General features: G+C 35.0%; 13 protein-coding genes, 1 long non-coding RNA gene and 2 pseudogenes across 26 annotated transcripts; 6 read left to right on the top strand and 10 right to left on the bottom strand.

The window, feature by feature from the left end:
• Positions 1-3191: 3191 nt before the first annotated feature.
• Positions 3192-7780, bottom strand: LOC130716812 (uncharacterized). The gene is made up of 5 exons (XM_057566844.1): positions 7257-7780; positions 6241-7169; positions 5932-6160; positions 4942-5858; positions 3192-4858 (listed from the first exon to the last, which is right to left on the bottom strand). The coding sequence occupies exons 1-5, from the start codon at positions 7688-7690 to the stop codon at positions 3192-3194; spliced, it is 4176 nt and encodes a 1391-aa protein (XP_057422827.1). The 5' UTR covers positions 7691-7780.
• Positions 7781-8026: 246 nt separating this feature from the next.
• On the bottom strand, positions 8027-9118 carry LOC130733441 (uncharacterized). Its single transcript, XR_009017469.1, has 3 exons — positions 9064-9118; positions 8870-8950; positions 8027-8163 (listed from the first exon to the last, which is right to left on the bottom strand). It is a non-coding gene; the product is annotated as an uncharacterized LOC130733441 (long non-coding RNA).
• Positions 9119-9798: 680 nt separating this feature from the next.
• LOC130733438 (receptor-like protein 7) lies at positions 9799-13113 on the top strand (annotated as a pseudogene).
• A 5126-nt stretch (positions 13114-18239) lies between these two features.
• LOC130716567 (protein NRT1/ PTR FAMILY 6.4-like) lies at positions 18240-21687 on the top strand (annotated as a pseudogene).
• A 140-nt stretch (positions 21688-21827) lies between these two features.
• LOC130733440 (uncharacterized) lies at positions 21828-23509 on the bottom strand. 3 transcript variants are annotated; one of them, XM_057585614.1, is made up of 3 exons: positions 23369-23509; positions 22361-22554; positions 21828-22265 (listed from the first exon to the last, which is right to left on the bottom strand). In XM_057585614.1, the coding sequence occupies exons 2-3, from the start codon at positions 22550-22552 to the stop codon at positions 22134-22136; spliced, it is 324 nt and encodes a 107-aa protein (XP_057441597.1). In that variant the 5' UTR covers positions 22553-22554; positions 23369-23509; the 3' UTR covers positions 21828-22133. The 3 variants fall into 3 exon arrangements, with proteins under 3 accessions (XP_057441597.1, XP_057441598.1, XP_057441596.1); XM_057585615.1 differs by having other exon boundaries at positions 21986-22265; positions 22361-22560; XM_057585613.1 differs by lacking the exon at positions 23369-23509 and having other exon boundaries at positions 21986-22265; positions 22361-22579.
• A 13905-nt stretch (positions 23510-37414) lies between these two features.
• Positions 37415-45835, top strand: LOC130733436 (CSC1-like protein At3g21620). The gene is made up of 12 exons (XM_057585610.1): positions 37415-37681; positions 38336-38680; positions 39311-39457; positions 39918-40053; positions 40638-40739; positions 41544-41663; positions 41821-41901; positions 42074-42414; positions 42815-43060; positions 43791-44115; positions 44288-44521; positions 45386-45835. Exons 2-12 carry the CDS (start codon positions 38367-38369, stop codon positions 45605-45607), a joined length of 2268 nt encoding a protein of 755 aa, XP_057441593.1. The 5' UTR covers positions 37415-37681; positions 38336-38366; the 3' UTR covers positions 45608-45835.
• A 1709-nt stretch (positions 45836-47544) lies between these two features.
• Positions 47545-50936, top strand: LOC130716415 (uncharacterized). Its single transcript, XM_057566515.1, has 4 exons — positions 47545-47625; positions 47708-48867; positions 48965-50270; positions 50352-50936. The coding sequence occupies exons 1-4, from the start codon at positions 47545-47547 to the stop codon at positions 50529-50531; spliced, it is 2727 nt and encodes a 908-aa protein (XP_057422498.1). The 3' UTR covers positions 50532-50936.
• Positions 50937-51490: 554 nt separating this feature from the next.
• LOC130733437 (protein MAIN-LIKE 1-like) lies at positions 51491-54492 on the bottom strand. The gene is made up of 4 exons (XM_057585611.1): positions 54108-54492; positions 52543-53665; positions 51953-52459; positions 51491-51865 (listed from the first exon to the last, which is right to left on the bottom strand). Coding segments are annotated over exons 1-2 (1032 nt in total). The 5' UTR covers positions 54110-54492; the 3' UTR covers positions 51491-51865; positions 51953-52459; positions 52543-52635.
• On the bottom strand, positions 51671-52583 carry LOC130716280 (protein MAIN-LIKE 1-like). Its single transcript, XM_057566511.1, has 3 exons — positions 52563-52583; positions 51953-52459; positions 51671-51865 (listed from the first exon to the last, which is right to left on the bottom strand). The coding sequence occupies exons 1-3, from the start codon at positions 52581-52583 to the stop codon at positions 51671-51673; spliced, it is 723 nt and encodes a 240-aa protein (XP_057422494.1).
• A 786-nt stretch (positions 54493-55278) lies between the features above and the next one.
• On the bottom strand, positions 55279-57612 carry LOC130731575 (uncharacterized). Its single transcript, XM_057583857.1, has 4 exons — positions 57198-57612; positions 56742-56778; positions 55650-55733; positions 55279-55446 (listed from the first exon to the last, which is right to left on the bottom strand). The coding sequence occupies exons 1-4, from the start codon at positions 57549-57551 to the stop codon at positions 55394-55396; spliced, it is 528 nt and encodes a 175-aa protein (XP_057439840.1). The 5' UTR covers positions 57552-57612; the 3' UTR covers positions 55279-55393.
• A 2167-nt stretch (positions 57613-59779) lies between these two features.
• On the bottom strand, positions 59780-62829 carry LOC130733434 (uncharacterized protein At3g17950-like). Of its 2 annotated transcripts, XM_057585607.1 has the most exons (4): positions 62714-62829; positions 62368-62497; positions 62036-62185; positions 59780-60550 (listed from the first exon to the last, which is right to left on the bottom strand). In XM_057585607.1, exons 2-4 carry the CDS (start codon positions 62377-62379, stop codon positions 60188-60190), a joined length of 525 nt encoding a protein of 174 aa, XP_057441590.1. In that variant the 5' UTR covers positions 62380-62497; positions 62714-62829; the 3' UTR covers positions 59780-60187. The 2 variants fall into 2 exon arrangements, with proteins under 2 accessions (XP_057441590.1, XP_057441591.1); XM_057585608.1 differs by having other exon boundaries at positions 62368-62807.
• Positions 62830-66040: 3211 nt separating this feature from the next.
• LOC130733433 (mediator of RNA polymerase II transcription subunit 7b) lies at positions 66041-70526 on the bottom strand. The gene is made up of 5 exons (XM_057585606.1): positions 70255-70526; positions 68579-68648; positions 67386-67552; positions 67202-67275; positions 66041-66412 (listed from the first exon to the last, which is right to left on the bottom strand). The coding sequence occupies exons 1-5, from the start codon at positions 70387-70389 to the stop codon at positions 66352-66354; spliced, it is 507 nt and encodes a 168-aa protein (XP_057441589.1). The 5' UTR covers positions 70390-70526; the 3' UTR covers positions 66041-66351.
• A 2668-nt stretch (positions 70527-73194) lies between these two features.
• On the bottom strand, positions 73195-88375 carry LOC130733432 (ubiquitin C-terminal hydrolase 12-like). Of its 2 annotated transcripts, none has more exons than XM_057585604.1 (32): positions 88209-88375; positions 87765-87834; positions 86970-87120; positions 86597-86754; positions 85561-85826; positions 85242-85460; positions 85033-85141; positions 84832-84947; positions 83715-83813; positions 82983-83092; positions 82245-82319; positions 80926-81004; positions 80694-80840; positions 80111-80191; positions 79881-80000; positions 78162-78284; positions 77266-77343; positions 77082-77170; positions 76888-76996; positions 76505-76573; positions 76304-76414; positions 76057-76112; positions 75743-75920; positions 75560-75661; positions 75410-75481; positions 75056-75121; positions 74772-74837; positions 74495-74581; positions 74261-74377; positions 74026-74100; positions 73836-73922; positions 73195-73691 (listed from the first exon to the last, which is right to left on the bottom strand). In XM_057585604.1, the coding sequence occupies exons 1-32, from the start codon at positions 88236-88238 to the stop codon at positions 73650-73652; spliced, it is 3357 nt and encodes a 1118-aa protein (XP_057441587.1). In that variant the 5' UTR covers positions 88239-88375; the 3' UTR covers positions 73195-73649. The 2 variants fall into 2 exon arrangements, with proteins under 2 accessions (XP_057441587.1, XP_057441588.1); XM_057585605.1 differs by having other exon boundaries at positions 87765-87831.
• Positions 88376-94473: 6098 nt separating this feature from the next.
• On the top strand, positions 94474-100746 carry LOC130733430 (cellular nucleic acid-binding protein homolog). 7 transcript variants are annotated; one of them, XM_057585598.1, is made up of 11 exons: positions 94474-94735; positions 94949-95137; positions 95392-96819; positions 96981-97153; positions 97446-97526; positions 97827-97940; positions 98034-98198; positions 98782-98931; positions 99139-99255; positions 99677-99742; positions 99898-100746. In XM_057585598.1, the coding sequence occupies exons 5-11, from the start codon at positions 97497-97499 to the stop codon at positions 100171-100173; spliced, it is 918 nt and encodes a 305-aa protein (XP_057441581.1). In that variant the 5' UTR covers positions 94474-94735; positions 94949-95137; positions 95392-96819; positions 96981-97153; positions 97446-97496; the 3' UTR covers positions 100174-100746. The 7 variants fall into 7 exon arrangements, with proteins under 7 accessions (XP_057441581.1, XP_057441584.1, XP_057441578.1 ...); XM_057585601.1 differs by lacking the exon at positions 96981-97153 and having other exon boundaries at positions 95392-95475; positions 97846-97940; XM_057585595.1 differs by lacking the exon at positions 96981-97153 and having other exon boundaries at positions 95392-95475.
• Positions 100747-102660: 1914 nt separating this feature from the next.
• LOC130733431 (uncharacterized) lies at positions 102661-107269 on the bottom strand. Of its 2 annotated transcripts, XM_057585603.1 has the most exons (7): positions 107173-107269; positions 106887-107077; positions 106649-106729; positions 106010-106130; positions 104191-104502; positions 103922-103987; positions 102661-103130 (listed from the first exon to the last, which is right to left on the bottom strand). In XM_057585603.1, the coding sequence occupies exons 2-7, from the start codon at positions 107075-107077 to the stop codon at positions 103044-103046; spliced, it is 858 nt and encodes a 285-aa protein (XP_057441586.1). In that variant the 5' UTR covers positions 107173-107269; the 3' UTR covers positions 102661-103043. The 2 variants fall into 2 exon arrangements, with proteins under 2 accessions (XP_057441586.1, XP_057441585.1); XM_057585602.1 differs by having other exon boundaries at positions 106887-107211.
• Positions 107270-108198: 929 nt separating this feature from the next.
• On the top strand, positions 108199-122814 carry LOC130733429 (structural maintenance of chromosomes protein 3-like). Of its 2 annotated transcripts, XM_057585594.1 has the most exons (30): positions 108199-108316; positions 108858-108894; positions 109047-109122; positions 110574-110612; positions 110732-110799; positions 110904-110975; positions 111718-111797; positions 111921-111999; positions 112096-112213; positions 112451-112626; positions 113028-113273; positions 113359-113480; positions 113848-113992; positions 114368-114540; positions 114734-114833; positions 115670-115806; positions 115967-116168; positions 117195-117282; positions 117379-117529; positions 118354-118504; positions 118622-118813; positions 118888-119071; positions 119141-119211; positions 119286-119437; positions 120063-120231; positions 120621-120767; positions 121051-121146; positions 121593-121767; positions 122154-122345; positions 122472-122814. In XM_057585594.1, the coding sequence occupies exons 2-29, from the start codon at positions 108880-108882 to the stop codon at positions 122342-122344; spliced, it is 3615 nt and encodes a 1204-aa protein (XP_057441577.1). In that variant the 5' UTR covers positions 108199-108316; positions 108858-108879; the 3' UTR covers position 122345; positions 122472-122814. The 2 variants fall into 2 exon arrangements, with proteins under 2 accessions (XP_057441577.1, XP_057441576.1); XM_057585593.1 differs by lacking the exon at positions 108199-108316 and having other exon boundaries at positions 122516-122814.
• Positions 122815-123529: the final 715 nt, after the last annotated feature.

Here is a 123529-nt window from a genome sequence, read left to right as displayed (position 1 = left end):
ATGAGTCCATGCAGTCAAACACTTAATTCTCCTTAGCTTTCATTGCTCATTTCCCTTTCCACATTCAATCATTTATATAATTTAAACATAGTGTATAGAACTATAACTTCTTTGTACTCTTCTCTTATTTATCGCTCAAAATTAGAGCCATGAACAAGCTCAATTATATTCTGGACTCAAGTGGTTAGTATCAATCAGTGAAGGCACAAATGGGGGGTCAATATGGTATATAGTGAATGAGGAAAAATGGTACAAAATTAATTTTCTGCAGATTCTCTTGTAGTCTTTCTTAGTAGCCTTAAATCTGCATTAAAATCGGCGAATTTAAATAATAAAATTTTCTCAGAGAGACAACACAGCAAAATCAGTAAAAAAAATGTTGTGAAAAAATAAACTAGAAGGAAAATGGCAAAAATGTAGCAGTGAATAGCAATTTGGTGATCAGACAGTAGTGAATGTCCTGTCAACATATACATAGACTTGAAAAGTCCAAGTCTTCACTTGTGAACATTATTGAAGTGTTGGATACGGTTGATTAAAAGTTAAAGAGGATGCCATAGAAGTCTTATACATGGTTGGAAATTATACAATTGCCGTATCAAGCAGGTTTTATGTATTTTCTTGCATGACTTTATGCTTAGAACTTTTAGTCTATATATAAATATAAATGGACGTTTCATGAATAGGTTCCATACAAGATTAACTAGGATTTTAGCCCGTCTCCGTGCGATGCACGGACGAGCAGTTCTTCAATTTATCATATTTATTCAATCAATTTATTTAACTTCATCTATTTAAATCACATACCAATTATTGTAACCCTTACTAATCACAATACAAAATATGGCTTAACCGAAACATAGACACCAACGACTAATTATAAACATTAATATGGATAACAAAAGTTGTATTTTCATTTATCATTGTCAAAATAACTTGAACACAATTACAATGCTAAAGTTTCTGTTATAAATATACGAAGCCTCAGAGTGAAAATGATGAAAATCTCTTCACAACAGGGTATGGTCAACAATATACATATATTCAGAAAGAAATTTCAGTGTCAAATACACATAAAAAAAAACACAGAAAATACTAATTTCCTTATTGTACAAACTGGCTCAAGCAATTGACATACTTACACAAGAAAATTGCCTCATGCTACTCATGTAAACAAATGATGATCAAGTAAAAAAATTATTTTAATCTACTTCCAAGTATGATTACCTCTGAGAACAGTAAGGGATGGGTACATGAAAATCATGATCACTGTTACTTTTGTATTACTAATCAGTACATTATATATACTGATAAGTCAAATAAATAAATATCTTACCTGGATGCACAAAGAAGAAGAGATTAGAAAATAAAATATGTCAAATACCTACTTGTCACATGATAGAAGATATACAAAGAGATAGAGCTGAACGTCTCTTCTCCATGTTCGGCAGTTAGCAGCAACGACGACCCTGACGCAAAGCCTAACTGCTGCACAAAGTGGGACGAATACAAGTTTGTCCATTGTTGAACAGGAAATGAAACAAAGCTCAGATCACAAACAATGGAAGGCTGAAAAGGTAAGGAGAGAAAAGTGAATCCAAACTAAAAGGGAGAGAATAAAAAAATTAATTTTATTATGACAAATTCACGTCTTTGGGGAAAGAAAAACAAAGATCATAGACCTGCCCTAACATTTAACAAAAAATTAAACTTCCTCATTCAACAAAAAATATTGGACCGCCCAGAGTTTCAGAAAATTAATTGGCCCACGAAGCTAATTTCTTGTTAACCAAAAAAAGTTAACACACTTACCCAAAAAAATAAAAAATAATATAAGTTTCATAAAAAACTCTACACAATTAGGACAAATGAAAAAGATCATGTCCCACTCAATCCACATGATATAAGTGGACCATCACAACATTCAAGTAAAACAACTATCTAATTTTTTTTTTAGAAATATCCTAGTTATCAAATAATGTTAATACATAATTCATCCACAAGCTTCGAACCCTGTACTATTCACACTTAACCCTTCTGACCCCCTACGTCAAATTAGTCCTATCACTTCGGCTAACATTCGATGAAAAACCTAACTTTCACTTCATATTGAATTTCAAAGCTAAATAATATCAACTCTAAAATACTATGACATATACTAAGAAATATATTCCAATCTTCAAATTGAATCAAAAATATACTCTTAATAAATCTATTTGTAACAGTGTTTCATCCACAAGTTTCGAACCCTGTATCATTCACACTTAACCCTTTCGATCCCCTACGTCAAATTAGTCCTACCACTTCGGCTAACATTCGAAGAAAAAACTAACTTTCACTTCATATGAAATTCCAAAGCTAAATAATATCAACTCTAAAATACCATGACATATAATAAGAAGTATATTCCAATCTTCAAAGTGAATCAAAAATTGATCTTAATAAATCTACTTGTAACAATGTAACAATCTAACCTTTCAAGAGTATATAACTTTAACGTTTTGCTAACACTACTATACCTTTCAACAATTTCACATATTTATATCAAATTTTATAAATATGAATAAGTGACATGAAACCTTATCACATCAGATTATTTAAAAAATTGCTCCAACCAACAAAAGGATTAAATTGAAAATCTACTGAATGAGGTGAATTATGATAATGCTTTCAGAAAGATAACTTCGTCCAAAGGAAGAAGAGAAAAACTATAAATAATAACATATATTTATCTATAACAATCTGGTTGATAAAACTCCACCATAAACACATTTATTATTATTACTTGTTTATTCGACAATCGTGGAAACAACTAAAATGAGCTTCCAAATAAAGACAATATTTAAAGCAAATCTAGAACTTTTGTTTGGTATCTAGATACCAGTAGGATTTGAACCCTGAACTTAGAGAATTCTAATCCATCAAGTACCAATTAGGCTATCCGTACCTCATGGCACGAACGAGCAGATCTAAAATTTATCATATTTATTCAATCAATGTATTTTACTCCAATTAATTAACTGTCATACCACTTATTGTAACATTTATGAATTACAACCCAAATATGACTTAGCCAAAACATATCGGTCAATGGACAAATTATAAATATTCATATGTATAACAAAGCTATATTTCAATTTATCTTTTTCAAAATAACTTGAACAAAATTACATTGTCTTTTTCCTTAATAATCAATTGTAGATTTTTTGAAAAACCTCCTTATAAACAATGTTTTTTGTTACATCTCGTTCCCTAACATCCTCGTTGCATATTAGGATCTTCAAACCAGATCTCGTCTTCACACGAGAAACAGCAACATACAACTGCCCATGTGAAAAAACAGGACTTGGCAAATAAACACCAACATATGATAGTGTTTGACCTTGGCTCTTATTAATAGTCATGGCAAATGAGACAAGAAGAGGAAATTGTCTTCTTTGAAACCTAATGGGCATACTCTGATCACTTGGAATCATGTTCATCCTACCAATGAAAGTTTGCCTACCAGCATGTGTGCCAGAGATGACAATACCTCCAACAACATTTGGACGAAGATGGTTAACAATAAGCCTAGTTCCATTGCATAATCCAGTAGATATATCTAGATTTCGCATGAGCATCACAGGAGTTCCTATCTTCAACACCAACTCATGATCTGGAATACCAGAACACTTGATATCATTAAGAAATTCAGTTGTCAACCAATCAGCTTCAATGCTAAGCTCTTCATCGATACCCCATACTGAATCAGAGCTTAAATAGGTCGTCCCCTCACCAGGAAATAGTGACAACACATATTTATTAACCATATCAACTGCATCCAATGTAGGAGCAAGTATAGCCTTGTCTTGATAATACTCAGCACATCCAATCTTCTGAAGAATATTGGGAAACATAGTTTGTACAATATCAAACACAGGATTGGATGACTGTTGGATCAATGTTTCCTCATGCACTTTTATAAAAGATTCACCATCATTATAGTCTCCTAAATTACCATCTCCAACATCAAGAACCCATTTGGCAAAATACTTAACCTCTTCAACCTCAAGATTGTTCAAGTTACCAAGCAAACGCATGTTTTCTGTTAATGTGAGAACCTTGCAAAATCTCCACAAGCGGGATGAATTGATGGTAGCCATAACAACCTCAGCTCTACTACCCTTGGGAATAACTGGTAAAATTTGTCTAAAATCGCCACCTAGGACAACAACTTTGCCCCCAAATGGTAGATCAAAGTTTTCGGGATCAATGACTCTCATGATATCTCTCAATGACTTGTCCAATGCTTCAAACGCATATCTACTAACCATTGGTGCTTCATCCCAAATAATCAAACTGGTTAACTGAAGTAACTCAGCTTTTGGACTACCTTGAACAATCCCACAACATGAATCTTCATTAACATTAAGCGGAATGCAAAAAAGTGAATGTGCGGTTCGACCACCAGGTAGTAACAAAGAAGCTATGCCACTTGAAGCAACGTTCAATATAATTTTTTTCTCTGATCTAAGCCTGTAAGTCAATGTTTTCCATAAAAATGTTTTGCCAGTTCCACCATGACCATTAACAAAGAAAAAACCGCCATTATCCTTATTCACCGTAGAAATAATCTCATCGTATACCTTAGCTTGCCCACTATTCATCTTATTGAAAAAATCAAGGTGCAATTTCTTCATCTCAATAATATCAAAGTTAAGCTCATTGAATAATAGAACATTACCATACTGGTTCAGAATATTAGGATCAACTTGTGGCATGTTAGAGTAATCTTTCAATGATCTTCCATTTACCATCAACACTTTCTCTATCTCCATTAAGCACAAACCCTTCAATTCTTCCTCATCAATATTCAATTCTGCAAAGAAATTACAACAATCATACATAGCAAAATAATAACAGAATAAAATTTATTACATTTCAACAAATGTGGAAAAATACCTTTATTATTATGTTTCTTTCGTAAATCATAAAGGATTCCATCAACCAGTACATGCCAAGTTTCCTTCCATACCTTGAGGGGATTAGACATGGAATTTGCTAATAGGAATGAAACAAATAAGCCTCTACAATATAATCCCGAAGATATGGTTCCCACATCCAATATACCATTAATATACTCACCATCATCCTTCAACAACCCCAATGAGACACATGCATCACGGAAACTGTCATGTACATTACTCTTAACTGATCTCAAATCTTCAAAGCTTGTACAACCTCTTTGCACATTCAACAACAACCTCAAGTAATATAATTCACCTGAACCAGGGGGCACAAAATTTATTCGCCCAATAGTCAAACCCTGTTTCCTCGGATGCCATGATCTGCTACTCGGATCATAAACAAATGATCCTGGAAACTGAACATATGTTAGCTCTCTACCCTCCGGATACTTAGAATTGGCCTCCATCCACGCTAGGAACATGCTGTTCTTAACTTCGTTCTTCTTAAGTACCTCTTCGATTGATTGATTTTCCTTAAACAAAACAACTTGCTTCCTAGGTAAATGGTACGTGAGTTTCTGAACATGTGGCCATTTATGGTGGATTTCAAATTTGAAAATTCTCCATGCAGCTTCACATGGAGACAAGTATCTACAATCAAAATATTGTTTGATTTCATTCACTTCAGCTTTCTGATCATGATTATTTTTACCAGCAGACATAGACATTGTTACTCTATCAACTCCTTTGTGTACATATTTGAACAGGTATTTTATAGAGTTTGACTTATTGCAATACTCAATGTTGATATGAGCTTGGTATTTCATAAGCAGTTTGGGATTGTATGGCACAACAAAACCATTGTCTAAATCAACTCCCCTTCTGTTGGTTGAAATCCCAGTGTTCCTCCTCCTATAAATAGGATACCCATCATTGTCAAATGATGTAGCATCTGCATATTTTTTTCGGGAAAAATTTGGAACACCGGTCATTCTTCATGCAAGGAGATTCCTTCCTACTTAGTCCACAAGGTCCATGAACCATATAATTTGACACACAATCAAACAATTCAGGGTAGAGATCAGGATCTGGTAGCTCAGCACATATAACCGAGTCTATCATTTCAGTAGTTTTAAGCTTGTCCCCAGGACCAAGCCACAACAAAATGTGAGCATGTGGTAAACCTCTCTTCTGAAATTCAATGCTATACATACCTGAGTATTATTAAATATTATTACTAATTCATAATAACTAATATTTACTATAATAACATGAATAAATAAAAATATCTTACCAGCAATGACCTTCCCAAAAAACTCTCCTTTCTTGAGATCTGTCATTAGTTGCGCCAATTTCATACGAAAGACTCGACATGATATATCTGGACGATCATACGCTGACAAAAAATATCTTGAAACATGCCGATCAATCTCAGGCCACTTAGGATTGCATGTCATTGTAAGAAACAAATCAGGATATCCGTAAGTTCCACAAATAGCCATAGCATCTTGGCAATTATCAAACATATACCGCCTACCCCCAGTAAAAGATGAAGGAAGGAATATTCTAGAGCCAACTGTTGAGGCATCAGTATCACCACGAGTAATAGCGTCCTCAATCCCTGATAAAAAATCTCTACGAATAGTGTCCTGATTGTACCTTATGTAATGCAACCTATTGGATTCAATCATTGAGTAGCAATCAACAACAAATTGTTGCAGCAAACGCCGAGACAATGTTATTCTCCTGCACTCAAATTGTCTTTCCTGAAGCCTAAATGAAACCCATTCACGCATTGACATGTTCTCTCGCTTGTAGATTTCACTATTGAAGTTAACGCCACCAAACTCAATTTCATTTGAAAATCCTCCCTCCCCATATGGGAACAACAATGGATATTGTAAGGGCAAAAATGATGAATGAGTCTCAAAGATTCTTTCTAACTTACCACTTGTTGAGCGTAGAATAACATCACGACCACAGTCAGAACTATCAAAATCACCAACAATTAAAGCAGCAACTTCATCTACGCTTGGGAGATTGTATGTATTGGAATCATTAACACGATTCCTAAATAACCTTAAAGCAACCTCATTGGAATCAAATTCTTCAACATGATCTCTTACACTTCTAAATGACTTGGCTAAAACATTGTGGTCATCAACCATCTTAAGCAAGTCCACCACTAAACCAGGCTCAAGATTGCATTTACCATCATAATCACTGTAACCAAAATATATAATAAAACCATAAGCAACAAATATACTAATACAAAACTAAACGACCATCAGTAAAAATACGGCAACATACCTAAAATGCTTCATTCTGTTATGGATCTCATTCCTCGTATCATATATGTACAATTGAGCAAATTTTGGATTATCACCTTCGGATGGAAGTAAACTGCCAATTCGATGATAATTTTGGCCACTTATAACAAATTGAGGAGGTCCACGACCATCATTCAAACCACAATCAACTTTACCACCAATTGAGGTGAAGGCAAACATGCTATTATAAGATCTAATGTTCTCCAAAAAATGACGACTCCTAGGATCAATACCTGTGAGCAAGTTGTACAATAATAATGGGGAGTCCGCCAAATAAGGTAGCATAATTTTCCCTTTCATACAACATATAGAGAAGTCTGGAGAAGTAGAATCTCTTGTCTTTTCAAATCTCTCTTGATACCAAAGAACAGCTCCACAATACTTGCATGGCATTAAAGGTATAAGATCATACATTGTGATTCAGCTACATCAAAAATTGCATTTCTGTTGATATTGTTAGTATCATCTCTCTGGGTAATTTGTGAAGATATTGAATCTTCTTCAAGGTGCACCACTGAAACAAATATCAACTTCAAAATTTAAAGCAAATATACACAGACTAAAAATAATACACATGTTAATATACATAATAATAAAATGGATAGTATCTTCCTCGCAGAATAAAATGACAGAATAAAAAGACAAAATTTCCTTAGTAGCTTTTTAAGATGAATTGTAAAAAAAATTAACAACAAAATTAATTAAAAAACCAATGAAATTTATATTAAGGTTTAAAAATATATCTATCTACTAATCCTATTATCAAGTTTTATGAAACTAATAAAAAGGGAAAAAAATGCACTAACTCATATTGATCCTTTTCTTTGAACGTTGCAAATTAGGTCTTCTAATTGTACGTCCACGATTCGACCTCTTTCCCAAAACTTCTGTAACACACAATTTCAAAAGACATGTTAGTATAGAAGATCAATTACATATTGTTATCACATTTTATTTTACCTATAATATATCTAAAAAAGGAATTTATATGGTCTACACAAAATGTTATATGATAGGCTAAGATAGAAAATGTACATCATACTATTGGGCCGCCAGATAGCACATGTTAGCCTAAGAAATATAGCCCAATCTTTAAAGCGAATCACAAATTTACTTAAAAAAAACTCAACTTCTTAAATCCTTCGATGCGTCGAACACTTTATACTATTGGGCCGCCAAAAGTTTTAGAAAATTAATAAACAATTCACCCACAAGTTTCGAACCCTGTCCATTCACACTTAACCCTTCCCATCCCAACGCAAAAATTGTGCTATCACTTAGGCTAACATTCACAGAAAACACTAACTTTCACTTCCAATTTGAATTCCAACTGTAAATCATATCAACTCTAAAATGCTAACACATATAATAAGAAATGTAGGCCAATCTTTACAGCGAATCAAAAACTTACTTAAAAACAAAATGATCTTTAAAGTGCATTTTTTCCAATAATTTATCTCCATTCTCATATAGTCTCTAACATATTCTCTCATTTTTTTTTCATCAACACCAAAACAAATAGCATCGAATTCAACGTATGTACAATTTCATTTAAATAAAGTAAACATAATAACAATTATAATTTACACTCACTTCTATCTACTTCTTTAAGGGGAGCTGTTGCGTTTGAATCTGAAACAATACGAATCCTTTTGCGCTTACTCTCATTTGAACCTATTCATAAATGGAAATTATACACAGCTCATGACATTTTAAAATTAAACAAAATTGGTTATAAGGAGTATCATTAAAAACTGATAAAGAGATATTCAATTAAGAAAAAATACCACAACTATTATCCCCTTGTACACAACTTGAGTGAGGAATTTCATTGCTAATATCTGCAAAATAGAGAAAATACTCCAATCAAGAACACAATCATGGAAAATATATACTCACAACTACAATAAAAAAATGTCATAAATACATAAATGTATAGGCTATGTTTGGCAGACCTTATTGGTAATTAAGATAAAAAGTTAGCGGCAAACTAATGAGCTAAATATAAAATTAAAGCATCTAGCTGGAAAAAAGTGTTTTACAAAATTAACTAACGGTTAGCAATTTTAAGATTGTAACATAACATAAAAGGACACACTTGTATCTAACTATTCACATTTAATATTAACTTATTTACACATCAATATATACATCATATTAAAATAACCACTTTAATTTTTTCCCTTTAATTCAATTAAAACAATCATGTACAAATATAATATTAATTTTTAACATATTTATGTTTTTTATTTTTTTAAATTAAATAAATAAAATACCTCAATATTTTAATCTAATAAAGTAAGCTTATATGTGTCTAAATTAATAAAGTAATTCTAAACAAATTTATTGACAATGGAATGAGCATTATTTTAAAATAAAAAAAATTATATTTCAGAGTTGTTATAAATATAAAGAGCGTAATAATAGAATTTATTAAAATCATAATGATAAAAAAAGGTTGATTAAAAGACTTGTGAACTTTATTGAAGTGTTGGATACGGTTGATTAAAAGTTAAAGAGGATGCCATAGAAGTCTTATACATGGTTGGAAATTATACAATTGCCGTATCAAGCAGGTTTTATGTATTTTCTTGCATGACTTTATGCTTAGAACTTTTAGTCTATATATAAATATAAATGGACGTTTCATGAATAGGTTCCATACAAGATTAATTCTCTAGTTTCCTAAACCGTGAAATTCTCCATATAGCTTCTTCTATTTTTCACATGGGGTGGTTTCCTTTACCATATTTTATCTTCCACTTGTTCTTGTTGCTTCTTCTTCATTTTCCTTCATACACTTACTCACTGTGCAACTATCATGACAACTCTGCTTTGCTTCAATTCAAAAACTCATTTGTTGTCAACACTTCAGCTCATAATTCTGATGGTTGGTATTTTTGTTCCTCTTTTCCTTCTAAGGTAGAGTCTTGGAGAAACGGAACAGATTGTTGCAAGTGGGATGGGGTCACATGTGATGCAATATCGGGCCATGTGATTGGTCTCGACCTTAGTTGCGATCATCTTCAAGGTGAGTTCCATTCCAATAGCACCATATTCCAGCTGAGGCACCTTCAACAACTCAACCTTGGTTTTAATTATTTTTCTGGGTCTCCATTGTATTCTGGAATTGGTGATCTCTTCAGACTCACCCATCTGAATTTATCATACTCTGGAATCACCGGTGATATCCCTTCCACAATCTCGCACTTGTCCAAACTTGAATCTCTTGTTCTCAGCGGCTTCGAAACAAGACTTTATCCATCCACGTGGAAGAAACTCATTCTTAATGCAACTAATTTAAGGGAGCTCCATCTTGATGGCATAGACATGTCTTCCATCAAGGTAAACTCTTTCATGAATTTGTCATCCTCCTTGTTCTCTCTTCATATACCATTCACTGGATTACAGGGGAATTTTCCAAGTGACATCTTTTGTTTACCCAATCTTGAAGAACTTGATTTAACAGGGAATCTAGAGCTCATAGGTCAGCTTCCAAAGTCCAACTGGAGCACTCCTCTAAGGTACTTGGATCTCTCTAGCACATCATTCTCTGGAGAAATTCCAGATTCCATAGGCCATTTAAAATCTCTTGAAATACTTGATCTGTACCGCAGCAAATTCAATGGAGTGATTCCTCTATCTTTGTGGAACCTCACTCGACTAACAAGTTTGAGCCTCGGGGAAAACCACTTTCACGGTCAGCTCCCTGAACAACTCGGTCAGCTTCTCAAATTAGAAAATCTAGTTCTTTCAATGAACAACCTAAGTGGCCCGATTCCAAGTAAAATGGTTGGACTTCCAAAACTAGAATATCTAGATTTGGTCAAATAATATGTTATCTGGAACAATTCCTCATTGGTGTTATTCTTTACCTTTCCTGTCAAATTTGGATCTTCATCACAATCATCTCACAGGGCCAATTAGTGAATTCTCAACTTATGCTTTGAAATATTTGTTTCTCTCTAACAACAAACTGCAAGGTCAGCTTCCGAATTCAATATTTGAATTTAAAAATCTTACTGAATTAGACTTGTCATCAAATGACTTGAGTGTTTCTGTGGACTTCCACCGATTTTCAAAGCTTAAAAGTCTAATTTACCTCAATCTTTCTAATATTAATTTTCTCTCAATTAGTTTTGATAGCAGTGTTGACTATGAATTACCCAACCTTCAATACTTATATCTATCTTCATGTAATATTGAGAGCAATTTCCCTAAATTCTTAGCACCGCTTCAAAATTTGAAACAATTAGATCTTTCTAATAACAAAATTCATGGAAAAATTCCCAAATTGTTTCATGAGAAGCTCTTACACTCATGGAAGGACATTGAAAATATTGATCTCAGTTTCAACCAGCTGCAAGGTGACCTTCCAATTCCTCCAAAGAGCATTTATAACTTTCTTGTCTCCAATAACCACTTCACTGGATATATTGATTCAGCGATTTGCAATGCAAGCTCCGCCAGTGTGCTCAGCTTGGCTCACAACAAATTGACCGGCACGATTCCACAATGCCTATGCAATGCAAACTCCCTCAACATGCTCAGTTTGGCAAACAACAACTTGACTGGCACGATTCCACAGTGTTTGGGGACATTTCGTGATCTAGTAGTGTTGGATTTACAAATGAACAACCTTCATGGAAGCATGCCTGTAAAATTTTCCGAGGGAAATGCATTTGAGACAATAAAGTTGAATGGCAACCGATTGGAGGGACCATTACCACATGCCTTGGCCCAGTGCATAAAACTCGAAGTTTTGGACCTTGGAGACAACAACATAGAAGATTCATTTCCTAGTTGGCTAGAAACTCTGCAAGAGTTACAAGTACTTCGTTTACGGTCAAACAAACTTCGTGGTATCATCACTTGTTCCAACACCAAGCATCCATTTCCCAAGTTGAGAATTCTTGATGTCGCCAATAACAATTTTAGTGGCTCCTTGCCAACATCATGCTTCATGAACTTTCAAGGTATGATGAGTGTGAGTAATAATCCAAACCGTTCCCTATACATGGACGACAGAAGGTACTACAATGATACAGTGGTGGTCATAATGAAAGGTCAAGAAATGGAGCTCAAGAGGATATTAACTGCTTTCACAACTATTGATTTGTCAAACAACATGTTTGAAGGTGGCATTCCAAAAGTCATTGGACAATTAAAGTCTCTTATAGGACTTAACCTTTCACACAATGGAATCAATGGTGCCATTCCACATCGATTGAGTAATTTGACAAGTTTGGAATGGTTGGACCTCTCATGGAACCAGTTGACTGGTGACATTCCTTTGGCTTTGACAAATTTGAATTTTCTCTCTACCTTGAACCTTTCACAAAACCATCTTGAGGGAATCATACCTACTGGTGGACAATTTAACACATATGGAAATGCTTCATATGGAGGAAACCCAATGCTATGTGGATTCCCTTTGTCAAAATCATGCAATAAGGATGAAGAACAGCCACCACATTCAACATTTCAAGATGATGAAGAATCTGGATTTGGTTGGAAATCTGTGGCCGTGGGATATGCGTGTGGGGCTGTGTTTGGGATGCTCTTGGGATATAATTTATTCTTGACTGCGAAACCTCAATGGCTTGTGACACTTGTTGAAGGTATGCTTGGTATAAGGGTGAAAAGGACAAACAACAGAGCCCGTACAAACCGCAGATGAATGAATTAGTTCAATATGGGTCTGTTTGGTACATTATTGCAGTTGTTTGTAACTTCTCTGTGTGACAAATTTATTCTTATATATCTCTCTAATATATTAAGAGATCTATTTCATGTAGTCATGCAAATAAAATAAAATATTGTGATCAATTCCTTGAGTTTTCATGTCTGAGTGAATTTGGTACATGAAAGTATTTATGAGAGAATGTGCCCAAAAATAAGGGGAGAAATTGATATTGACATTTCAGAAATCCTATGAATCTATCATATCATTTCCTTTTTAGCTAAAAAATTGGCTCACATAATTTGATTCACTAGCTTTGTAGATAGAATATAGTCTGGGCCTCTAGCATTTTAAATTTGGTATTGATGGCTTTAAGAGTATGAATAATTAAGTAAAAAAATAGCTGCTATCACTCGGGATAATTCAAATATCATTCAAGGACGACCATAGAAAATTTGCAGTGCCTAAGGCTACTGTAGCAGCTAAAAAAGTATAAACTATAAAACCAAGTTTAAGGTTATATAAAAACATATATTAACATAAATTCTAACCTAGCTTACAGAGGAAGCTCAAGGAAGAAGAAGAAGAAGAAATTTTATAATCTTGTAGAAAATGAATATTCAGATTACAAAGTGTTTATGCTAAACACTATTTATATGGTAAACTCTTAACTAACAGTAGTTATAACCATCCTAACAAACTGACAGCCGGAAACAACTGACACTAACTAACTACTAACTATTACAAATGAGTCATTGAACTCTTGCTTTTATTACATACTAGTCCTTGAACACTGTAGTATTTTCGCACCCTCCCACAAGCTGGAGGTCAAAAGATATCTATCATGGCCAGTTTAGCTGTAAACCCTTGAAAGACTCGTGGCTGGAGTGCCTTGGTAAAAACATCTGCAACTTGTAGTGCTGTAGGAATAGGTAGCAACTTGAGAATTCCAGCTTGAAGCTTTTCCTGAACCACATGACAATCAATATCTAAATGCTTGCTTCTTTCATGAAAAACAGGATTAGCTGCAATGTGAAGATCACTTTGGTTATCACATAACAAAACTGGTGTTGCAGTGCAATTGACTTTAAGATCCTTCAAAAGATATAACAACCATTGAAGCTCACAAGTAGCATAAGCCAATGCCCTGTACTTTGTTTTACTGGAAGATCAAGACACGGTAGTTTGTTTCTTTGCCTTCCAAGAAACTAAGGATCTTCCAATATAAAAACAATAGTCTGAGATGGATCTCCTTGTATCTGAGCATCCTGCCCAATCAGCATCTGAATAGTCTTGTATATTGATGGAAGAAGTCCTAGGAAACAACAATCCTAACCCAGGTGAAGCTTTCAAGTAACTAAGAACCCTATGTGCAGCTTTGAAATGTCCATCCATAGGATTACTCATGTACTGGCTAAGCTGTTGTGTGGCATGTGAAATATCAGGCCTAGTAGTAGTGAGATACAAAAGCCTTCCCACTAGTCTTCTATAAGCAGTTGGATCCTCATATGGCTTTCCTTATTCTTGAGACAATCTGATAGAGGGATCAAGTGGAGTAGCAACTGGCTTACTTCCTAAGATTCCTGTTTCTTGAAGTAAATCAAGACAATACTTTCTCTGACAAAGAGAAATTCCTGAGGAAGAATGAGCAACTTCAAGACCAAGAAAATACTCCAACAGCCCTAGATCCTTGATTCCAAAAGTCTGATCAAGAGAGTCCTTGACTGACTGAAATTCAGTCATTGTGTTACCAAACAGTATCACATCATCCACATATACCAGCAAGCCTGTGAAAAAGGAGTCTTGGAATTTAACAAAAAGAGAATGATTTGATGCAGTTTGTGTAAAGCCAAGAGCTTCTAGATGAGTTGACAATTTTTCATACCAATTTCTGCTAGCCTGCTTAAGTCCATAAAGAGACTTCAACAATTTACAAGCTTGATTTGGCTTTTCTGAAGTCACCCCTGCTGGTATGCTCATATACACATCTTCATCCAAGTTTCCATGTAAGAAAGCATTATCCACATCAAGTTGATGAAGATGCTAATTCTGAGAAGCTGCCAAGGCCAAAATCACTCTTATTGTGGTTAGCTTTTCCACTGGTGAAAAAGTGTCAAAGTAATCCAAACCTTCCACCTGATTATAGCCCTTTGCTACTAACATTGTTTTATACCTAGCAAGAGTCCCATCTGCATTTCTTTTAATTATGTAAACACATTTGCTTCCTATTGGCTTTACTCCTTTAGGTAAATCTACCAATTTCCAAGTACAGTTTCTCTCAAGTGCTCTAATTTTTGTCTGCATAGCTTCTTGCCAGTGTAATTCTATGTTTGCTTCTGCAAAAGTAGAAGGCTCCTGATCCTGAGAAATGTTGAGAGCATAAGTTTTGTGTGCAGCAAATAGCTTTTCATCAGAATAATGATGAACAATACTGTGTGCAGTACTGCTGCTAGTAGGTAGAGCACTATATTGAAAATTTGCCAAGTGTGCAGGCCTTTTGAGTGGTCTTGTGGATCTTCTGATTTCAACTTCTGCTTCAATTGTGATTGAGCCAGGTTGAGGAATTTCATCTACTACTTGAGTGCCATGAATAGCATTTTCATTGGAAGCACTTGAGGTTATGTCATTCTGTGTTATATCTTCAATAGAAGCACTCGGAGTCATCACTCTCTCATCTCCTTCAGCTGATTGAATTTCAGGAGCAACATTCAGTTTCTCACCTTCTGCATGTATTTGTAGATCAAGACAATTCCAAGCAGGTGAGTTGGAACCTTTGTAAGGTAACACATGCTCAAGGAAAATAACATCTCTTGAGATAAAGATTTCTTATGATATAAGATCCATCAAGACATAACATTTCATTCCTTGCTTGTATCCCAAGAAAATGCATTTCCTAGCCCTTGGATCTAATTTGGATCTGTTATTTGCCAGAGTGTTAGCAAAGCAAAGTGATCCAAAAACTTTCATCATTTCCAGATCCACTGCTTCTTGATATATATGGTGACTTATTCTTCAAAAGCTTACTAGGTATCCTATTCATAAGGTAGTTTAGATTGAAACAATAAAGCTCTTGCAATATTGAGAATATGTTGATGCTTCCTCTCAACCCTCCCATTCTGCTGAGGGGTACTCACACAAGATCTTTGATGAACAATGCCCTGAGCAGAATAGAATGCATGAAGAAGAAATTCTGGTCCATTGTCACTTCTGATAGCTTTAACTGTCTGTCCAACCTGAGTCTTAACCAATGTGATGAAATTCTTCACTTGTTGCTGAACCTCACCCTTGTTGTTGAGTAATACAACCCAAACAAAACGGCTATAATCATCCGGAACAGTGAGGAGATACTTGTGATTATGAACAGAAGCTTGAGCAAGAGGACCCCAAATATCCATATGAACCAGGTCAAAGCATTTTTGTGCTTTGCTAAAACTAACAATGAACATTTTTCTCTTTTGTTTGGCCAAGTGACAAACATCACAGACAATGGACTTACTAACATCAATAGAGTTATTTACAGTGTGTAAAGCAAGTAATCTATCATGGGATAAGTGTCCTAACCTGAAGTGCCATAAAGCACCAAGTGGAATGATATAAAAGTCATTTATTTCAGAAATAGAACTATGTTGAATTGAAAAACAAGTACTAGAAGAACTACTAACTACTAGGTGATAGAGTTCATCAGGCTGCAAACTACCCAAACCAATCCTCCTCTTGGCTTGCACGTACTGAACAAAACAGTGAAATTTACCAAAAATCACATCAACATCATGGTGCTTTGCTAACTTATGTATTGAGACTAAGTTGTATGTGAATTCAGGCACAAAAAGAACATGTGTCAAGAGAATGGTTTGTGTGATTCTAACAGTTCCAGCATAGCATGTTTTGATGATAGTACCATTAGGCAATTTAACATTAATTGGTTTCACTTCAGTGAGTGTGTTAAAAGACATTTTATCAAAGCATATATGATCACTTGCACCTGAGTCTATAATCCAATCTCTACTATCATAATGTTGAAAACAAGATAGAGCAATGGGATTACCATGTCTTGTAGCATCTCTTTCACAAGCAATCGCCTTCACTACATGATTTACAGAAGCACTACCATTCTCTGATCCTTTCTTTGAAGTTGTGGTCACATGCTGAATCATGTCTGTGATTCTTTTATACTGATCTGCAGTAAAAGGTTCTTCAACTCCTCTTTGTGAGTAAACATCATCATCATCTGGATCATCAGTGGAATCAGAATTTCTGGATGCATTGTTGACATGACTTGTACTACCTCTGGAATTGAAAGTAGTTGGATATCCATGTAGCATATAACATATCTCAACAATGTGTCATGGCTTCTTACAATGAGTACAAAATTTTCTTGTGTTTCTGTAGGAAGAACCACCAAATTGACCTTTTCCATATGGTGGTTTCTTTCCTTCTGCAACATTCACTTTTGCTAGTGAATCTCCTTTCTCTTCTGTCTCAGTTTGCCTCTCATGTTGTGTGGCTAGAGAAACCACCTTAGCTAATGAAGGTAGAGGATGACTCATTAGAATCTATGATTTCACCACTCTAAAACTATCATTCAACCCTAAAAGGAATCTGATAGCGTTTTCTTGTTCTCTGAACAACTTCACACTCTCAATAGCATCACATCTACGAGGGACAGTGCATCTACATTATGGAATTGGACGATAATGTTCCAAATCCTCCAAGAGTATCTTCAACTCAGTATAATACTCACTCACAGACTTTGAATTTTGCTTCAAATTACTGATTTCATTATGCAATTAAGAAATCCTAACTAGATCCCCTAGAGAAAATCGATCTCGCAAATCTCTCCAAGCATCACATGCATTTTCAAGGAAAACTATGCTATTGGCTATAGAGATTGTTACCAAGTTAAGAATCCATGAATGGATCAAGCTATTGCAGCGATCCCAAGCCTCAAAGTTTGCATCAGTTGCTGCTGGTACTGGAATTTCACCGCTGACGAATCGAAACTTGTTCTTCACGACCAAAGCACGCTTCATGGATCTCGCCCAAGCGTTGTAGTTCTTCCCATTCAGAGGTGGATTCACCATTGTTGCTGCGGGATTATCACTTGTTTGTTTCTCTGTCAAAAAATTAATTAAATAGCAATCCCTTCGCTGTTTGCTTGTTCTCTCCCCTTCTCATTTTTCACCCTCATCCAACCTTGCAAACACCTCCTCCATATGAAGTCATATCAATTCGCAAGTCCCCTTGGTGAGCCTACCTAACATAGGGTTTTCAGAAGGTAACATGTCTGCGCTGGTGAAGTTGTTTCTGTCTCTGGTTGTTTCGGGCATGTTTTGCTGCTCACGGTGATTTTTTTCTGATTCATCTCCTTGCTCTGTTGCTGGTCTGATATGAATTGGTGTCGAACGCCGTTCACTGCCATGGGTACGGTGTAAGAGGTTGGGTTGCGGTGGAGATGGTTAATCATCAATTGGATTGGGGATTTGAGGTTTTTACTTGTTACATATAAATATAAGAAACAATACGTTGGAATAGCAATTAGCAAGCAATTGTAAATTCATATGAAAAGGAAATGATTACAGACTTGAATAGATCTAGAAAAATGTTGAGCGGCGAAGAAGAAAAACAAGGAAATTGGAGAGAGGAAATGAGGAGAGGTGTCACGTGATAGGTTTACAAACTATAAATCAGAGCCATTATTTTAAGATTAAACCAATGGTTAAGATTTGAAGTAATTTTTTAGACTTACTCCTGGAGTAAATGGAGTTCTCCTCCATTTGTTTATATATGCTGAAGACACTGCTGCCGCCGTGGATTATCTAGGTCGCCCGCCTGACAAATAAAAAACTGGGGGATTGACTGCAGCATGGCTCATCTTAGGTTTTTTCTTAGGCCATGTTTTATAGTTGCATCAAAAGTAAAGTGATTTAAGTTAATGAAGCTATTAGGTTGCTTTCAAGTTTCCGTATCAATTTTCATTTTTTTTTCGTTAATTTAACATTGGAATGCACGATAACAGGATCTATGGCTATCCAAAGAGACTCTTAAGACCATGTTTGGATATGTGAACTCATAAAACACATTTCAATCCTTCCAATGCACTAAGGAAAATGAAACTCTCTTTATGGATTGACAAAAAGAAAAGTACTCTCACTATGAGTTTAACTTGTATCCAGACATTAATCCTTGGAAATGATTGTCACGTTCTCAAGGTTGAACTTAGGGGCTAATTTGGTTCCAAAAGTACATCCATATACATATGGCATATGGTAGCAAGTGGAAGCTAAATGAATTAAGATATAAAAAGTCCTTATTGAAATCTATAGCATTTATGCTACACGCCCCTTTAACAAAACCCATACTTTTTCATGCAGGTGTTGAGCTGGCTCAAAAAATAATGGTTTTGGGCATATCCATGAACATAGTGACCTACTTGGTTGGAGTTTTAAACCTCCCAACAGCTTATTCTGCCACCATAGTTACCAATTGCTTGGGAACTATGAACCTTGTTAGCCTTCTTGGTGGCTTCCTAGCTGATGTCAAACTAGGCAGATACCTCACTATTGCTATATCAGCAACCATTTCAGCAGTGGTAAGTTTAAGTTTTTATGTGAGTGATCTACTTATATTTTTTTAGTGAATGTGTGGGATCTAGTTATACTTTTGTTTTTGTGTGGTGTGTTCGTTATGGATGTGAGTGAGCATGTCTTGTACAATAGTGCTTAATATCTGAAGCATTGTAGCATGGCTCTTACATGGGATTTATCTTCCCATTTGTTTGATGTAAGTGTCGTTTGACCACTCTCATGGGTTTAATCTTATCACCGTTGACGAACAAAAATTACACACCACCGCTTAATTAAAAGTCTTAAGAAAATAAATATATAAGATCTTTCTATTTATGATACTTATTTAACCTCTTCTTACGCTATGCAAAATTTATCATCTACACTTAGAAATACCAAGTACTAACACTTTTACACCAGGGAATGTGTTTGTTAACTGGGGCTACGACCATTCCAAGCATGAAGTCCCCTCCATGCAGTAGTGTCCAAAGACAACACCATGAATGCCTTGAGGCCGGTGGCAAACAAGTGGCTCTACTATTGGTAGCCCTGTATACCATAGCTGTGGGTGCTGGAGGAGTAAAATCCAGTGTCTCTGGTTTTGGATCAGATCAGTTTGATACAACAGACCCCCGGGAAGAGAAGAAGATGGTCTTTTTCTTCAATAGGTTCTATTTCTTTGTCAGTACTGGTTCCTTATTTTCTGTGCTAGTGTTGGTGTATGTGCAAGACAACATAGGAAGAGGGTGGGGATTTGGAATTCCAGCAGGAATAATGTTGGTTTCACTTGCTTTTTTACTCTATGGTAAACCGTTGTATCGATATAAGAGACCACAAGGGAGCCCTTTAACACTTATATGGAAGGTATTAATCTTGGCTTGGAAGAAGAGGAATCTTCCTATTCCTTCACAACCTTCCTTTCTCAATGGTTACTTTGAAGCTAGAATCCGACATACAGAGAAGTTAAGGTAAACTATATTCCTCTTAATGCATTGAATAGGATTAAGTAAGCACAATTATGACTATGTTTGGATACCCGTTGGTACCAGTGCAAACGGAGGTTAGCACTTCCTTCAAGACCAAAAGTGAACGTAACTCTCCTTATGGATTGGGATGAAAGTCTGTTCACGTTACACTCAGCTGGTATCCAAACACTCACTATATAACTCTTCAATTATTGCACACAATTATAAAACATTATGTTTTATTGTTCTAACAGTGATTTCATTGTCGAAATCTCGATGATTTCATGTTAGTTCGTAATTGTTTTCACTGCACTACATTTTGTCTGATAGGTTCCTTGATAAAGCTGCATTCCTTGATGAGAACAGTTCAAAGGATGGAAACAAGGAAAACACATGCATGGTTTCCACTGTAACTCAGGTTGAGGAGGTTAAAATGGTTATCATGCTCTTTCCCATTTGGTCTACATGTATCTTCTTTTGGACAGTCTATTCTCAAGTGAGTACCTTCATCATTCAGCAAGCTAAACTCATGAACAGAAAAGTTGGATCTCTAGATGTCCCAGCAGGATCACTACCAGCTTTTGTCATCATTACCATTCTCCTCCTTCCCTAAAGGAGAAACTCACAGTGCCATTGGCTCGGAAATTCACTCACAATATACACGGGCTCACAAGTCTTCAGAGGATTGGAATTGGACTTGTTTGCGCTACTGTTGCAATGGTGGTTGCAGCAATTGCTGAGAAAGAAAGAAGGGATAATGCAGTCAAAAATCACACTACAATAAGTGCTTTTTGGCTGGTACCTCAGCTTTTTCTAGTGGGTACCGGGCAAGCATTTGCCTATGTTGGACAGCTAGAATTTTTCATCAGGGAGGCACCAGAGGGAATGAAATCTATGAGCACTGGACTTTTCCTAACTGCAATTTCAATGGGGTATTTTGTCAGTAGCTTATTGGTGTCAATTGTGGACAAATTGAGTAAGAAAAAGTGGCTCAAGAGCAATCTGAACAAGGGAAGGTTAGATTACTTCTATTGGCTGCTAGCTGTGCTGGGAGTACTGAATTTTATACTCTTTATTGTCTTGGCAATGAGGCATCATTACAAAGTTCAGCACAACATAGAGCCTGAAGACAATGTAGATAAAGAGCTTGTGATTGCAAATGAGGTCAAAATTGGTGTTGATGGAAAGGAAGAAGCATAGAGTATAGTCTTCAAATAAAAATCTAATTCTATTTGGCCCTACATTGGTGTGCAAGAAGCAAATATCATGCCCCGGGGATGTTAACTTTGGGTGACTAGCAGAACCTTCTTTTATTATTAAAAGCAATTATTATGTATTATTAAGTAATGACAGATATATAAATGCAAACTAGATTGTAAGTTGTTTCCAAAAGAAATAAGCATTTGGAGAACATCAATTCCCCAACTCTAAATATAAATAAAGAAACTCCTAAATAGCCTGTTTTCATAAACAAAGGCCTAAATTTGACTAACGAATATAAGTTGAAAAGACTACAAAATTATAAATTCAAACTAAAGCATGATCTTCAAAGCAAGAATTTATCCATTTGAGGCCAAAGTCGCTAACTTCAGCCCTTGATAGTTTCAGTAGCAAGAAGACATAATCTTTAAGACAACAGCAGGCTATTATAAGGTACCAGTAGCCGAAGACGGTTGATGATTTATGACCAATGGAGGACGCAGAGCTCGGTGGGCTTCCTCCTTCTGTTTGCGGGCCTTGTACATCTCCTCTGTCTCAATGACAACTAGCCTCTTGACCTGCACAAATTACCAAGTTTTGCAATGTTACTGTACAGAAAGACCATTAATTTCCAGCAGAAAAGGGACATGTGTAGTAGAGCTTGTATTAGAACCTGTTGGAGCATTCCCCTAACAGTAGGCGTGTTCCATCGCATGACAGTTCGATTGCATTTTCCCAGGCGTAGTGCTTCCAAAGTGCGTCTGTGGAGCCTCCTGGTCCCTGGAATGCCCCTCACCAGAGTTATATAGAGATTTGGGCTCCAAGCAATTGGGACACATGCTTTGTATGCCTTAAATGCATTCATACCTTCAACTTGAAAACAGAACAGCATTAAGAATAAATCCGATAGTATAGTTTTTTACTCCCTCACCAGATAGCCATATTTTGCAATTATATGTATCAACTAAAATTTGAAGGCAATCAGTTTAGATGGGAAAAGAATCAATATTAATATACTCCATCTAACTTCATGTTTTTACTAGATGCAAACAGAATAAAAAATTTAAGGAACACATTTGGATTTTGGAAAAAATACTAGCTTATATACCAGAACTCACATTGAAGCGACTGCTTAAACCGTTACTAAGATATATGAAAATAAAATTGTGAATGAAAAATTAGCATCCATAACCATAACCACCTTGCTTATGATGCAAAAACCCGAACAGATAAATAATTTGGTAATCAAGGATTTTTAAGGTCAAGAAACTTCATTCATCAAACATGATCCACTAAATAATATACAATGCTAATGATTATAGAGGCCTTCCCATAATCTTCACACAAAACAAATACTAAAACAAAGAAGAAAGGTCATCACACAACTATCAAAAAAAGTGGGAAAACAATCAGCAAGATGTAAACAAAATCCCCAAATTCTGATATCAACTCAAACTAGGTCATCACACAACTACTGATCAGTTTAAGATTAATAACCAAAATCATTGCAAGTTCCAAACACCCAAATGAAGAAAGATTCAAAATTTATTGGCCAAACCAATCCCCAGCATCTACAAACCCTGATTCCCATTTCCCAAATCACCTAAAACAATGTGTGAGAAAAGAGGATGAAGAAGAAGTGGTCATAGAAAATTGAACCTTTGATTGTGAAGAAACTCACCTGAATTTGGGAAGAACACGGTGAAGGGTCACAGTGGCAGCGCGGAAGAGCACAATTTAGATTGAGACTCTGGAAGAAACAGTGTGAGAATTGCAGAGATGAGAAGAACGAATGAGTCTTCAAAACGCACCGTTTTGGGTTTCTTTTTTTTGGTCAATCACAAATTTGGGCTTCAATATAATGATAATCATTTGGGCCGGGTTTGTGGTTTTGGATTCTCATAAAATGTTTGACCCGATTCTAAAAATGGAGGTTTCTTTTGACCAGATTCTCATAATAAATATATATATATATATATATACTAGCAATCTAATTCTAATTATGTCTAAAAAAGCTTAGTTCATGTTTGCTAGAGATATTTGCAAAGAAGTTTATTAGAATTTAAAAGACCTATATAACTCTACTTCAAAATTAGTTTAGAGGTAGGGGTGGAAATAAGCCGGGCTGGGCCGAACTTTGCGTGACCTAGGCCCGGCCTGCATTCTCTTTTCGTGGCCCAAGCCTAGCTGTGGCCTATCAATAGGCCAAATTTTACGGCTTGGCCTGCCCTTTTCTAAGGTCTGGCCTACAAGCCTGCTTAAAAGCCTATTTAACAGACAATTATATTAAAAGAATGTCATTAGGCTGGCGGGCTAATAAGCCTTTTATATATCATTGCACTTTCTTTTTAAATAAAAATAGACACCTGCAATTCTTGTAAAATGGTGGTGGTGACTCGCGGTTTGGAGGAGAGGTGGACTTGGCAGCGGCAGACCGGCAGTGGTGGCCGGCTGCACCCTGCGTCCTGTGCGGTTGATGATGTGCCATGTTGAATATGTCTGGAACCTTTCTAATCTAGGTTAGGGTAGGAACTTAGGGTTTTGTTTTATACTAAAGTATACATCAGTTTAAAAAAAATTAAATAATATATAAATAGGCCGGCCTGTTAGGCCAAATAGGCTTTTTTAATAGTTTGGGTCTGACCTTTTTGGTTAATCAAGCTTTTAAAAAAGCCTTAGCTTGGCCTTTTTAATAAACGAGTCGAGCCGAGCCGAGCCTCTAACGAACCAAGCCATAGGCCCCTGACGAGCCGTCTGGCCTATTTCCACCCCTATTTAGAGGTGAGGATTGTTCTACCATTTATAATGACTATCTTAGTTATATTTTTAGTCACTGTGAGAAGTCTAATAAAGTGAATATTGTGAAATTACTTCATATAAAAAGTAAGTGTGAGTAAGTTAGCAATCGTTATGTATGAGACACATCAATTGAAACTTGAAACTGCCCGTCTGTGTAATGTGTATGACTCTATTTGACAAGCAAATTTTTTGTAATTATACTGAATACTTGGAGGTACTCCTTCCCTCACAAAGATTCGGGTTTCTTTTTTTTATTAGAAAAAAAATGGAAAAAATGGAGGAAAAAAAATCAATAGTCATGCTTGGAATTAGGGGTGTTCGGAGATTAGATTGGTTCGGTTTTTAAGTGAAAAATCATCCGACCCAATCTCATTGGTTTTGTTATTTCATCATCCGGTAAATTTGTCTCTAAATTCAAATCTGAATTATTTGAATTAGATTGAATTTTCAGTTTTAGTTTAACTTTTCTATCCTTGAATATTGTAGTATGTAAATCTTTTTTTTTTCTCCATCGGAAATCTTAGGCTATGTTTGGCATGCCTAGCTGAAAGCTGAAAAGCTAACTGATAGCTGAAAAGCTAGATGAAAGCTGAAAGCTAATAAACTAGCTGAAAAGCTACGTAATTAGAACAAAAGTGTTTGGTAAAACTAGCTGTTGAACATGCTGAAATTGTAAAATGACATAAAAGGACATACCTGTATAAATATTTTTATATTTAACGTTACTTTATTTTCACATTAATACCTATAATGATATTAATATTAAAATTATTATAAATATTTTAATTTCACTCAAGTTATTTATCATCTTAAAAATATAATATTAATTTTTACTTATTTAATTTTCTATATTTTTATTAAATTAAATAGAATTAAAAAAATAATTTGTAATTTGTAATATAAAATTATTTGTTTTATTTATTCCAAAGTAGTAATTATTTGTGTGCAGGAACGGTGTGCATATGAGACTAGTGTGATAACTGATAAGTAAATAGGTTTAGTAAAAAACATATAAGGCTAAAGGTGGAATTTTAATAAAATAATAAGGATTAAAATGAGAATATATTTAATAAGCTATAAGATTTAATCTTTAAGCTACCTGAGTTAGCTTATATAGCTTAAAGTTTTAAGTTACTGAAATAAGTTCATTCACCAAACACTTTTATAGAGTTTTTAAGCTAGTCAAATAAGTTTTAAGCTAGTCAAATAAGCTATAGGCTAGCTGAAATGACATGTCAAACATAGTCTTATTATGTAAATCTTAAAATTATATATATAATAATTTCAACGATAAATAATTTACAACATCATAATTAATAACTCCCATTAAAAGAGATAATTACATCATAACTAGATATAATACCCGTGCGATGCACGGGTTTATTTACAATAATTTTTAACATTACAAAAAGTTATTATACTTTAAAGGAATATTAAAATAAATTTTTAATTATAAGTATTATCAAATCTTGAAACAATTTAGAGTTTTTTGTGTGTGAATAAATACATACTCAAATCTAATAATTTATTTTAATAATTAGCACTGAATTATATTTAATAACTCATTTATTTTATAAACAAATTTTTTTTGTAAGTTTGAAATATATTATCAAATAAGGTATAATAATAACAACATTTTTTGTGTGCTTTTATCAACAAAAAAGTAATTTTTAAATTATAATAAGTTGTAACTTTAATAGTTCTTTCAAAAAATAATTAAATAATGGTAATTTTTTTTGTAGTTAGTTTCCTCCTTGTTAAGTCATTTTCACTAATATATAATAGATCAAAAAATGTATAATTTTTTTCCAAATGATACACAAACACCTTATTGTGAAAATTTTAATTTTAAAGTTATTTTGTCTACATTTTTTATTAATAATTAATATTTTATTAATAATTACTAAATTAATAATTATTCTCGATATTTGTTCATATATGAAAACATTACCTAGTTTCATTTTATGAGTGTCTAATTTGTTTATATAGCAAAGTTTGGTTTTTTATCATTAAAAATAGTGAGTAAGCAATATGAAAAACGAAAGGTCATGAGTTTTTTTTAAAGAGTTAAATAAGGGGTCTTCATTTCTACTATTGTATTTAATGCTATGGTTCAAGTCTTTTGTACATATTTATATTATAAAAGATATAGATAGATATATTTCAAATATTTTTTTCTTAATTATTTTTATTAATAAATATTTTTTTTACTTAATTAATCTAATTTTTAATATTGTTTACATATAAATATATTTCTTTGTTTTGTTTAAAAAATATTTAATTTTTTCTCAATTTATTATTAATAATTAAAATTCTAATTATTTTTAATTAATACTTAACAAATTATTTTTTTATAAGAAACTCAAAAGTTTTAGGTCTTTGGTTCGGGTTGTTTTTCTTGGTTGGTTCTTTTCATGGTTGGGGTTTCTTTCTGCTACTGGTTTTTTCTAATCCTTTTGAGGAGGGTGTATATCTTGATTATTTCCTCAATTTTATATCAATATAATTTTTGCTTTCGAAAAAAAAGAAACTCAAAAGTTGGTAACAAACTATTTTTAATTTATGACTTTGTAGTCTTTTTTAATGTGTTTAATACTCTTATTGCTAATGTGATTAATGTTATTTTTTCAAGTCTCCTTTACATATGTATATAGATAGATGTAAATATTCACAGGTTGAATAAAATTCTCTCAAAAAATCATTTATTTGAAAAACGTGTGCTTAAATTATCGATCGTTAAAGTAAAATAAATCCATATTCATGTCATGTAACCTCCCTCCTTTAGTAGCCACTTTCCTTTAATTCCCATTAAACAATGAAAATCAAACATATTTGATATTTATTACAAGCATATCCTTTACTGAAAAACACAGGCTCATTTATTTCTGTAATGGAGCGTTATACCATGTCATGTGGGTCCGTAGGAGTAATGAATTGTAATCCTTTGTTGACCCAAAAAAATAAACGGTACAGAGCAGATTTAATTTCTTAATGACATCTTTAAAATATGGTCTTAATTAATCTATTTTTTACGTCATTGCTATTATTTTTTTAAGTTAAATCTTATGAGACATTTTCACACCTCTCTTTGAGGTGGAAAGAATGAAAGAGATAGAAAAAAAAGAAAAAGTAAGAGGGAGAAAATATAAGATTTGACCGACGATAAGAAGAGAGAGATAAAAAAAATGAGTGAAAATAAAGTTTATAAAAAATAAGGTGTACATGTATCATTATTGGTTTCAAAGATATTGGCATGTTTGGTTTTAGAAAAAAAAAAATTTCATTTCCAAATTTTTAAAATTTAGAAAACATGTAAACATGTTTGTTTTGACTTTCTATTTTCATTATCATTGTTATCATCGCTGTCGTCGCCTCATTTACCACCATCTCCACGAAAACCACTTTCACCTCCTCCCCACCCCACCACCTTCTCTACCTCCACCATTGTTGCCACGACCCCTACGTCAGCATCGCCACTACAACCAACTTCCACCATCAACGTTTTCATCTCACTAGTTGGTGGTGGTGGTGGTGGTGGTGGTGGTGGTGGTGGTGGTGGTGGTGGTGGTGGTGGTGGAGGCGGCAATGGAGATGGTGGTAATGGTAGTGGCGATGGTCATGACAGCAACGGGCGTTGTTGGTGGTGATTGCAAAGACAGTGATGATGGTGGTGGTGGAGTTGGTGGTGGAGGCGACGATGGCGTTAATGGCAGTGATAGTGGTGGTGGCGGTGGTAGTGACGACAACGACGATGTTGGTGGTGGAGGCGACGATGGCGTTAGTGTAGTGGTGGCGGCGTCAGTCAATGTAGTGACGCTGGTGGTGATTGTAACATCCCTAAATTTCGGGGGTCACTTTATTAATATTTTTCGAAAAACGTGGGCAAATTTTAGCCAAATAAAAACCTTTTTGAAACATAGCTTAATATAAAGAAGTATTACCTTGAGAAATAGACTGAACAATTCATTTTGTTAATAAAAGTTTTGGAAGCGTACAATGATTCTTTCAAATTAAAACATAATGATTAAACTAGTGTTCGACCGCCCCCGAGCTAATACAACAAGAAGGTCTCTAGTCATGTTGCATGCATAACAATAAATGAAGCTAACACCCTAGTCATATAGGCATGTTCATAATATCAATAGCTAACATTTATTGTATCAATAATCATCTAGCATTTCTAGCACATACAACATTGATAATCCTAGTATCATGTTATGTATAGCAATCAAAATCACAAACAATATTTCTAGGCTATAGCCGAAGTGCCCTTACCTCGAAGGTACGCTTTCCTAAAAGTCTTCGGTTGCTCATTGAAACTAGGTCTACACTCGAAAAGGTTCTACCAACGAACGGACAGAGTAACGTTACGAATTAATCAATCGTTAGCGATATTATATCCATTCCCCATATTTTGGAAAATACCTTCTTAAAAACCTTGAAAAACCAAAACTTTCTCTTTTATCAGATCAAAACCTCATTTCTAAAATACTTTGTTAGAAGATCATAAGAACATCATAAGAACATTAAGAAATTCTTTAAGAAAAACCCTCACTTTCACAAACATTTCTTAGCTACTTGATCAAAATCATTCTCTTCTGGTTTTGGCAGATCTGCATTTGCTGCAACTACAGAGCATATTGAGAATGACCTTGCTTGAGGTTTGGAAACTACTAACAAAACTAATAACAAGAAGGAAAAAAAAAACAAGAGAGGGAGGGAGAGCTCACGCAGAAGAGAGGAGAGGAGAGCTCTTGGTGTGTGAAAAACAAATGACCAAGGTCTCTATTTATAGAGAGAGGTGAGAGCCAAGCATTAAATGTTTTTCTTCCTCCCCAAGTAGAGGCTCATAGCCACGAAATATTCAGCCCATTTTAGGGTTTCTAGAGCTTTCCAAGCTTCCTTGACTAAATCCTCAAAATTTGGCTTATTTCCTAATTAAATCTCTTTTAAAACTATCATTTAAATCCTTAACTTTTAGGCTTAATTGCAGTTTTGATCCCTCATCTTTAACCTATGTGCGATTTGTGTCCCTCATATTTAAAACGAGCGAATTTAATCCCTTATGTTTCAATTTGTGAAAATCAGCTCCTTCCGTTAGAGAACCGTTTAAAACTTAACGGAGCTGGCTGACGTGGCTTGCTATTTGCACCCTTTTTTCCTATTTACACCTGTACCCCTATTTTTAGCTGTGAAAAATAAAAAGAGACTTTGACATGAAATTGAGGACAGTGGTTAATACATTTAACCATAATCCTGTAACCAAAAAAAAAAAATGTAACCATAATCCCAAATCAGATTGCTACCCAGAAAATGGTTATGCTTCATCTTCCATCTTCCACCAAAAATTAAAACTTTGAACCCTAGATTCAACCCTAGATTCAACCCAGATCTCAAGCACTCCACATTAACTAGCACTTATATTTCCCTTCCCTTGCGCCAGCACCTTCTTCCCCACATCGTCGACCACGCCACCGTTTCTTCGCCATCGACCCTACCCGCGGCGCAAACCCCTTGTCATTGACCCTCACCCACTTTCGCAAATCCCTGGTTGGTGGTAGTTGGTGAGAGAGAGGAAAAGCTAAAAGGGGAAAGGCGGAAACTTTAGAGTCTAGGAGATGAGAAAGGCGATGACTTTAATTCTAGGTATGGATAAAATCAGAGAAGAAGATAGAAGGGAAGGAGAAGTTGATAACAGAGGTGACTTTCCTGATTGTTCTAATGCGTTGATGATGAAGACGGCGCGACGACGTTGAGGGTGAGACCGTTGGGACTGGAGGAGTTGATCGATGGTGAGGATGAGATTTGGGATTTCCTTTGTAGCTTCAAGATGGAACCATCCCAAAAACGAAATTCAGATTCATGTTTTTAGCTTCATCCTCTTCCCCCCTTCCCCTGCGATCTCACTTTTTTTCTTGGTTGCCTGGATTTAATTCAGTGACAGTGGGTTTTATGGTGTGAGATTCTCATGGTGGTTGGATGAAGAGAGAAGAAGAAGAATGGAGTGGTGGTGGTGGTGCTGTGGTAGAGGGTCGGTGATGTTTAATGGAGAGAGATGAAGGAGAAGGGGAGAAGAAGAAGAAGGGAACGGTGGTGGGGGTGCTGTAGTGTAAACGAAGAGATGAAACAGGAAGGTTGAAGAAGATGAAAGATTAAAAGAAAAAAGATTAAATTAAAGAAAAAAGATTTATTTTTAAAGAAAATATATGATGTGGTATCCCAGTGGCGCGTAATGTCAGAGCCACGTCGTTAATAAAGTCCACATAGACGATTTCCGTCTGAAATTGGATGGCAACTTAACGGAAGGAGCTGATTTTCACAAATTGGAACATAAGGGATTAAATTCGCTCATTTTAAACATGAGGGATGTAAATCACACATAGGTGAAAGATGAGAGACCAAAACTGCAATTAAGCCTAACTTTTAAAAGGTTTAAAGCTGAATCCCAAGGGTTCTAAATCAGATATAAAACGATCCTCAAGGTTTTAAAAGTTCAAATCTTAACCCTCCATTAAATGAAAAGCAAAAAAATCAATCCCTTAAATTACTCCTTTCATAAAAACCTAGCCAAGAAAGGAAATATATGAAAAATAAATTTCTTCCTTCTCCTCCAAGGCTTTTGGCCGCTCCCCATCACCATACTCAGCATGTTTTCTCCAAAAATTTTAAAAATAATAATTTAAATAAAAATAAAAAAAGAATTAATCATTAATTACGCAATTTTCCTCCTTAATGCATCAAAACTTTAAATTTTGAATTCAAAAACCTTATCAATGATTTTGGTTCCAAAAATTCGTGCATCACTTCCACAATTCCTCAAAAATATTTGAGGAATTAATTTTTTTTAATAAACCATGGGTTAAAAATAATTAGATACATTTTATTTAAATAAAAACTCATTTTATTTCATTAAAACTCTCAAAAATAAAAAAAAGGAATATTCCCTCATGGAATATCCTTAGAATCATGCCCAGCACCTCCCCATAAGGTGTGGCCGACGAAATCGTACTCGCCGACTCGATTTGCCAATTCATCATCGTTGTCGGGCCGATTTCGACCTTAAAGTCCTCGCCGCAGAACCCTAGCAATATTACAGTCAAAACACTCGTAATGACGAGTACATCGTCATCTATATATTATTAAGGTCTAATAATGTCCCTAATAAAATAATTGTCATTTCTAAAGGCATAATCTATATCTATATCTATATCTATATCTATCTATCTATCTATATCTATATTTATCTATCTATATCTATATCTATATCTATCTATATTATATATAAAGGGAGAGTTTGTGCAGCCTTGGGGCAAACCTGTCATTCAATAATTAATTCCAAAAACTGTGAAAGATGAGCATGGATATTTTAGTAAAAATGCATTTTATTTCACTTAGATTGAATCTCAGCCGTTGATTCACAAGGATTTGAGTTTTTAATTGCATCATATTCACTCTTTCATTCCATTCCATTTAAAACCTCTCATCTTCTGTCTGTTCACATTCTTAGTTGTTTTCTTTGTTACTTTTGTAACTCTTTATTGTGGTCACAAAAATAAGTGCAAGAGTCTCTTCCTTTTCTCACATATATGAAACGTCTTTCCATTCTCCTTTTAAATATTTTCATCTTTCTTATCTTGATCTCCATAACCTCTATTCCTATGCAAGAAATCTCTCCCGTTTGGATTCTCCAATAGCATGATCCCTCCACAAGATGATCTTCCACCAGGTTAGAAAAATTTCTTCTTCGTCTTTTTTTACTTCATCAACCACTTCTTCTTCTTCAATTTTCATTCTTAGGCTTTGAAAATTTCTCAACCAACTTCTTCCATCAGGTAAAAGCCCATTTTTTCTCCCTTTTGATTTATTTATTTTGATTTCACCATCATTTTTTCTTCACATTTCATTCTCAGGGTATGTTCTTTTCAGCTGAACTTTCTTTTCTCATTCATTCTTCTCATTCCTAATCTTCCACTGCGGTAAAATTCAGTGTTTATTCATAATTTCATGTTTTTATCGCTAATTCAATCGGTGAAAATTATCCATTTTATTTTACTTTCGTCATTGATGGATGTTTTGTTCTTATGAATTATTAACATTATTATGTTATTGTATTAACTTCTATTATGTTTTAATAATGTGCTTTCTTCACTGTCAATTGTAACATTAAACGGTTAAAGTCATCTCCTTTATCATTCTCTAATCGAGTTTCATTGTTTTTCACTCTCAACTTCATGATGTTGCTTCCTTTTCTTTGATAGTTGAATGTCCAGTTAATGTAAGTTTCTTGCTTTTTTTTCTTTCCATTTTCATTGTTTTATTATCAACTAAATCAACCAAATGATTGTCTTTTCTTCTAATCTAATACAATGAAGCCTTCGTTCTCCTTTTACATTTAACTGATTTTGTTTCAATGTTTTCTTCTTTCAGACTTTGCCGCTATTGTTTCCATTCTTCCAATGTATTATTTTGAAAACATTTAAGTTTCTTGCACTTTTTGTATGCCTTAATGATAAATTAATATAGTAAATTCTAATGAAGCATTTGCACTCTATAATATGTTGCATCTATTAAAATCTCATATATACAACTATTTGTTTTATCTAAGATGATGATATTTTTTTCAAAGGATCCATCATATAACAAATTTTGTTATTCGATGTTTTCACATTAAATTTCATATCAATATTGCGGAAAAAACATTTCATTAACACTTTTCCCTACAACTGTTTGTCTTTCATGTTTGAAATAAAAGAAAATGAAGGTGAATGTTTTGACATTAAATTTTATATATATGCAAAAATTACTCACCAAAATAAAAAATATTAGCTATGGTATTCCATAGGATGTTATAAACTTTTAAAAATTTTGAGAACATATAATTGATTATAATATATAAAATAAAAAATGTAAGCATACAAATAATAGTTATATATTATGCATTGATAGAATTAAGAAGTTATGTAGAAGCTCAAAAGTTATAAATATTAAAGATTGAATTTAAATCCAACTTCAAAGTGCTTAATCATGACACAATTCAACAATTAAATCCATGAGGTAAAAACTTTTCCACTTCTACAATTCCATTTACATGTGCTTACTATTATATATAATTTATAAAGTTTTCCGATGGAGCAAAGAAAAATTTATAAAATAAAAAATTATTCTTACCATGATACTTCATTTTATTTGTTAATTACAAAACAAAATATAACAATAAATTAATTTAAGATTTTAATTTAATTTAAAATTTAAAATATATAGAAATGTTTCTGAAATTCATCTAAAAAATATATATAGGCTACTCATCATTATCATAAACATAAATATGTTTTATTGGCTTTACCCACAAAAAAGACTGGTTATAACCTTCCAAATTGAGAAGTAGTTATATAGAAGTTGAGAAGTTTATAACCTTCAAAACTGTATTTAAATCTCACATCAAAGTGTCAAATCATGACACCAAATTTAAGGATTAAGTCCAAGTGACAAAAATCATTTCTCTTTTATAACTTCATTTCCATTTGCTTACTATGTAAATGACTGAGATTGTTCATCCATCTTGATGTACGTATGAACTCCGTGCTATCTGGAAAAAAATTATCTCACATAAAATATTTATCAATCAAACACCTTCATCAAAATTTAACATTGAAGATGACTTAAAGATAAAGCTCGCACGTAGAATTCATTTAGTCGTGATCTTCTTCCAACCACAGAAGTAAGTTTAGTTCATATCATTATTAAATTTCACATTACAAATTATTAGTTGTAATATTTCAAAATTCAGCCTTTTGACATAACTTAGAATTCAATTAGAGAATCAAATCCTTGAAGCAATGGAGCCTCTGCACGCATTCAACAAATTAATATTACTAATGGTATGTATCAAATAAAAAATCATCAAATTAAATTTTAGTTATATTATGCCAGAATTCAATTAAGTATATTGTTTTTGTATATAAATATTTGTAGGAAACACGGAAGGGGATCAAAACACACAAGTGCGTGTCTCTCATGTAAAGACTTAGGAGAAGTTAGTCTGACGACTTGGAGATCAAAACACACCAACTATAATATTTACTAATAAGAACAGTTTCAACTAACCTTTTGAAGAAGAAGTTGTTGTGTTATGTAGAAAAGCTATTGTTATGAAATGACAAGAGCAACTGAAAGTTTTAACCTCCATGAAAATATTGTATCACAATTTTCAAGAAAAAAATTAATTCATAACAAAAAGTTTAAACGAGCTGAACTAGATGCCGAAACAGAAACATCAAAATTGACCTTCACCACATCTGGAGAGGTCGAGCCCAGCCCGGAGGAAGCTCCCTGGAGGTTGGGCGCATATGAGGTATTTGTTGTCACCAAAGATGGATGCAATGCAACAACATATCACAACAAAGAACCCAATGAAGCGACAAGATGGTGACGAAATATGTCATTTTAATCCTCCCAAATGGAGTAGAAAAGAGACATGAGGATACCTGCACTACCAACATGAGTCAAGGTTAAAAAAAATCACATAAAATCCTGCATATTGGTAATACAATCCACTATATTCCAAGGAAACACACAAATGACAAGGATTGTAAAACAAGACAAGTTAAAAGTGTGTGGTGTGTCGTCTCAATGGAGATAAGACACCACATACACACTAAACCCATCACCATGCTACGACAAAAAAAAAACACATTTATCACAAAACAAAACTTAAAAATTCTAATATAAAAATTATATATTAATACAAAATATATTTAAGAAATTAACGCAAAAATCATAAAAACACACAAATTAAATAAAAATGAATATCCCCGTGCATCGCACGGGTAAAAAGTACTAGTATCACATATAACACAAACAATTTCCAGAATATTATTTAATATTATTATTAAAATAATATGCCCTAAAACGGGGTCTTATAGTGGTGACGGCGGTGAAAGCAGTAATAACTTGTTTTCTTTTTCAATAAAAATGAAAACGAATTTTTTTCTTGTTTTTGTTTTGGTCATAGGAAAATATTTTTAAAGAAAACTTTTTCTAAATATCAATCAAATGTGTTTTCAACAGTATTTTTTGTTTTCTTTGAAAATCAAAACCGAAAGTGGGCAAATTAAACACATTTATTTTCTCTTAGTGAAGTTTTTTTCTCAACGTTCTTGGAGGCTCTGAGATCATAGTAAGTGGGTATGCGTCTCTCAATAAATGTTTCTTCATACGCACAATCAATGTATCAAAAATTGAACTAAATAGACACAAATATCTACTAATTATATCACACGGTAAAGCTTTCCAAAGATAACACTCATATCTGCACAAATCCTTGATTGTCAACAATAAAAGTTTATGTTTTTTAAACATCTAATACAAGGTTTCAATATCTTAACAATGCGTATGCAGAAAGATTTGTTTGGAAAAAACTCTAACAACTCAAAATGTAATCTTTTGAGTCATTATATGATTGAATGTCATTGCAAAGCGTAAAAATTATACTCATAAAAAAATTTAAGTTTTGTTGCTATTTATTTGTCCTTTTAGAGAAAATAATTATTTTCAAATTTTAGCTTTTTCACATTTTAAGTGAAGAAAAGTAAAGAGGAAGGAAGGATCATGCTCTGTTTGGCCGGCTAATTGACTAAGGCTTTGAGCTGTTATTATTAATTAAATAATTATAAGAAAAAAAAAATGAAAAAGAAAGTAGCCGTTAGGAATAGGGAAAGAAAGAAACGGCGACAACGACAGTCTCTAGTCTCTCTCAATCCTACCTTGTCGTTTCACATGCTGCCAACCAAACACAATCACTATGTTGCCCATTTTAAAATCATAAATTCCTTCTAACAATTATTGCCTATTTCTTAACTTTTTTTTTCCCTATTTACATTATTACATAACATTATTATGATAAAATATTTGTTTTTCAACCGAACATCTCATAGTAGGTAGACATGAAACTTATTAATGGAGACTCACACATTTATACTTAAAAAAAAAACTCAACAATCTACTGAAACCTCATTCGAAAAAGTTTATTTAGCTTTACCTTATAACATAAATATTTTTCAAGTTAATTTGAGTTTATTTGATAAGTTGTACATAATAGATTGAATATAAGAGTTTAGGCTTGTTTAACTTAATTTAATTAATTTTTACTTAATTTAATTAATTTTTCAAATTAATTTATGAATAAACATTTATGCATTAAACACTCATGACCATAAACACTTATTTAAGTTATTTTCTTTTAGTGTAACTTCCTTGCTAAGTGTAGTGTCATAGAAAAACACCAAAGTAATTCCAATTACATGATTTTAATATTTTGCCCGCTTTTTATAAGAGTTAACCCAAATATCCCCCTGTCAATATATGTAGATTAATTTCTCGTCCCACTGTCATCGCACTTTAGTGGTTAAATGTTGATCAATGAGTTTTTTTTTTCCATTCATAAGAGTTGTAAATGAAACATAGACTACTTGTGCACCAACTTGGTTTGTCTTTAAGAAGAGAGTTTTAATGTTTTATTATTACAATAATGAGTGATTAGTTCGAGTAGTATATGTTTTATTCTCTATAATTGAGGTCTCGACCCGAGTTTGCCTATGTCAACAATACATATAAGGAAGGAAAAAATCCTTATATATGAAATTAAAAAGCCATATTAAAAATTGATTATTAACATATTTGTATCAGATATTTTTTTCTCATAAAATCAATTCTAGCACACAAAAATTACTCTTTTAAGTTTCACTCAAAATTAAGGTGTGAAGAGATGTTTATTCCAAAATTAATCTTAGATTTACACGTGTTTCATATCAATCAATCAATCAATTATAAAAAATAAAATTATATCCTAATTAGCTCCATTGATCAAAAAACACTTCATCATTTTTTTCTTTTTTTGTCAATATAAATATATTCTATCACTTTCTCATTTTCCTCATGCACAATTTTTGTATGAACACAGGGAATGGCTGTTTCTTAGTAGGCACAAATCCTACCCGTTACAAATTCCATGTTCAAGACAAATCCTTTGATAAAGAAACGCCATAAAGTTTGTAACTTTCGTTGATTGCTGACTTTTTTGGCTTCTGGGGTTTTCTCCATTTGGTCACTGTGATCAACCATCTCAATTTGACTTCAACAAGAACTACCCTTTGGGTGTGTGTCTCTTTCTCTGCTGAGAATTCTAGTTGCAGACAAGGTAATTTGCTCTATGGAGTGGATCTAATGTATTTTAAGTATGAAAGTTTTCTGCTTTTTTCTTCTTCATTGCTGTGGTTCCAAATGTAGAATTTTGGTCAGGGTTGAATTGGGTGGGTGCATTTGTGTTTGTGTGTGATTTTTTTTATTTTTTTATTTTACAGAACCTTTTTGTTGTTCCTGTTCATTGCTAGCTTGAAGAAGAGAAACATTTCATGAAGTTTGGTTTTTTATTTTTTTCATTTTGCTATTAGGATTGGGATTTGAATTCAAAATTGAGTATAGCTGCAAGAAAAACTTGTACTTTTGATCCCAGTTTTACATTTTAGAAGCAGATTATAGTTTGGTGGTCACTGAGAGATCATATGGGAGAAGGGCTAATTTCTACTTACCTCCATTGTTGAAGAGGAATTGGATGGAATTTTTGGGGGAGGAAAAAAGCTAAATTCAGTATATGGCTTTTTGATTAATTTTGTGTTTTTTTCAATGGAAATTTACATGAGCTCTCATAATAGATGTTAAACTTTCATGTCATTATCAGTTTTGACTTCTGTTGATACCTCCAGAAGGAGGTTGTTTTTTCAAATTCAAATCTTATAAATGAAATGGTATTGATTTTGACATCATGATTCATGACTACTTGTATGTTCTGCAGGAAGTAGCTTATTCTTTGTAAGTTGAGGCGAATGGCTTCGCTTGGTGATATAGGACTTGCAGCGGCGATCAACATCCTTACTGCATTTGCTTTCTTAATAGCATTTGCGGTACTTCGAATCCAACCCATTAATGATAGGGTGTATTTTCCAAAATGGTATCTGAAGGGTTTAAGGAGCAGTCCGTTGCAAGGAGGGGCGTTTGTGTCCAAGTTTGTCAATTTAGACTTCAGGTCATACATAAGGTTCTTGAATTGGATGCCTGCTGCATTGCAAATGCCGGAACCCGAACTAATTGACCATGCAGGCTTGGACTCTGCAGTATACTTGAGGATCTACTTACTAGGGTATGCTCTAATAGAATTTAGTTTCCCTATAGCAGCGAGTGCGTGTTTGGATAACACTGTAGATTTCATGTTGGAAGGAGATTGATTCTGGAAGAAGCTACTCCTAGTAGCTTTATGGTAGTAAAATTGATTCAGGGAGATCTGAAGATGAATCCAAAATTGATATGAACATTGTGAAGAACTTGCTAGTATTCAGACTGATTTATGAGCAGCTTAATGAGTACATACTTTCCCCAAGGATTAAGATCCTTTGTCCCCATTTGATGTCCCCTATCCTATCCCACCAATTAAATTGTGTCATGTCAATTAAAGAATGCATGTTTATGACAATTATAAACTTACATAGGTGATTTTTAATTGTCATAACACAATTTTATTGGTGGGACAGAGAAGGGGACACCAAATAGGGACAAAGGATTTCAATCCTTGTCACCAGGGCTTATTTTTATGATAATTCCATAACCGTAATTCCTGATAAAAATATTTACTGAGTGAATTTTTTCCTACACATTAAATTGTTCCAACAGAAGTTTCTTTTTCAGAATTATCCCTTTCTTCTTGCCCCACAATTAGTTTTATCATGTCTTTCCCTTTTGACTAACTGCTTTCCCTTATTCAATTCAAGTGCAGGCTGAAAATATTTGTCCCCATTTCACTCCTAGCATTTTCTGTTATGGTTCCCGTCAATTGGACCAACAACACCTTGGAACGTTCCAATGTGGAGTATAGTAACATAGATAAGCTTTCTATTTCAAATATCCCAACTGGATCAAATAGGTATACAAACTTTTCAGTTGGTTGGACTTTTTCTTATTTTCTACCTGTTTTGGCTGTTTATATAATCTATCATTTAATATGAACTTTATATTAACATTCTATTTATCAATATATGTGATTCTTCATTTAAAAGAATAATACATATTAGTATGATACTTTCATGTGTATCTTCTTGATCAATTGGTAGAACTAATTTTCTAATGATGTAATATATGTTTATTCCTATGTTTAAAAGAATAGTACATATTAATATGTTAACTTGCATTATTTTGTCGCTGTTGATATATTAGCATTTATAAACCTCTAAGCAATTTCATGCAAATATTCCTGATGAATTTGAAACAAATCAATAGCTCTTCTGGTTGTTGGTACTATAAAACCTGTTTTCATTCCTGAAGTAGCTGCCAAGTTTTTCATACAAGCATGTTTATCTTCCAATAACTCATTACATGTATTGCAGATTTTGGACTCATCTGGCAATGGCTTATCTTTTTACCTTCTGGACATGCTATATCTTGAAAAGGGAGTATCAGATAGTTGCTACAATGAGATTGTCCTTTCTTGCATCTGAACGACGCCGTCCTGACCAATTTACGGTAAGATCAAGTTTTATCACATTGAAGTACTGAACAAAGATGGTAAGCTGATGATCATAGTAGCATAGCACCAATTCTATGAAAAGGATTTATATCATAAGATTGGTAAACTCCTCCTAATTCCTGAGCTCTGACATGACATGGAAGGAATGTATTATGCTGATTTCGAGTAATGATCCAAGTGCACCTTCCTATCTTGCTTGGAAGAAATAGAGGAAGAACTTTATGCAAATAATTATGTCCTAACTGGCCTGGTTGCTTACCTTTCAGAATTATAAATGTAATTAAGTATAGTACTCTACCCTGTCTTGTCATAAATATCTTGTTTTATGATTTGGGAAATCAAATATCCATAAAATCAAGGTAAATGTGTTTAAAAGCAGTTTTACACTGATTACTAAAACATTCATTAATTTTATTTCTAGATTTAAGTTTACAAGCATTAATTATTCGTAATATTTACTCTGTCTGAATATATAATTATCTGTTATACAAAGTCACAATGCTCTTTAACAGTTTAACTTAGGTTTTTTATCTTGTTCCCCTGTGCTCCTTCTTCAAGAAATTACTGTACATCTGTGCAGGTACTTGTTAGGAATGTACCACCTGATCCTGATGAATCAGTAAGTGAGCTAGTGGAACATTTCTTTTTGGTCAACCATCCAGAGCACTATCTCACGCATCAGGTCTGATCCTTTTTTGCTACAACCTTACATGCCTAATTTTGTCTTTGTTTTGATATGGTTGTGTAATTTGAACTATTTAGTTATATACCAAAACAGTAAAGCTTACCTGTCATGATTTCATATTCATACACATTTTTACTAGTATTCAAATGGATAGCTTTTACCTTGTATGATGAGTAAATAATAAGATATTTAGGGTTTAGGGTTCAAGTTTTCGTGTGGTTGTGTTGTTTTCCAATATGGTCTGGTAAGTTTCAGTGCAGAACAGTTGCCTAATGTTTGACGACCCTTTCTTTCTTTCTTTCAGTTTTTGTTTCTGTTAATTATATATTGTAGATTGGAAAATAAATTTCAGGCGAAACTTCTTTTGTTGTTTGTAGCATGATCAAGTTTATGGCCTTCTTGAGAAATTTTTGTTCCATACACTGTTGAAATAGATTTTCTCAATGGGATTATCTCTCATTATTAAATAGAATATCACACCAGTTAGCTTTTTAAAAAACGTTCCTGCTTAAGATTTCGTCTAAGGTTAGAATCACCCAAATTATTATGACTAAAAAACCACCTTTTATTATTACCATTTTCTGGGAACATAATGGATAGTTTTACATTAAATTGAAACTTTGATGGAGTTCTCCCTCAATTGGCCATTTTTCATACAATAGCCTTCATTTGATTTTATTGTTATAATGATATTGGACCCTTGGATCACATAACATAATATCAAGCTTAGTTCTTTGTGTTTTATACTACCAACCATGTTGTTTTGCTGTTTTTCCCTTACTTTTAGAGAAATTTTTGCAGGTTGTTTACGATGCAAAGAAACTTTCTAGTCTAGTTGCTAAGAAGAAGAAAAAGCAGAATTGGCTTGACTACTATGAACTTAAACATTCTAGAAACCAATCCATAAGGCCAACTAAAAAGGTAGGCCTTATCCAATAAGCCAGTTCATATGAACTCCAAATTATCTTCCATTATTTTTTTCTCTTCAGCATAAGCTCTTGCCGTTTGAAAATTATTTGGTTTCTTTTTTCTTTCCTCTTGCGCCATGTAATTCCCATGATGAACATTGTCCTTGCAGACTGGTTTTTTAGGTCTTTGCGGTAGTAGCGTGGATGCGATTGATTTTTATACTGCTGAAATTGAGAAACTATCAGAAGAAGTAAGCATTACCTTCTGTGCATATTTGACAATTGCCACCAGAATTTCATGTGCTTCCTTTATAATTTCATTACATATAAATACTTTGGTAGATATCTTTTTCTCAGGGTTGATACCCCCTAAACCCTAAAATTAAGAATTTGATATGATTTGATGCTTCTGTTAACTTGCAGATAGAGTTGGAGAGAGATAAGGTGAAGAAAAATCCTAAATCTATTATGCCAGCTGCATTTGTTTCCTTCCGAACTCGCTGGGGTGCAGCTGTTTGTGCACAAACTCAACAAACCAGAAACCCAACTATATGGTTGACTGAGGGGGCTCCAGAACCTCGTGATGTGTATTGGGATAACATGGCAATACCATATGTTTCACTCTCAATAAGGAGGCTTATAATTGGTGTTGCTTTCTTCTTTCTGACGTTCTTTTTCATGATTCCTATTGCATTTGTGCAATCACTAGCTAATATTGAAGGCATTGAGAAGGCAGCACCTTTCTTGAAGTCCTTTATTGAAATGTAAGCATTATTTTTTCTTCCCATGTCATACTTTTCCTTTTTTTTAATTAATACATATATCTGTTGGCTGCTTGACATTGTAAACAAAATATATTGAATGGTGTTGAAACATTTTGCTTTTATGTTCTGTGGCTCTTTGGTACCTTCTTAAGGTGTCCATGGTAGAAACCAATATGGACTTAATGCTTGTGCAGTGTCAGTGTAAAATTGTTTTACACTAACATCCAATAGTTTGTCACCATGTTAGAAACTAAACTTTTAATTTGATAAAATAATGTAATCGCTCCTGAACATGTAGTCTTATGTGGCATAGAATGATTGGATGCGAATGTAAATGTGTTATATAATGAAAATGCATAAAATTATACTCAACTAATATTATGCTTTATTTTTATTGCAGAAAATTCATAAAATCGTTTATACAAGGTTTCCTTCCTGGAATTGCTTTGAAGATATTCCTCATATTTCTGCCAACAATTTTGATGATAATGTCCAAGTTTGAAGGTTTTATAAGCCTGTCCGGTCTAGAAAGGAGATCAGCCACAAGATATTATATCTTCCAGTTCATTAATGTATTCCTTGGGAGCATTATTACTGGGACAGCATTCCAACAACTAGATAAATTTATCCACCAGTCTGCAAATGAGTAAGTCCTCTTATATGCTATTAAGAATTAAGATTATTAAGCATCACTATATGAGACATTACAACTTTTCAAGACTTAAATATGTTTTTAGTCGCTCATTTTACAGTTAGATTTGGTTTTGATCTCAACCAAATTTATAGGGTTTTAGTCCCTACTTTTATAAATAACATTGGTTTCAGTCCCCGTCTTATAATATGTCAATGTTAAATGGTGATGTGACTTATATAGGACCATGTCACCATTTACACACATCCAAAGTAATTCTGTGGCATAGAAGTGCTCGCAATCATTTTTGAAAAATAGGTCATATAATATTATTACTCTGGACATGTGACAATAGTGACAAACCCTCTATTAGCCACATCACATTTTAACTGTGTGGGATATATTATAAAGCGGGGACAAAAACCAATGTTATTTGAAAAGTAAGGGCCAAAACTATAAAAATTAGGTTACAGGGACCAAAACCAAATTTGTGTATAAAATGAGGGACCAAAGACTTATGAAAGCCAATCTTTAAAAATGGATTTTCTATTTATTTTACTTGGGGCACTGAAGATGGTCTAAGATAGAGAGCTTTCAATTTTCCAATTACCTTTTAGCAGAGCAAAATGTTGCTATGTAGATCTTAGCATTCTCATATTTCAATTGGTTTTCTACACTTACTTGCCAATGGTTGATTTACTTGCGCATGTTTTCTTCATAATGTAAACAATTGCTTTGCATGCAGAATCCCAAAAACAATTGGTGTCTCCATTCCAATGAAAGCAACTTTCTTCATAACTTACATAATGGTTGATGGGTGGGCTGGATGTGCTGGTGAAATTTTAAGGTTGAAGCCACTGATATTCTATCATTTAAAAAACTTCTTCTTGGTGAAGACTGAAAAGGACCGCGAAGAAGCAATGGATCCCGGGACTATTGGTTTCAACACAGGCGAACCTCAAATACAACTTTATTTCTTGCTTGGCCTTGTATATGCAGTGATCACACCATTTCTTCTTCCATACATCATAGTGTTCTTTGGTTTGGCATATGTTGTCTACCGTCATCAGGTGAAAGTTGGCTCATAAAAGCTCTTCAGTTTTGATGCTTTTAGATGCTGTTTGGACGTGGACCATATGCTCTTTAATCTTTTTATGTCCATATTACTCCAAATTTTTCCATGTACTCCTGGTTATGAAGTGTGCATGACATCTAATGCTAATGCTTCAAATTGAATGGCAGATTATAAATGTGTATAACCAGGAGTACGAGAGTGCTGCAGCATTCTGGCCTGATATTCATGGACGTATTATATTTGCATTAGTGATCTCACAGCTGCTGTTAATGGGATTATTGAGTACAAAAGAAGCTGCTAACTCAACTCCATTGCTCATCATTCTCCCAGTTTTGACAATATGGTTCCATTTGTTCTGCAAGGGACGATATGAACCTGCTTTTGTTCAGCACCCATTACAGGTTAGTCCTTATGCCGCAATTGGCATACTCTTTTTACTATTTTTTTTTTAAAATTATACTCGTACAGATGGGATACAACAATGATTAGATAAATGATAAAAAAATTAGGCTTAATTACATTTCCGGTTCCTCTAATATGGCTCATGTGTGATTTAGTGCCTCGTTAATTTTAGAGCAGATTTAGTCCCTCGGTTTTTTAATTGTCACAGTTTAGCTCCTCCATCAATTTCATTCAACTGAAATATATCAAATTCTTATTTTCAAAGCAAAATCTTCAAAAAAAGGGTCAATTTAATCATTGCATGCATTATTTCCCTCAAAACTCACCAAAATATCAAATTTCAGCTAAAAATTGAAAATACCAAACTTCGCCATCTTTAAACCTTAACCTCGTATCCTGCGAAATTATTCAAAATTTCAAATTTTTACCAAATTTCTAACTTTTAAATTATTTCATATCTTCCATCCATCAAAAACCCTACTAAGAATATTGGGGGGAAATGATGATCTAAAGATTTTTTAGGCATATGAAAACTGGTAGGCCCATATTTGCTGACTTTTAAAAGCATAGGAACTTTATTAGCTTGGAAACAACTAGGAGGACCAAAATCATATTCTGTCCAAACTAGAGAGACAAAAATGCAATTAAATCAAATTTTTATGACATTATCAATGACTTGTACAACTTGTAATATATTGCTTCCCTTCTTTGGTTTAAGATTTTATATCAATTTTATACATTGTATTATAGCCATGTTGTATCCTGATATTTCTTAAATTTACCATATCCCCATTGTACCATATTCATGCTTTCTATCATGGCATCTGTTAATTTTCACTTGTCTTGTGGTGTGAACTTTTTAGGAAGCAATGATGAAAGACACATTGGAGCGTGCTAGAGAGCCACAGTTGAACTATAAAGAGTTCCTCCAGAATGCATACATCCATCCAGTTTTTAAAAGTGATGAAGACTCTGACAGTGATGTAATGAGCCAAGAGTTTGAGGATGAGCCTATGCTTGTCCAAACGAAACGCCAGTCTCGGAAAAACACACCTTTGCCTAGCAAACATAGTAGTTCTTTATGAGCATTAAAGGCCTTAGAGTTGATGTAGATGACTAAGTGAGTGTTGGAGTCTGGTTAATGCACAAAGAGCAACATTGCCTCTGTTAATACAACATGGCACGGTTGGCTCACAAGTCCTTTTTTCTTTGTAAATACTACCAAAAGCAAGTGCTCTATGAGTATTATTCAGATCAAAATTTAGTAGCTATAATAGCAAGTTTACTAGAATTGTGTTGTTATTGGTACTAAATACATTTGCATTCACATATATTTAAATTGATTCAAAAAAAATTAAAATAGAAAATAGTTATAATCTTGAGCCCAATTTTTTTTTTTACCTTTTAAGCCCAAATATGCTTGAGCGCATAGCATCCTAACTTCATCGAGCAAACATGGCCTTATCATATGATAAGCTACCCTTGCGAGTGATCTCCATTGGAAGCATAGAATGTGTCCAAAAAGTTGGCGCGAAAAGAGTGGTTACAGTTTGATTTCCTCCTTATATAAAATTTCTCTGGTGTAAACCAAGGCATAGTAGCTTGTTTATGTCTCATTAACCTCTTGGCGCTTTTTATGGAAAACTGAGTGAGGCATTCAAGTGAAATCCGTTTTTGCATAGCTTGCATTCTCTTTATTCGTCAATGAATACCTTTCGTCTATAATGTGCAGTTTTTGCTTTATTTCAAACTTGAGTGAAAGTCAATGCGTTTTCTAAAATGAGGTCTTGAGGAAAGGCATACCGAATTGGCTTGGCAGAATATGTTGAAGTTGCGCATGAAGTAGTCTCTATCTCCCAGTCGGAGATAGGTGATGGATGTCGAGTGATCGATTTATTTTGGTTAAAGAAAGTAAATATGAGAATTGAATTAATTGTAATTGGTTTTGTTTGAGTTTAACTTGAAGATATGTTTGAATCGTTGAATTCATTGGATTGATATGAAACGATAACCACCCCAACAGACTCATATAGTTAATATCTAAGGGGGCGTTTGTTAGAGGGGAATGAAAAAAGATTCCCAGGAATACAAGTCTGGCATCCAAGTTACCTGCATTTGGTAGAAGGTTATACAAAAATATACCCAGGAAAAAGGTATTCCCGGGAATATGTTTTTCCCATGTTAACAGCAATATTTATTCCCGGCCAAAAGGATGGGTATCAAAAATATTCCTGGGTAACTAGGCGGTTAGAATTGAGAACGTGATCTATTATATTGAAATTCCCATTTGCCCAAATTAAGTGCGTATGTATATTTTTTTCAGTGGTTGAATCGTACATTTTTTTTTGTTATTGCCCTATGTATATGTATTTCTTATTTGGCAGAGACTATTTGCGCCGCCCTGTTTTGCTAAGTCCGCCATCTCCTTTTTTAAAAATTCCAACAATGCCCTTAGTAAAAAAAACATAAAAAGGTAATATTTAATTTTTACTTCCCACACACCATCTCCTTCTTCCTCCTCACCCTCCTCCTCACTCTCCTCTTAATCCTCCACTCCTCCACTCCTCCACCCCCAAGCTCTTTTGGGTGATCTCAAGTCAAGAATAGAAGTTTACCCATGTAAGTTTTTACCTTTTTCCGAGCTTTTTTTCAGCTTTTTTTAGCTTCCATCGCGATTTCGCGACTTTCTGACGTAACTGGATAGTCCCGCCCTTAAAACTGCGGGAATGAAACAAATTACACGCTCCCGTTAACATACGTGCGGCGTGTTAAATTTATACCTTCCGCTAACTTGTTAGCGGAAGTCAAAAAAACTTAGTCATTTCAATCGTCTTAAGTTCTGGTACTGCTACTATCTAAATAAAATTGATTTTCCCGTTAACATACGTGCGGAAAGTGATATGTTGGAATAATAGGTCCGCCAGTTAAACTGCGGAAGGCAAATATGTGCTGCCGCATATTAAAGTGCGGACAGAACAAAGTTTTTTAGATTGATTGAGCTTATTTTGTTGATTGCAGCATAATGATACCTGAGGAAGTAAATAGGCCCAATATGGAGATTGTGCCTTCTGTGGATCTTACAAAAGCTTTCACCACTAGCCAAGTAAGTTTTGTTCAATTTAACAAGTTAGGCACTATGTGTAGGTCATGCGATGTATACTTAATTGAGTTTTTAAATGTTGTAGGCTTTTGAATCCTCCAAAGATCTTGTTAATTGGGCCAAAGCTGTAGGTAAAGAGCATGGCTATGTTATTATTATTCAGAAGTCGGACTATGGATCTGACAAAAGGAGGGCCGTGATGACACTAGGATGTGAGCGTGGCGGCAAATATAAACCATCCACATCGGTGTTAAAGCGAAATCGGACTGGAACTAAGAAGTGTAATTGTCCATTCAGGCTAAGGGCAAGGCGTAGTAATAAAGATAAAATGTGGACGGTGCTTGTGCATAGTGGGATCCATAATCATGACACTGCTGAGGTTTTGCAGGGTCACTCATATGTTGGCCGTCTAAATCCAGAGGAAAAGGCGATGGTGGGAGAAATGATTGAAGAAAGGGTCAAGGCCAGTGATATTTTGATTGCTATAAGGAAACACAACCCAACCAACTTGACTAGAATTAAACAGATTTACAATGAGAAGCAAGCATACAACAGGTTGAAGAGGGGATCGTTGACCGAGATGCAACACTTGATGAAGTTGTTGGAAGAACACAAATACGCACATTGGTCCAGGGTGCAGGATGGTACTGATGTGGTCAGATCTTTGTTTTGGGCACACCCTGATTCCATTCACTTATTCAATGAGTTTCCTCATGTTGTGATTCTGGATAGTACATACAAGACCAATAGGTACAGGATCCCTTTACTTGAGATGGTGGGGGTTACGTCGACAAATTTGACATACTCAATTGCTTTTGCGTACATGCAGAATGAGCAAAAGGATGAGGTTGTTTGGGCTGTGAATAGATTAAAAGACTTGATCATTAATGAGGACAATCTGCCGAAGGTCTTTGTTACAGACAAAGACCAAGTTTTGATGGAAGCATTGGAAACTGTTTTTCCCGCAGCTCGCTGTCTTCTATGTCAGTTTCATGTACTTAAGAGTGTAACTGGCGAGATGAAGAAACTTGTGAAAGACATTGAGACACGTGAAGACATTACTGATAGATGGAATCGATTGATGTATGCTGCCAACGAGGTTGAGTATGATAAAGCTGTGGGTGCTATGTCGAATACCGGTGAGCTCTGGACTTACATTGAGACTAACTGGTTGCCTTTGAGAAGCAAGTTTGTGAAGTTTGAGATTGATACTTGTATGCACATGGGGTGCACGACAACAAACAGGTAATTTGTTGCTATCCTTCACTTTTTTTACTTCAACTGTAAAATGTTTGGCAAAATGTTTTCTGTTTTTTTTATTTCATGTTTATACCATGCGCAGAGTTGAGGGGGCACACTCAAAGCTGAAGAAACTATTGTCCGACAGTAAGGGTGACTTGGTCATTGCGTGGACTGCGATGAACAAGCTTATTATCATGCAGCATGACAAGATAAAGGAGTCCTTCCAGCTCAGCATATTTGTCACAGAGCATTCTTTGAATGACCCGTTCTATAAGCATTTGCGCGGGTTTGTATCTAGAGCCGCATTGCACATTATTGTTAAAGAGAAGACTCAAATTGGCATGATTGGGGTTGGTGGTATATACTGTGAATGTGTACTTAGGAGAACCCATGGACTACCATGTGCTTGTGAGCTCATGAAGTTTGAATCTGTCCCATTACTTGCAATTCATCCACATTGGAGGAAATTGACTTGGGATTCTTCGGACCGTGACATGGATCCAACATTGGGTTTGAGTTTTGAGTCTGAATTTGATAAATTACGAACCAAGTTCGAGGAGTCTTCTCACGGAGTTAGAATGTCGATCATTGAGAGCCTTAGAATGATTACTTATCCAGAAACGACTTCTATGTGCGCTCCAACAAAGAAGAAAACAAGGGGTAGGCCAATGGGATCCACTAACAAGCCCAAGAAGTTTGCCAAGGGATGTGGTGAGACCTCTACAAAGCGCATTCCTTGTAGATGGGAGACTATTGACAAGGAGTATCCGGGCTCATGGCGTGATAGCAACACGACACCATTACAGGAACCTTCTCCAAAGGTTAGGTCTCAAAAGGCTTCTAAGGCTTCGAAGGCTTCTAAGGCTTCTAAGGTTTCTACGGCTTCTAAGGCTTCTAAGGTACAAAGTCCTCTGATCCGGATGGTGTGTACAAAGAATAAGAAGCCTGTGAGTAGTTACCTACGTTGGCGCTACCTTAAACAAATCCCTGGTGAGTTTCATCCATTCGTTGTTGACTTTATAAATGTAAAGGGAGATGGCCACTGTGGATATAGATGTGTTGCATCGTTGAAGGGTCTTGCAGAAGACGATTGGCCACTTATACGTAGGGAACTTCTGACGGAGATTGATTCGGATGCTAATATGTACATCAACATGTTTGGAGCCAGCGAGGTTAACCAAATGCGTTTAGCTCTAACAGTTAAGGATACTAAGCCCGTAGGTGAAGACAAGTGGATGATGATACCAAATATGGCCTACCTTATTTCCACAACATATAAGTTCATAGTGTTGACTATTGCTAATACCGGATGCAACACTTTTTATCCGTTAAAGGGAAAGGCGGACCTAGTGGAAGAACACAAATTCATGCCGATTGTGCTTGTCAATAAAGATCATTTCGTTGGGGTAAATCCTTATCCTTTATCCTTCATAATACGTATATGTAAAACCTTATACTTTTATGCTTATACTCTTCTTTGCTTGTAGGTTACTCTTCGTGAAGGCCATCCAATGCCGACCACAGCTCACTTGTGGGCATACAACTGTCACCCGGATGCAAGAAAATGGGAAGAGCCTTACAAAGAGCGCATTGAAGAATACGCGGCTTATCTGAAACAAAAAAATGGAGGATGTAGTGATGATATTATTGACCTTAGTGATGATTAATTATGTTGGATCATTAAGTTGTTTTGTAACGAATTGCTTGTAATTTATATGCGTGTAACGGATGATTACTTTGAACTTTATAACTGTCTCCTTAAAAAGCTTGTGATGCCTCTGGATTGTTATAACTGTCAGGAAATCAGTCTGTGCATGCCTCTGTTATAACTGTCATTAATTTTCATCCTGTCCGCACTTATAACTGCGGTAGGTCATGACGCATCTGTAAGAGGTACTGTAAGCCTCATTAATAGAACCAATTTCCCGTGGTTATAACTGCGGAGGTGTTTTTATTTTCATCCTGTCCGCACTTATAACTGCGGTAGGTCATGACGCATCTGTAAGAGGTACTGTAAGCCTCATTAATAGAACCAATTTCCCGTGGTTATAACTGCGGAGGTGTTTTTATTTTCATCCTGTTCGCACTTATAACTGCGGTAGGTCATGACGCATCTGTAAGAGGTACTGTGAGCCTCATTAATAGAACCAATTTCCCGTGGTTATAACTGCGGAGGTGTTTTTATTTTCATCCTGTCCGCACTTATAACTGCGGTAGGTGATGACGCATCTGTAAGAGGTACTGTAAGCCTCATTAATAGAACCAATTTCCCGTGGTTATAACTGCGGAGGTATTTATATTTTCACCCTGTCCGCACTTATAACTGCGGTAGGTGATGATGCATCTGTAAGAGGTACTGTAAGCCTCATTAATAGAACCAATTTCCCGTGGTTATAACTGCGGAGGTGTTTATATTTTCACCCTGTCCGCACTTATAACTGCGGTAGGTGATTTTTTGGCAGAAAACTTTTGGTTCATATAACCATTCCCAATTTTGGTTCATATAACCATTCCCCATTAATAGAACCAATGTATCTCACTATATTTCTAACCATAACATTTGGGCCAGTGATAACATGAATGTATGATGCTAAACAAATTATCCAACAACACATAACAAAATATCTGAAATTATCCAACAAACACATAGTTGCACTATCCAACTAAACATAACAGAAGATCCGAAATTATCCAACAAACACACATAGATGCTTTATCGAACAAAACACATAACAAAAGACCCGAAATTAAACAACATTAAACAACATCATTATCCAACAAAATAAAAGTACAAAGGTCCCTAAATCTAACGCCCAGAATTTGAAGGCCCAGCTCCCGAGTCCCGTCCCCTAATCTTTCTTCCCCTCCCGTGCACTGCTCCCTCGATGATGGTATGCATATTGTGCACCACATCCCACATCGGTGAACCCGGCGGGGGCGATCCATCTGTCGTCGGATCAACCGCAATGCCAGAGTACAACGCAAGCTCCGCAAACTGGTTCTGAAATGACAATAAATAAGGTCAATATACACATAGGCATACACATAATCGTAATGTAAGCCACATGGCAAAAACAAGTGTCAGTACCTCTAGAAATGCGAAGCGGTCGCCTTTGTACTCATCTGGGACCATGTAAGGGTGTGAGACCTTGATATACCAAGGAGTGTATTCGCCAGTGGTCTGAAAAGGGAAAGCAGCTTCTTCCGACAGATGGTAAATGTGATCATTCCAGTGCGCAAATCGACGATCACACTCCCGGCACGTAACTGACGATGGTGGGGGATCTGGCACATACTGGATCCGGCCAAACTGCCTGATGACTCGATCTGGGAGGTATGGGAATATCATCCCGGCATGCCTGATAAATCCCCTATACAAGGCAACCTGAGGGAAGGGCCAGTGATCATAGTGCTCTACATAAGGTCTCCAAATCACAGAACTGGCCGGAAACGTATCCAGGTTCATCCTCTTCTGCGCAACCTCAGTAGTCCCTCGAAGCGCCTCCCAAGTTAGTGCAACAGGCCTGTCTGGTGTGTAGGCAGGGTTGTCCCTGCGCTCAAACACTGATCCGGGGAAGTGGGCAAACACCCATGACTGCAAAAGAGAAAATGCCAAAGTATGATGCTAATTATTTAACAACAAACGTTTTAACAATAATTAGAAAGAAATAACAATACCTGCAGAAGAGATAAATAACCAGCAACAGACTTAGCACCATTCCTACTGGCCTCCCCGAGCTGACCATACAAGTAAGCCAAAGTGGCAGCTCCCTAATTCCACCTTGATGCATTCTCAACATCTTCAAACAGAGACAAATACACAGCACCAATATATGTGTTGCTCTTGTCACAGAAAAGGGTCATGCCAATCAACCGCAGCATATAAGCTCGGCATGCAGGAACTTCATTGTTGGCCTCTACGTGTTTCTCCACAATAGCTTGGAGAAAGCTAAAGCGAAGAGATGGACCCCTACAAGCATCAAACTCCTCCATCACAAGCTCAATGTCCACATCAAGTAACTGAGCAACCGCAGGAGCCGCCTCTTCCCTAGTCGGGTTACCAAAGGAGAAGAACTCACCCTCTACGGGCAAGTGGAGTAATGCTGAGACATCTTCAAGTGTGATCGTCATTTCCCCCCAGGGTAAGTGGAAAGATGACGTCTCAGGATGCCATCGCTCAACAAAAGCAGAAATAATGCTCTGGTCAACACTCGGGCTTGTGCATTTCATCACCCACCGCAAACCTGCATTATGCACCGCACCCCTTATGTACCGAGCATGATGGACTACAGGATGACACATCCTCCCATGATTATAGGTCTTGAGCACACCTCTAGTCTCATAATTTGGCCGCTTGTATGACCTCCATATGTCACGAGCTATATGTTCGCCATACTTAGTCAACAAGCAAAGGTCAAACGGACCTCCCTCATACCACAACCTGTTCTCATCGTCCTCATCACCAGACTCCTCATCAAACTCCGCCTCGAGGTCAGCACCGACATCCTCCTCAGCCTCCTCCTCACCACTAGTCTCCTCCTCACCACTAGTCTCCTCCTCCGCCTCAGTGTCATCATCCGGCTGATCAGCCATAATCTCATCATCCTGCTGATCCTGTACAGCAGGCTCTTGTTCAGCATTCCTACCCCTTCCTCTACCCCTTCCTCGACCCCTTCCTCTACCCCTTCCTCTATTAGCCTCTTCTGACCGTTTGCGGTTAGAAGCATGAGTGGAGCTACGATCCCGTGGAGCAGTAGGTTCAGTAGAAGGACCAACAACACGGGCAGTTTTCCTAGGAGGCCTGAAAATTAAAAATACAAAAATTAATACTCATGCACAACAATTTATTAACATAAACAACAGTTTATTAACATAAACAACAGTTTGCTAACATAAAAAATAATTTATAAACATTCAGAGAAAATTCAGAGAGAATTAAAAAAAAATTGACAGGCTAACCGCACTTAAACTTGCGGTAGGTATAAAAGATTTGACAGGCTAACCGCACTTAAACTTGCGGTAGGTATAAAAGATTTGACAGGCGTACCGCACTTAAACATGCGGTAGGTATAAAAGATTTGACAGGCGTACCGTACTTAAACATGCGGTAGCCATAAAACCTGTCCGCGGTTTAGAGTGCGGGAAAGTCACGAAACCTCCTCCCATTGCAGAATCAAATCGAGGGACTGAAATTTAACACGAAATACAACCTAAGCCTCGAAAACTTGTAAGAAATAACTTACATTGTTGTTCTTCTTGTGGGTTATGGGTTGTTGTTGTATTTTGTGGGTTACTCCTTCTTGACTTGGTCTCCTTCTTCCTCTTCTACTTCAACTTCTTCTTCTTACTTCTTCTTCTTACTGGTTGTCCTCCTTTCTCTTCCTCTTCTTGACTTGGTTGTGGGTTTGAGAGACTTGATTTTGTGAGGGTTGAAACTTTTGAAATTGGGTGGGAGAGGAAGATGGTATACGGTTGAAAGAGGGGGGAGGGTTTGTAGAGATAAAGTAGTTTTTTTTTTTTTTTAAATTTAAATTACTGAAGGGTATTTTAGTCTTTTCGCGTGTTTGGGGATGGCGGACTTAGCAAAAAAGGGGGCGCAAATAGTCTCTGCCTTCTTATTTATATGCGTGTATATTTTGCATTTAATATGTGTGTATTTTGTTTGAAAGTTAATGTGTGTATTTTGATCGTATAAAAATAATGTTTTCATATTTATGGAACATAATTTTTTTAATGGTATAAATATGATTAAAACTAATTTTTATTGCAGTTTTAATAATCACATTAAAAGTATTTAAAAAATAATCTATATATAATAGGTGCAATTTAGGAATTTCATTCTTTATTCCAGAAAATATAAAAAAAGATTCCTGGGAATTGAAATTGTTAACCAAACACATTTTTTAGTAATACCCAGACATAACATTTCTATCATAATATTCCCGGGAAAGCTCATACCCAGGAATGATTTTTGATGACTTGTAACAAACGCCCCCTAAGTGTATCGCCTTTTTTTTTGGTCCATTTTTAGTGTTATACATGGTTGGGGATCCATTTACTTCAGAAATAACTATATCATATTACCATCTACACCAAATTTCGGTTAAATCAAACATTTGTAGGTACTTAATCTTGTAGTCAATATTTCACTTAAAAGTTTACATTGTCATGATGACAATGAAGTTTAGTCATGATGCAATGCAAACTATCCAAACCAAACCTCTTCTGATTAGTCCAATCCTAATGACTTCTTAGGCGTATTCTTGACAAGGATGCTTACAGTACATGGGTTGGTTGATATACAACTACTCACGATCAACATGATTTTGATTTAGGGGTGAATATTGACTTATTTTATGCTTTCATTTTTTTTTTTGTGATAGCAATTAGCAAGGACATCAAAGAGAAGCGCACTGTAAAGTGATTAAGATGAATCACAGAAAAAGAGACTATGAACAATATAATTGTTACATTACATGATCTTACAGATTTCAGAACAGATGGTTTCTAGATTTAATAGTGAATCTGCTCATAGCCTTCGGGAATAGCCAGAACCTCCACATTTCTTGCAGAGTATCAATCCTATAAACATATGTATAAAGAGAGAACTTGAAGGCCTTGAATATGAAATGATATTCTAGAAAGGAAAATAAACATATGATATGTTTACTTTCAGGGAGAGGGCATGATATCTTGCTGGTAAAAAATGTGAAATACATGCAATATTTTTAGATATCCAAAGCAATCATATTAGTTTTTTAATGCATGATAACAGAAAGAGATACCTGAACCCTTGCATACTTTACAATCAATCAACCCCATCTCTTGCTTCATCTTGCCATCGTTGCAGAAAACACATTTCATTCCACCTGCTTGTCAACAATGGTATTTAAAATTGTAACTTCTGTCAACATAATTCATACAAGTTGCCCTTTACTTCATATGTAAAGTAGAATGCATTAGAAACACTTCATAATCTCATCCATAACTATAACTACCACTAAAACATTATGCGACCTCGACCTTCTTTCTCCATTTCAATGACCTATTGCTATGGGATACTATGAAGCAACATCTTAATCCAAAAATAATCAGTCAGAAATTTAATGATGCACTCCTCAAGCTAAAATCCAATCATAATATGTTACACACAAACTTGTACAGGTCAGTAATTGACACTGATTCATCATCTACTAATCAAGCAAGGTATTCTTCTTTCAATATTTTTAGCAAACAATCAAAATTGGATTTTGAAATGCACTCGGTACTGACTTCCCTGATACATATAGATGCTGGCAATGTTCCAAACTCCCTGAAGGTCACAGCTTGGTTGAACCGTGGGAAATGGGAGGTGAAGATTTTAACTTGAAAAGTTTATACGAATTTGATTGGTATTAGTATGACAAAGACAGAAGGATGAGGAAAAGAAAATAATCTATTCTCAGCTCTGATCATTTTGGATCAAAATGGGTTCTAATCCATCCTCTCTTTTCCATCATAAAACTTATGATTTGCTAAATCAAGAAGACCCCAAGTATACTCCATGAAAGTAAATAGGGCTATGTTTGGATATCATTGGCACACACTTCAAGACAAAGTGAACATAACCCTTCTTATAGATTGAGATGAAAGTTCATTCACGTTGCACTCAACTAGTATCCAAACACACACTAAGCAATCAGTGTTCCTACTTTCTACTTCCGCATATAGTTTATCCAAGCCACATTAGTTTTTTCTAAACACATAACTTGTCATATCCTTACTCCTAATATTTTAAAATGTTCCTCATACTCTTGCTATAAAGCCTCAATAATCTCCATAAAAATTCAACAAACAAGCACATCAATCTAGAAGTCCAGATGCAGAAAAACACTAACCGTTGCCAGCACAACGCTCACAAGGCACCGGATCACCCTGCAAAACCACACACAATGTTACTTCCATAACCAAAAATGAATGCAAATGTGGATGAAAATCTCATAGCACATTTCTGATTCAGGCAAAGAAATGGACTCATATTATCACTATTGTTTAATTACTTTATTTTTCCAAAACCATAGTACAATTTCAATCAAAACCAACACAACCCCACAACTGAAGCAGCAGAAAATATGCAGAAACTACCATCTAAAAACCAAGAAAACACCATTGATAAAAAAAAGAGCTAGTCTATTTGGACACACAATAACACTAAAATGCATATATTTTTAAAAGCAAACACAAACCAATACAAAAATTCATATGGGTAAATGCTACATTTAACCAAAAAGTGAAAAAGAATACATTTTCATGAAAACTAACAGAATCAATGGAGGGCAATCAGAAATCACTACCTTAAGGCCAAGGAACAGAGAAAGAGCAATGGCAGCCAAAACACTAACAGTGGCGAGAAGTGTTTGAGTGTCTAAGTAGAAACCGGCGCCGCCGAAGCCGTTGAGCAGCAAAATGGGGTCGATGATCATGAAGAGCCTAGGCGGCTTGGGTGGTTTGTGTCTGCATTTGGAAGGGAAGCGGGGAAGGGAAGGGAAGTGGGACTTGGATGGAGGTGGTGGAGAAGGTTGTGGAAGAGAGTGAGATGAACATGGTGAAAGGTGAAGCGAGGTTGAAGAAGATGAAGATGATGAAGAAGAAGGAGGGAGAGAAGAAGAAGATAGAGGATGAAGAGTGGAGTAAGAAAGCGTGGCCATTGATTAAAGGAAAACAATACAAATAATATTATTATTAGTATGTGGATTGTGGAGGGAGGAGCTAAAAGCAATAAGGCATCTCTCTTTCTCTCTCTAGTTTTTTAAATCTTCTCTCTCTAGTTTGCTTCTTTTTCTTTGAGAGTGAGATGCATTAAGCCCCAATAGCTAGTGAAACTACACTCACAAGAGGTTCGATGGAAGTTAAAACACGTATGGTGTGATATGCAATGTAGGCTGACGGGATGAGACTAATCATCTCGAGACTTTAAAATTACATGAAGTGAGTATAAGTCTCCTTAAATAAATCAGTTATTCTTTTTTGTATGAGGTTAATTAGTGAGTTTGATGGAAATAATGTCTACAATGAGGAAATTAATTCAATTTATGTATAAGAAAAACATAACAAATGAGGTTTAGGAAGACTTTTTTCCAAAGGTTTTGAAAGTTTTAAGTAGAATTATAATGATGGATGGAGTGGATTTGCAGCAATTAAAGGGGTTAAAATTTGCTTAAAAAATATTCAGGACTAAAATCACACATAATTTAAATTAGAGAACCAAAAGTGCAATTAAACATTTACTCTTGCGCTTCATACAAAACAACACATTTTTTTATATTCTAAAGATTTCATACTAAAACTTAACAATCCGCATTTGAATTTTTTGTATGCTTTGGAAAATAAGATAAAGGAAAACAAAAACTACAAGTCTGTCAGAAAGTCTTTTAGGAGAAGAGTCTCTAGATTAGGTTGGGGAACATCTAAGAAAAGGGTGAGATAGTTGTGTGACTATCCAGTCTAGCTAAAAAATTAGTCAGGACATTGCAAAGGATTGATTTCGTTAAGCACAAAAGGAAGCTCAAACTTTGGGGGTCCTCAAGGGGAGAAATCAGCACTAGCACTGCACAACCATTTCACAAATAACGTTCTTGTGCCCGCGGTTAGTATGCATTAGCCTCTGAAAAAAAAAAATTCATAAAAATATTTATGATATTAAATGTATGCACTATTTAATTTTTTATTGATTAATTTTTTTTGTTAAAATATAACAAATGTTCAATGATTAGTGTTATTACTCATTAGAATACTTGCATGTACTTGTTTACAATCACAAGATTCATTTGATAGAATCTTTTGGTGGAATGAAACAATTATTAAGATAGTTTTAATCTGAGCAGTAACATTATATTATCTCGAGTTCATTTTCAGTGATCTGATGTTTTTCGACATGTATATCATCACTGTCAAACAAAATCCAAATCAAGCAATTTGTTTATGACTCTATCAAAAAATAAAACACAAAACCATGTGCCCCGAACAGACATAATGTACTACCAGATGCTGATTTTATTAATATTGTTTTCCTTAAGTAATAATTTAATTTAATTTTTTGGTGCTTGATTCAAGTAATACATACTCTTTTTAAGTAATTTTTTGGGTTCTGAGTGTTTAGATGAAAAACCACTACTGGGTGAAAAATGTGAAGATAAGTAATCGTTGTGGCAAAGATTTGTCAACATGGCAGTAGGAAAAGATAGTCTGAATGTCTTCGTTCTTGCCCTTATAGACAATGGAGCACTTGTTTGTGCTTCTGACGGTGGGTGGGTTAGATACTAGTTAACTGCAACGTTAATTGATTTTCAACATTTATAAAAATAGCCCCGCTCATTTTTATCTTGAAGTAAGTGTAAGCATCTGATAGCACTAATGGGAAGAGATAATCAAACATACCTTAACATTATACATTAGTCTTAGATGAGTTCTTCTGTTGTCCTATTCCCCTACTAACCCTCTTATTCTACCTACAGTAGACCCTTTCAATTTGAGGGTCTTCTAATAGAAGGAAATCTTTCACCTTCATTAAAATGTTGATCTTCATTTTGTTAAGCTGAACTACTTGGTTTCACACAATTTGATCGGTGAACATCGGATAGTTACAAATCTTGGTTACAAGTATGACTTATCTCAAACTGTTGTCTCTTTAGTCAAGGTTCATACTTGACCAGGAAGTTATCAACTTGTGCAGCTGAAGTCCTTGGTGTTTCAAAGACTTTAAGTGGTACCAGTCCAAACGGACGTTAGCATGCACTTCAAAACAAAAGGCGAGCGAAATTCTTCTTATGAATTAAGGTGAAAGTTCATTCACATTACACTAAACCAGTACCTAAACACACACTTAATCTGTGACATCTATTGATCTATTTAAATTGGAAAAAGAATGTATTCCACCTTTGGAAGTTTTTTTTATTACTATCATAATAGAGTACACTACACAATATAAAATCCTAATCCCTTGAAAGTTAATTACCAAACAGGAGAATCTCCAGAAACAGATCAAGAACACCATGACCTCAATGAAGGATACTTAAATGAGTGCTAAGGGGTCATCATTTCGAATCAAGATCTTCTGTCTTCAAATAGTGTCTCAATTTCTTGTCCTACCAAAAAATCTTTACATGTCAATTAAAAGAGACATAAGTGGGGCAATTATAAACTTACCTAGTGGTTTTTAATTAACATGTCAACATTTTATTGGTAGGACAATGAATCAAGCACAGTTTTAGGACAAAAGATTTCAATTCCATCATTTTCTGAGTTATCCTTATCCATGCATTCACCAATCACCAGGCTCCATTTCTCAGTTTGGAACTTGTCCAACTTGGCTCCCAACAATTAGAGAATTGGAGTTTTGAATAAGTGAGAAACCATTAGGAGCATAAGTGGTAGAACATTGAACTTGATTCCTTCTGAAAGTACTTGCAGCTCTTCTCTCAGCTTCAAGGTAGTGACCAAGAGAGGGAGCATGATCCCCACTCACTGCATCAGTGCTTAGCCTTGAACAAAGTGAAAACAACCAAGGCTTCTTGTGATAGCTTTTGTTGTCCTTTGAGGGTTCCACCATTCTTCCCCTGCTTGATCTCCTTGAGAATTCTAGGAAGCTAGACATACGAGTGAGGCTGCCAAGTGTAATGCTCTTGTCATGGAAGAATGATCCTATGGACTACACAAAGCCATGTCAAGTGAGTAAAGCAAAATTGATCATGAATACTTCTATAAACAAGAGGAATATATTTTCAATTGACATTCACGAAAACAATTTCACTTTCAAATCCTTCTATAATTGATTTTAAAGCCAGAATCAATTATGAGGAGAACTTTCTCTGAGTAGCTTCTAGATTTCACAATTGATTCTGAAGAAAAAAAAATGATCCAAACATGCTATTAATAAAGGTCAGTTACTAAGGAAACCTGCATTGAAAAAACTTTTGTATTTGACCTATTTAATAATATGATTGTCCCTTTTTTCGTTGAAACCAAGTTATTCACAGCCAACAGTATTGACTAATCTAATCGTTGCTGGTATTCGGACTAAACGGTAAACGACTGGCTATAAAATGTGCTCTATTTCTATGGACGACGATCAAAGCCCCGACCTCATGGTTCATGGACGAGATAAGAAACCAGCATGCTAAACCTCGTGGTTATATGATCCCTTTAAAACATTGTTCAAGGGCTATTTTCTACACACTAAGAATTTCTTTTACCAAACTTCTTTAATAGAAGATTTAACTTTCAGCCAAACATGATTTGGATTGACCAAAATGGCAAATAGTATACCAATATAATGGCAAGTAAAGTAAAATGCATGTCACATTCTGTCAAATCATGATGTGCTTGGGCATGCTCTGGCCCCATTGGAGAGAAGCTATTATTCACCCAAAGAAGGGAAGATCCAAAAGATAGTGACAGGAAAAAAGATCAAAGCTTTATGGGCATGTTCATTACATGTTGTTTCCTTTTCCTATTCATTTTTGGTTTGGACTATTTCTAATGTTAAAGGCTGCATCTTCATCAGAGAAATGAACATAGTGCACATTCAAAAACCATGACTCTAACCAGCTTGAAAGATTAACTCCAATGACACAAGAGACATAGATAATAGATTGACCAAAAGCATATTCAAACTGTCTTGAAATGTGAACTGACAGAAATGCAAACACACCAAAGTATTCAAATTTAAGAAGAGCTGGATAGGAAAAGGATCAATAACCAAAATGGGAACATTAGTGTGTTGATGAGAAGAGCAACAGAGTCAGGAGCCATGTCAAGATAAATACATACAAAATACTTGAGAATCTGGTGTCATCACTTTGAGGGAAATACAAAATAGAAAGAAAGAAAAAAAGATGTTAACAAGTTGCAAGAGAGGTCATAGCAGCTTGGGAGAAAAAACAGGAAACAAATACTAGCATTGGTATCAATGAAACAAATTGGTTAAACAACATAGTGCATGTTTGGAAATCCTCCTTCAATTGATTCTAAAGTCAAAATAAATTTTAAGGAGAAGCTTTTGTGAGTAGCTTCTGGGAACCAAAATTGATTCTGAGATAAAATAAGCTGATACAGACATGCTAATAATCTTACACTTATGATTTATATAAAAGAAATCAAAACTTCTACTATTGTTCAAAGAAAATTTACTAACCTCAGTCCCAAGTTCTGAGGAAGAATCAGTTGAAGGGGTGGGAGAACCAGTGAGCACAGTACTAAAGGAGGCTGATCCAGAAAAATCATCATTCATCACCAACCCAATTCTGGAATTCAACAATCTCAATCCCAAAGGCCACCCTTCCTCCTGCATCATCACCAAGCAGAAAAAAAAAATCTTTTAATCTTATAATATATTTCCATAAACAAAACCTTCAATATGATTTGAAGGGAACCAACTTTTTGGAAGAGCTTAAGATAATATCAATATGTGTCTGCACATTGTGTTTGTGTGAATGTGTAGAGAGAGAGAAGGGAAGATGGTAGTACCTGTTGTGCCATTGCTGTCTTTTTGCTGAATGAGTTGGTGTGAATGATTCTGAAATGAAATACTGGGGAAGTGTTTCAGAGAAGTCACTTCAGACAAAGAAGTATCATCTTCAGGGTTTGTACCTTGTGACTGATAGAAACAGTTTAAAGAAGAGTTGAATTTAAAGGTTCACGAACAACAAAACTAAGATATCAACATTCAACAGTGGTGGTATAAATATGACACTCAAGAATAGTGGAAAAGACATAGACATAGGAACTATGCAGTTAAAACCTCAGTCACATTGGCTCTGAAAGTCACAAATCAGAGTCACACAGAGGAGGTGATGTGAGAGTGACTTCTTACCAGTGAGCCTCTCAGGTTTTGTATTGGAGACACAACACAGGAGAGATGGAAGCAGAAGAAAGTGAGAATATTTTGGGGCAGTTGAGAGGGTCAAAAACTCTGATAGAAAAGGGGTGTGAAAGAAAGTGACAAAAATTATACTGATAAACAAAATAATAACTACACTTACTTTAATAACACTCTACTTCTAACACTCTTTTATTAATTAGTTTAAATTTATGTACGATTCACTAAAAATGAGTCTTAAATCGAATTTAGTAGGTTCACATAAATTTTAACTAGTCAATGAGTAAGTGTTGAAAAGTGAGTGTTTTAATGATTGTTTCCACCACTTCTCTTGATACTAATTACTCCCTCCGTTCCAGAAAGTTTGTAGTTTAAGGTTGTGGCACAAAAAGTAAGAAAACAATTATTGATAATATAATTTGACTAGATTACCCTTATTTAATTTTACTATGCAGTATTAAATTATACTTAGATAGAGAAGAATATAATTAATAGAGAAGAGTTGTGGTTGGTTAATATGAAAGGTGATAAGTGAGAGAAAATGTATTAAATGAGGGTATAGGTGGAAAAAAATTAGCAAAAAATGCATTGGTTTTCTAAAACAACAAACATTTTGGGATATTGAAAAATGGTGCAAAACAACAAACTTTCTGGAACGGAGGGAGTAGAAAATAATTGCTATAATGACTTGAGTAACCTCTCCATTTTTATGGGTTTACCAAATTACTCCTATAATGACCGGAGTATTATTAATAATAGTAGAGTTATGTAAATAATAATGTTTAATAAATCGCTATAGTGGATTTCAAATAATAATGTTTAATAAACAACTGCTATAATGACTTGAGTAACCTCTCCATAATGTTTAACAAAATGAGTTTGATCTAACTACAAGTCAACAACGGCCTAAAAGAATGGATTTTATGTTCCAACCATCTCTCCATGGAAGGAAAACCATTGCTGTCCAATTTCCATTAGTTATATATCACAAGAGTAGTAGCAATTACCATTTTTAAAAGAAAGAAAGCAAAATATATGTCATGTAGGGGCCTCATTTCCTTGCCATGAGACATTTAAGACAGGGAAGACTTTGCAGTTGTAAATTAAGTGTTACTATCACTTTGCCATACATTGCAAAACTACATATTAGTACTGGTCTCAACTCAAGAATTGAAAGATGATGCCTCAAGACATGAAAGATGATCTACCTCTTTCTTTCTCTCTCCATTTCTTTCTATAACTTTTTTGGTTTTTATTGGTGAAGAAAAACTCGTTAAATTCAAATATATATATATATATATATATTTGGAATGAATAGCTACTTAAAATTACTGAGTTTCTTATTATAATGTTTGCTACCTTTTTTCAGTGATTAAACAATGGAAAATAATTAAAGATAAGATGTTGCTTTCAAGGTCTGAAATTGAAAAAAGAAATGGTGCATGAAGAGATTCAGCTTGTGCTTCGAGGGAACCTTTTTACTTTTGGCCCACATGCAGGGTCAATTCCTCGTAATAGAGTACAAGCAATAACATCCAAAAACTCAAATGTTTAAACCTTAAAACAATAACCATGTTTGGCAATTATCCCACCATAAAATCTTAATTCATATGCAAGATTGTAATTAGAAACTAATGTTATTCATTTATTTTTAATTCCATCTCATTTCAATAAAAATAAAACTTATTCTAATTAAACCTTAAAACTAAACCTAACTAACCTAATCTGGAAGGGGAAAAAGCTGCAAGAGAAGGAAGAAGAACGCAGAAGAGAAGGAAGAAGGGAAGGAGAGTAATCCCGCCACCACCGCCGCTAGCTTCTACCTCGACATCAACGCCTCCTCCTCCGATCTGCACCACCACGGCTAGCCTCTGCCTCGATCGACCTCAGCCTGGAGCAAGATTATTGATTTTGGGTTTCGATTACATTGTTCCAAACTCTTCTCCACTTCTCTTTCTCCTTCTCTCTCTTACTGTGTTCGCTTTCTCTCTCTGGGGAAAAGCTTCATCGTCGTCGCAACCATGGAGATCTGGGATGGGGTTTTGGGGTTCTATGGGGATTGTTGGTGATTGGGGGTGGTGGCTTGGTGTGGGTGTGACAATGTCGTTTGAAGATTTGAGTTTTTCTTTGCAAATTTGGATTGTGTTTTTTTTTATGATTATGATGTGTTGAAGATGATGTTGGTGGAAGCTTTAGAAGCTTTGAGGTGGTATTTAGCTACTGTACGACAACTTCCACACTCTGTTGGATCAGAAGTGCAGAAGGTAGTTGAAAATGATTTTGTAGAAGCAAGACAAACATATAGGAGCTTAACTCTCAAAGATTTAAGCAGATTGTTGACTATGGGTCGCCTCATGTCCTTAAGCTTTGGCAAATGGAATAAACATTAGTCAAGCTATGATGTTAAGTATGAGAGATATGAACCCAGTAAGATGGGTTCAAGTGTAGTGTAGTGTAGAGTCTTTGTCTCATAGTTTCGTTACCCTTCTTCAATCCTTCGCCGTAAACGGAATCTGGGTTCGATCCAAGATTTGTGAGGTGTGGAACGTCTGGGTTCTCTTGGTTTGATTTTGGGTTCTTTTGGTTTGATTCTGGGTTTGGTGGTATTTGCAGTTGGGGTTTGGAGCTTAATTGGGGTGAGATGAGTTAATTAAGGCTTAATTGGAGCTGAGATGATTTAATTAGGAATTGATAATGATTTTCAATTAATCATAACATGTGGCATTATTCAGATTTAAAAAAAATAAAAAAGCCACGTGGAAAAGGTGAGAGTGAAAAAATTAAGACACATCATCGGCTGACCCACTTTGTCCTTAATTGGATTAAAAAATAAATTATAGGGACCCAATTTGATGCGAAAATTTTTCAGGCCCTGTAATTAATTCCTTTTACAATTTCAGGGGCCTTCTGATGTATTAAGCCATCATTTGACCCTGCTTTGGAGCACCTTATACGAGTATCTTCATTGTCCTCAAAACATGTCCACTCTAACTCCATTGATTTTCATTTGTTATTTACAAGAAGCAAACAATATGTGTGTAATACTTAGTAGGATGTGCTTTCTCATCCTTGGATAAGAGCATTGTCATGGATTGAGAATCTCACTTGTACAAGAAGACAATATCAAGTAAAACATTATATTTATCTATCTATCTATCTCTTCTATAGATAAACTGAGTTTAAAGAGGATTAACGTTTTTAAATAAGTTTTTACGAACACACTCAAGTTGGGGACCTCATGCGTCATGCTAGATATAGAACAAAATGATCTAACATACAGGAAACCGGAGCAAGAGAACCAAACAGGACAAAATTGTCCAGTTTAGGAGACATCAAAACCCTGCTATAAATAAGGGATTTAATAAGTTGAACCCAAGTTTCAATAACCTTGCTTAAAATTGCATTTGTCAGACTTGTTTTATGGCATTACTGCGGCACCTATGGTTATTTCTTGGGTAAGGCACTCCTCAAGCATCTTTTATCAGCTTAAACTGACTACCACACCCATCAGAATATCATAACAACTCATTGTTTATGATGAAACTACAAATAATTTTAGTAACATTGAAGTTGACAAATAATTTTAATAATCTTGTATCCATAATTTAAAGAACCATTTGACTAGTTTTGCCTTATTGGCCATCCAGTATTGTCAGGGCTTCTTTAAGGAGACTGCGAGCTTCTTCTCTCCTCCTGAAAAGAAAAAAAAAAGGTTAAAAAAGACTAATGAGTTATGACAATAACATAATTTCATACAATATTGTATTAGTAATGTCTACCTATTTTTTCCAAGGCAAAACTAGATCAGCACACCAACTAAACAAACTTACAAATTAGACCAGTCAAGTTTCCAATTCAAAAGAATGAAAACCTTTTTTATTGAACCGACAGCATAACAAGTTTACCAAGATACACTGAGAATTTGGCTTCTTTATAAAAGTTAGATGTAGGAGTTATAAAGAAAATGTAGGTGTTATTAATTCTATTTGCCAAAACGATGGAAAATGAAAATAACTATACACTTCGTCAAAATATGGCAGATAATGTTTCCATTCTCAGTTTTAACTACATTACTAAAAATTCCAGCATTTTTTTAAATCTCCAACAGGTTCAACAGGGTAAAGACTTTCTGTTGTTGAAGCTGGAAAGAAGTGTGAGCTTGTAAGAAGTATTTAAAATTTATTTGAACTAAAAACAACCCTAGACTCAAGAGGGAATGAACTAATTTGAGAATTAAATAATCCATGAATACAAGTATTTCATTGCGGGAACTAAATCAAGGGTTAACAATTATATCATGAGTCATTTCACGGTTCAATAATAGTATGTATGACAAAGATGTGAAAGCAACGAAATTGATAAGGGCTCTCAAATGATAGGCAAGGACTTTCAACCTTTTGTAGCTGGTAGCCTGGTACCATGAGGGAAAAATTCATTCGTTCCTAACAATTAGAAAAATACCAGGAAATGTCATGCATATACCTCTTTATGTCCTCCACTGCTTGTTTACGGCGCTGTATCTGAAGCTCCAAAATGTGAATCAGGGTTGCTCTTGCCTACAGAGAAAATAGATTACGTAATGAAAATTGCAGAAAAGGAAAAAGAGCAACACTGTGCAAGTCAAAGCCAAGAACATTTAACTACAGTTGTATAGAAGATTGTATACCTGATGAGGACGAAGTGAATTCAGAAGGTGATGTAAGTTTTTGAATACAGTAGAAATTTCTTCAACTCTCCTAGCATACTGTGACGGTCTCTCAATAAGAATATCAGCAAGCTCCAATATGTGTAGTTGCAATTCTGCATTAAGTGACCTCAGCTCCTTCTTGAAATCTATAGAAGTTCAATCTTTAATATAAGATGGAAGATATAAGATTTTAAGCATCTTGTAACTGGTTATGATGGGGGAAACTAATAAAAGAGAGAATACAGTATGAACCCTTAATACCTATTTCAAACCACTCACTTGATACCGAATCTGTATTCTATTTTATGTTAGTGACTTAGTGATTCCTCTTTCCTATATTGAAATTTCTGATAATTGATTTGTCATGTAATAGTGATTTTGTATTTAGTGAGACAACCAGTGGCGACAAAAAGTTTATAAGCGAGCTACAAGTGAGCTATGTGCATTACTAAGCAAGGAATCAGAAGAAGCCTTCAAAGGTTAAGGCAGAGTCGTAATGATACCAGCGATGGAACAGAAAACACCAATCATATCACAACATTATTTTTGGAAAGATAACTAAAGGTGCCTTGTTTAGTAATAAATTCATAAACCATTGATCATCTAGAGCAAAATGTGCCAATGTGATGTTCTATATATCATTTATGGGAAAAATATAAACATACCCCTTCAAAGTGCAGTCATAATGGTTAAAGAAGTTAATTACTAGAATTAACGCTTCAAGACCAAAAATCCCTTATGCCAAGGGATGAGAAGCAAGAGACAACAAAACCAGAGTTGACAATCTCTCCACTAGACACCATCAAGTACTTCCTACAATAGAGTGCTATCAAATTAAAAAATACTTAAAAGATCCAACTTTTAAGCCTAGAGCAATGTTGTTAGGCGGTCTATGGCGGAGAGGCTAAAACCCGCCATATTGACAATAATGATGGTGGATGGCGGATATGGCAAGCAGATTATGGCGGATTATGGTGGAAAATCGGCCATGGCAGAGAGCCAAAAACCCACCCTGAGATTCTGCCAGATATTTGATAACACGGACCTGGAGTATACAACTAGAAAATATTGAAACAAAAATAGAAAACCAAAACTACTAGGAAAAACATAATGGTCACTTCATAACATTACGAAATCAAACTGAAATTTAAGTACAGCTAAAAATACCCTACCAATATTAGGCCCCTTGGAATAAAGCTGGCGCACCCCCTGTTCTTCCAAGCTTGGCAGTACATCACTGGTCTACATAAAATAAATTAAAACAAATAAGATGCTATTACACCAAAGGGACCCCAGAACAAAAACACAAATAGATGAATAAAGATTTTCTGAAAACTGCATCTCAAAGCTACAAGCATAGCGGTCAATTCCGGATAGCGACACGTATCGGCCAGCCCAAAAAATTGGATAGCGGTATTGGGCATAGCGGGATGGCTGCTACAGTGATTTTTTATGTATAATTATATATAATCAATAGTTTAATACTATATGCATATAAATACTTGTTTCGGTATAGAAACAATAGTGACGGTGATAGGCTCAAAACCCTAGCGGAGGTAAGGTCTTGTAATAGCCTAGCCGCCTATGTTATAAAATGTCCAAAGTCCTTTCTCAAGGTACAAGTGTTCCCTTTTATAGGTGTACATAGAAACCTAAGAAGTAAGCTAATTGGGCTGTTTGGGCCTTATAACTCTCGGACCAGCAGCCCTTACATCAACCTCCTGCCCTATGGCAGTTGTTATCTCTACCTCGGGTACTAACCCTTGTTCATCCTTCCTGGCTTGGCGGTTTGAGTCGCCCCTTTGACACGATGGCTGGGACCCCTATTGTGGCAAGGGGTCGCGTTCAGTCCAATACTAAACTATGATAAATGTTACCTAAAATTCATAACATTCATTAGAGCAAACAAGTCATAGGTCCTGAACTATAACATACAACTACCACTCAAAAGCAAGGTAAAAAGAAGTTCAAGGTGGCCGTGGTTGTCATCGGAGAAGGGGGGTGGTCATGGTGGTCGAACTACAAACAGCCGAGGTCCAAGGAGAATTGAAAAGGAGTGCAGGGGCGAACGAAATGAGAGGCGCGAGAGTTATTCAGAGGGCTTTGACCTAAATTTTCCCCGGAAGTTCCAACTACCCCCCTAAAAAGGTCGCCCAACAGTTTAAAACTGAGGCCTTTGTGTCATTTTCCTTCCCGCCACATTCGCACCAACCGCAATTTCAGCCGCGACTCGTGCCGCTCCAGCTGCAATCGCTATGCACGATGCAAGGATACACCTTGTAGCAGCAGGAGGCTGCGACATTACACTAAACCGCTATAGCGGTGCGATCACGCGCAATTGACTACTCTACCTAAAAAATAAGAATCCCCGATTTACAAACATAAATTCAACCACTCCATAATTCGCACAATTAAAGTGTACACTAAAGGAAAGCAGCTAAAAAGACGAAAAAACAAAACTTCACCACAAAACAGCATGGCACCCCATCACTATCCTTAAAATTAGCACATTATCCAACTAGATAGAGGTCATGTTTAGATGGCCTTATCAAAGCATCTTATTATTAAAGCATCCCCGACGGATAGCTCAATTGGTAAGAACGGGGGACATATGGGCTCGGCCGGCCCTGGAGAGTGCAATTTATCTTTCCAATGTGCCAAAAAAAAAGCTACTAATTAAAGCACATAAGCTAAAAAATCAACTTCTGCTAACAAAAAATAAAATAAAATTCCCAACTAAGCTAAGTTTTCATTCTGCACAAAAGCACGTTAATTAACAAGAAAATTACTTAAGCTATTAATCCAAACAAGGAATTAGAAACGTGAACACATGAAAAAAAAAACTCACAGTGTAATTGGCTCCGAAACAAACGTAGGTGCCTTCAATTGGGGGTGGAGGCTCGGGAGCAGAGTCTGGGTTTTGCAAGTAATCTTTGTAAAGCCGGTAATAAGGTGGCGGCGGTGGATACGTCGCCGTCGCCATAACCAACCAACTTCTGATCAGAAACCCTTAACGATAGATCATGCACGGCGAGGTCGACGACGGTGACAAGTTCGCGATTAGCGATTTGCGAACGTGAGTCAGAAATGTGAGAACTGGGAACTGAGAACAAAATCACACTTAAATTTCTATGTAAGCCTTTTTTTTTATAAATAAATAAAGAAAAAAGGTTTATTGTAAATAATTTTTTTATTTTTAATTTGGATTTAATTTAGTGTAAAGAGTTTTACTTGTGCATCCAAACACATGCAAAACACAAAACATGCACTTCATATTTTTGATTAAGCTTAATATCAATCATAGTCTTTATTTGGTTGCCAAGCATCCTCCATATTTTTTATGGATCTTCAATCACCAACACTTCATTTGGCTCTTAAAAATTATGGTGCACTACCCACAAACTTCTTCAAGAGTAACTTGATGGTTTGTAGTCTAATTCATGATTTAAATTTTTTTTTTTAAGGAAAATGATTGGATGTACGAAACGAATTTCGTTCCCACTTCTGATTGGTTAATACAAGATACTTTGTTTTCTAACATTGAACGATAATTTCTTTCCACTGATAGTGAACGACCATGTAAACATTCGGCTATTTCATTTGGTCATTCATTCAGCCTAAATAACAATGTTCTTTTTGGAAAGTACTTTGCCTTCAAACATTTAAGCAACATAGAGTCCTGGTTTAGAATTAGCCTCCAACCTTGATTACCAAAATGGAGTCATTGAAGTTTTTAAGTCTCTCTGAAACGCAATCCACCCCATTTTTTAGGTTGGCAAAGATATGTCAATCTCGTCCAATGGATTTTTCTTTCATTGTTCTTCGGCCCCATTAGAAGTTTGCCATGAGAGGTGCTAAATTGTCACAAACACCTTATGGAATCTTGGAGCAACTCATAATATACTTTGGCATAGCTTATGCAATAGACTTTAGGAGTATCCCTTTCTCTAATGCTTTGTTTGGTATTAGAGAGTTAGAGAAGAGAGATTGAGAGAAGAGAGAGTTAGAAGAGAGATGTTGATACTACCCTTGTTTGGTTTGACATGAGTGAGGGGAGAGAGAGATTAAACCGTGGGTCCCACCACCTTTATTTGCTCTTCTCAAATTGGAGAGAATTTTAACAGTAACCACGTGACTCATATATCAGCTTTTATTTGACATTTATGACAACATTTCTGGCGGTCCCAATCTAACACAAAAGTCATCAAACCGCCAGAAAAAAAAAGTCAAATAAATATTTAATATAAAAAATAATTTTTTCTCTTTCCTACCCCTCATTCTCTCTTCTCTATCTCTCTTTTCTTTTTATCATACCAAACAACCTCTAAATCTACTCTATTTCTCACCTATTTCTCTCTACTCAACTTCTCTCTTCTCTACTCTCTCTACTCTATCTCTCTCTTCCCTACCAAACGGAACCTAAGTATCTCTTTAGAAAGGGATAGGTAGTATATCGAGTTAAAAAAAAATATCTCTTTAAAATAAACTCATCACCTTACTATGACTTTTGTTTTTATTGTAAAAGAAATATTGAATACATTATTTATGATAAATTAATAAGTCATTTAGTATTTGAAATATCGAATACGTGTTTTGAAGCATTATGTCGCAGTGGACGGAATCCTTTGAGTAAACATGCTTGAGACCCTCCCCAATGGACCTTGCGTGTCGGTAAACAACATATTCTAAGAATTGTCCCCCCATGATTTTTGAGCTAACCAGAAAATGTGGCATTAGTAACATATTCAAGAAAAAGGTTATAGTACTCTTCGGGGTTTCCAAGATTTTATCATGGCAGAAACTCTTGATTTGCAGGCATGACCCTGGTCAATGTAGTACTTTTTTTGGTCAATTAATCAATGTAGCACTTGTTTCTCAATTTTTTAGCTAAGACAAGGTTATACCTTGCAAGGCTTGATGGCGATGGGAGACATAAAATGGGTGAAGTCTTTGTGGGTATGTCTTATTTGACAGTTGCAAAGCTTTCACCACTAAGGGAGTGTCCACAAACTCAATCCATGATGATGTTTCGATCTAGTCTGAGAAGTTACTTTCGGTGCGTGAGAAGACATCAGAGAAAATGGCGGGGTACGTGTGAAGATTTCGCCATAAAAAAATAAACAATCGCTTGCTAGTTGTGAGGCCAAGGTGACCAACAACAACCTACCAATTAAAAAGGAATTTTTTTTTTGGTACAAGAAAGGATTTTTCTTTCAATAAAGAGAGAAAAATCAGCCAAAACAAACATTAGTTAGCAATTACTTCTAAACCCTAAAATTTTGGGATACAAATTCATTCAAATTACACTTAATTAATATCCATACACAACAAAATTTTAACACTCCGAGAATAAACTTAACCTGAACTTGAGATCATGGTTGACGCTAATTCTTGTTTTATTGTTTTTGGTTCTTAGTATCGGTCTTATGATTTCGATCCTACAATTTTCATTTTTCAAAATATGAAAGTATGAAAGAAGGCAAGGTTGGCCAACCCAAATAGAAATGCCTTTTATCTTCTCAAAATATAGAAGTGAATGTTGATCTAGCCAAAGGCAAACATAATTTTACATATCTCGAAGCATAAATGAAGAATTGAAGAAACTAGAATTTTGCCACGTTGAGTTTAACGTGGATAAAAAAAAGCATGATTAGGATGCATTGACTTCAACGTGGATCTGCGCCGAGTTCAATAGAAATCAAATCGCGCACCAAGTGAGACAACGTTATTAGCGGATATTCCAGGCTAACCATGTTCAACGGCTAAACTGAAGTAAAGAACAAGAGAATAATCACAAGAAATGGTGCAGCAGAATATTCCTGTCTAACCATGTCTCTTTGCTAACTGAACAAAATCTGGAAGCAATCAAGGAGTTGACAAACAAAAAGAGTCAACCAACTATACCCTGTATACACTCGCTAATCCAAAAATCATATGTACGGATTATACAGTGCAGTGATGATGATCAATCAAGGACCTCAACTTGAAGAACAACTTCCATATAAATATGGAAGTAGTAAGAAGCTCAAGGGGTGACAGCAATGACAATCCGTCAGACAGAAAGAATTACATACCACAATTCTAATATAAAAAACCCTCCAGACACCACCTCAATTGCTGAACTTACAAGTTGGCCTACGCGCAGTTAGCCCTTTGCTATTTTCCCTGTTTTTACAAACCCATAGATGTAGAAGAATGCTAAGTTCATCCCCCGCGAGACGAGGACTCATCAACACCGACTTCCTAATTGTAAATCTTTACTGGCTTCTCAAATGTGTGGCGATTCTGAAAACAAAACACATGTGATTTGAAATGGTGTGACAAACAAAGATTTTCCAACCTCAAAACTAATACCTAGTGACAAGAACCAAACAATCAAAAGACCAAAATGTACTTAAAAAATCAGTTTTTGCAAGCAAACTAACCAACCTGATTAACAGCATATGACCTCTTAGGAGCATTGTCAGTATGCTCCAAACCAAGATACTGCTCCCAAGCACCATAAACATCTCTTCTCTGTCACGAAGTACAGTAGAAGGGCAATGTAAACATAATCTGAGGGTATGAAAATAGTGCTAAATATCAATTGAATTATTGAAATAAATAAATAAATAATCACCTGAAAACGATTGGATACGATGTCAGAGTCCTGGAGGTATTCAGGACGGCCTAATGCAAAAAAAGCAAACTTCCACTGGCCAAACAAGAAATATTGAAAAAATTAGGCAACCTAAACCAAGTATACTAACCAATATTTACTGCATATATTTATCCTATAATACATTCATCACTTAACAAAATCTCAAAATGTAAGAACCCTAATATGCCCCATAAAACTCTGAAAGAGGAAATACCTTTTCAAACTCATCATCAGGAACTTGAAGTTTCTTCTGTATTCTCACTTTAATTTCAGTTAAAGTCTCGCCTTCACGTATGACCAAGAAAAAGGGTTCCCCAAAGTTCTGAATTTGCTGTACACATCAAATGCAAAACTCGGTTACTAGAGGCACACAATTAATATCAGCACAAGTACCAAAACAATTACTAAAAACTGTAAAAAGCTAAATGAATCAATTAAAACTACATACCATTTGGTTCTGGGATGTGTCTTTAGTGAAATGATACACATGGATTAGACGATCATGAGGACCAAGATTTTTCTCTTCTTCTGGAACCTGTAAAAGTTGTAAACAAAGAGACTCGTTCATTTTTTTACAGGAACTATGGGGTAAAAAGATGCAACTGCGTATTTAGAAGAAGCCAAAGTGCTATTATGAACATATAAAGGCAGAAACACATGATGGACTGAAATCTATTCTCCTCCCTTCCCACCCCACACACACGAAGGAAGAAACAGATTGTTACCTCCTCTGCACGCAATGTCCAGTATTGATCATTTATGGTTTCAATCTTTTCATTGGGAGGGAAAACCTGTACAAAAGAGGCAGGTTGAATGAATCTATGTCAATAAGAAAAATGGGATGGTGTGTCAAATAGTTAATTGCAAAGCCAGTAATACAAGCAACTGAAGATCACGGGCCAATACCATTTTTAGTATGTTCAGTCCTGACTCCGCAATAATTTACTCAGAAAAATAAGTAAGAATAGTAATAAACCCAGTAGCAGTTCGCTGAGAGGTATCTTCCTACCTTGTATATCTTGTGATAGAAGACTTCAAGCAGCCTAAGCTCAGCATTAGGATGAGACAACTCAACCTATAAAAACAGTACAAAAATGGGCATGGCATATCTAATTAGGTAATTAATTAAAAAATCATGAATTGAGGAAAAGTTGACAACTTCATATCAAAAAAACTGCTACTCAAACAATACTGCAGCTACAACTGCGCAAAACAGGCATTTTTAAAACGCTAAATGTAGATGAAACCATAAATCATAAATTCATGTTGGGTGCATTTCTATATTCTAATTGCAATGTCATGTAAATATCATTATACAACGTAAGCAAGTTAACGAACTATAGCAAAAATCAGATAAAAGCACCTTTGTTTTAAGATCGTCAAGGACATCCCCCACAGTGCTCTGTTTTGGGAGCCTGATGGTATGACTAACCACCTGAATCAACAATTTAAAAAAAAAAATTAAAAACAGAAACACAAAACAAAAACTTGAAGAATTGTTAACTGTACTCACTTCATCCTTGGTAGCATGATAAAATGCAACTTTCAGAGTTTTCAGACCTTGTAACTCTGGCAGAGGTATGTCAAGTATTTCATAGTATAATATATCCGAAGTCTGGCATACAAGAAAGGTATAAGGTGTTCAATTTTATAATAATAAACATCAGGAAGGGTTAAACTATAAATCAATAACTACCTGATTGTAATGAACCAGCATATCAGATAAATGATCCACCCCTCTGTACTTTATAGGCTGGGGTTTAGGTTGTTGAGAGTAGCAGTTGTGTGGGGTAAGCCTAATTTTGGATGGATCGTCCAGGTTAAGTTGTTGGGCTACTTTCTCCACCACATCATCATATGTATACAGCCTTGACCTGGACATTAATATACATAGAGTATGCGTTAAAGACGTTATCATAAGCACAATATATAACTTGAATGTTCTCTAAACTAAAATACTGCAATTGTATTAATATAATGATTTACTCCAATAAATTCCATAATGCTTACATCTCCAGGCAGAAGTCATCTTCTTTAGGTTTATCTAACGAACGAAAGTGGACAACCTAAAATATATCAATTGAAGACAATTTCAGCAGATATCTTATTTGTTACACATGATGCAAGCATGAGCACAAAGGAAAAGAGGAAAGTAGAATGATTCCAGCATAACAGCATCACACAACAAATCAGTAACTTTATTTTTTGCATCACATACAAAACAAATTTCCTTAGTTGAACCCCAAGAAGAAATTACCTGGCGATTGTGCACATATTCTAAGTAAGAAGGCACATCTGGATAGCGAACATGTTCCTCACTATCCATTGCAGGAGCTTTCTGAAAGCATATGATATCTCCATCTTCTAGCTGCATTTTAGAAAAACAAACCAATAAGCCAGCCAATAAACCAATAATCACGATACAGTAACTCAATGTGCATCAATTGTACATATTTACCTGGCTTGCTCGAAATGTTAATTTCTTGTCAATAGGCTCACACATGACATTTGGTTCGAACTTAATTTCCTACACAATAACAGGCACAGTTAATGCCACGTGACTAAAGCTGCTTGTCGAGATCAGAACCTGAAGATGCCACAAAAATAAAGGTCCTTTCCCTTCTGAAAAGGCATATGCAACGAAGATAAATTTTCATGTATCATGAGGCACTATTGACATTAATGACCAGCAAGCTTAATTACTGAAGAACTTAAACCATGACTGGTTGACCGAGCTTAGTGGGTAAAGAAGCATATGGCTTCAGATCATAAAAGGATGAACTATTTTGATATTTTTAAGTTATACAACAGATAGATATAAACCAGATAATACAAACCAACCTCATAAAGTCCAATCTCTTCGTCAGGATCATAACCAGCCATTTCATTTAACCTTGTTAAGATTTCTGATGGCTTACCGGTACTCTTCACAAAGAGCCTTCCAACATAACTGCCATAAAAGGGAAACATATTTAATTTCAACCTAGGCCCACCATTTATCCAACATACGTTAAAATAAAGAAATTACTCAGTACCGTAGCTCCTCTTTTTCAGGATCATATAACTTGAAAAAAAGAAGTATATCGTCCTTTGTCTTGTCAGATGGTGCAATGGGACGTAAGTCCTAAATAATAATGTAGTTTGTCAACAGGATTGCGTTTTGATAATAATGTTTCATGTTACCAAAGTGGCATACAACTTCTGTAATTTAAATGTTACCGGTCCAAGCTCCACTTCCAAAAACAACTTCAATTCTGCATTGTGAACCTTGTTTGAAACCTCTCTCACTTGTCCAACCTACAACATGTATCAGATTGAGAAAAAATAATTAATTACTTCAGATCAAAGAGAAATTGTTGTCGCAAAATTGAGCACAGAAAACAGGCAAATGTGAATCACAAAACACTAAGCACTATCACAGGAATAAGTGCAAAACTATAAAAAGTCATGTGATCCAAAACAATCAGTAAGAAAAATACTTGTATGAGTTGCATTTTGGATTCATTTTCAAGAAATAAAAAGAAGCTAGCCAGTATGGGGAAAATAAAACAACTAGAAAGAAAATAGAGAGCCAATCAACTATTGGGTCAGCCCAAGATAGGAAATCTAACAATGTGCAACAAGCTATGACAATCCATCAAGGTGAAAGAGTAGAATGAATTGAAGTAATAGTGGTAAGGATTAGTTGGGGTAGCTAGGGGGATATCAATTAGATAAATAGGGGAAATAAGGATAGAAAGATTCATTTTATGAATTTGATAACTTGTGTGTGAAAAGAGAAATCCTTTGCCAAGGGAAACCCCTTAGAGGAGAGACATCTCCCCTATTCTCAATCATTTATTTAATAAATTTGTACTTCTCTTTTGATTCTTTATATCAATTTCCCACTTCTTTTTTTAGTTCAAATCACAATCAATTTGCCATACAGCATTAAACAGATTCAACATAGCACATAAATTTGGGGAAAAATAAGTTCTTTTTACAAAACGACTATTTCCCTAAAAGCGTGGAAGTATGAAACATGATAACCAAAGATGAAAAAGTCATAGGTAAGAAGCTTGAAGGGGTTATATGAGCAGAATAATAAGGAAAAGGTTCCAGGAAAAAAACTTTACAGATTGTGCTTCCTCAGCTGGTGTCAATGGTCGATTGGGGCGATATGTATGGTTTTGACGCTTTGCCCATAGCCAAAAGCGCTGGAATTGAACTGGTATGCCAAACTCTTTAGCAACCTCTTCCTGCTTACCACAATCAGAAATCAAAGAAAAATATCAAATCAAATCAAACAAACAAACATAACGCATCAATTGTGTAACCTTCACCAACAAATAAAAATATCATTTAAGACCACAAAGAATCATATGACATTCCAACTAAAGCAACAACAGTTTTATAATTGAGTACTGTTTCAAAAAAAAATCTCCGAGGATGAAATTAATATAATGATATGCTCTTTAGGAGTTCAAAAACTAAAGTTTCCCTAGTCCCATGACTCCCATCATATCTGAGTAAAAATTTGAGAAGATAGTGCGAGAAATTAAGGATTCATCCAAAAAGTAAAATGACTAGCAGCAAAAGCACCAGCCAGAAATATCAACCATAGAAGTCTATGACATTCAATATTCCCAATTCCTAAATCCCTCTCGGATGCATTCAATCCTATGACATTCTGGTAACTCTTCAACTGCTATCATCCACAACGGAAGGACAGAGGATATCTTAATACGCCATTAAATACATTGCAAGAAAAATACAAAACTAAAGTATATACCCCCCCCCCCCCAATTTTAAAACACATTAATCTAAAAAATAACCATGACATGGAACTGCTAACTTTCACCCTATTTTGAAGAAGAAAAAATTATACTTAGAAACATCAATAATGTAGTTCCCTGCCCATGGATAATCTTATATTGTCTCCCTCTTGAGTGTATTATCAATGTGGTGTAAGGCACTCTATGTCAGAATATTTGTTAGATATAAATCATTGACGTGCTTTCATCTATCAACTTAAGCTTATGGGATTACTCATTTAAGCAATGATGTTAAGGGCCAGTTTGTGTATGCTTAAAATATAAGTGATTAAAAGGTTGCATAAAAAAGTTATTTTATTATAGGACAGTTTTTAAAAAGCACAAATTACAAATGGTCGTGTACAAAATGAAAAAGTGCTTTCAGTTTTAAAAAGTGATTGCAGATCATAATATAAAAATGTAGAAGTGCTTTTTTCATATAGAATTTCATTGAATGACATAAAAAACACTTAAGATTTAAAAAATATGGATGAGATTGTAAAACTAAACGAGGTAGTGTCACCTAAAAATAAGGAGTTTGATTCTCTCTCGTATGTTACAATGGCTATTTCAAAAGCTACTAAAATATTTTCTACTAAAAATCAAATTTCTAGTTTATTTTTTAAATTTTGCTTTTGATCATGAGCATACTCAATCTGAGACACTCAGACCCTAAAACTTCTATGACTAAATACTAAATAGTTATGACTAATGAGATCAACAAAAAAAGTTAAATTTCTTGCAAGGTAGGATGGATTTGTGTATAGTCCTCATTTCAAACCCCAACTGATTATTGCATGAGGGGACATGTTTGATATAAAATCATTCACATCTTTTTTAACCCGACATATTAAACTTTTGGAATTGTTAGATTATAACAATATCAATCTGTCTGTTATTAAAGTTTTCCAATGAAAAGTGACAGTTTAACAAGAAATATTTGCTTTGGAGACCACATCGAGTCAAAAAAAAAATAGTTGGTATATCATGCCAGGTCAATAGACTTAGCAAGAGAGCTAAAAGTGTGACTAACGATGTTACCTTGAAAAGGTTAAATGACATCTGCTTTTGGACACGGAAACTCCTCACTTTGTCATGGTCTACGAGATCAAAATATATATCCTTTCCAATCTGCTCTTTAAGGTCTTCATTTCGTGCCACCTAAGAAGTATCATATGTTACCAGTAATATCTAGATACAATATGATTGAGTAGCTCACAGCATCTTCATAAAAACAAACAATGCTTAATCCTAAGTTAAGAAATAAGAACCTTTATAATAGTGTAGAGGTGAGCCTCTGCCTTTTCTTTCTTTTTGTGCTCTTTTTCTTCCTGTTCTTTCTTCAACCTCTCCTGAATTAACACAATGCAGAAACTCAGTGCAGATAGGGTTTGAGAGAGGTTGTGAAGTGGAGTTGTGTGTAAATTATGGAGAAGACAGAAGAGATTAGGCCTTTAAAAATGGGTCCGGTCCATCTGTTACAGCTTATAATGTAAGCAGGGCTGAGGAGGAGTGCGACTCCCAACTTGTATTGTCTTAAAATTATAAAAAAGAAATAATGAACAGAATTTTTTAATTAAATAATTAATCATTGTATTAAATTGACAGAAGGCGAGCGTTGAAGGCTCCTTGTGGAAATCACGAAGACACGTTGATATTTATTACGTATGACATGAATTTCCAGTCTTGAAAAATTGTTTTGAATTATACATTATAACTAAGACTTCTGAAAATATAATATGATAATAATTATGTTTATAAGAACTGGTGCCTTGACCGGTTCAATAACCGATCTGTGGTTCTGAAAACATTGATTTACTCTGAGCCCTAAAGCACATAAGAAGACCCACTTACCCTTAAATGTTCAGCAATATCTTTCTCATCCACATTGCATATTACTTTGTCCTTGTCAGCTTCACGTATATATACCAGCATATATGCATTTGAATATTTGGTGAATTTAAAAGGTGTGTTATTGAATCCAGGATTTGTCTGGGGTAACTGTTAACAAGTGATTGAATTATTAATAAATATCCAAATGAGTAAAGAGACCAAATGCCACTGCCAATGGAAATAAAACAGTTACCTCTTCCTCCCCACCATATTGCTCCTCTAGTGCCCGTTTAGTATCTTCTTTTGTCACCCTCTCATCATCAAATTTGTACCTGAGAGCAAGTTATATATTCAATCAAATCATGCAGTTAAGGGCTCGTTCAGTCAGTCAGTAACAAGAGCAGTTGAAATACAAAAAGAATGTGAAAGGCCTCTCAGTAGGTTGCATGTTATACCCTAGCTCAGTAAAACTATTATTAGAAATTTAGGATTGTAGATCACCACCATTGCAAAATGTGTAAACTGAACAGATTTAGTCTATGACACACTTCATAAAATTCGACAGAGCTTCTCTAAAGTGAGACTGTCAACAAAGTGATAAAGTGAGGGTGGACAGACTTGGAGTTTTACGACTTAAGATTACAATGCACTTTAAATCAAATCAACAGTGGATACACCCTCACTTTCTCACTTTATAGACAAACACATTGAGTTCGAAATTTTTTTCCCATGCAATTAAGGTATTGATGGAGGTAGCTAAACACTCACTATAATAAAACACATGAAAGTTAATGAGCCCGAAAAAAAAATTAAGGATATGCATATGTTCATTTTGTGTTGTACTTAGGAAAGGAGCAACGAGGCAGTTCTCAGGCATTCTTCTGCTAAGTACTGAATAAAGTGAAAGTAGCTATGAAGGTTCTATCATTGTAATAAAATACTCCACTTTCCCCTATCTTACAACAAGAACCATATTTATGTTAAATGTAAACATTATGTTTCGTGGTGCACCACTCGGTAAATATTTTGCAACTTAGCATATTTGATTTCACATCGTAATTGTTAATTTATTTCAATGATCACTACCAGCTGTTTGTATAAAATATTAAAATCAGTATTCAGTACAAAGATCTGAACTCAGTAACTCCCACAAGGCCACAACAACCTTATGTGGCATCAAACAAGGTTTGTTATTTCCAAAACTGATCACACATCAGAACATCTACATGATATACAAACATACAGTACACCTCACTCCTTACAAACACATACAGAAGAAAAAAAAAACAGTCACCTATACAGTCTCTCCACACCCTTTCTCAAACAGATACTTTTCAAGATTTGAGATCGGGAAAAAATGAAACAATGTTCATTCACCCAGTTTATGCCATGTAGCTAGTTATGTTAATATATGTACTCTAGAAACTCCAAGCACCACAAAAGCATTTGATGAATGCAGCAAAATCAGCATTTAAGCAGATTATTTAGCATGGCCTTGAGTCCTCATCACATTAATAATAGAACATAGCTCCTAAGTAAACAGTACAGACCCATGAAACCTATTGTACATACCACTGATCAGAGAGAGTCGGCCGGATAAAAGCATAATAATGCCCACCATGCACACCACCACTGTGAACCAAAACACTGGAGAGGAATTCCAATATGTCAGATATTGAACAACAGAAATTAAGATATGAATTTGCATTAAAAAAATTAAAAGATAGTAGCAGAACAATCGACAACATCAGCAGAGAAACAGAAATTATAAATTTTATGTGCTGCTTTGATTAATATTCTTGATGAATGACACTTTCATACTAATGATCCAAGTTTTCCTGTTCCAAAATGATTTAAAATAAACTACGAACTTAATTTGGAAGGACCTAGGAGATGCATCTCCCTAAGATTAATTGCTTTCTTCTTTCCATTCTCTATCCTCACATCATTTTCTCCTTATTCTAATTTGCCTCATTTCATCACTGTTGATTGTAGAAGTCACCAATTGATTGTAATAGACTCAAGTATATAGGTAAAATAAAGAAAAATATAAAACAATAATGGCTGCTTAAAAAACAAATAAAAGACGAACTTGGATATCATACACCAAGTCACGAATACTAGATAAAGTATTACAAAGTAAGCATAATAACTAAAGGAATAATGAAAGAGATCAACAAGTCACTAGCAACCAGCCCTAAATCTAATGCAAAAAAGATGTATTATCAATTATGCACCAAACTTCTGAAACTTCTGTTGAATATTCTAAGAAATTATTTTCAACAGATTCAAGTGCTTCCACTATATTACCTATGAAGTGTGTAAAGATTGCGGACATTCCTATCAGCATCAGGTGATAAATATTTTCCATCATCACGATCAAGGTCAAGTTCCAAGGGAAACTCGTAACGATCGTTAATCTGCAAGGCAAGAGAAAATCCAACGTTCATTTCTAGGAAGAGTTCAAACCCCATCAAAAGTGAGTAACTCAACGACCGAGAGTCCGAGACACAGAATCTCATGCCAATAGCTAATGTCTATGCTCCCCCTTCAGTGTGTCCAAATGATGCACATAAATGTTGAACATGGATATACAAGAAGAAAATAAAACTATCATAAAAAAAGCAATTTCAAAAAAAAAATACCAGAAAAATGCCTGCCATTAATTCTTTTGAGGTATTCAATATCCAAAGGCATCATTTCCTCCAACACAAGATACATAACATAACACTTTATTGTACTAAAGGTGTTGTGAATGGATGCATACTGCAAATAAACAAGGGATGTTACACCCTTCCCGACTATCCTAATAGATATCAATGAAATTATCTAGCATAACTAACTAGTCAGATCAAAATAATCTTCGGTGCATTGTATAACAGCGCTGGAGTAAACTTTCTGCATCTTACTCTGGCCAATATCCAATAAAACCAATTACAGATGCATTCTGGTGAAGTAGCAGAAGTTCTAAATATAAAAGAAAGAAAAGGAAGTACCAAGAGAAGGAAATATGGCAAAGCAAAGGTCTATTAGACTACCAACCTTTACCATAGTGTCCCGCATAAAATCATACTCAAATCTTTTCAGCTGAAGCTGCAGAACAGGAGGAAAATCAATAAATAGGACACCCTTCTTAGCATCCTGAAAAAGTGAGAATACGAAAAATCATTAGTTAAAAAGTGCAACTAGATTAAAAAAAATGCTCATGCAACTGCACGGTAAATTTAAAGAACATAAGGTGATATCATGACAATGCTCACAGCAAATAAGCAAAATATTAAAAATACATGAAACAAAAAATAATATAATATTATTAATATATGAATCTGGGGGATAGGTAAACTAAAGAGGAAAGAGAGGCATGCAGCATAATCTGTGTGTTAAGCTACATAGCAGAGAAAAGGTTATATAAATAAAGAGAAATAATTACAGAGATTATAGTATCGCTTAGTAACTATGATGTACATATATATACTATAATTGCGGTGCTTTTGCACGCGATTAGTAAATATGATTTAGATTCCCCAAATTTGAGCTAAGAGTAATTGCCTAAGCCAAATAAGGTCATAAGTAGCTGATGTCATGGAACAATATTCTACTTTAGCACTTGATCTTGCTATAAAATTCTCTGTATTTTACTTCTGGGTGATCAAGCTATCCCTAATTAATACACTATATATAGAAGTCAATCTTCAAGCAAGGCAAGAACTTGCCCAATTAACATCTAAGTATCCAACAACTTCGGTATACTCATGTCTTCATACGTAAGATTTTTTCCTACATGCAAATCAACGCATCCCACAAAGACAAGGATATTGTTTGACCCTATGATCAGTTAGTCCGGGAATGAGTCCAGGACCTCTAGCATTGTTCTGGAAAACTTTGTGCGCTTCATAACTCCTTCTATCTTCAATAAAAACCAATATTATCTTGTGACTTCTGAACCAGTTATACCATATTTTCATAGGCGCACCATTATCCAATAAGCAAACATTAAGTTACCGTGACATGTGTGCAATTTTTCATACATTCACGATGGCAAGGTTCACAAACAATAGTAACAATGAGCAATACAAGTCCACACACAAAACAAAAGGGTTAGCTTCTCAAAGATGATTTTATTACAAAGTAGATTAAAAATTTGACAATTGAAACCAACCTGCAAACCATATTGTTCAGCATGATACTTGTTGTCCCCCTCAAGAGGTTCAACTTCAACATACTTGTCAAAGGAAGCATAAACATCATGACAGCCTTTCACATCAAGTTGAAGGTCTGCCATCCATCAGTAAAACTATATTAAAATCAAGTGGCAAGGTACAACTAAACATAAATTAACTTTAGCGTCATCATAAAGTACCATAAAAGGACTCCTTTCTAGTTGATTTATAGTCCACATTGATGCACTCAATATAGTTCATATGGTGCCCTTCAAATAATTTCTGTATAGTTCCCTCAACAACAGTTCCCTACAGACAAAGTGAACATAATCCATAATGCATTTGAGCTAGTATTTCACCAATATAGAATTGTGCACAAACTATAAACATCTAGAGGTCTTTCTGTTACCTTCATTTTGTCTTCAAGTTTTTCACATAGAACTCTATTCAGTTCTTGAACATCATGTTGCATGAAAGAATCATATGTATCCCATCCAAAAGATTTTGTCAGCTCCTTTGTTGCAACACTGGTGTCACTATATTGGAGCTTGTAGAATAAACTTTGCAGAGCCAGAGGAATGCTTCCAGCGGGCATATCATTCTCCGTTGTTGGCATATGGTATACAGCCTGAAATATAACATCCAGGACTCAGATTCCTCATTACTTTCCAGTCAAACAAGAGAACTTCAGCCAAAGAAAAATATATATACGAGAAATAGAACCAGACCTTTCGAAAATAAGGTATATGGTACAGAGTTTGGAGTAGAGAATTCATATAACATGTAGCTCCCTGGTTCTTCAGCCCAACATAGCCAGTCTCCTTTTTTGAATCATAAGTCCAGTAATCAACAATCCTACGAACAAGAACCTCGGCTTCAACTACAAGAGTATCATTCAGAAGATACCCTCTACTGGGATCATACAATTCACCAAGCGGCATGAAGGACGTGAAACCCCAATCACTTTCTCGTGCATTGAATTGATGCTGTGTGTCTACATAGAGTAAAACAAAGTTACAGAAAAGACACATGGCTATGCCCAAAAACTATTACCACTTCAACATTCTATTCTCTATTTCCAATTCAAAAATGAAAAGGTTTCATAGCCAAAAATGAAAATGAAAAGGTTTGAACGAAAAACAAAAATTTATATGTATTCATTAAATGTAACACTTTCGGTAAATACTTTCCAATTTGTATTTCTTAAAGGGTGCTCGTTAAGTTAGCAGAATCTGTGTTTTATTAACATGTTGCCACTAACAAGTTCATTGAAGACAAGTAATATAACTATATCAAGATTTAGATCCAAAGTTATTAGGGAAAGAACACATGTACAAGTGGTAATTTTAATTTTAGTAAAAAGGTTTAATGAACTAAAATTTCAATGATTGAGGAGGCAGAAGGCATATGAAAAGAAACCAGTTTTGTTAGGTTTTAAATTTTTTTTGATAAACAGAAGCCTTTCCCCACAAGGTACAAGAATAAATGGCTAATAAGAAATGGCATAGGAGATGAGAATGATATACAAAGAGGTGTTATTATGGGGATTTTATAAAATCAATCTACCACAATCATTCAGGCTTCTCGGTGAAAAAATAGTATTGCAACAAATAGATCTCAATTGTAAAATTTTCCTCCAGAATGCAAATAACATCTTAGTATCTTACAACATTTGTCACTTTTAAGTCCAGCAATTCCCTTTTCTACATACATGCATGGTACTTCATCTTGTAACAGGAGTAGGGAACAAACTGAAGAAATTACCTTTTCTCACGGTGTATTTATTCTGTATTTGATTAACTACTGCCAAGCTAAACTGTGCATATCTACTCCAACCATAGGGCAAATTAGTTGAATCTGCGACATCCAAATACATGGACAGATAGTCCACATTGTTCCCTTTTGGGAAAATAAGTACACGCCTGCTCAGTTAAAAAAAAATTAATCAGGAGAGATCACTGAAGATAAATATACAGTAACGAACTAATAAGACAACAACAACAAAATTGTTCTCCCACAAGATAGAGTCGACGACATGTGGGTCAAACAGCATCATAATGCCCTATCGTAAATCATATCTAATGAACTAGCAAAATCAACAACATGAATTCTTTCAAGGAATGTGTAAGCACATTACCATTTATAACCACCAACAACAAATACTTCTGAATAGAGCTTTTTCACATTCATCCTGGAGAAGTTGTCAATTCTCCACGTGAACCTTGATTGTGGAGGCTCCTCGACAGGCTGACTCTCCACAGTGGGGGCAGCTTCAGGTTGAGCAACAACTAATGTCCATCCACATAAATGAAAAGAAAACAACTTAAGTATCATGCCTTAAATTAGCTGAGAACTTACAGGGGAAGGGGTGGGGCATATAGTGACAATAATTAAACGAAACTCTCTAATTGCTACCCGTGAAAGACGAGAGAGAGAATAAAGCAACCAATAGATTCAAACATTGCAAACTGACAAGTAATTACTCCCTCCCCGAGAAAAAAAAAACGAAAACCTAGAACTCCTATACCAATTTACAACTCAGTTCTTCTCTCTCTCTTATTCCTCGCTAGCAAACAAACAATGCATGAAGTGGTCACATAGTGTCAAAAACCGAACGAAACTCTCTAACTGCTCCCCGTGAAAGAGGAGAGAGAGAAAATAAAGCAACCAATAGAGTCAGTCATCGAAAATACACAGACATTCCAGAATGCAAACTGACAAGTAACCGAAACCCGAAAACCTAGAACTCCTAAACCAATTTACAACTGAGTTCTTCCCTCTCGTTATTTCTCGCTAGCAACCAAACAATGCATGAAGTGGCTTCATTAACTCATAAACCAAAATGACAATATCATCTAAACAGCAGTAAATGCAGTGCCAAATAAAGGGGGGTTTCGTTTCACCGTGGATCGAAAGAAAAACAAAGCAGTACCTTCCATGGGTTGGTGATTATTCTCAGGCAAATCCGTATGCGGAACAAGCATCTCTTCATCCTCCTGCTGCTGCAAAAAAGAAAACCCAAACAAACAAAAAAACCCATCAACCAACTTCGGATCCACCGAAAAACCAAACCCCAACTAAATCCCCTTCAAAATCGAACCACGAAAACCATCGAAATTGAAGCGGAATTACAGTGAAGCAGATCAAAAACCACACAACAACCCTTAAACGAAAACCCCATAATCACTACCCCCATCATCACTACCCAAAAATGGCAACGGAATTCAGTTAATTCACACCCAAAACGCACCATTCATGAAAACGAAAACAGAATCACGCACAGAAGTGAAAACCAAAAGTGAAATTGAAAACGCTGCTGCGAGTGATTGAAACACGAAATGGAGAAACCAAGAAAGAGTGAGGTTAGAGAACGTACATCAATGGGAGCAGGAGTCATCACGGTCATGGCGATTGCGGCAATTGACCTCGCAAAGCGTTGCTTATTCGCAGAGAAGAAGAAGAAGAAGAAGAAGAGAGAGAGAGAGGAGTGTGTGAAAACGAGATCACCAGAAGCTATATTGCTCTCGATACGAGAGGGAGAAAAGAAATGTCTTTCGTTTTTATTTGGGGATTTGGGTATTTTTGGTATTTCATCATGCGCTATAGTTCTAACTTCTAAGCCCAAATCTATCTATTTCTTCATTCATAAGAAAATCATAGGTTAACTTAGCTCATTTTATGATATTTGTGTATATATAGTCATACTTGTAAGTAGATCATTTTAGGTAATTTTAATTTACTTTAATGAACTTTGCAAAAAAAATATCATGAGTTAAATATGTTTATAAGCTTTTTATGGACTTGTTTCAATGAGTTTTTAGAAGCCTTACAAGTAAATGTGTTAAATGTGTATGTGATGAGTGTTCAAATAAGGAGGATACTATATATAATTTGTTGCCTTAAGGGATTGTGTTGTTGCAAAAGAACTTTTGACGGGGTTAGGCTTTTACTTTAGTTTTTCAACTTTCATCCATAATTGTGCTCGAACACAGATTGCTTTTTGGCATTCCGCATTCATCATGTGGAAGACCACACGTTTCCAATAGTTATTTTGTTGGATTTGGCGTTAGCGTGATAATGAGGTCTTTGATGACTCTGAATGGTTTGTCGATTATGTTGTCGGCAGGTTTTGTCTTCTTTATCTAATTGCAATGATTTCCTCGGAAAAACTTCCTCTTCAAGCTTTAATTATAGGTTGCAATGGATATCCTCGTATGCATAGATATGTTAATATTAATATTAATGAGAGTTTTAATAACTATACAACCCATATTTGCCTAATGGTAATGGTAACTCGGCTGCAGGCTTTTAAAGTTCATCCCCTGCTCAAAATGCTTTTCAAAATGAGGTTTTAGTTATAAAGCATGGTTTCCTCCTTTCTTGGAAACTAAGGTACCACAAACTAATCTATGAGCGCGACTCATGATATGCTATTACATTACTTTCGTTTAATGGTCCTTCAAAATCGATGCTTATCTTGATGGTGGGGAAAGAAACTATCGACATCTCTTTACGTCCTTGGGTTGTAGGTCTGGAGCATGCATATATGGAGACTAACTCATGAGGAGATTTTGTTGGGAAACCATATAGAATTAGAAAACAAGAGCACAATCAATAACACAAATATATATCATGGAAAAACTCTAAAAATGGAGAAAAATCATGGTCGTTTTCTGAGCCAACAACCATGAAATAAACACTATGTGAAAATTGTTACATCACATAGACACCACTCTCAATCACCTTATGACTTCAATACACACACACACTCCTCAAAGCAAATATTTAAAATACAACTCACAATGTTAAAACCGCAAGAAACTTATATATATATATATATATATAGCTTTTGACTCCCTTAGCCTTTATCGTTCTAGGTTGTGTACATATCCTCCAAGATGTTTTCCTTGATCCTTTCTTCCTTCATCAACATTAATAATTGTTGACCCGAAATTTAGAGTTATTTCTCTAGTTATTTTGCATGTAGTTTTATAAGTTAATTTGTGAGAATTGCCTATAGCTTCTTGGCCCATTTGTCCTAAACGAACTAAATCGCCCAGTATATGTAGCACAAAAGCTACTCCACTAGAATATATCTTTTTTATGATATATATATATATAACTACATCCGGCGTATGATTCACACTTTAGCGAAAGAAAAATCAACAACTAAAACTGATTGATTGTTCCAAGTAGCCTTTGTTAACTGCTTTTCGTAGTCCATGCTTTTTATATAGCTAATTCCTGGTGTTATCAAAAGAATATTTTAGTTATTTTCATGCATTTAAGTCTCTTATCATGCACTGTTATTTTTCTAGGTTGTTTTAGCTTTTTATTGATTTATTATATGTTTTTGCCCTTTTTTTTTTACAGGTGTTAGATTATCACTCAAGCATCCAAAAGTCCAATGTTGCAACATAAGTTGGTGCAATGTTGCCGCACTACTTATCTAGACTTAGTCGCGCTTAGATTATGTTGGACCCAATGCTCAAGTATTAGAAAGTTCAATGTTGCAGGCTTGCAGCATTGCAATGTTGGCGCATTCAAAAGTGCAATGTTGCAACATTCGTGTTTAACAACATAAAACTCTATTTTTAGGAATATATTTTCACTTTCTTCTTCTAATTTCTCACTTTATATGCTAGGGCAAGCCCGTTAGATTGGAATAGAATAATGTTGCTTTCACACCTCTCTTTGATGATATAGAGCTTTGTTAGGGACTTAGGGCTTGTGAGGTCTTCCCAAATCATGGTCATGCCTTCTTTGGTTTCCTCTTCTCCTTTTTTTCTACATTGTATCTATGTGTAGTTAAACTCATGTCCTAGGGAGCGACTTTGTTGATTTTGTGACTATGTAATGATTATGACCAATTTATATATGAGTTTTCCTTTTATCTTCATGAATCTCTTTTCATTTGCATTATTGTATTATTGTACCTAATTGCTAGTGGGTCCGTTTATCTATCTAGCTTATGCACAATTGGAAATTTGGTTTGGGTTACAGGTTTGGAAAGGGGTTAGCTGAATTTTTTTATCTTATGGATAAGAGAAATACTTAGTTATGATTTGCTTGAATTTTGAACTATTAATGCATTGATTGAGTATTTAGGTCAAATGATTGACTCTTATACTTTTCATTGATAGTTTCACTTAGCTAAGGGATTAGTAAGTGAATAATTAGCCTTGACACCATGGGTAATTGAGAATAACTCAATTGGAATGTGTATGAACATAGGATTAGGTCACAAAACCATTTCCTAGAAATGTGTTTCCTTGTTCTTATTTATTCTCACTTTGTTCATTTTTTTTCGTTGTTTACTTTTACTTACTGAAAATCTACAAAAAAAAAAAAAAAAAGTTTCACTTCAACATTTGAATCATCATTGACTTATACATTGATAAAAATATTATTTATTTTTATATAAGTTAACTTTACTTGATATACATTAATAAAAACTACATATATAAGTCAACTTTACTAGACTTAAACATTAATAAAAATATTAATTATTTATTAATAACCTTCTATGTAATTCATTATTTTAATCTCTAATTTTTTCCGTATTTAAAAATATGTAAATTTTAATTATTTAAATTTTAATTGTTAATCACAACTTAAGAAAAAATTAAAAATATTAATGATAATAGTAAGTAAAATTTAAATTGACTCAAATTAATAAAAATATTAATTATTTATTAATAAGAAATTTATAAAAAAAATCAATTTCTCATATTTAAAAACAAAATTTAATGTTATATAAATTCAATTTTTTTCAAAGAAAAACATTTTATTAAATGAGAAAAGACATGAAAACATACTTCTCATATAGTATAGATTACATAGGATCACAAGGGCTCCACCCTATCACATTCAATCCAAATTTTAATTGTTTTTTGGTCCTTATGCAAATTTTAATTGTCAATCACAATAGACTTGACCTGATCACATTAATAACAATATTAATTGGTTAGTAATAACATTTTTATATTATTCATTATAATGATTAATAATTGTAAAAATATTCAATTTCTCATATTTAAAATTAAATATCAATAGTATATAAATTTTAATTATTAATCACAGGAAAAATTAAAATAATAATAATAACGAGTAAAATTTATTTGATATTTACATTGATAAAAATATTAATTAGTTGTTAATCATATTTTATTTTATAATTATAATTAATTTTAAAATTTTATAATTCTTGTATATTAAAATTATGATTAATATTATTTTAATGATTAATAAGAAGTTGATAATTTATTTAGAAATAATAAATTAAAATAATTACTATTTTTATTCTATAACAAAGGTATTGCATGTTGTAGTTGGAATACCAAAAGAATTACACATTAATGAGAAGATTAATTAGTTATTTATCATAGGTAATTACATGTAAGATGTCGTACAAGACCCACCCTACACTTGTAGGATATACACCACTTATTTTCATTACTATTTATATATTGATTATAAAAATCTTATAGATATAACTAATTTTTTACATCATTGATTTCTATAAGTCGTATCATTTATTTTTTTACATTATTATCGAATGATGAAGAAGAATCTTTTTTGAGTAATAAAAAGTTATATTCAACTAAGTGCATTGTGATTGAGGGCGATTAGATGTTTGTGGTTGGTTGGGTGCGATGAAAAGCATACACACCATGGAAAGTCCTAACCTACTTAGATTGTTTGAACACACTAAGGACGAGATGGACTGATGTGAATGGAAACTCCTATACGACTTAAATTGTATTAATTTTATAAGGGCGGAGGTGGATTGTTTCATGTGTTTAGGGAGTCTAATACAATTGTGTTAGGGAAAACATCCTCATTGTTTAGTTTTAATGATGGCAAAAGAAAAAGTTATAAAAGTCAATAATCATATGTCATTCAATTCAAAGTCTTAACCAGTATTAGACATAAAATATTGAAGACTGCAAGTGAAGATACAAGCTAAAACGTCTATTAAACAAAGTATCAAATATAAAGGACTGATATCTGGCTTTAAAGGTCTGCTTTGTTTGGAACATAGTTTTCCAATATTATTTGAAGATAGAATTAGGTGAAGAAGCTCATGAAATAAAAGAATCTTCAAATGTCGCCTTATCCACAAAAGGTCATAAAAGCAAGACGAAATAAAAGAAATTGAGAGAGGAAACACATGGGAAACAAAGTTGAAGGAGCTGAATGGAGAAATGAAAACATTGGGAGCAAAGGATCACAAGAAGTCACTTGAAGCTACAAGAAGAACAATTCTACAGAGAGCTTGCTATGAAACAATTGAAAAGTCAAGATGAATTTAAAGTTAGAGGCAAGGTCATGCCAAATATCATCATGCCCCTTGAAGGTAAGTTTGCCTATTATGACAAGCTTAGAAGTGCACACGCTTGGAAGGATCATAAGCAACAAAGTTATATCATCATCAATATCAAGAGAATCAACACTTAAGACACAAGCTAAGGTCTACAAAGTTAAATTCTTAGAAACCCATCATGAAGGGAGAGAAATGAGGCAGAATGAGTGTACGAAGTTAACCCCTAAAGAGCTTTCCTTTGAGCGATTTGTGAGTTTCATCATATCGAACAATGAAGGAAGGTGAATCTTTAATTGTTGGTGGATTTAGAACGTATGGAGGGTGAGGATGGCGAGGAGGAAGGAATTTGAGGCAAAACAAGGGGAAAAAATCATGTGACCTAAGAGGCTAGCACATGGGAGAAGACCACTTCTAACACATCTTTATGCGGGTGGGGAAAATGTTTATCTTGGGGATAAGGGTAATTTGCTTGTGCTTTTATCTTGTTTTTACTTTATTTATTGAGTCATAATTAGTATTTTTAATCATAATCTACATTATTAGGATTCAATTTGTTTTTATTAGAGTTTGTTGGGATTTTGTTATCTTTTAGTGTTTTATTTCAAGAAACAATCAAAGACAGATCTCATTGAATGACTTGACTGTATCTTGCGTGAGATGTTTCTCATAGGAGAAACATTTTGTTATCTCCATCTATGTGTTATGAATAATATATCAAAATTTCAGCTCGATCAAATGGATAACGAACTGGTACGAGTCATTTTACGAAAATAGGTCAAAGTTACTAACACAATGGCGTGACCACACCAGTTTCTGCCTTGTCTCCGGTGCGGGTGCGTCGGAATCGACTTTGCTGGATTTTGCTTGTCCTCCTATTTAGAATGCTAGTAGAGCTATTTCCTCCTCCCTTGAAGCTGTTTTAGCTTAGTTTCATTGGAGTTAATCACCACCATTTTTCAAAAAGAACGTGATGAACAAAAGTTAAAGAATCAAACTTAACATGTCTAGATATAATTTGGGCAAAAAATAATGGTGGTGTGATATTACAAAATCTTTAGAGCTATTTTTTTTTTCTTTTTCAATTTCTAACTTCCTTCCTATCCATCACAAGAGCTCTTTTTTCAATTAGCTAATTAATATTACTTATTTAAATAATCATATTTCAATTTTTTTGCAAGTGCTCATTATTTCTTTTTTTCTTTCTTAAAAGGATTAAATTAAATATTTGTGTGTGTGTAAAATTTATTTACACAAACCCCAAATTAATTTCCGCCAAATCCAATATTTTAATTTTCATTTATACCAAAAGGGACAAACATAGCACAAATTAGGGTTAGGGCAAAATTCGAAAAGGGAAGATGATGAAGAACACAGAGGAGGAGGATGCGATCATCTCGACGAAGAAGCAGCAGCTCATGCATGCTCCTAACGCGGAAAACAGCGTCGTATTGGACCAACCGAGAGGAGTAGCACTTTCGGAAGCAACAATAGCATATAAATTGAGGAAAAGGAAGAAGAGTAGGAAGAAGAAGAAGTTGGAATCTGGCGTTCAGAATGTAGCTTGTAAATCTCAAAGGGTAATTGAAAGTTGAATACTTGAAACTTGTAATATACCCAATTTGCATATTCTGATTTCATTGAAATGTTATAGAAAAAATTGATTTTTAGTTTTTATTTTTTATATCGTTTGAATTTCTGGGCAGTGGAAAAATATGAATTGATTGTTGTATCATTGAACATTTTGGATTTTGCTTTGTGTTTATTAAAAGCAGCAATTTTTTCTTATGTAGGATTTTTTAGTTCAAGAAGAGGTTGTGGAGCCTATGGAAGCCGGCACTGTTCTGGTGAGTGACAATCAGCCCGTTTGGAGTGGAGTCGCACTTTCAGAAGCAATGGAAGAATATAGTGAGGGGGAAAAGTCTCAGAAAAATATGAGGAAAAGGAAGAGGAGGAAGAAGTTGGAATCTAGTGTTCAGAAGGTAGCTTGTAAATCTCAAAGGGTAATTGAAAGTTGAAAACTTGAAATATACCCAATTTGAATATTCTGATTTCATTGAAATGTTATAGAAAAAATTGAATTGAAAAAAAATGATTTTTATATGGTAAAAATTTATGGGCAGTGGAAAAATATGAGTTGATTGTTGTATCATTGGACATTTTCGCTCGAAAAATAGCTTATAGACATTTGGGTTTTGCTTTGTGTTTATTAAAAGCATCAATTTTTCCTATGTAGGCTTTTTTAGTTCAAGAAGAGGGTGTGGATGAGACTATCAAAGGCACAGAGAAAATGGAGCCTACAGAAGCCGGCACTGTTCAGGTGAGTGACAATCAGCCCGTTTGGATGCAAATAAAAAAGCACTTCTTGGAACTTATTTAGTACTTTTTGAAGTAGATATGCTGCAATAAGCTGTTATAAGTTGGTATCCAAACAGACCCATGTTGTTCTGCCAAAGTTGCTTGTGAATTGAATATTTGCTCTAAAATGTTAAGTTAAAATGCTATGTAATAGTGTATAATGTATAGTTGTTCTAAGTTCAGCAGTGTTAGTTATACAACTTCTATGAGCTGGCAGAGTCAGTTACAAGGTGATAGGCCTATATGTATATATATCAGTTGTAATCAATTCATCAGTTATCAATAACAGAATATGAAATTCAGTTACATCTCTCTCTGTCTTTCTCTTCTTCTCATATGGTATCAAGAGCTTGAAACTAAGAAGCTATGGTCACCGCCAGTTCTCAACCGATTCCGCCGCATTCGCATATCAGAGTTGCTCTGCTCAACTCTGCGTCTGTCACATCAGAGTATCTTCTAAACAAGTTCGTCTGCTTTTACTCATTCAAATTGCCGAAAAGTTTTCAGAAATGAAACTTTTACTCTGTAAGTAGCAAATCGAATCAGTGATTACTGGTCACAGTCTTACTCTTCTTCTCGTTCATCCTATGATTCCACCTTGATTTGCGACTGAAGCAGATCCTACTGCTGGAATTCTTAGTTTAGTGTATCTTTTGTGGGAGAAGCAGGACGCTCTTCTTCTTTCTTGGCTGTAATCTACAATCTCAGCACCAATTCTAACCAAGATGGTTTGTTGCAAGCGCTCCTTTGAACTTTGGGATAGTTTGCACACCTATGTTCATGCCCAAATTCAAGCGAAACCCTTACAACGTCGCACATAACTGCACAATTCTTCTCTTGGTTCTCGAACAGTTGCTGAATATTTGATGTGAATCAAGTCAATTACTGATCCACCACGGTCAATTGGTGATCCTGTTTCTGCAAAGGAGCAAGCAGAAATCATCTTAGAAGGATTTCCTACTAAATACGAGTCTCTGGTGAATCTCATTCATATGAGTGACAAATTTCAGGCTTTGTCTTTGGATGAAATTGAATCTCTTCTTCGGGATCAAGAGGCTCGAATTGAGTGCTATAGGAAATTTCTGACTGAGATTTGAGTCAATCTTACCTAAACACTTGAAAATCAGGGTTCTTCCTCTGCCAACACATATGCTCCTGCTCCAGTACACTCTGCAGAGGCTAGTCATGATGGTTATTCCAATTTTAATGGCAAGAGATGTGGTGGAAAAGGTTGAGGCAGAGGTTATGGTGTGCAGTGTCAAGTGTGTCTTCCAACAGGACATACAGCCTCTGTCTGTTATCACAGGTTTGATAAAACCTTTTACCTTTGTACAAAATCCTTATCCCAACAATGGAGTATTTAAAAAAAAAAAAAACAATGGAGGTTCTTCTCATACTTCATAGTGGAATGCATGTCAATTTTTTTGGAATAATGGACAATCTCAGTGGGATTCTGGTCCTATGCAGTGGAATTTTGGTCAGCCTCAGCGGAATGAATCTTCTTCTTCACAACAGTGGCTTCCTGGTCAATCTCAGTGGCGGGGTACACAAGCTGCTCGACCTGCCTTTCCACCTTTGAATCCTCCACCCTTGCCAAACACAATGCCACCAGTTCAGTCACTCCAATCTCTATATCACATGTAATCAGTTGACCAGTTCTCAATAACAGAACCTGAAATTCAGTTACATCTCTCTCTTCTCATACTATGCCACTGTCCAAATTGCATATTCTGATTTCATTTAAATGTTATAAAAAAATTGAATTGAAATGATAGTTTATTTGATTATTTATGTGGTACAAATTTGTGGGCAGTGAAAAATATGAGTTGGTTGTTGTAACATTTAACATTTTCCCCCAAAAAATAGTTTACAGGCATTTTGGGTTGTGCTTTGGGTTTATTATATTTATAAGCAGCTAGTTTTACTATGTAGGCTGTTTTATTTCAAGAAGAGGCTGTGAAGACTATCAAAGGCACATAGAAAATGGAGCATACGGAAGCAGGCACTGTTCAGGTGAGTGACAATGTTGTTCTGCGAAAGTTGCTTGTGTGTTGAATATTTGTTCTAAACTGTGATGTTAAAAATGCTATTCTATTGTCCAAATTGCACATTCATATTTCATTGAAATATTATGGAAAAATTGAATTGAAATAATAGTTTATCTACATGGCACTAATGTGTGAACAGTGAAAAATATGACTTTACAGCTACACATTTGTGATGCAAAAATATGATCGATTGTTGTATCATTGAATTTCCATTGAAAATTAGTTTATTAGACATTTTCGGTCGTGCTCTGTGTTTATTATGTAGGCTGTTTTATTTCAAGAAGAGGCTGTTGAGACTATCAAAGGCACACAAAAAATGGAGCCTTCGGAAGCAGGCACTGTTCAGATGAGTGACAATGTGGTTCTGCGAAAGTTGCTTGTGAGTTGAATATTCGTTCTAAATTGTGATGTTAAAAATACTATGCTACTGTCTTCACGGCTCAGTTGGGTGTATATGTTTCAATGCTATCAGCGGGGTCCGAGGTATTATGATCCTCCGGCAGACTGTGGTTGGGAAACATGCTATAATTGCGGTGAAGAAGGCCATGCTACTGTTAAGTGTGCAGCCGCTAAGGAGCTGAAGAAACCTTGCTATCTATGTGGCAGTTTGATGCATCAAGCTAAGCGTTGCAAAAAGGTAAGCCTGGTTTTTATTTTTCATATTATTTTGCTTTTTGAAGATGTCATGTCATGGATACAATATGCAATGTGTAGTGTAGTAGATATGAACTGTTTGTGTTTTTACTTTTTTGTTGATTGTTCGAGCCTATGGTGCAATGTGGTTGGCTAAATGACCCATGAGGGTTACTTACTTACTCAACCCCACCCCAATGAACCAATAAGATTATTTATAAATTAATTAATAAATAAAATATGAAAGTTTCATTTCACTTATCTTAAATGTGATTGGTCTACCTAGGATCATGGTTATTTAACCCAAAGTTTTTCATGGGTCATTTAGACAACCTCGTAAACTTTAATGTGCTTGTGTTAGTGGCTTTTTGAAACTGCTACTGTGGCTGTTTCTGGGCAATTGGACTGGATTGAATGAGTTTGATTTAAAATAATATTTTTGGTAGAATTCTGCATTCGATAAATCAGAATATACTATTCCTACTGGTACAAATGCACTACAGTATAATAGACTTTTCCATCATGGTTTGTCAACACTTTGAAGTGTTTTGTCATTGTTTATCTAGATTTCCTTCATGTTTATGTAGGAACGAGATTGCATTATCTGCAGGAAAGTTGGCCACCCTGTTAAAAACTGTCGAAGGACGCACATGGGTGATTCAATATGCTTGAGGTGTCGAATTTCTGGGCATGATATGTTTTCATGCGGAAATTTTTATTCAATGTACGATCTCAAGGTTGTTCTCGCCCATGTCTTTCTGCCATCCTTTTCATTATTTTCTTTTATCATATGGGGAACTTTGCAAAAGGTTTTATGGTTAAATTAACTTCAAATATAGTGGGTTAATTCGATAAATATAGTGGGTTAATTCGATATGGATTATTATGGAATGTTCAGCAAATGATTGTTAATGATTGTTTACCTTTCCCTTCTGTTTAACTAGGAAATCCAATGCTATGTCTGCAAGAGCTTTGGTCATTTATGTTGTGCCAATACTACAGGTTCTACACCAATAGAAATTTCTTGTTACAAATGTGGTCAAACTGGTCATACTGGTTTGGTAAGTTTTTTATTTAAAGAGTTATCTTATATGGTACGATACGAATCACACGAGTAGGAAATGACACTGTCTTATTTTTTTTCAAAAGTAAATGTATAATTGAAAAGTAAAAATGTCAAATTGTATTCAGAATACTTTGATAGAGAGCATCATATTTCGGTTTTCATTTTATTTGTTAAAATTATTTTAGATTTTTTTATCTTTGCTGTTAATGCTCCCCACCTCCCAACCACCGCAAGACAACACACAATTAGGGCTCACCTTCGGTGTGCTTTTTCAATAATTTCATGTTTTTTCCTACTAGAAGTAAGTAAGTAACTAGTAACATATACATCTAAACTGTTTTTAAAAAACTTTGACATGACACAAAATACATTTTTGAAATTAAATTATGAGTATATAATTATGAGGCTCGATGCAGTCATGTTCAGGGGAAGAACTTTTTTACCGAGAATGCTGGAGTAATGGTCAGGTGCAATATGTGAAAGTATGTCTTCAAGTTATTAAAATTATTATAGCTGTTTGATCTTTTCTGTTGTTGGTTTTTATGCCTTCTTGTCACATAACAATCGTTTGTTTACTAGGTTTTATTTCAGAATTTCTGAATAAGTAGTTTCTGATCTGTTGGGTTCACCTCCACAGGTAAAAGAGGAGGTAAGAAAGAGGGGACATACATTATCAAACACAGAAAGTCCAACATTCCAGAAAGAGAATGGCTACATGGGAGATAGGTCTGCACCTCATGATATGGGCATGCCTTATATGGAGAAAAAGCCTTTGACAGAAGAAAGAGCCATTACAACTCAACAGCCATCAAAGCATAGAGGTGGTTGTAGGGTAGAGCATCTTGATGAAATGTCTCCTTCAGAATCCAAAAGGAACAATTGGATGTCTCCAATAACACCTTCAACGAATTAGCAGTGGAAGGCACACTCCAGGTTCTATATCTGCTAATATATGGAAGGTTTATGGTATAACATCCCCTAATTCAGGAGGATCAGGCAAGACTTTCCATCATAGGTTCTCAGCATCTAGGTTTGGTGACTCTGGTAGTAATGGATGTCTTCAGTTACACATTCAACGAAAGTTACTAAGATTCATTCTTTTAGCAGTGTAAGGCACAATCCAAGTTCTAAATCTTCTAACACATAGACGGTTTATGATATAACTCCCCTTATTCAGGAGGATCAGGCAATGCTTTTCATCACAGGTTCTCAACATCTAGGGATTGGAGAGTCAGAGAAGTTACAACAGGTGGTAGCTTTCCAGAATTCTGGTTTATAATCACTATCATGCCATTTGTAACCAACCAAGTCACCCTCATATTCAAGTTTGTGAATTTATATTCATTCTTCCTTTTCAGTTATTGATCGGTTGCATTGGCGTCAAGTAATCCATATAGTTGTCCTCTGGGATAAGTCTTTTGTTGTTGTCTTTTCAGTTATCCTTTCTACAATTTTGTGAAAATTCTCAGTACTATCGTTCTTTGAATTTGAGGTATGCAACTAAACCCCTGAATATTTAGGCCATGTACCTTTTGCCAATCAATTTTAGGATTATGTGTCAGTAGTGTTTGGATTTATGTTTCCTCAGCACATTTATAACAAATGGTGGAATTCTTTAATTGGACTAGCCTGGTGAAACTGAAGGGCTAGTCATTTAAAACCGAGGCAGTGCGAACAACATCAACCACTTCATAGTATGGATTGATTTGTAGATTCGGATTAATTTTTAACAAGTAAGACAGAATAATCTGATGAGATTAGTGGATTAGTTCATCAAACTGTGGATTAAAATGAGCTTCGGTTAGCTGATCATGTCGCTTCTTTGGCCTTTTTTTTTTCTTAACTATGTATGGGTATATGAAATTCTTCCACAAGTTAATTTCATCGACGCAGACATTCAGGCTGTTGCCAATGCTAAATGTATTTGTTTATATAGTTTATCTCATACAATCTCATTCATTCGGAAAAGAACTAAATGGTAAGAGTCTTGTCATGAAGAGTCTTGTTACTGGTGACGGTCCGAATATTGGTTGGTTTAATTCAAAAAAACGTGCAATGGACCAAGAAGTAGTGATGTTTAGGAATAATCCATAGAACCGGTAGTAAGACTCCTGGGTCATGTGGATCCCATCACACAAACTAAGATGTGGTTTTAACTTTTAATAACTAAAGAAACACCACGAAATTATTGAGTTCAGGTACCAACTTAACGCAAAGCTTGAGCCCGTTCAACGAAATGATATTAATTTTGAGCAAAAAAATAAAGATGATATCACTAAGTTTTCTTAAGATAGGTGCCCATTAGGGTGGACAACTTACAAATTGGTCCACCGGTGGTCCATTATTTAAAACTGTCAGATCTTGGAATCAAAGAATATTCTATAGATGAATGGTTAGGATTGAAAGGGTAATAAAAGGGTAAAAGTGTAATATACTTTCTCCTATTATTAAAAAAAATTCTAACATTTCCAGTATTATCTTCTTCTCCTTTCTATTTTCTCCTCAACAACAAAGCACCATCACCATCACGCCTTCTTCCCTTCCTCACATGGTAGCCGCCGCCACGTGCCACACCACCACCCATGGACGAGTACCGCCGCACCACCACCACCCCCTATGGACGACGTAAAATAGAGAAGACAGAATCCTAACCACCGCCACCGTCAACCTTCAATCTCTGGCGAATCACTCATCATTTGGAGAAACCAACACCTGCACTCCCCTCATCGTCCGCGGCAAAACCCCTTAACCAATTTGCCGTTCCGCCGTGAGCCATCGCTGGAGGCGATTTTCGACGAGCCCGGACACCATGGTCCCTCTTTACTCTCTCCCGTTTTCTTTCTTTCATGCAGCACCCAACACCATTCTTTTCCCACATCACATTGGAGCACCACATGAGCCACCATCTTCATGTTTTTTTCCTTCCTTGAGCAACACCATGGACAGCCACAAGCTTTCTTTCAACGAGTCCAGCAGCCCCAAACACGCGAGCCACCATCACCACACAAGCTTCTTCTCTTCATGGCCGTGAAGCCATCACCATCATCATCGTGCTTTTCCTTCACCACCACCGACAAGGACGGTGGGCTCATCAACTTGTAGAGAGGGTTTTTTTTCACAATTTTTTTTTTATATTTTTATTTTGTAAATTACTACTATGACCCTTGGTCCACCGGTGGACCATTTTGAAACTTCCCCACCCTGTGGGCACCTAAGATATTGAGCTAAAATCAAGAAAAATAGGTTCCTTTTGTGACTCATACTAGAATTTAGGCACAAAAACATATCCACCTAAAATAAAATCCATTTGGTGTATTCGATGATGTGTAGCTTAACTTTTACACATAGCTTCTCAACCAGATGTTACCTCTTGCAAAAAAATTGTTATAGGCTAATGAGATGACAAATAAAAATGACATAACAAATATACTACCAAAGAAACAACAGAAGCTGAAGTTAAGCACACTCTTAGCTAGCCTACATGGGCACTAATTGAAGAGGCATAGCAAAGTTCGAGGGTTGCTAAGATTTGGGTATCAGAAAACTTCAACTATAATGAAATAACAATTTGGTAAATAATAAGATATACAGAAAAATACAATATGACCATTGATATTTCTCTGATAAACTTCGATGATATAAAACTCAAAGGTACAACTAATATGCATTTTCCCTCGCCACGCCATCATGGAAAATTTGCTTCTCTCTTCATTCACCAGAAGCAGCAAACTCAAGGAGCTCTCCTATAAATACCGATTTTTTGGTAATGAAAAAATGATCTACCTAATTGCCAATATCTGCAGGCATTTGCCGTTTACGTGACCTCGTCCTTTTCCTACTTCTCCTTACTGTGTCGTCTCCTTTCATTTCCTGCATAAGAATAACAATTAACAAACATCTAGCTAATCTCTAGGAAACAGAAATTAACTTACAGGTGATAAAACTCATTTCAAATAGATAACATAAATACATAATAATTAAATCATTCTGAACGTGCAGGACTCAGCAATTCAAAGTTTGCTCAATGTCCATGCCAGAACAAAACCAGAACAAATATAAAAATGGGAGCTAGCATCAATATCTAAATTGTTTCGCAGAGTTCCAAAACAACTACCTTATTAGTAATGCTTTTCACATATAATATCTTATTGTAAATCTGAAGTACACCATAAATGTTTTAGCAGAGTTCCCAAAACATGCTCGAAAATGCTACATACATATTGCATACCACTTCTACACACCATCCCACATTCAATATTTAAACATCAAATGTTTGCATCAATCATGCTTTTTACACTAAATCAATGGTATTGGTAACAGGAAGAGGGTGAAGGTACATAATAAAAACAAATTCTTGAAAACTCAATCAAAACAAAATTTAAAAATTGAAGGAAAAACAAAATTCAGTGTTCAGGCTTTCAGGTTAGACAGCATTAAAACCATTAGAGATATAAAAACCAATCATAAGTTTTCACCAAATAACTTAAAATTTCTAGGTGATCATCTCCTTAAAAGATATCATAGGCCACATCACTAATCAACCGTGGTCATGATCTTTGCAGTTCCAGTTCTTCTAAATAAAGAGGAATTTGAACACAAGGTAGAGCAGTAATATGTTTGTCTTCAAACTTAAGAAACATTTAAATCCTGCCACACCATACCTTCATAGAACCAATATTTTGGTTTTCATGACTTTTCTTCTTTTTGCACGAAAGCGGGTTTGGACCCTGCAAAGTTTACAGAAATATAAAAATGAGAAATAATGCTAATAATGGGAACCATAAGCTGTTAAAAGCAGCAATGCTTTGTTCAAGTTGATAAAAAGTAAAAACATGTGGTATTTAATTAAAACATGTTATTTATTTAGTTAGCTATGAGGTGATCAAAACCCGAACTAACAAAACAGATACAGCAAAGAGTAAATATTAACTTTTGCCCTTTTCCTCTTAAACTGAGGTTTATCCTTGATGTCTGTCTTATTCCTTGAAGTGATACTCCTTACTGCCTGCACATTTATGGCTTGATCTCCAGAATCCTTGTTTTCCATTACTCCAGTTATGGAATCATTAGCTTCCTCGCCAGCCAATCTATTCATTGCCCTATCCCTAAATATCTGGTACTCTTTCTTACTCATATGCAATCGTCCTTCTTCAGAAGTTTTGACATATTCCCGCTGAAATGCAGATGGAGATTCCAGGAAAAGAGCATTTCTGAGACCATATATGAGAGGCACACCAGGTACCTGCGCCAAGCAGACAAAGAAGAATAAAAGAATGTACAAGGGAACGATTCTAAAAGCCCTGTATCATTATAACAGCACCCCAACACATCCTAGACACAAATAAACAAAAGTTTCTCTGATTTTTTCTTTTAATGTGTAAAAGCATCAAAGAACATAGAACATACACAATAGCAACAAGGTAAATCACTTGTTGCACAAATAGGAACATAGGCTGAAGACCGAAAAAATGATGAGTGTCCATTTAAAATTCATAAAGAAACAAGCCAGAGTTCAAAAAAACATAGAACATACACGATAGCAACAAGGTGTTAAAAAATCTCCTCTTCAATCACTCTAATAAGCAACACCTACTAGAAATGCTCTACACTCCTCTCAAGAAAAAATCATCCATAATAGAAGCTACCACTGTTCATTGCAATGCTGGCAAATAACTCGATCAGCAACACCGGCAAGTTAAAAGATGCTTCACACATTTAAGCAGGAATGGGATCGGAAATGGGAGGAATTCACGTCTTTGGGTAGATATCTAAAAAGACTACATAAATCTAATCCCCTTGAATAAGAAAAAGTTGAACAGATGAATTCAACTCGGTATACATTACTAATCTGAAGATAAGTACATGAAAACTCATATTTATGGAATCGTGTAATGTTCTGGAGCTGACAGGACACTTAAACTAACTAACGAATTTGACCAACCTTTAGGTTACCTTTAATTAGATTTACACCTCCAGTTATAAGATCACATTTTTGGCTTTGCGGACTTACACTAACTAACTCATCACATGCATATAACAATGCCCTGTGAGTACCTGAAAGTATCCAGTACTCTTCAACAATAGTTATCTTTTTAAATCATAAGGATCGTCAATTAAGTAAATAAGCCATGAAGTGGCAGTTATAAACCAAGATAGTGTTTACTTGTTACCCCACAGCCATAGCAACTTTTTTCAGAAAATGGTTTAACTTCGGGTCTAATCAAAGCAGTTACAGCATCAAAAAGTTGGTGTGGAAAGGGTGCAAAGTCTACAAGACTGTCATTTTACTACCAGTTAAATACCAAGCTCATCAACTGCGCTCGGATACATTCATCAGCAATGCATCCTCTAAAGACAGCAACATTAAATTGGTGTTCAAACCCACCACCTCACACAATTCAAGCTTTTGGGATAAATGACTCTGGTTCCAACATCATTCGGTCTCGAGGAGCTTTAGGGGTGTAGTGTAACAATTACATGTTCAGAGTATCAAAATTTAAACAATCAAAAAAGCATAGAAGTTCCCTGCCCAGAACATATTCTGAAGATATATGTACAGTCTACTCTAAGTCTAACCTATAGGAGAGATTCTATTGAGATTGAGATATCATTCAATCATGTAGTTCATCAATAATGTGAATAAAATTTGGCCATTTTTACAAGAAAATGGTAATCAACAATAAAGAAATTATAGTAATGAAAATAACATATATAATTTTGGTAATTAACAACGAACAAATTATACTAACCTCTTGCAACTTCTTCCGCAGGTCACCGTCCTGACTAGCAATAAAGAAGTGCTCAGAATTTTTTTCTCCAACAACCTCCGTGATGCAGATATCTGCCCTCACACATTTATCATGCTCACACCTGAACATTGGAGTTCATAAATCAAAGTCAATAACTCTCTCCATAGCAATACTTTTGCCCAAATATCTTAGAACCCAAACAAACAACAATGACCCCAATAGACTATCAAATACCGCCGACTAGGCATAAAAATACAGCTTCGTTTCTTCAAATAAGGAAGCCTTTTAACAAAACACTTCTCTCAGTCAATTTTTTTTTAATGTAATAGTAGTCCTATGAGAGCTGTTTGGGAAAAAAGTTGTTTGACATATAAAAATGAGTAAATTACACTCCACTACCTTGAGGTTTCCATGTGTGACACTAAACTCCAAATTTACTCAAATATTACCCTCCTGACTCCACCATTTGAGTAAGTTTGGAGTTTAGTGTGATATAAGAAAACCTCACGGTAGTGGAGTGTAATTTACTCTATAAAAATACATGCTAGTCAAAGAGTATCAAACTACTATGGATTCACAATTTGGCAAAAGTAATCCAACAAATCTGCATATATATCGAAAGAGATGAGATAATAATACCTCGCGACCATAAGCTTATTAGCTGCATTAAGAGCCTCCGAATACGACGCACCGAGACGTTTCAATTCAGCTAGAACACATCTGCATCATCCCCATCCAAAATCCAAATTAACATAGAAAATCACAGAACCCAAAAATAAAAAATAAAGAATTCAAAATTAAACAAATTACACATTATACCAATAATATTGTGCAAAGAAACAGATTGAAAATATATATTAGGGCACAAAAAACGGACCTGGTTGTGTAGAGTATGACATTAGCACTGAGAATATTGCTGAGGGCTTTGTCAGCAGGTATGATACGATTCGCGAGAAGGTGATGAACGAACGTGCCATCACAGAGAACTTTGAATGGCTTCCGGAAACCGTGGCAAGCGGTGTAGAATGTGAGAGTCTTCCGATGCCGCTTCTGCTTGTTTACCTTCATCTGCGAGAATTGAAAGTGGTTATTGATTCATAGTTCACACAAAGGAAGGGAAGAAGCTCGGAATCGAAAGAGGAATGAACAGTGTGCAAGCTTGCCTTGGTTGTGGGCGTTTGAGAGTCTCGGCGGTGTTGATGACAAGGTTGATATTAGGGTTTCAAAATCTACACTAATTTGATTTGATAATTTCGAAATTAAATTATGCGGACAAAGTTCAGCACCGTTGATAAATAGTTAGACTTCTTTAGTCCAACGACTATAATCTGACATGAAAATAAAATGTGTATCTTTCTCATGAATTATATGATTGAACGTCCAATTTCATAGTTAAGAGATGAGGTGAACAATCACCGCGTCATATTTTAATGATTAAAAATTACGGTCATATTTTTTTTATAATTACAATATACTGGAAAATATTAATTATTAGTGGGGCATTTGTTATTTAGTTATGTTATATTATTTTTCTATAATTGTTTTTCTAATAATTAATGTTTTCACGTTTCCGTTATTTTTCTATATCTAACTCTAGGAGGGGAATCTCCATGATGCAATTACTGGAAAACAACAAACTGACCCCAAATCTAGCAAGAAACTCCGCATAAGTATTAAAATTCTAACACATTAGCTTTAAATTAACATTCCAGTTTCTCTTAAGCAGCTCGTTGACACCATTTATCAAAGCGGTGAATCACACACATTAAGAGTTCTCCAGCAATGTGATTGCAAATAACATTCTTGAAGCCATTATTCAAAATCAAGAAGAGACCACCATGAAAGCTTTGTCCTCCGCAACAATTCAATTACCCTTGATATTAGAGGAGCAAAACTCACAAACCTGACGTTTCTCCTCATCACGCACCACACCGCCCCAACCCATGCAGTTACCCGTCGCTTTGAAACTCCTATCTGTATTTAACCTGTAAAAAAATACATCTTTTCATCTTTTCATAATAACTAAAAACAAATAAATTTTTAAGTAATAGAAACAAAAATTAGACGTTAAATGAAAAACAAAAATTAGTGCTTGAAAGTTGAAACAAAAAAACAAAAGGAAAACAGAAATAATTATTGGCGCTTATTTTTTCCCCTTTCCCTCCACGCCCACCCGAACCACGTGGTACTAAACTTCACCCTTGTAGCGCACGACTTATCCTACGCACCCCAAAAACCCAGTAAACTGAAAGCTTAAACTCCAAACTTCAAATTTCACTACTCCATTCTCACAAAGCTTCATTTCAGGTACTCTCTCTCACACTCTTCAACTTCGTTTCTCTGCAAATCCTTCACACACTCCAGTTTTCTTCCATCTTCGCTCTGCAAATCTCTCTTCTCACTCTCAATTTCCTGAAAAAATATCTCGAAACCCTAAAATGATTCCTAATTTTGATTTCACTTGAATTTCTTGTTCCGGTACTCGATTTCGCTGCTAAATCGTGGTGAATCACTTCATTCCATGTTTTCGAACTTGATTTTGCTTATCGGAAGCTTGTTTTCTGGTTTCAGAGCGAAAATTTCATTCTCGTTGAGGTCGTTCTTGCTTATTTGCTGATTTAGAATCAGGAATCGTTGCGGATTAGGTTTTTTCAGTTGATTTTGTGAATATGCTTTACTGTGTAGTGTGTAGGTAGTGAGTGATTTCTGAATTCTACTGTGATGGCGCGTTGCGTTTTGTTTTGCGAATACAGTGCTGATTTGACTTGAGAAAGCATTTGGAATTCTTTTTGGTTGTGTTTGTAATATATCATTACACTTATGGAATTTTATTTATTTGCTGTTGTAGGTACTGTTATGATAGTTTCATCATGTACATTAAGCAGGTAATTGTGCTTCGAATTGCATTTTATTAACTGCTGTTATCCGAATTAATACGTTTGATTAAACTGTATATTATGTTGCTATTTGGAGTTGGTTCCTTGCTAAATGGTCTTCTGATGCATTTGCGTGTATTTTTTTCTTTCTTTTTTTGAAGATTGTGATTGAAGGTTTCAAGAGTTACCGAGAGCAAATTGCCACCGAGACTTTCAGTCCAAAAGTGAATTGTGTTGGTAATATAATTTTACTTGAAAGCTTTTCAATGCTTTCTTCTATTGATTCTGGAAAAATACTTTGAAATGCATAGTATGGGCATCTTATTTCATGATGGTAGCTCAACGTAGTACCGAAATGATGCAATATGTAATAAACTTAAAAGTCAAATTTTATTTGTCCAGAGATAGATATATTTGCATAGATGACATATTTTTTTCTTGTGTGTAAAAACCTATTAGTATTTTTAGAATAATAAGTCATAATAATCACCCTAAATGGTTTCATAAACAATTGCAAATGGACATACATATAATAATTTTCATTATAAAATGGCTATATAGTCCTTTCTCTCTCTTTGGATTAAAGGGTTTTTCTTTAAAAGAGAGAGAAGTACAAAGCTGAGGGTAATGTGTTGTCTTTGGAGGGGCAAAGAGGAAAAAAAGGCTGAAAAACTTAGTATGAAAGTAAAGCCTGCCAATTCCACTGCTTGACCAAGGAAGCCCTCTAAACCAACCCATGGCATTAGCTGAACACCATAGCAATGAAGACAGCTGTTCCCATATAAGGGAATATATATATATATATATATATATTCTTGAAAATCCTGCCAACGCAAAACTGGCACATTTCCATTAAACATTCCTGTACTTTGCAGAGCCTTTTAAAAGCTAAACTATAGAACTCTAGCATCTGGACTAGATTGGATTGATTGCTAGTCTTGTAAGCGCTAAGAGAAGTGTATAGCTAAAAATTTATTAGGAAGTGCTTTATTAAGGTTGTGGTGTGGAGTAAATTGTATTAACTGATTCTGTTGAATACTGCTATCCTAAATCCAAACGAGAGATTTCACCTTAAAATGAACCTTTGATTTCCATTTTCTTAGGGTCTATTGAAAGGAATTGTATTTGGAGAGTAGGATTTACTACAAAAATAAGATATGGCTAAGTCAAAGGTCCAAACCCTTAAATCTATTTAAGAAGAGGCATTAAGCAATCAAGCATATAAAGGGACTCTAACTCCAGGTTCATCTATAAATTTTTCTTTTGGGCATCAGATAAGGATTTACTAAGATAGAGGCCTAAGAATAGAAGGATCAATTCGTGTTAGATGTAGGTTGTAACCAGTTTTAGTAATTGCCAAGAAAAAAAGAGCTGTGGAGACTCTAAGAAGAACGCAGTTGTGACACTGAAACCATTGTATGATCTCATCAGACTTGATTGTGTTGTTGTTGTGAATGTTCCCACATCAAGCTAAAGGCTGTATTAGTTGTTTTGGCAGCTACATTCTTTGCTCACTACATTGTCTTCATTTTCATTACTTTTTTATACTCTAATGATTCTTCCTTTTTTTTATTACATCTCATTTGATGTAAAGTTGTTTCAAGATATCCTTTTTGTCATTTATATTTAAATCAAATGAATGTATCTTAAGTATATTACATTTATATTTTAATTATTTATTTTTACAGTTGGTGCTAATGGATCTGGGAAGACAAACTTTTTCCATGGTACGACAATTGGCATTTCTTTATTCTCTGATTTATTTCTTTAGTGGTTTTTATGAAGTCAGTTAAATATGATCTGTCATTTTTCACTCATTTTTCCTCCTTTTTTCTCTTGTATCTAGCCATTCGTTTTGTGTTGAGCGATCTCTTTCAGAACCTACGCAGTGAGGATAGGCATGCACTACTCCATGTACGACACAGTCCATATTTCCTTTTAATAATACCTTTGGTTCTTACCTATCCCTAATCAATTATAGAATTTGATCATGCTTATATGAATGATTCTCTGCGCAGGAAGGGGCTGGACACCAGGTTTTATCTGCATTTGTGGAGATTGTGTTTGATAATTCAGACAACCGTATCCCGGTAATATTTTGAGAACAATATAATATTTTTTTAATTCACTATAGAGGCTGTTACAGAGAATATTCACATAGGTTCTGCTTGGCGGTCACATTGTTTTTTTCAAGTTATCAATATCTATTATCTACTCTTTTAAATGGTGGATGGTTGGACATTTATTTTTTCTTGTGCAATGAATTCATGCTATGGGCTGTACTGCTCAATCTATTTATAGGATGGATCTGTTGGAAAATCAAAGAATCTAATGGCTGAGAGATTTTGAATTTAGCTAAATAGAAACTTGTGGCGACTGGATGAGTAGTACATGTTTTTCTTCTTTTAAAATTTATGCCATTATATGAATGATTTCTATGCTGTATAAAATTCTGCTCATTCAATTTTTTGAAACTTGAAAGACTTTTGCACTGATCTTGGGATGGGATTTGGATGGTGCATATTTTCTGCGAGCTGAGAAGTAATTTGATTAATCATGAGGTTCTCTGATTTGGTCAAAGTTTTGATTTTTTTTCCTAATGCAATTTCAATCTAATGTTAGTTGCTTTATCTCTAATCCCTTTTTCTGAGTTATCAGCAAAATCTCTTGGTCAATGCCTGGTGCTGTACATTTCCGCTGCTTCAGAATTTCTCTTACTTTCTTTTTTAAACTTTTTTGAAAGTTCTTTTTTAAACTTAAGCATTAGTAACCGCTTAATTGCAATATCCGTACATGTACTCAATCTTGGTGTCTATTTTTGCTGGTAAACAGGTTGACAAGGAAGAAGTGCGCCTGCGTCGGACTATTGGTTTGAAGAAGGATGAGTATTTTCTCGATGGAAAACACATAACGTGAGTATAAGAGAGCAAGTACTATAAATTTATTGTCTCGAGAAACTTGACATTACGTTATGCTCTTTGGTCATATCATGAGTATTAATCTAGGCCCTAAAAAAGATGATAAATGATCTGCAGAAAAACTGAAGTGATGAATTTACTGGAAAGTGCTGGATTCTCTCGCTCAAATCCTTATTATGTTGTACAACAAGGAAAGGTATTGGTGCATGACGATGGTGCTTTGGTTTGGTGTTTTGGAAACTCTGAAGTTGAAGTTGATTTCTAAACTTGTCCCTTTCTTGATCTTGCATAGATAGCATCACTGACCTTGATGAAAGACTCTGAACGATTGGATTTACTGAAGGAGATAGGTGGTACTAGAGTTTATGAGGAGAGACGTCGTGAAAGTTTGAAAATAATGCAGGAAACTGGCAAGTCATTTATATTTATTTCTTTTCAAATTTATGATTTGTAAACAATGTTGTTAATGGTGGAAAGCCAAAATCCTGTCATATTTGACAAATAATGATGGCGGATTATGGCGGCTTGCTGAATTCCTCATTGCCGCCGCCATGGCTGATATTTGATGACACTGCTTCTGCTTGTAAGTTATAACTCTCACTTTCTTGTTATTGCTGTTATTAACATGCATTTTTTCTGTCAAACAGGTAACAAACGAAAGCAAATAATCCAAGTTGTACAGTATTTAGATGAGAGGCTGAAAGAACTAGATGAGGAAAAAGAGGAACTTAGAAAATATCAGCAACTTGACAAGCAGAGAAAATCCTTGGAATACGCCATTTATAATAAAGAAGTTCAAGATGCTCAGCAAAAACTTATAGAGGTTATCTATGTTAAAATCTGACCACATTTATTATTATTTGCCCTGTTTCTACTGTGTTTTATGAGTTGGATTTATTTCTGTTAGTTAGTCATGGGCCTGCTGTATTTGGGCCTAGGTTTGATTTTATCTATATCTATTAGTTAGTTTTAGTATGGTTTGGTATTGACTCTATTTTTTATTATTTGAGTAGGGCCTATGTTGGGCCAGAGTCATTAGCTTAGTAGGGTGTGGTGATGAGATGAGAGAATGAAAAGATTAGGAACTCCATGCATTTATTTGTAGTTTATAATTGCACACTCCATGTTCTGTTAGCCTTCATAAGTCAATCATAAATTTGGACGTAGTCATTTTTTAATTCCGGTTCTAATGCGTGTAGTTGAATGCTTGTCTTCTTATTTTAGATAGAAGAAGCTCGCAACAAGGTTTCTGAAACATCATCAAAGATGTATAATGATGTTCTTGATGCACATGAGAAATCCAAAGATTTAGAGAATACATTGAAAGACGTAACGAAAGAACTTCATAACTTTAACAAAGAAAAAGAGGTTATTGACAAGAGACGAAAAGAGGCACTAAAGAAGCACACGGAGCTTGAACTTGATGTCAAAGATTTACAGGAGAAGATCTCTGGAAATATCCGAGCCAAAGTACTATTCTAATGCAATCATCTCAGAAGTTCTTCTAGAAGGGATAGTTATATACTTGGTTAATCTATTACCTACATGCTTTCAGAAAGATGCTGCAAAACAACTGGGGATACTTGAGAAAGAAATTCAAGACTCAATGGATGAACTGGACAAAATCAGCCCTTTATATGAGGATCATGTTAAGAAAGAACAAGACATAACAAAGCGGTATGCTATGGTTGTATATGTTTTACTAATATGCTTCAATAAAGTATATTGTACTTAACTCTTCTAGTGTTTGTATTCTGACTGTCATGGTAGTATGTTTTTTACTCACTCTATTATAACATGTTAATCTTTAATTTAGTTAAGTACTATTTTGACTACAAAATTTGGATTGGTTAGGGTACATGATGGAGAAATATATTTTATATTTCACATGTTTGCTTTAGAGCCTTTCACAAATCTTAAATATTATGCTACACACAACTTATATTAGCACGGGCATGTATAAATCTATGTAATTTATACTATCATTTATAGAGGTTATTAAATCAGATTCTCGTCCATCTCTCACAAATACATGAATTGTTAGAATTATGGAGCGTGAGAAGAAACTCAGTATACTATATCAAAAGCAAGGACGTGCCACCCAGTTTTCGAGTAAAGCTGCACGTGATAAGTGGCTTCAAAAGGAGATAGATGATCTTGAACGGGTGCTTTCTTCAAACACAGAGCAGGCAAGATTTCATTTATTTGATTGAGCTATACTGAATTATGGCCCAAATACTTTTTCTTTGTTATATGCATAAAAGTTCTGTTTTTCAGCAGGTTGTTATCCTTATTTCTATTAGTTTAAGGGTAATAGCATGAATTAAGTCTCTCTTCTTTATTGTATTTTTTTTTTCATTTTTTTCTGCATAATAGATTAAGTATTATTAGAGAATAGAATGAAAAAGTACAAGATCTTAGGACTATAATATATAACCTTTTGTGTCGACACCCAACAACTTAAGCTTTTAGGATAAATTGTTCATGGCATAATATCATAGCCTTTTATGACCAGGTTATGTAGTGTTTGATCCTCTGTTTTCTATTGTTGTTTTGGGCCACAGGAGCAAAAGCTTATGGAGGAAATTGACCGGCTTAATGTTGAATTGCACAATAATGATGAGGACATTAAGAGCCGTAAAGCAGATATTACTACTTTGGAATCTCTCATTACTCAGTCACGTGACGGGTTTAATCATTATAAAGTAGCAAGAGATAAGTTGCATGATGAGAGGAAGTATGTTTATCTTCTTTTGTCTTTTTCTGTTATTTGTGTGTGTGTGTGTATAGATGAAAGAAGAACTATTATTAGAAAGTAGGAAAGAGTACTTTGAAAGTGTAGTATGGAGTGTAGCAAAAGCAGAAAGGAGAATCATAGCGAAAGTAATTCCCAAGTAAATATTCTTATAATTCAAATTGTTTTATTCTAGGTCATTATGGAGCAAAGAGAATGAACTTACTGCTGAAATTGATAAGCTCCGAGCAGAAGTTGAGAAGGCTGAAAAGAGTCTTGATCATGCAATTCCTGGAGTGAGTAAACCCTCTATCTAACTTCTTTTAACATAGAATTTCTCCAAACCATTAAATTCTCAGGTATGGTTGTCCCTTGTCATGGTGATTCTGTCTGAAGCTTAGCACTTCTCATTATTTGAGAGGTACTTTGTGCTTGTTTAGGATGTAGATTTATGATAACTTGTACATACCCTGTTGGACTTAAGTAATGAACACAAAGTGTCATCATAGTTTTAATTTGGTGTCACTTTAAACGCTCAGAAACTGTTTAGATATAACCTTTAGGTCTAATTATAACCTTCTATACGATATATAGATGCAGCAACTTCTGATCGAAAAGAAACTGCAGTAACACTTCACCTAAAAAATCCTCAAAAAATATGTGACATTGAAAGTTAAAAGATATAATGTGATTCTGTTTTGTGGTGGCAGTACTTTAATTATTAAATTGGTAAAAGAGTTTCTTTCCACCATTTAGGTTGTAAAGTACTAAATGGAACTATCAAGTAAGAGTCGGAAAAATAGAAAAAGGATAGAATCATGAACTTGAGATTGATGTCAGTGAAGAATGTAATAACGCTTTTCTCATTCTGATTCTGAATATTGATTTTTGGGACCTTTCTTCAAGTGATGGCGCAAGTCCTCCGCAATGATATATGATATTTGTGTTCCCAATGTTTTCTTCATCTACATTTGTGGAATGGAGATTTCTTGGCATCTGGGAAGATAGTGTATGCTGCTGTTTTCTATTGATTTTGGGGATGATCTGTCATGATGATATTTCTTAAGACGTATTCGGGGGGCTGGTTGATAATTTCATATTGCATCATGTTTGATACTACTGTAATGTGCAGGATGTCAGAAGAGGGTTGAATTCAGTTCGGAAGATCTGCAGGCAGCACAACATTTCTGGAGTTCATGGCCCAATTATCGAGTTACTGAATTGTGATGACAAATTTTTCACTGCAGTTGAAGTTACAGCAGGAAACAGGTAATTTCTCACCATGAGTCATATTCATAGATTGTATTTTTGGGATTTAGGGTGGGGGTGGTGAGAGAGATTTGGCACATCCATAGCATGTAGTTGTTCCATTTTTTTTAGTTTCAGTCTCTGTTCTTGGCCTGATCTCTTTACTGGTCTTTTTAAACAGCTTATTTCATGTGGTTGTTGAAAGTGATGACAAGTCAACCGAGATAATTAGACATCTTAATTCACAGAAAGGTGGAAGAGTTACATTTATTCCTCTCAACAGAGTAAAGGCTCCACACATCACTTATCCACAGAGTTCTGATGTCATACCTCTTTTAAAGAAGTTGAATTTTAGAGATGACTATAAACCCGCATTCAGTCAGGTTAGCTCTACACGAATTTTATGTTGTAATTACGCATGGGCATGTCGCAGCATCTTCAGGTTCTATCTGCTAAATAACATAACTAAGATGGTTTATCTGGTTATGACATCATAGTAAAATTGATGCACAGTTGAGAAGCATCTTGAGTTAGGATAATAATTGTATTGAAGGACTTTTGTGTTAATTAGGGGTTATTATAATATCATTATGAATTATAGGATTTTCTCCTCTTTTAGAGATCCTATCCTATTTATTAGGAATTTATCTTTGATAAGTTATTCATTCTTCGGAGAATATATGTTTGATCTTATTAAAATTTGGGAGGCCTAACTCTACCCCAAAAGCTAGCTTAGGGGCAAAGTTTACTCTACCCAATATATGGACATATTTAGCCATATCTCTAGTCAATGTAGGACTTCTCAACACCCCCATCACTCCCAGAATTTGAAATATGGAGCGTAAAGTTTGCAGGACCGGACATCTGCGGGTGGCCCATTTGTGGCACACCAGAATTTGGCATAAGCAGCGTGAAGTTTGCAGGACCGGACATCCGGGGGTGGCCCATTTGTGGGTGTCTGGGTGACCCAATAAACGGATCCAAGATAGGTTTTGACATGATATTAGAATTTGGGAGGCCTAACTCTATCCCAAAAGCTAGCTTATAGGTGTCAATGTGGGGCTTCCTACCAATCTTATAATGTTAAGATAAATAGACCACACTTCATTTATACATCATTCGCTACGTTTGCATTATCTTCCTTTTCCCCCTTTTGTTTTGTGCACATTAGAGGATGCATTATCCCCTTGCTGCCGGAAAAAACTTTTTTCCTCTTCTCTCATGATATTTCCTTTCTATAAAAAAATGATGATTGGCAGTTTCCAAACTACTGTAATACCTAACACAACCATCTTGAAGCAAGGCTCATGTTGCCTAAAAACTTGCAGCAGATTCTTATTACCGGACCTGGCCCTGATATTGGTACAGTTAAACTCATTTCTACACCTGTATTATAAATTTTCTGTTAGGTATTTGCTAGAACAGTTATCTGCAAGAATTTGGATGTGGCTTCAAGGGTTGCTCGTGCTGATGGTCTGGACTGCATAACACTGGAAGGTTGGCCTAATTCTTCCAACCTTAGGGTTGTTTGTCTACATGATGTTGTCTGTTGAAGTGTGTTGCCCTGACATATTGTTGTCTTTCTCATTACAGGTGATCAAGTAAGCAAGAAAGGTAGTATGACTGGAGGATTTTATGATCACAGGCGATCAAGATTGAAGTTAATGAATATCATTAAGCAGAATGCGGACAATATTCGCATTAAGGAGGAGGAGTTAGAGAAAGTCAGATTTAGTCTACATGATATCCTTATATGCTAATAAATGAATGCTCTTTTTTATGTATTCTCCGTTTTTTTTTTGTGGAACTTATTCTTTATAAAAGGAATATAAAAAACTGCGGAAATAAAAGCAAGGTATATCCCTATGACCTGAATCAACTGATCAAGAGTTTGAAATAATTATTTCCAAATTTGAGAAGGGAAACCATTTTGTAACAAGTACTCAATCGTCGTATGTAATTTTTTTCTTTCAATATGTGCACATTTTGGCATACAGAGATGGAGGCGACGGGGTTTGTCAATCTGTAATTTTCTCTTATTTACTAAAACTTAACAAACAGTAATTTTATTATGGTTTGACATTTACTTTTTTCTGGTTTCTTGGAGATTCATTTTTCTGTTTAGATCTTTGTTTTTTAATGGATGAAGGTGCGTTGCTTCTTAAAGATGCTTTAATACAAAGGAGTCTTGCCTAAGTTGAAGAAAATAAGAGGCTATACCTGGATTTTATGACATACAATTAGGCACATTTTGTGTGTTACTGCACTTTGTTGGTTCCCCAAGTCTTCACAAAAGTTCAATGTTCCTTTTGGACTCTATTGTTTTACTGTTACTTACATTATTTTTTAAATTTATTGATGATGATTGATTTTCCTTTTGATGATTAATTTCTTCATCTCATGGCGAACTTTTTGTACTAGGGCCTTAATTTGCTTTTACCTGGTGACATAAAATGCCACATATCCATTAGTTTTGTGATTGGCTTCTCTGTTGCCTAATTGCCTATGCTATTCCTAGTTGGACTCCATTTCCCCCTATTATTTTGTTTTCACTGAATTGATCTCACAGATAGACCAAAAGATTAATGAACTTGTAGCTGAGCAGCAGAAGATTGATGCCAAGCGTGCTCATGACAAATCAGAGATAGAACAGCTGAAGCAGGACATTGCTAATGCTAACAAGCAGAAGCAATTAATTTCTAAAGCTCTTGCAAAAAAGGTTTTATTGGATTTTATATCATTCTCAGTTATCACCTGAGAGCTTCTTTTCTGTGGAGTTGCTTGGGAAAATTTCACTGCTTCTTCCTTATCATTTTTCCCCCTTAATTGCATGTAGGAGAAGTCACTTGTGGATGTCCAGAATCAGATTGAACAACTTAAAGCTAGCTTGGCAATGAAAAAAGCTGAAATGGGCACGGATCTCATTGATCATTTAACACCAGAGGAAAAAAAACTTTTGTCAGATTTGAACCCTGAAATCAAAAACCTTAAAGAGAAGCTTGTTGCTTGCAAGACTGATCGCATTGAGGTTATTGAATGAATTAAATTGATGCTCATTATATTTAATGGGACTGTGTCCTTGTCTTACCTTAAATTTTGCAGACTGAAGCACGAAAAGCAGAGCTGGAAACTAATCTAACTACTAACCTTAGGAGAAGGAAACAAGAGTTGGAAGCTGTAATATCATCTGTGGATGCTGACTCATTGGTTGTTGACTCTGAATTGAAGGGGCAGGAACTTAGTGATGCTAAAATATTGGTTGATGATGTATCCGGACAGCTTAAAAGTAAGAAGTTCAATTAATGTCTTGAAGTTCAAATTATGGTTCCTCATTTGACCAAATATTCCTCTTCAGGAGTCTCTGAAAGTATGAATGACCGAACGAGGCAAATTAAAAAGATCAAAGATGAAATGAATAAATTGAAGGTAGTGTGCTCTTATAAAATTGTTGTTGGTCTTACGTGCGGTTACTTCATGATAATGACAGCTTTTGGTTGTAGTCTTTGGAGGATGAGTACGAACGCAAACTTCAGGAAGAAGCAAAAGAACTAGAGCAATTGCTGAGTAAGAAAAATATATACTCTGCCAAAGAAGAGGAGTATACCAAGAAAATAAGGGAACTGGGCCCGTTGACATCTGATGCTTTTGAGACGTAAGGCTTCTCTCTTGTGTCAGTAATATGATTTTTTTCCTCTTTGTTTTTTTTATGTGGATGAGATGATTTTTTTAATGGATAGGAAAATAAGATATTTTGGAAAGATCAAGAAATGAAAGTTGATTTATACAGAAAGCACTAAAGCACGTCATTTTCTTTCCCTTTGTCATTAGTTTATGTAAACACTCTATTAGCAACATTTCATGCAAGGTTTCCAAACCTAACTTCTGCAACGGTGTATTTTCATGAAAGCTATATTCGTTCTCACCTTAGTTGCCATGAAATACGGCATGCCTAACTATTGCAGCGGTGTAAATATATACCTTGTTTAAGCTCGTAAAATCTTAAGTTTAGCGTCTGCAACATATTGTTTTCCTTGACATTCATATCTGAATTATTTTATTTTTTATTATATTTTTTAAATGTAGATTTTGTATTTAGTAAATAATTGAGATAAATTTGAGTACGATGCATATTTTTCATGTTTTCACTTTTATTAAAAGAAGGAACTTTTACAGTTTATGGCCTGCTGCATTCCTGCATTATAATTTACCATTTTCTCTGTACTTTGGTTTCAGCTACCTTTAGTTAACTCATTTCCTTTCGGCATTGGACATGGCAGGTACAAGCGAAGGAATATAAAAGATTTGAACAAAATGCTGCACAGATGCAATGAGCAATTGCAACAGTTTAGTCATGTAAACAAGAAAGCACTTGACCAGTACATAAATTTCACGGAACAACGAGAAGAACTTCAACAAAGGCAAGCTGAACTTGATGCAGGAGATGAGGTATTTTACTGGGATTTAGTTTTGAAAGTCCTTCATAATTACTTAAAAGGAACGAGGTGAAGTGATTTGAATATTATTTCTTGTGTAATTACACATTTACAAACTCCAATTATATAGATTACCATATATCAAACTAATTGCTAACTGAATGAAAAAGGAAACAAATCTGTCCTAATACTATGATAGCCATAAAATAGGTAAATATGAAATATTCTGTAATAGAATATTTTTACAACAACAATAAAAGTTAGGTCGGTTACAGTTAAATTTGTTTCTTCAGAAGTAAAAGTCTTCGGCGGCTAAATTGCCTGATTAACATTACTTGTTCAGCACCTTATGTTCAGACATTAATGTACACCATTGACTTTTCTGTCATTGAATAATTGCAGAAAATTAGAGAGCTAATATCAGTGCTAGATCAACGGAAGGATGAATCAATTGAACGCACTTTCAAAGGTGTTGCTAGGCATTTTCGAGAAGTATTTTCTGAACTTGTGCAGGGGGGCCATGGTCATCTAGTTATGATGAAGAAGAAGGTTTGTGATGATTAAATAATACGATGGCTTCTCCATTTAGTTCTTGTGATTGCATTGGATGGAAAAGGACGATGCTTTATAGCTTTGATGCTTTCAAATAGTTTTTATATTATTAATTTTATGTCAACTGATTTTTTACTCATTTTTATGTAGTACTTTATTAGTTTTATTTCATTGTATTTGCAAAATTTGTAAGGAATATCCACAGAGAAATTATTTATCTTCTTTTTTATTGTAATTTTAATGCAAGTGGTATTTCAGAATTCTTTTTCCTTTTCCTCAGGATGGTGATCATGATGATGATGATCAAGATGAGGATGGTCCTCGTGAAGCAAATCCAGAGGGGAGAGTTGAAAAGTACATTGGAGTGAAAGTGAAGGCAAGTGTATTCTTGCTGTGCCTTTCTGTTTTTATATGTAATGTTTGACTTTTTGTAGCATGATAGTTGAGGGTTTGTTTTTGGATGGCATAAGAGTCAAAGAAAATGACATGGTGCAGGAAATACTATTTTTACATCTAGAGATATATTTTCCTTTCTCTAATTATCTGGTTTGTATTTCACAGAAGTTACATTCAATACCTAGTGCAACCATATACAGCAAAATTTGATATTATCCGACAAAATAAATATGCAGAAACATAACTTTGTCCTGTTCCCTGACACTTAACTGATTGTAAAGCCCATGGATGTATGTTCTCTCTGCCATATTTTGCGTGGGGAATGTGAGCTTTTTCAGTTGCTAAAAGTTGGTGGCTTGCATTCTGACTACAACGTACATGCATAATATTACTTCTGTCATTTCTGAAAATGTTTATTCCTTGCAGGTCTCTTTCACTGGACAAGGGGAGACACAGTCCATGAAGCAGTTATCTGGGGGTCAAAAAACTGTTGTTGCCTTAACACTTATCTTTGCCATTCAACGATGTGATCCAGCCCCCTTTTATCTATTTGATGAGATTGATGCAGCTCTTGATCCACAGTACAGAACTGCTGTTGGAAGTATCCTTCTTATTATCATGTTTTCTATCTTTTCATGTCAAAATGACTGGTAGTATATTTTTTTGTTTTAGTATTGTTTTCTCAGCGAGAGGTTTTCACTTTGTAAGAAGCATGGTTTTCTTGATTTAGTAAAGCTAGAAATTTCTTGGATTTATCCACAAATCCGCATGCTTTGAAATTAAAAGGTTGAAGAAATATTTACATCGGGATATAAGATTACCAGACGTGATTTATGCTAGGATTTTTAGGCATTGTTTGATCTATATGTATCTGGGCTTTCTTTGATATTTAAATTTAAAAGTTTGTTCCTGCATTTGATATTCTGTGTGGCATCTGGATTTCCTTTTATACTGTTGCCCCTTTGGTGATTCTTAACTTTTATATAGATATGATCCGGCGCCTGGCAGACATAGCAAACACTCAATTTATCACGACGACATTCCGGCAGGAGCTAGTGAAAGTTGCTGACAAGATATATGGGGTGACACATAAGAACAGGGTCAGCCGTGTCAATGTTGTATCCAAGGAAACAGCACTAGAATTTATTGAGCATGATCAGACGCACAATGCTGAATAAGGTTAACATTATACCTTGTCCACTATTTCTCTTTCGAATGTTTGGGATTATGATTGTGATGGCTAATGAATACTGGCCAAAGGAAGTAACTATTATTTATGTTTGAAGTGGTATTTATGTATTTTAGGTCCTTTCGATTCCGTGATCTGATATGAAGTTATTCGGCTTCAGGTGCTATGATCTAAACAACAATGTGACTTAGATTGCAGACTCAAGTTCAGTCAAAATCCTCGACCTACACCTGTGTGATGTAGTAACTGGTGTGACACCAGGTCTTGTAATTCAAAACATTGTTCACCCTTCCCTTAATTCTGTAAATTCTTTCTGATTGGTTTATATGTAAATAATCTGTTCTTACTCTAGTAACCACAGGTACGCGGGGGTGATATTAGAATACTGTTTGATATTATATGGAAGTTATTCTAACCAGTACAGTTTTCGGCCTATAATATATCTTGTGCATTGATTTATTCTAACTCTTTCACTATTTCTTAATTGGGGGTTTTTTCTAACCATTTTTCATAGTTGAGTCACGTTGACAAAATCTATTTATGGGTAGCTTCTAGGTGACTGTTCTAAGTAAAAATCTGGCTACATTACCACATTCTGGCATTCATATCACTTTTAGCTCTATTTTTCGTTAGGGTATTAAACTCTCATTTTCATGCCTTTTTTTGATGTATACGGGCACTGTATTGGGTATGGGTACGAGATATCAAAATATCGGATATCTTAGGTACGGGTACGTTAGTGTGTCTAATGAGGGTACTGTAGACATTTTTCAAACATCAATGGCGGTGCGCGGTCATCAGCATCCTCGGGTTTTTTTTCTCTCCACGTAAAGAACATAGGAGGGGAACAAGGGTTTTGTGAAAACGTGGGAGTGTAGAGGAAGGGAGATTTATTAAGAGGCTAATAATCTCATCCATTGATTTTGATCTAAAGATTGAAAAATCACTCTTCCCACTCTCACATATTAAAACCTTCCTCTTATTAGATATGCCTCCAATTGAGATCAGATTGCAAAAACTGTTAATTACATATCAAATTTCCCACTGCTCATCTTTTGACTACAATCAAACCAATAGGCATATGAAAATCATCAAAACCTAATGATATTTTTAGAATTGGTGGAATTAATCTAGGTTAGTTTATTTTTTGCTTGCAAATAATGTTTAGAATTTT

This window comes from Lotus japonicus, chromosome 1, assembly GCF_012489685.1.
Source record: "Lotus japonicus ecotype B-129 chromosome 1, LjGifu_v1.2".
NCBI lineage: Eukaryota > Viridiplantae > Streptophyta > Magnoliopsida > Fabales > Fabaceae > Lotus > Lotus japonicus.
Note: the sequence above shows the minus strand (reverse complement) of the source record. Positions and strands in the feature narration are given on the sequence as shown.

Bases quoted from the DNA above. Each gene is read 5' to 3' on its own strand.
- LOC130733432 (XM_057585604.1), bottom strand. From the start codon at position 88,238: ATGACCGTGATGACTCCTGCTCCCATTGAT. The intron at 74,838-75,055 runs GTAGGAAGATAC...TCTTTTGTACAG, and splicing joins TCTATCACAAGATATACAAG to GTTTTCCCTCCCAATGAAAA. The intron at 73,923-74,025 runs GTGATTATTTAT...ACTTCGTGACAG, and splicing joins TCGTATCCAATCGTTTTCAG to AGAAGAGATGTTTATGGTGC.
- LOC130716415 (XM_057566515.1), top strand. From the start codon at position 47,545: ATGATACCTGAGGAAGTAAATAGGCCCAATATGGAGATTGTGCCTTCT. The intron at 47,626-47,707 runs GTAAGTTTTGTT...TAAATGTTGTAG, and splicing joins AAGCTTTCACCACTAGCCAA to GCTTTTGAATCCTCCAAAGA. The intron at 48,868-48,964 runs GTAATTTGTTGC...TACCATGCGCAG, and splicing joins GGGTGCACGACAACAAACAG to AGTTGAGGGGGCACACTCAA.
- LOC130733434 (XM_057585607.1), bottom strand. The intron at 60,551-62,035 runs GTTAGTAAATTT...GGCTTTGTGTAG, and splicing joins CCTCAGAACTTGGGACTGAG to TCCATAGGATCATTCTTCCA.
- LOC130733440 (XM_057585613.1), bottom strand. From the start codon at position 22,579: ATGCTGTTCTGTTTTCAAGTTGAAGGTATGAATGCATTTAAGGCATAC. The intron at 22,266-22,360 runs GTTCTAATACAA...TAATTTGTGCAG, and splicing joins TTAGGGGAATGCTCCAACAG to GTCAAGAGGCTAGTTGTCAT.
- LOC130733433 (XM_057585606.1), bottom strand. From the start codon at position 70,389: ATGGCGACGGCGACGTATCCACCGCCGCCACCTTATTACCGGCTTTAC. The intron at 67,553-68,578 runs GTAGGGTATTTT...GAACTTCTATAG, and splicing joins TTCCAAGGGGCCTAATATTG to ATTTCAAGAAGGAGCTGAGG. The intron at 66,413-67,201 runs GTATATGCATGA...TTTTCTTTTCAG, and splicing joins GCAGTGGAGGACATAAAGAG to GAGGAGAGAAGAAGCTCGCA.
- LOC130733429 (XM_057585594.1), top strand. The intron at 110,613-110,731 runs GTACGACAATTG...TCTTGTATCTAG, and splicing joins GAAGACAAACTTTTTCCATG to CCATTCGTTTTGTGTTGAGC. The intron at 118,505-118,621 runs GTTTTATTGGAT...AATTGCATGTAG, and splicing joins CTAAAGCTCTTGCAAAAAAG to GAGAAGTCACTTGTGGATGT.
- LOC130716280 (XM_057566511.1), bottom strand. From the start codon at position 52,583: ATGGTGCTAAGTCTGTTGCTG. The intron at 52,460-52,562 runs GTTATTTATCTC...TCTCTTTTGCAG, and splicing joins TGGTGCTAAGTCTGTTGCTG to TCATGGGTGTTTGCCCACTT. The intron at 51,866-51,952 runs GTACTGACACTT...TTGTCATTTCAG, and splicing joins ACCGCTTCGCATTTCTAGAG to AACCAGTTTGCGGAGCTTGC.
- LOC130733430 (XM_057585595.1), top strand. From the start codon at position 97,497: ATGGAGCATACGGAAGCAGGCACTGTTCAG. The intron at 99,256-99,676 runs GTAAGTTTTTTA...GGCTCGATGCAG, and splicing joins AAACTGGTCATACTGGTTTG to TCATGTTCAGGGGAAGAACT. The intron at 99,743-99,897 runs GTATGTCTTCAA...TCACCTCCACAG, and splicing joins GTCAGGTGCAATATGTGAAA to GTAAAAGAGGAGGTAAGAAA.
- LOC130731575 (XM_057583857.1), bottom strand. From the start codon at position 57,551: ATGGCCACGCTTTCTTACTCCACTCTTCATCCTCTATCTTCTTCTTCT. The intron at 56,779-57,197 runs GTAGTGATTTCT...GTGGTTTTGCAG, and splicing joins CTCTGTTCCTTGGCCTTAAG to GGTGATCCGGTGCCTTGTGA. The intron at 55,734-56,741 runs GTTAGTGTTTTT...GTTGACAAGCAG, and splicing joins TGAGCGTTGTGCTGGCAACG to GTGGAATGAAATGTGTTTTC.
- LOC130733436 (XM_057585610.1), top strand. From the start codon at position 38,367: ATGGCTTCGCTTGGTGATATAGGACTTGCAGCGGCGATCAACATCCTT. The intron at 38,681-39,310 runs GTATGCTCTAAT...ATTCAAGTGCAG, and splicing joins TTGAGGATCTACTTACTAGG to GCTGAAAATATTTGTCCCCA. The intron at 41,664-41,820 runs GTAGGCCTTATC...TTGTCCTTGCAG, and splicing joins CCATAAGGCCAACTAAAAAG to ACTGGTTTTTTAGGTCTTTG.
- LOC130733431 (XM_057585603.1), bottom strand. From the start codon at position 107,077: ATGAAGGTAAACAAGCAGAAGCGGCATCGGAAGACTCTCACATTCTAC. The intron at 106,730-106,886 runs GTCCGTTTTTTG...GGGATGATGCAG, and splicing joins GTCATACTCTACACAACCAG to ATGTGTTCTAGCTGAATTGA. The intron at 103,988-104,190 runs GTTAATATTTAC...TAAACTTTGCAG, and splicing joins TTAAGAGGAAAAGGGCAAAA to GGTCCAAACCCGCTTTCGTG.
- LOC130716812 (XM_057566844.1), bottom strand. From the start codon at position 7,690: ATGTATGATCTTATACCTTTAATGCCATGCAAGTATTGTGGAGCTGTT. The intron at 6,161-6,240 runs GTAAGATATTTT...AATAATACTCAG, and splicing joins TTTTGGGAAGGTCATTGCTG to GTATGTATAGCATTGAATTT. The intron at 5,859-5,931 runs GTGTTCCAAATT...TCCTATTTATAG, and splicing joins CCTTGCATGAAGAATGACCG to GAGGAGGAACACTGGGATTT.